At 40.9% G+C, this 144,179-nt stretch overlaps 2 protein-coding genes across 8 annotated transcripts; one reads left to right on the forward strand and one right to left on the reverse strand.

Annotated features, from left to right (window-relative positions):
- Positions 1 to 3,946: 3,946 nt before the first annotated feature.
- mgat5b (alpha-1,6-mannosylglycoprotein 6-beta-N-acetylglucosaminyltransferase B) lies at positions 3,947 to 70,448 on the reverse strand. Of its 3 annotated transcripts, none has more exons than XM_035528609.2 (17): positions 70,074 to 70,448; positions 68,488 to 68,600; positions 42,734 to 42,878; positions 40,066 to 40,157; positions 38,669 to 38,742; positions 38,079 to 38,246; positions 36,813 to 36,977; positions 34,400 to 34,569; positions 20,716 to 20,847; positions 17,182 to 17,315; positions 16,520 to 16,650; positions 8,327 to 8,482; positions 7,988 to 8,134; positions 7,612 to 7,728; positions 5,660 to 5,734; positions 5,136 to 5,407; positions 3,947 to 4,870 (listed from the first exon to the last, which is right to left on the reverse strand). In XM_035528609.2, exons 1-17 carry the CDS (start codon positions 70,139 to 70,141, stop codon positions 4,672 to 4,674), a joined length of 2,358 nt encoding a protein of 785 aa, XP_035384502.1. In that variant the 5' UTR covers positions 70,142 to 70,448; the 3' UTR covers positions 3,947 to 4,671. The 3 variants fall into 3 exon arrangements, with proteins under 3 accessions (XP_035384502.1, XP_035384501.1, XP_081566923.1); XM_035528608.2 differs by having other exon boundaries at positions 38,669 to 38,745; XM_081710797.1 differs by lacking the exons at positions 68,488 to 68,600; positions 70,074 to 70,448 and adding an exon at positions 42,499 to 42,614 and having other exon boundaries at positions 38,669 to 38,745; positions 42,734 to 42,845.
- A 49,814-nt stretch (positions 70,449 to 120,262) lies between these two features.
- LOC113571412 (SEC14-like protein 1) lies at positions 120,263 to 131,277 on the forward strand. 5 transcript variants are annotated; one of them, XM_081707741.1, is made up of 14 exons: positions 120,263 to 120,336; positions 121,362 to 121,542; positions 122,452 to 122,544; positions 123,737 to 123,816; positions 123,903 to 123,952; positions 126,557 to 126,685; positions 127,718 to 128,511; positions 128,766 to 128,836; positions 128,986 to 129,130; positions 129,395 to 129,529; positions 129,850 to 129,897; positions 129,971 to 130,224; positions 130,596 to 130,756; positions 130,896 to 131,277. In XM_081707741.1, exons 9-12 carry the CDS (start codon positions 129,023 to 129,025, stop codon positions 130,082 to 130,084), a joined length of 405 nt encoding a protein of 134 aa, XP_081563867.1. In that variant the 5' UTR covers positions 120,263 to 120,336; positions 121,362 to 121,542; positions 122,452 to 122,544; positions 123,737 to 123,816; positions 123,903 to 123,952; positions 126,557 to 126,685; positions 127,718 to 128,511; positions 128,766 to 128,836; positions 128,986 to 129,022; the 3' UTR covers positions 130,085 to 130,224; positions 130,596 to 130,756; positions 130,896 to 131,277. The 5 variants fall into 5 exon arrangements, with proteins under 5 accessions (XP_081563867.1, XP_081563872.1, XP_081563888.1 ...); XM_081707746.1 differs by lacking the exon at positions 123,903 to 123,952 and adding an exon at positions 125,847 to 126,016; XM_081707762.1 differs by lacking the exon at positions 129,850 to 129,897.
- The last annotated feature ends 12,902 nt before the right edge of the window (positions 131,278 to 144,179 follow it).

Here is a 144,179-nt window from a genome sequence, read left to right on the forward strand (position 1 = left end):
GTTCCATGACAGTAGAATGTTTCTGAAACAATTCAACAGGCAATTGCAGAGCCAGATCTGATTTTCTCAGTGATGTGAAAGCTGTCAGCATCTCTTTTAAATCAATTCACAGAGTCTAATCTCCTGGTGTGTCAAACAAAGCTGCCCAAATTAATTTCTGCAATACCTATAACAGCGAGATCTGTTGGTTGGAAAATAAAAAAACATACAGCACTAGGAGTTTTCATCTTTGCAGAACGAAATTCAATCTGTAAGATTTTGTGGCAGCTTGAGACCATAAGAAGCACAACACGTCTCTCAGTGCAGTGGTTATTTATACCCATGGGACAGCTGAACTAATTTGAAATGATGTTTTAGTCACGGACGGTTCTCCACATCCTGTTTAACAGGCAGAAAGGACCGAGACCATCCTAACCATAACAGGCCCCCCACATATACAGTTTTTACTCATCTGAAACCTGCTTGGTCACCGTCTGCTGGAAGAAGCTGGAGAACGAGCCAGGCTCTCCAATTAGGGAAACACATGCGCTGTGCACTTTCATACTCAAAGAGAGGGATGTACTCCTGGAAGGAGAAGATCCGTGTTTCACAAGCTAAGCTTCAGTCCATAACACATGCATGTAAGCCTCTTTTTTGTCAGAGTTGTCTTAGCCAGGTTTTAGCTTCCTTGGTGTTTACTGGCAAGGTTTTGCCACTTAGCCAGAAAAACTCCAGGGATAGTTGGATAAATATTGTGGTCAGAGGAGCATGTGGAAACACAACCCTTCAGCTACCTCAGTTAATCCTCTTTACAGATAACCCTGGAAGGTTTAAAGGACTTGGAGTGCAAATTCTGTTTATCTGTTTCACTTCTTTATTGTACATTAGATACACGCTGACAAGTCTATTGACTTTTAAAGAAGGAAAATTAAATATATTTCCTAAATGTCACATTTCCTAAATAGGAAATTTAGCCTTTAGAGTTTTTTAAAACTAATTGACTGACTGAATTGAGGACAAAGCCCACATTTTTCGTTTTGTCCTTCAGACTAAATATAGGATCTCTCCTGCCCACATCTTAACCATTAAACAGTAAGCAATGAAAGAAAATCAGTGTGACTTTGCAGTCTGTGCTACCAACATGTTTTCCTGGACTGTTTCAGTAAGGTCAACAGAAAAGCTTTTCACCTCACCGCTCAAAAACTATTATAATATATTTATTTTTAATATATTATATAATATAAGTCAAATTTAACATAGTTATATGGCAAAAAGATGGATTTGGAAAAGTGACCTTTCAAAATGACTGAGTGTTCACTGAAGATTACACATTTTATCTTCATTCTATAATATGCATTATGGTAATGTGAGATTTAAGTTTACTTTAAGTGAATGACAAACATTTCATGCATTTGTTTCACCAAGGGAAGTTAAGAGTGACCCCTCACTCTGGTGAGCGTTTAATGTCTTTGCCTCCATCAGCCTGAAGCATTTGGGAGACACTCATGGTGTCACGGTTCTGGAATCAGCTCTGACACCAAAGGCTCAGTGGCAGTCCGAGACGCGGCTGTGTCCTTGCTGGGGACAGAACCTCTCCTTCATGTCGGGGATGCTGCCAGGGCTTCATCCACCTGCCTATACTGGTGTTCGGCGTGACAGAACACCAGCCCCCAGAGTGCAGAGTGCACCCTTAAGATGAAAGGAAGTGAATATAGCGCTGGCGTCTTGTTTCTCAGAGACTGAGGGCCTGTAACCTGAGTTCTGTTCTCTAGGGAGAGGGTTTCATACAGAAGTGGGCTTCAGTTGGAGGAACACATGCAGCCTGTTCCTCTCGTACTTGCTCCTTACCTACTTCAGATGTAATCCAAACAGCACCAGGGATTATATATTTGTGGCTTTGTGGCAATGCAGTAAATGAAGGGCTGGGAATGATGAGGTGAATGCAGTTTCATTCCTCTTTTACAGCAAAGTCCTTCCCATTGAGAAATGTGGGAGCTGCCTGCCAGTTGATGGTGCACCTCTGAACAAACTGCTCAGATGCTCCACAGTGAAGCAGGAAAGCTGCAGCGAATCGTGACGCACTGAATTCCTTGGTGCACACTTCAATGTGCATATCCTACTATCCATTTGTTTCCAAGCTTTAGGTAATCAAACAAAATAAGTAATTTAAGTAATCCAACAAAAATAAAACACCAAAAAGAATTCTCCTTGGAGAATATTAGGTTTATACAGTGTCATTAGGATGCCAGTGGATGATTCAGTGAATGATTGGGAGAGTGATTCAGTGAGTGATTCATTGAGTGATTCAGTGACTGAGTGGGAGAGAAGCCCCTGAGCAAACTCAGTCCCTTGCAGAACTGAAAGGAATCCCATACTTACTTAATATGTCAAGGTACTGTTTTGGCACAAACTCCCACCAGACTCTTTCTCTCTTCTCCTCTCCTTTCCTCTCTTCTCCTCACGCACCTTTATTTCACCATTGCATGTTTATTCTTACAAAGAGTACAGTCAGGGCCTCGTGCTTTTCTTATGCCTGGTTTTTCTTGCCTGTAACATACATTAGGTAAGTCATGCAAGGAAGATAACAGAAGGCAAGTTCTTTTTTTTTCCTGCATACTGGAGGTATCCATTACAGAAGATAATATGCTGTCACTGTGTAAATTGATAGGAAAGGCAAGGCTGAATTCAAAATCTGCATATTTTAATAACTTTTTATAAAACTACTTGGTACATGCTGTTCTTGTGCATGTATGTATGAATATTCATATAAACAAATGTAGGATAGATGCAATAGCATGTGTGACAGGTTCAGGGAGGGAGCAAGTTGCAGGTGCAAATCTGGAGTGTCTTTAATCTCCATTAGCCAAACGAAACAAAAGAACACAGCAGTGAGCTGGCCAAAAATAGAAAAGAACAGAAAAAGTGCTGGCAGTATAACTCATGGCATTAGAGATGCAGCAGAGCAGCGATTACACACTCGGGGCATCTTCCTTGAATGCAGCGGTGAGGAACAAGGCGCAGCACTGGACGAGCATTCCTGTGGGCTTAAATAAGGTGGAAAACAAAATGCCATACAAGGGAGAAGTGAAAGTAATCAGTAATCAGGCGACTGTGAACAAGGAAGGCACAGTTTGTGTGGGTGTGGGTGTGTATGTGTGTGTGTGTGTGTGTGTGTGTGTGTGGGGGTGTGTGTGTGTGTGCGTGTGTGTGCATGTAGGCACAGAAACTAAAGGATTACTTCCTTCAGACAAGCCAAGCTTTCTAATCATTATAAGAGATTATTCTGAAAATAAAACATAATTGCGAGTGTAGCCTTCTATCAAAATCTCAGTATTGCTATTTATATTGGATTTGCATGGATTTCATGTGATCCTGACAGATATTAACTGTTGTGTGCACTAAGGTATGACTCTAAGGTGTGACTCCAGGTGGGAGAAGGCTCAGTGTGGCTGCATATTTGTGTTTTTGTCAAACAGAAGCAGCACCTGTCACTGGTAAGACTGAACACTCCTGTCTCAGATTGTCGTGGGCAAAACAAAACACTCCTGTCTCAGACTGTCACTCACATGCTGACTGTACACTTAATGGTTGATGACAGAGCTGTAAAGATGCTTCCATGTATATTCAACTCCTGCTGTGTATCACAGTGTACACAGTGGAAAAAAGAGTCAACCGACTACATTTACACTCCAAAAGTTAATTGCAGAGACTCCACACAATGCTACTTATTGGTATTTGATGTTTGATTTTTCTATGAGCCACTTTGTAACCTTAAGATCATTATGGAGACATTTTGACATGTCTGATTTACTCAAACAGGCTTGGAATCGAGATGACATTTATAATTAGGTTTTCACAGTTGAGAAAACAGCTTTAATTAATGATAGACTAAAACAGAGAACAATGTAACAGTAGACCACTAAAACATCCATTAATGTTGATTATTGTTTGATGATTTATTTTCATTTCAAAATGAAAGCATTCATAACATTTTGATATAACAATAGTCAAAGAACAGTTGTGAAAAATAGCCATTTTTGCCCTCTACATTAAAGCATTAGAGAACTTTCAAACTCTCTATAGCAGTTCACCTCCAGAGGCTGGTCCATACTGAGGTTCCTGGAGCCCAGCATTTGTAGGCTGCCATCTGATCTCCAGTCTGCTTTGCTTCCTGTCTGTAGTGTATAGATCAGTGATAGGCTGCCATCTGATCTCAGGTCTGCCGTGCTTCCTCTGTCTGTAGTGTATAGATCAGTGATAGGCTGCCATCTGATCTCAGGTCTGCCGTGCTTCCTCTGTCTGTAGTGTATAGATCAGTGATAGGCTGCCCTCTGATCTCAGGTCTGCCGTGCTTCCTCTGTCTGTAGTGTATAGATCAGTAATAGGCTGCCATCTGATCTCAGGTCTGCCGTGCTTCCTCTGTCTGTAGTGTATAGATCAGTAATAGGCTGCCATCTGATCTCAGGTCTGCCGTGCTTCCTCTGTCTGTAATGCAGAGATCCACAAAATGGGGAGGGGGGGGGGGGGTCTGGGTCCACGGCCTTCAAAGCGCCTCTGATGCAGCCGGCCTCAGTCCATTAATTAGCCTGTCCATCCTCGTGCACCCAGTCTCACACTGGGCGGGCTGTCTCCTGCCCCGCCTCAGGCCTGGCCTTGGTATACCATGGATATCCACAGGCATGCACAGCAAGGTCAGAGGCAGTCTCTGCACAGTGCCACCTGACCGCGGAGGTAGTCCCTGCAGGGACAGACACGCCGGTGCTTGGAACTCTCCCCGGCACAGCTGAAAAGGAGCGGCTCCTTTTGCAGGAAGCACTCACTCCTTTCCACAGCCACAGCGGGGAACACATGCTTCATCTCCACTTCGAGAGCCTGACACTGCACACCCAACCTACACACACACACACACACACACACACACACACACACATACACACACTAGCATCTTTATCTTTCTAAAACAACAAGAGCTGAGCTTTTGTAATTGTTTAATCCAAATCTAAACAGAGACTGGCAATTTGATTATGTCCAAAGCAGTTTAATAAATCTTATTAGTGGTTATTAGCAAACAGCTCAACATACTCTAGCGAAAATATAATAGATGGGTGGACTGTGCTCTGATGTATTGTGGGTCATGTGTGGTTTAAAGTGCTCACCCACTGAAGGTCTCCATGATGTTGATGAAAGGGAAGAACACAGGCTCACAGACGAGGCCCACATCCTGGCATGCCTTCACACAGGAGCAAACCTTTGGAGCCAGCAACAGCCGCAGGGCACTGACTGGGGGCCAGCAGGGCACAGACGTGGCATTAGAAGCCCAGGCCAGCACCGTGGAGTTTGGCAATGGCATGAAAGGGCTGGGTGGATTCCCCAGCCACAACCTGGACTCGTTGGTTGAGGGAAAGGGCCTGTCCAGGTGGCAGAAGTCCTGGGGGTGTAGGGCAAACCCAGTGAGGAGGGGCACTTCCATCATGGTGAAATCAAGAAGCTGAAACTCATGGATAGTATATAGGGGTGTGTGCGTGTGTGTGTGTAGCAGCAGGCATGTCCCTTGGGTTGGGTGCCTGGCACACCGTGACAGCATGACAGAAACTAAAGGACTACTTCCCTCAGAAACGCCAACCTAATCAATATTTATATTGGATAGGCATGACTTCATAATGTTTGAATATAGGTGTACCTGATGCTGGATGTAACCATTGACTCTCTCTAGCATTCCTTCGCAGGTGTACTCATAGGGCAAGAAAGGTTCTACCTGTACACACACATGCACCACACACACACACACACATACACACACACACACACACACACACACACACACACACACATACACACACAGTCATAATCACGAACAAAATGGCAATTTTGGATGTCATTAATGAAGTAAAACCTCTGATGTAATTGTGAATCATCACTTTTCACTGTAATGGAGCACCAGTAAACAGACTGCTTGGCCTCAGATGATGACTGATAGCCCAATATAAAGTATCTCTCTAAATTACTTTCACAGTAATTGCACTCGTTCAGGCTTTGATTGAAATCGATATGGCCAGCAATGGATTAGGCTGAGAAGTAGCACTGAGTGTAATTATACGTTAAATTAAAAGAAAAGAAAGTGGGTCCAGGGCAAAGTCCCACAAGTCCATATTTTTAGTGCTCTGTACTGGCATATACTGACTGGTAAGCACTGACTTGGATGTTTTCTTCAGCTCATATGATTTCCACGCTGTAAAATACTGTCCACTAAGAAAAGCATTCTGGGACTGACTCTTGCAAATGCTTCTTATTTTCACAAGTGTAATGACATGTATCAGGTGCCTTATCAGTGAATTGAAGGGGTGAATCAGCAGGGTGGCAGCTTGGGTGATTTTCTGGCAGCTGGTGGCAGTGGCCACAGGGTGGCTGATGGACACCACCACATGGCCCCAATTCCCACAACTGGTTTCAGGCACATTTGCAACCAAATCTCATGGAGAGATAGCGAATGGTTTTGTCCCTCCTCACAAAAAAACCCCAAAAAAACACGTGTGTAAAAAATTACCTTGACGGTGATGCAGTGTGTCCTTTCTCATGTTTCATGCTGGGCCTGTTCTGAACATATTGACCAGTTCTGTGAAACAGCATTGAGTTTTTATGTGCAATTATGGCTGCACTGATTACTCCAGAGAGAATTACACTGTATTGCCTGTTTTCCATGAGTCACCCGGTTACCAATCAATCTATGGCCCTGAAATATAATGAGAATTTCTGCACTAAAATCATGCACTTTTAAAAGGATTTCAGAATATAGAACGTGTCAGTAACTTATGCTGAAGTATTGTTTCCATATTAAAATGTACATAAGTATTTGATCAAATTCTTTGGTTAATATGACATGTCTAAAAAGCTATGATAAATGTATTTTTATTTCAAGTTTTGTATGGTCCAGCATAATTACATTAAAGCAACTGAATAATTTGTTGCTCTTCAAGTAACACAAGTGTTAATCTCAGCTCACTGAAGGATACAATTTGAATAATTAGCTAAGGATATGCTTTGAATAAAACACCCAGCCATGTGTTAAGCAATGTAACAAACCATAAATGCTATAATGATGCAAATCATTTCAGTCATATTCAGATTTAGAGTAATGACTCTCTCATTAGTACTGCAGCATGTACTGTTTACCAGGCAGCACTTGCTCACACGTTAGAAGCCAGCTCAGCCTGTTTCTTTCTGCCATGCCCCTCATTCTCTGCTCAGTCCCAGCAGGCCACTGTTTGTGTGCCTAGAGCTCATAAACCTGGGAGCTGCAGCATCCATCAGTCCTCAGAGGGACAGATTGATTGATCAGGCCTGCTGGTTGCAGAAGAGACAGAATGAGCACTCTGTGAGCGATTAATGTCACCGGCCTCCCGCAGGCAGGAAAATGTGTGGAGTGCAGGAGACAGAGTGAGCCTCGGTTCTGGGTGGGCCGGAGCCAGACCGTGCTAACCGTGCAGGTGGCAGAGCCCCAGGGGCTTGCAGTGTCACCACCTATGGACCGCAGTGTGCAGCATCTCACTGGGGGTAGGCAGAGGCAGAGCTGAGGTGAGATTTCCACCAACTGTATGACTCGCATTATTGAGAGGGCAGTGAATTCAAGGACACCTTGGCTTTCAGGATTTCCCAAATGGCTGCCTCGACCTCCTCCGAGCTGTTGTAGTCCACAGTGATGACGTGAGGCTTGCCAATGTACTGCTCTGCATAGGGATGTTGAGACGATACCTGATCAATGAGAGGAATGGAGATTGGTATTATCCGCCTTGCTCAGGAACATAGAGTAGGCGTCTTTGCCACAAGCTGTCGCTGTCTCTCCTTGACCAGAACACTGTTTCCCATGACTCCTCCCTCCCACTTAGCATAACAAACAGATCCGAATGTTCTGCCAGTCTCAGCAGATTGCATTCTTATCCTTGCAAGTGTCTGATAATTTTAGCACCCTTGGTTGCTGGATTATACAGAGAGTGTTACAGTCAGCCCTCACCTCTCTGGATGTGGGCTTCCCTCTGAAGAACTCATTGTTGAACGAGCTGCGTGGGGGTTGAAACCTGGGCTGCAGGAAAATGCAACCATTGGCTATGGCCTCCAAAGGGGCAGGGCCTTCGTAAGGAAAACCAAAGCCTACAAAAAGCTGAGAACACATTTCAGAATGAAAAAAAGCCAAGAAGGCATAAACTGCTATAAGGTGTGCTATAAGAGGTGCACTGTAAGACCAGTCCCTAGATCAGTTCTCTGTATAGAGAACTACAGGAGTGCACTGTCATACCAGTGCCTAGATCAGTGTTGAAGCACAAAACTGAAATCCTGTGTGAGCTAGCAGTACCTTGGCTTTCCGCAGGAGCTGCTGGAACTCATGCTGGGGCAACAAGCCGTGGTTCCTGACAAAGGCAGGAACTTCCGGAGGGCGTTGGGTTTCATAGTAGACTGTTCCATGGATGTCCATGTAACGGTGTAAGATGGTTAGGAACTTGTCTTTACCCTGCAGGAAGGAAGACAGGCTTATGTAATAGGCTTCAAAAGCCTTTGGTGGGAAACGTTATTGCACAAAGCTGCCAAGTGTGAAAATTGAAAACAAATCTCTGTATGGAATTGGATATCTAAGTTGCAAATGAAACTAATAAAAGTATGAAAACTTATGATGTGTTAAAGCAAGATAACTTGCATGGTAGCCACAGTGTTCTCATACAAGATGACTAGCAATGAATTAAAAAAATGTATCCTTATAATAAAATCCCAGAAATAACCTGTAAGATTAGGTTCCTATCTGAAAAGTCATTAATTAATATAACTTGTGGGGTTGCTTTGGTGTATAGTGTGTGTGTGTGTGTGTGTGTGTGTGTGTGTGTGTGTGTGTGTGTGTGTGTGTTTGTGTCCCTCTACCTTTTGTATGCCAGTTTATTTTTCAAAGCCTTGTGTCTTTTGTTTGTGTGTGAAGTTTGAGTCTGTTCTTGTTTGCTCTGTATTGCTTTATGACTCATTAGTCACTTTGCTTTTTGTTAATATGGATTGCATTTCACTGCATGGGTGTACCTTACTGATATATCACCACTGATATGTATTTTGATTATGATAACTGGATGTTATCTAATAGCCACTCCGCTTACATCCTGCCTTGACTTCCTACACATCCCAAATAATTAATCATAGTAACAAAGCTCAAGAACATATGTATAAAAATAAGTTAGTAAAATATTAAATATAAAAAATAAATCACATAAGATACTCTCCAAGTTTAATCCTTGGAACACACTGTAATTATCTGAGAGTACAGTTTGAGATACTTTAAATACTATACATGTCTGTACAGCAATCTGGCACTAATTTTTGAAAAGCTTTAGAAACTAGTAAGATAATCTTTAAAAAACATTTCTAAAAGTAATAGGCAGCCAATTTAATTTAATGGGTGCTTTTATTATGTGAGCTGTGTTGTTTTGTTTCAGGTCAGGACTTTATTTGTGATGTTGGGTACCAGCTGTAATCTATCTATAAACTTTAGGAAACCAGCATAAAGAGCAATATTGATAATGAGTTGGTTAGCAAAAGAACGGAAACAACAATTTTTCAGCATCAAGTCTTTCTTTAGGAAAATACAACTGAGATCAGACTCAGAAATAGACTAAATAAGTGAAAAAGATGGTCATGTTTTTGTATCTTTTTCCCCTTTGTGTATTGAGAAAATTTCATTTTTATTGTTGTGTCTTCATGTTTTATCTTCATGTCTTCAAGTGCAGCTGAGGTGCCTGAGAAGACCCATTATGATGCAAGTTAGTCATCGTGCTACAAATACACAAATCATATTCATCAAAATGACGTGTAATATATTTGACAAACTCTGCAAAACCATTCACAACACATGGACAGACTCTCATGACACCAGTGTCAACCGAGCTAGTGAAAGTTATATTTGCAATTACCATGGTTTTATCATTGGTAGGCTGTATGGTACAGTGTGAACAATTGACCTGTCCGTGCTCCGCTTTCTTGCATGTGTAATGTTGCTTGGTCATACAGAACATAGCCTTTAAAGAACGCTGACAAAAGTCCCATTTAACATAACATGATTTGTAAAATGTAACACATGTGTTGTCATTTTGATGAGTATGGTTTGTGAATTTGTTGTGTGATGAGTTGCAGCACGATGGGTCTTCCCAGTCGCCGTACTAAAGTAAAGAAGAGAGTGCTCCCATAATAGGAACTCGTAGGAATGAAACATCCGCTATTGACCTTTTAACGTGGACTCTGGTGATTAATGTCCACTCCTGTGCAGTGTGCCAGTGTGTATCGGGTTTCTGAAGTTCACCTTGTGTGTGAACAGCCATTACCCTTTGATTAAAGAGATTAAACAGCTAACATGACCCAGCTAATATAAACAAACACACTGAATTCTAAATTCATTAGAACGACCAAGGCCAAGATTGTTTCACAGCTATAGATCGTGAGTATGGAGCCCACTTCTGAAATATTTGCTTTGGGGTAAATGTTTTGTTGCATTATTAAACATGATGATGGCACTTAGTATTACAGTAATTCTGTTATAATAGGACCCATATCTACAATAATTGCCCTTTATTTCATAACATTCAGAAGCCTGTGACAGGGAAACGCACCATTATTTATAACTCTTACATTGTGCTGTTGCTGAAGTCATAGTCGTGATGGCATAACTGTGAAGTGAGGTGAGGTGTGTGGTGGTCTTGATGGTGTAATTGTGAGGTATAGTGTGGGTGGTACTGAGGCTCAGTATGCTGTGAAGAATCATAATGACCCTGAGGAATATTATACATGCAGCCAAAACAGCATAAACGTCACAGAAAAGATAAAGTGAGTGCTGCACCTCATTTACCCCATCAGAATGTTTTATGGTTGAGACTTTCTGTTGGAGAGAGAGAGAGAATCAGTTCAAACTGAACCTAATAGCATTACAGCTTTGAATGCTTCTCTCTCACTCACGCATTCTCCCTCACACACACACACACGCACACACGCATGCACGCACACACATACATGCACACTCGCACGCACGCACACACACACACACACACACACAAACACACACACACACACACACACACACACACACACACACACACACACACACACACACACTGCCTATGTGTTGATCATATTCAGAATCACTTTATTTGATGGTAATTTTCGGGTACAGAAATGTGCTCTGGTATGCTGGAAACATCTTAGAACAGTACTTGGCTGACAGAATATGAGTGTGTTGACATTATTAAGGGGATGGATGGATTATCTAGATAAATAGACTATCCATGTGGATTATAAACAGGTAAAATGTAATGTTTTTTGCTTCTGTACTCTTACACCATAGAGTAAACCCACAGAAGCTAAGCAAAAACTCTCCAAACAGTTAATTTAGTAGGCGCTTAGACTAAAGAAAATTAAACTGAGTTTGATACACAAAAGAGCTTGCACACAATTAAAAAATATTATTTGCAAAACCTTAGTTTGAAATCTTACTTAGTAATATTAAGGGCTTAGGCAAGCATAAGTTAGTCATTCATGCATGATCTGATGATGTATGCCAGAGATACAACTCAAAATAAAGTCTCACATCTGACAAATTTTGCAAGACTTGCGACTTGATTTGGACTTTTGCTCAATTGACTCACAGCTCGACCTGTGACATTTTGACATTTGCGTGGGGAAAAAAACAAGAATCATTTGAATAAAAACTTTTCTATCTAATCTCAAGCATCCTGTCAGTTCAGATGGCACAGTATTTTCATTCCTACTTGTGTGGCTCACACTGATGGCTGATTCACACTGGTTCAGCATGGCTGCACATAACAAGCCTTTAGTCATCACCTTCGGGTACAAAAACTGTTGAGTCACATGGACAAAGTGCTACATGCAATACAGGCGGCATTAAAATGAAGGCCACTGGTAAAACTATGTTGAATTTTATAAGACATCTTAAAACAGACACTGAAAGGTTTGTATGGACAGCAACCACACTACCTAGCTAGTAGTTTGGACTAAACAAAAATTTTCTGAGGGGCACTTGAGATTCAACTCAGATTTATATCCAGAAGCTTGGGATCTCACTCGGACTCATGGATGCATAATGGACCATAAAGATGCAGCCTAGCACCCCAAAGACTCGAGAATGGACTCTACCTTGTATAAAGTGACCCATGAACATCTCTGATATATGCCTTTGCTTGTTGGAGATTACTAAGAGTAATATTGCAGTAAATGATGAACAGAATGCTGCTTGCACACTGCTAGCTGAGATGAATAATTCTTATGAAAAAGAATCAGTGATACTGAATTTAATTTGCTCTATCTAACAGAAATTTAGATCAGGCCAAATTAGTATAGAGCAAGTCCATCTGTCTGAGGAGTTGATAGTGCAGTTATTCATTTATAATGACACATTAGATGTAAACAAGTAATCTGATTATGATTTCACATCTTGAAATTCCTTTTATTAACATAAATGATATAGCCAGCAAAAATAAGTGTACTGTGTTTTGCTAGTATTTACCACTGAATAATTTTGAATTTCTTAGAGTTTACAGAGTTCCTTTCTAATCTAGTTATTTTGCTAGAAAGCGCTATCATTGTTGGAAATTAGAATGAGTTAGTTTCACTCAATGTATAAAAGAACACACATCTGTTGGACACATGCTGCCAAAACAGAAATACATAGAAAATATAGCTGTCCCCCAGTTTGTCGTCATCTCAGACCATTTCATTTCATTCATTTCATTCATCAGTCACAATATAGTCACCCCGACTTGCTACCACACCAAACACATGAGCATGTCAGCTACTGCAATTCAGCAATTCTGACTGGGATACCCTCAAACAGTGCTGAACATGACCAAAGGACTTAACACTTAGAGTCAGCATTTAACTGCACTCTCAATTACGTTTTTCTACTTAATAAACTGATAATAGAGTTACTATCCATATACTTTCTAAAAGAAATACTACCTGAACTAATTAAACCTCTATAAAATATAATAAGCTTCCTCTGAACAGTGGCTAAGCACCTATATCATTCAAATTAGCAGTTATCAAACCAGTGACCAAGGAATCCAAACTTGACTCTTGTCAACTTGTCAGTTGTAAAACTACAGGCTGATTTCAAATCTTCCCTTTACTTCTAAGACCCTAAAAAAAGCTGTAGCTCAGCAGCTAAGCTCATACTTGAATCAGAACCAAATACATGAAATCTTTCAGTCAGAGTTTAGGCCTCATGATAGTGCCAAGACAGTGTGATTAAAGTAGGTAATGACCTATTGATGGCTTCCGACCCAGGTTGTCTCTCTCTGCTTATATTGCTTCATGTCAGTGAAGCATTTCATACGATAGATCACATTTTACTTGATAGATTCAAAAATATTATTCAGATTAGGGAAATAGCCTTTTCCTGGTTTTGAACTTAGCTGATCAACCTAGCTGATCATGAAAATTTGTAAATATAAATGGTGACTTTTCAGCATATGCCAAGGTTAGTTTTGGTGTCCCACAAGGATCTGTTCTACGGCCCTTGTTCTTTATTTATGCTACCTCTGGTTGAAATTATTCATGTACACTGTTCTAGTTTCTACTGCTACAACTGATGACACTCAATTATATGCCAAATGACACTAATGACACTCAGTTATATACCAAACCAGATGACAAATATCAGCGTAATATTATTGAGCAATGTGGAAATGTGAAAATTTTTTAGATTTATTATAAAATACTTCTAATGATCTACAAAGCACTTGCCCCTCAGTACGTTAGTGAACTCTTGTTGCATTATGGTCTGCCACATCTGCTTAGATCAATAGGTGCAGGTTGTTTATTATAATATTATAAAATTATGTAGAATAAGAATTATGTAGAATAAGTAAATCTACCACAAGGGCAGAGCTTTTCAACATAAAACATCCAAGCTATGAAATAAGCTTCCTGTCAAGGGTCAAGACTCATTTAAAGTTATGGTAACCTGGGATGTTGTGATGCTGTTACTTCACCTCTTTTTGTTACTCACGTTTGTTGCCTAGGATCAGTGGACTTCTAATGTTCCCTCATGCTTGTGTTACCTTCTGGCTCTATCCACTTAGCTGTGCTGTCATAGCTAGACCTGTGGGAGTCCACCCTTACACAGAATATGCTCCTATTTTACACACTTTAGTACTTCACTATGCCTAATCTGTCCGCTCTTTCTACTAAGGTACACCTACTCCTGGTGCCATGATGTTGCTGATCCTCAACCAGTCTCAGCTGCTGTTGCTCCTCCCACCACTTCCCCTACTGTGGTTGCTAGAGCCTACAATTAGAAGGCCCCATGTTGACTGCACAGCTGTTCATTCCTGAATCAGATGGATTTCAGACACACTTAAGATCATCAAATCCAGTCTAGGATTTCTAGGAGCCCAGAACAAACTTACATTGCTTGTCCGTATTACCTATTTTGCTCCTTATCATTTACATTGTTCCTGTTGTGGTGTCTGTTATTGACCAGAAGAGGATGGGCTCTTTGAGTCTTGGTTCCTTTCAATGTTCCTCATGCTCTAGGAAAGTTTTAACTCACCACTGTCACCTTTATTAACTGTCTCAGCAGTGCCTGTGCATGTAGATACTGTGTCTTTGTGAAGTCGTGCAGGTGATAACTGCATTGCTTAGCACTGCTTACTTTTTCATTTTTATTTCTAGCCTCTTGTGGTACTTCTCCATGTAATGTGATCTGGTGTTCTCAACTCATGGCCTTGCCTTCTGCTTTCAGCACCATGATTATGGATTTGCGTGTAATAATGCTGCGAGGTTCTTGGATCAAACCCAATAAAATGACTCTGAGATTAAAGGCCAAAGCCTCTGGCACCCTGATATTACAACCTAGCCTCCACCTCCTGCGGGTACACTCGGCACCCTAATATTACAACCTAGCCTCCACCTCCTGCGGGTACACTCGGCACCCTAATATTACAACCTAGCCTCCATCTCCTGCGGGTACACTTGGTACCTATAGGGGAGAAGCAGAAATTCTCCATGCACAGCCATATTCTGCAGGCTTTCTTTTATATAATGAGTCACTCATGTGGAGCCGCGGACAGTGTGAGAGCAGATGCAAATGTGCAGAAAAGAGAGTGAAAGGGAAAAAGGAGATTTAGGGCTTTTTTAGCCTCCGAGCATGACACAGTATGCAGCTAAGTAGCACCTGCACTGTGTGTGACGGTGTGTGCATGAGGGGGGCATGGGGCAAGGACATGACCCAGGGAGCCTGGAGAGAAGCAGCTCCTCTGTTCCACGCCTGAGGCAGCTACACCAGCTGCTGGTCAACAGCGTTGCGGTAAATAGAGGCACCAGAAGAGGCTCCCTGCAGATGCCTGATGGTTGGGGCACTTTTTTCACTGGAGTCTGCTGCTTGTCAGCTTTTGATAGAAACAGAAGAAGGCTGCTTCCTTAGGCAATGTTTACATGCTGTTCTCTATCTCTTTCCTCCAATATCTTCATGTTCTACTCTCTCCACTAGCTGTTGATAAGCAGTGCTGTCCCAAACAACACACTGTACCAAACACCATACCGTCCCTAACTCCACTTTGTCCCATACACCACACTCTTCCTAACTCCATACTGTCTCAAACACCACACTCTTCGTAAGGCCACACTGTTCCAAACTCCACATTGTCTCAAACATTACACTCTTTCTTACTCCATGTTGTCCTTAATAGAAAACGTTTCCTAACTCCAAGCTGTCCCAAATACCACACTCTTCATAACGCCACACTCTTCCAAACACTGCACTCTTCCTAACGCCATACTGTCCCAATCTCCACACTCTTCCTAACTCTACATTGTCCCAAACACCACATTCTTCCTAAATTCAAGCTATCCCAAATACCACTCTTCTTAACACCACCTGTTCCCATTCCACAACTGTTCTCATGGTACTGTTGTTCCCATGCAACACTGTGCATGGCTATTAATATGGACAAAAACCAATGATAAAGAACAACACGATTTGTCTCTGAACATTTCACTCCCACTGCTGCCTGAAAGCTCTGACTCTTTCAATCACTCTACAGGGACCAAAGCCTTCTTGCATTACAAGGCAAACCCTCCACAATGTACTAGTTCAAGGCATTTGACAATTCATCAGAGAGTTATTACCACAGTGGCTGCAGACTTCAGATTTATAATGCTCATAAACAGATGGGACTCACGAGGATGCCTGCCTCTCTGGAGCGCCATTAGTCAGTGTAAAAAGAGCTCATTATGTTCTCGCGAGCCATGAAGCTTTACAAGACTTGACTAGTACACTGAGGCTCTCTGCAGTGTAAACCCCATCATACAGTTGTGCTGCGGTGAGCGTCCGTGAGAAATGAAGACGCTGATAACATTCATGACGGATGCCTGATGTAACATAAATGTGTGCATGTGTGCATGGGCATATGCGTGTGTGGATGTACGTGTTTCTATGTGTGCATTTATGTACACATACATTTGTGTGTGTTTGCATGCACGTGTATAAATGTGTGTTCAGGCCTACCTTCCACATGCTGGTCTCTTTACCATAGACCACAGCCATGTTGTTGACTTTGTCATTTTGAATGCTGATCCTCTCTGTCTGGTTGAGTTCCTCAGCCACAAACCCCATGAAGGAGTTGTCAGGAGTGTGTGCTGTGTGAGGGAACCAATCAGAGCATGGTCACTCACACAACTGTGATCTACTCCTTTGTTGCCACATTTCAGTGCACAGATCAGTCACAGCTTTCCCAGCTACTCACTGCTCACTTTTTCATGTTAAATCTAGAGGTCTATCCCCTTTTAATCTCCATGCAGTATTCAAATCAGTGGAATTCTAGAGTGAGCATTTTCACCTTCAGTTATGGTGTGACCCAGACGGAAATATAAACACAGAAAACAGTTGTGACTATTAACATATGTAATATTGTGATGAGGTGACTATTAATATCTGCTATATTTCTCACATAAACAAGTTCTGCTCAACTCATAACACACAGTGGGCATGACCAAGTAGCAGCTGTGACCTGGCTAGGTGTGAAAACACACACACACACACACACACACACACACACACACACAGTGGCATCACACACAAACACAGAGAGAAAGTGGCTTCAGACTTATCTCAGTTCTGCTTGTTTATTTGAAATTACAGCACTGAGTGAAAATTAAGGTCCTGCTTACGGAACATAGTCATGTACTGGCGTCCGTTGAGGTTCCAGTAACCCCAGTTGGTCCTGTATCCGTGTAAAGTGGCATACTCCTCATGGTTATATGCTGGCTCTGTGCCAAATGTGTCGATCACTCGGATGTGACACCTGTCAGAGAGCAAAGCAGCCACACTGTCATGGAAATGAAGCTCAGACAACACCATTGTCCTCTGTGTCACCGACACAAAGCTGTAATCAAACTGCACCAAATTTTACATTGCTTTTCTGTAAACAGCTTTTCATTTTAGTGACAGTTAAAACAAATGATCCATATTTGTTGACAAAGCAGCTAGTCCTAATGAGAGCCACAGTGTGTTTGCACAAACAAGTGATGACTTACAGCTCTTCCAGGGTCTAAGTGCAGACAGCAGGAGCAGTTTGGTTTTATGGTTTTGCTTTGCTCTGATGCTGACTAAGACACCAGTACTCCATTAGAACTGAGTGTCCAAGGCTGCTGGCTTTAAACACTAAAGCCATCTGATCTTTCATTTAGCACCAGCAGCTCTATAAGAGTGCCCTGAATTGCCTGGTTTTGCATGACAAAGATCAAAAAAGATCAAACCTAAATTTCACACCTGACATAAAAGGCGTGAGGGGTTGGGGGAAGGGGGTGTGCCATCCTTTCTCACAGGGCCACAAAAGCGCAACATGAGAGAGATAGTTTGCTCCTTGTTCTCTTTTTCTAACAAGACAGATGTCACTGAGCCATGTGCTTGCTCACATCAGTCCATAAGTGAAATGAGTGAAATGGCCAACCGAGACAAGACCAGCAGCAGCTCTGCAGGAATATCAGGCCTGCAGGCATAGTCTGTCAGTTTGCCTCTCTCTCTTTTTCTCTTATTTTCCGAGATCAGCAGTGTATCTACAGTAGTATCAGTCCTGTTTAGAGCAGTAGGCTCTAAAGGAAATTAGATTGCATCCCACACTGGAGGATCAGACCTCTTTAGAGCTGTAAACTTTAAAGAAATCAGACTACATCCCACACTGGAGGATCAAACATGTTTAGAGTTGTAGGCTGTAATGAGATCAGACAACATCCCACACTGGAGGATCAGACCTGTTTAGTGCTATATGCTTAAAGTAATCAGACTACGGGCTACACTGGTCTCATATCTTTGTTTCTCTCTCTTGTTCACTCTGAGATATAGCCCTGTCTGAATACTGTCTGTTACAGCATCATGTCTCAAAAAAGTGTTGAAAAGAAAACTGCCAAAAGAGAGACTGTGACAGCTGTGGAGCTCTGTGTCATCTGGAAGAAAGATAGCAGGTATAAATAAAAAGAAAATTAGTTGGAAATGTGTATATTCTTGGTATGTGGTGTTTTGAATGAGTTTGAAAGGAGCTGCATCAGGGCTGGTTACATCAATAGCACCATATGGCTCAGGTTAGTGCAATCAATTAGAAAAATTAAATAAAAAAGGTTACTTTTCTTTCTCTTTAAAGTGTGTACTTTTGATGAGCTGGATCCGTGGAAGAAATAATAAGTCGAGGTAGCTGGGAAGCACTTGGACGTAAAGTTTATTCGACTCAGGACACGATTAACAAGACACAAACATTAGGTCTTCGTCCGCATGTTTGGAAAATTTGAAACCTCAAGCCACTTACATACAGAAAGAAAAGGTTCAGTCCCTTGGACAGGTCATCAAAATGTCGCAGGTGTTTGATGTCAGCATTCATATAACAAACTGATAACTACAGTATAGTAAAAGCTGAGATACATGTATACAGAGTCTAAGGAAAAAAAAAGAATCAAATAAAAAATTAAGAAAATTAAGAATTTTCCATCATTGTATCCACATCAAATCATAAGTTCATACATTCCACTGATATTTAGAGAAAACATGATAAAGAAAAATCATCATTCTGGGTGGAATTTATGCAACTGACGTGAATACAATTATGAAACTTTTTTTCACTTTATTTTTCTGTAACTTTTGCAGTATCATCTAACAGACGTCCGTAACTGCTGTAGTGTGTAATCTATAGAAGTCTGTAACTGCTGTAGTGTGTAATCTACAGAAGTCTGTAATTGCTGTAGTGTGTGTTTACAGGAGTCTGTTTGTAACTGTTGTAGTAGTGTGTCATCTACAGGAGTCTGTTTGTAACTGTTGTAGTAGTGTGTGTCTACAGGAGTCTGTCTGATTAAAAAAAACATCAATCCTCAGTCTGAACAAATCAATAGTAGAGCACATCTAATCTATCAGAAAAGAACATCAAGAAACCATTTGAGGCCAGCATCCAGGAAATGAAAATCACACACACAGACACACACACACACACAATCAGCATTGCCAATGATATGATATTAAATAATATAAAACAAGAGACACAAGTGACAGCATTACACAAGCTGTTCAGCGCTCTCTCGCCAGGGACAAACTTCAAACTTCAAATCCATGACCTGAACTCTGTGTGTGTGTGTGTGTGTGTGTGTGTGTGTGTGTGTGTGTGTGTGTGTGTGTGTGCGCGCGCACGCGCGCATGCCTGTGGGTGTAAGTGTGTCTGGGTGGATTTTGTTTATATGAGTTTGTGTATGCATGTGTGCATTTGTGTGTGTGTGTGTGTGTGTGTGTGTGTGTTTGTATAGGTCTAAGTACAGCTCTGGGTTTGTTTGTTTGTGCGTGTATGTTTTATGTGTGTCTTTGTGTGTGTGTGTGTGTGTATGATCCTAATCCTAATCCTAATTAAGACAAAGTCCCACTCAGGCTCCTGCTCCAGCACATTCAGGACTAAATTAAAAATGCAGCTCAAGAGAAAACAGACCAGTATTAAGGCAAAAGGCAGAGAAATCTAAAGGACTGAATAGATTAATTACACCAGACGAAATGCACTCAAATCTAATGGACCGAATTGATTTATTACACCAGACAAATCTCACTCAAATCTAAAGGACTGAACTGATTCATTGCAGCAGACGAATCCCACTCAAATCTAAAGGACTGAACTGATTCATTACACCAGACAAATCTCAGTGAAATCTAAAGGACTAAATGGATTAATTCTCCAAATTCAGTGAAATCTAAAAGACTAAATGGATTTTATTACATCAGACAAAACACAGTTAAAGCTAAAGAAATAAATTGATTCATTATACAAGGTGAAACACAGTGAAATCGAAAGAACTAAATGGATTTATTATAGCAGATGAATCAGTCCTATTTCACTCCATAAGTCTTATTAAAATGTTTATAATCTAACACACATTGCCTAATTGCGCTCCCAATAATTATAGTCATTGCAGTGTTTGATGTCTTTCCATCTTAGGTTCCACTTATCAGTGCTGATTTTGTTTCAGATGTATGAACAGTGATGGTCTGATCAGAAGTCTTACAGCACAGGCCAAAGCAATCACCAGTGCATGCACAACACTGAGTGCAGGATGTAGAGCACACAGAAACAGTATACTAACAGAGTGCAAGACCAATCTCTTATTGACAGATCCTATACATACACACAGACACAATGCATGCAAACACACATACACCCATGCACACACAGACACACTAACTTGTGCTTTTTGAGGGAGAGGCCCATATGCTGTTTCATCTGCTGCAGTCCATGGTAGTCAGTGTAGATTAGATCAAAGGGCAAAGGACCACGCAGTGGGCAGCTTCCTCTTCCTGGGGGCACGCCGAGGAACCTGACAAAAACAAACCACTCATCTAAATGGAAAAAACAAGCCTTAGTTAATCGTGTGTGTACAGAAGCTAGTGAGCCAACCAAGTTCAGTAGCACAGAGAAACAGCCAAGATGCATCGTCCTGTGTGTGGTGGGAGGAATGGCCTCTATTAGCAGAGTGCAAAGCCGCAATGCTCTTTGAGGAGCGAAGTGTTATGGAGCAGCTTTTATCCCTTTCATAGCAAGCTAAGGAAACGGCTAAAAGCGGGTCCGGAGCAAGGAGTTACGGAGCAGCTTTTAGCCTGTTCATAACAAGCTAAGGAACAGGCAGAAAGTGTAGCAGAAATTCTCTATCATTCTTTGATTTCTTTTTCTTTTTTTAACTTCATATCAAATTCTATAAAAGCAACCCTGAAAGCCCTATAGACAGCATCCCAGCCAACATTAGAGGGTCCATCCAAGCCCTGTAAAAGAAACAGAGAGAGACAACAAGCGAGGTAAAATGAAAGAGCAAGCTCGCCACTACTGAGCTGGTGGGGTACTGGTTAATAGCTCGGACCTTGCACAGGCCACAATCAGCCTTAGTCCATCACCAGATAAGTCACAGTCTGATGTTGATCATATGAGGGGAGGGAGCTAAATGATTAAACAAATCACGGATACGCTGGAGATATTGCTCCCGTATGTTGTTAAATCATCCTCTGAATATGCCACATATCCTTCTAGGCTGCCACAACTCTATTCACTAACCGCTGAAATGTAGCCATAGCATTACATAATGAAGCTCATAACTTTATAGAATATAATTCTGCTGGTGTCATGAAGGCAGAAATTTCACTCACTCACTTACAAAATGGGACTTGCCAATAGCCCTTTGGCAAATCAGACTACTTCACCCATCTATAAAGCTAGTCAAGTTTGGTGGACCATCTGTAAATGGCTAGTTTTCTTGTATAGCTGCTAAAGTACTGTGTACCTTATAATCAAAAACAAGATAATTCACACTGAACCCTGTGCTCTCCTGGATCACTTCTCTAGCATCCCGCATTAATCAATCTCTACCAAGGTGCTCGGCACAGGACACTTTCCAGCCTCAGAGAGGGAATGAGTTACTGCACGTTTGAAACACAGCTAGGGATGTGTAGACTACTGAATGTATTTCAATACAAATGTATACTGCTGAACATATAGAAATGTACATGTGAGTACTGAACACACAAATACACATATGGACTACTGAAAATACTGAAATGCATGTGTTTGACTAATGAAAACACTGAAATGCATGTATGGACTCAATGGATGCACTGAAATGCACATGTGGATTATGAACGAGCTAAAACTCACACATGGACTACTAAAATCACTGAAATACACCATCTACAGGACTTTATGCAGAGTGACAAAACAAGTTTGTCCTGTTGCAGAACCCAGGCACACACTCACACATAAAGAGCACACCACTCACAGGAAAAAGGACATATCCTCTTCCAGATACTAAATCTACTAGGAAGCAACCTGATTGTGTGTGATAAGAATCCTTTTATCTTCACACACACATGGTCATGCACACACACACACACACACACACACACACACACACACACACACACACACACACACACAGACACACACACACACACACATAAAGCAAGTATGTATGCACATACATGCATGCTTTATATGAGGAGTACAGCCATTTCCCGATTTCTCCAGGTTTTCATATTCGAAATCTGGCTGGGCCACTCCAAGAACATTCACAGTCTTCATGAAGCCACTCCTGTGTCGTCTTGACAGTGTGCTTTGGGTCACTGTCTTGTTGAAATGTAAACCTTCACTGGAGTCTCAGTTCTTGGGCACTCTGGAAAACAATTTCATCAGGAGTGCTCTATATTTGTCTGCATCTGTCTTTCCCTCTGTCCTGTCTCCCAGTCCCTGTTGAGAAAAGCACTGCATGCTGCTGCTACCACTTGACTGTAGGGACAGTATTAATCAGATGATACTCAGTGACTGGATTCCTCCATACATACTACTGGATTTAGCTTCCCAGAGGATCTTGCTTCTCATGGTATGAGAATTGTTCAATTGCCTTTTGGGAAACTCCAAGAAGGCTCTACCGGGTCTTTTGGCCCAGACTCTACTGGGTCTTTTTACCATAAATGGCTTTCCCCTGGGCACTTTACCATAAAGGTCTGATTGATAGAGATCTGCACTGATTGTTGTGCTTCTGTAAATAAGATGCACCAGAGCTCAGTAGTGAGTATCGTAACAAAATATTAGAAAATTTATGGAAATGCTATAATATTGTTTTTATTATATTTACAAGACATTTCAATAAACAGCTTTTGCTTGTCATCGCGGAGTATTGTGTTTGGACAAAAGGAGCTGAATCCATTTTTTTAATGAATCTAGCAAACATACCAAAATAGGGAAAACTTGAAAGTGTCTATAAACTCCCAATATATACTGTATTTTGGGGTGGGGAGTCATTTTTATCTCCCTTTCTTATAGTTTCTTTATTTCAAAAGAAACAAAGAAATAAATCCAATACTATGTGGATCTTTATTGTGTGAGGGGTGGAGGGGTGGATGAGGGAGGAGAGGGTGGAGGGTGGAGGGGGAGGAGAGGGTGCAGGGGTGGAGGAGGATGCAGGGGTGGAGGAGGATGCAGGGGTGGAGGAGGGTGCAGGGGTGGAGGAGGATGCAGGGGTGGAGGAGGATGCAGGGGTGGAGGAGGATGCAGGGGTGGAGGGGGTAGAGAGGCTTCAGAAGCACCCAAAAAAGTATCGGGTTTGCATGTGTCCTGCTTTAATTACTTTTCCATACAAATATACATAAGAGAAAAAAAGATAACACATTCTTGATCCTGAAGAAAATTGCAGAGGAAAGGAAATACATACATAATATTACCTGCGTAAGATTAAATGTGACACATTTTAGCTCTTTATCTTTCCTCCATACAAAATTACCCTGAAGAAAACTTTAGCATATGTAACAGAAATTACTACACTAGCAAGCTTAGTTGTACCACTAACAAGACATTGTACCCTGAAGTGGCTGGAACACATGCCTCAGTAAAGACTGAAGATTTTATTTCACACAGTGTGAGCCCATGGTGAATCCTACAGTTGCTAAGACAGTGTCTAAATCTCTGCTTTCCTTTCTGTCCTTGATAAAGCTAGAAACACAGGTTGTACAGACACATGCTAAATCAAAACTGGGTCAAAACTGGATCTGGAACTGTTCATTAATTTCCAACAGGACTGCACTAAAACTGCAGGTTGGTACTCACTGAACTCAGTTGGAAAGACTCTCTTGAATAATGTAGTCCTTGAAAAAAAAAAAAAAACACCTTACAGGAACCAGCACACACTCTCACCATAAACCAGGTCATGAAGCTGGTGTGGGAAGACTGGACAGCACTCCTGCATGCTTTGAATGACCTCAGTGCATGAAAGGTGCAATAAAATGTGCCTTTAATAGTAACTGGGGCAGAGACATATAAGAATGGAGTGAAACATAAAATCGCAACATGCACCTAAAGGAAGATGTACTGTAGTCACATGCACTCAAATGAAACTTTACTTTTCTTATTATTCAAATGGATTAAAACGTGAAAAATATTTTGAAAATCTTAATATTTTGGCAGTTGAAGATATATTAGATGCATATTTTATTTAACTTCGATTGATTTAGCACACCTACTGTGTTTGTGTGGTTAGGTGCATGAGTGTGTAAGTTCTTCCTGCGAAGCTTCGCATTCTGCATGCTCTCTCATATGCAGATAAATTTATGATATGCTGTATAATAGGTTGCATGAGACTGAATGGAGACTACGAGTCATTTGTGACAAGTGGAGTTATGATTGTAACAGTGCCATGACACCCAGAGAGAGTGAATGTGTCATAATGAGAAGCACACTACACAGCCGTTTACACATTCAGGAAAACTGCTGTGTCTGGTAGGAGGCTTTAATTAGATGTATACTAATCCCAGGGTTCATTTGGGAAAAAATTAATTTGCACAGAGTGAGATGCTATTGAAAACAAGAACAATAATGAAACTGAACACACACACACACACACACAGCTCATGCACAGACACGTACTGGCATGGTAGACATTTTGCTTGCTATTAGTGCAGAGGCACTAATCTGAGGTGTGGTTAGACTGATCACATGATCAGCAGGTGTGGATAGACTGATCACATGATCAGAAGGTGGGCTTAGACTGATCACATGATCAGAAGGTGGTCTTAGACTGATCACATGATCAGCAGGTGTGGTTAGATTGATCACATGATCAGAAGGTGGGATTAGACTGATCACATGATCAGCAGGTGTGGTTAGATTGATCACATGATCAGAAGGTGGGATTAGACTGATCACATGATCAGAAGGTGGGATTAGACTGATCACATGATAAACAGGTGCGATTAGACTGATCACTTGATCAGAAGGTGGGATTAGACTGATCACATGATCAGAAGGTGGGATTAGGTGCAGTGCCACAATCTCTAATTAACTCCTCTCATTCCTTTTTAAAGACGAGCCAGAGCAGTTGACAGTGTAGTGACAATGTGGTCATGGCAGCAAGCTTGCTGGAATAGCAGTGCCAAAAACATTCACAGATAAGGAAACAGACATACTTGTCCGGGAGGTACAGAGTTGCTAGGCCACAATATATGGCACTTGAAGTAAATATAAAACTTGAAGCAGATGTGGAACTTGAAGCTGATATGGTACTTGAAGCAGACTTCTCAGGTCTACTGAGACTAAACTGGCCTGAAAAGAGATGACTGCACTGGGGCACTAAAGCCAACAAATTTATGATAATACATATTATTATTATCATAATCATTTTTGTTGTCCACTGTGATGAGAATAAAATTAATATTTATATAACTGTGATATGAATATTTACCTTAGTTAAACGATATAATTTTTCACATATAATAACACCACTGTGTGATTCACATTTAATAATCATAATGCAATTGTTTTTCCTTATAAAAATGGTTAAATCCGTTATATTTCGTCAGTAATTGGGGGGATTTTTTTTAGTGGGGTAATGTTCGTGGTAAAAATCCCATTGAGAGAAACTTTAAATGCAACACCCTCTGTTGCACCACTCAACTAACCTTGTCACAGGGATATTTATTTGCACCAAATTAACAAATGGTAATTAGTGAGTGTGTGCTCTGCAAAATTAGTAAAATGTAGTGCTAGGTGGCTGCATTGCCCTAGCACAAGCCCTGTCTCACACAAATGTACACACATGTATTAGCAGCACATGGTTGAACATTTGGAAAGTCATGGACTATAGAAAAACATCTGAGGCTTTGAGTGTAAAGGAAGCAATATGAGCAAACGTGTATGTGCGTGCACATGTGCATGTGTGTGTGAGGTTGCTAGCACTTGGTACTCAGACTCTGGGAGTAGCTGTTAGTGGGTGATGCAGGGTTCAATGCCAAACCCTCTTGCTATTATTAGATAATATTGGCTGGACCTCGTGCTGCGAGAATTGGCCAAGCTTGATATAGAAAAGCACATACAGCATTTACTCTCTCTCTCACACACACACACACACACACACACACACACACACACACACACACACACACACACACACACACACACACACACACACACACCACATGTATATGCTTGGTTGTTTCATGCATCTTGAGTATCGTGATTAAATCCATACAGAATATATCTACATAAAATACAAATGTAAATTCACCAAAATAGATTTAAAGCAGATTTGAATTTGATTACACAAAGCATGTGAGGAGGTGGTCTGAGATGCATTTAAGTTACCCGTTGTTACCAAAACCACAACCAAAACCTCTCAACCTCTCACCATATCACACAATGTAACCCCATCAGCAACCTTAACTACCTCAATGTTAAGAAAGTGTGGATCTTTCATCTAACTTCAGGAAAGATAAAAATACTATAGAAAATTGTGAATCAGCAAAAATGCATGTGGTTTAAAATACTTCACGATATACTCCACGAGGCATTTGTCCTGACTAGTGATTCCAGTGTCATATGGAAGAGATCTGGTTTTACTTGTCCTGAACTACATGAAGGTCAGCACTAGTTACACTCACCTGTTCCCCACAGTTCCTCAGCAGTGTGCGGAACCAAGCTGCAGTAACTTGGGGAGGTAATCCTGCAGTGTGCCTGGCCATGGAGAACCGTGCTTGGAGTGATTCTGGATGGCACGACATGCTTAAGATGACTTGTGGACCAGCACATTTTAACATGCTGAGTCATTTTAAGGGTTGGCAAGCTGACTTAGAGACCTGTCTCCCCTCCAACGAAATTTAGTTTACATTGCTTGATTTGCATGAAATGCAAGACAGAAGTTAGTGCCCAACTCAAACTGATAAAGTTTAAGTTAATAAAGCTCAGTGTAAGCTGAGGAACTGATATAGACCAGAATAATACAAGCAGAGATTTTTGTCTGTGTGAAGCCAGTTAAGCAATTCAGCAGGAATACCATTAGGAAACTGCAATGATCAATATTTAATAAAATGAAGGTGTTTACCAACAGTCTGGCATCAGTATTGCTGAGCAGAGGGTGGAGGTTATTATATAATCAGTGTTATAAAACTGTGATGCCAATGAAACTGTGGGAGAAACGGGATTACAGTAGATCTGAATATCATTGACATAACAGTGAAACCTTAAACCAATGAATAGGAATGATCTGGCCTAGGGATTAGATGTATTACATGAGATCAGTGGTCTAAAAACAGAACCCAGTGATAATCCATGAGCAACCGGGACAATAACTTATCCCGACAAATAAACAGATGCCTGTTAGTAAGATTGGCCCGTAAGTGCTAAGCCACTAATACCTACAGATGAGAGGCTTGTAATAAGTATATCATGATTTAAAATGTTAAAAGTCGCAGTGAGGTCCGGGATGATGAAGATGTAATGAAAACCTTTATCACTAGAAGGCAGAATCACTGGCACCTCTCAGGGCAGCAGACTCAGATAGAATGGCACATATAGATTAGTAGTAATACACTAATATAAGATGTGAGGCTACAACTCTTCCCATCACTTTAGCTACGGCAAAGGAAGAAAGGGCAGAGCTTGAAGAGAAGTGCTGAATTAAAGAGATGCACAATAAGAGTGGAAATAGCAGAAAGTTCGTATTCAACGGCAGGGTCATGCAGGCAGGAAGGAGAGAAGATGTGAATATATATCAGATTAAAGGTATTAATACCTTTGTAAAATGAAAGAAGATTGTTACTTAAATTATTTTATATTTGGATTTATTTTGTATTCTAATATTGTATATCAACTTGCTTTAGAGCGTTTTTACATATACTTACTGCCCTTATAAACTAATATCTTGGATCTAAACATAGCTTACAATTTGTATTAATTTTTGTTAATTGTTAAACAGTAATATATGTTGTTTTGTTTTCAACTTTCAACTTCTGTATACAGTATTCTGTATCAGCATGAAAAGTTTTGTAAGGAAGGTCGGAGTATGAATGCACTGAGAATGAAGTCCAGAGGCACAAACTTTGACCGACACTAGTGGGAACAACCTTGACAGCAGAAGTTTTAGGGGTGATCATCTCTCCTTGCCTTAGTCTCTGTTTCATAGGTGCAGGAGGATGATGAGAGCACAATGAAGAAAGGAGTCAGACAGACAGACAGCTGGCAGATAAACAATCCGACAGACAGACAGACTAGATAGACAGACAGCTGGCATATGGGCACTCTCTCTCAAAGAGCCTGGAGTGGCAGCTGACACTTTGTGGCTGCTGTTTAATCATTAGCATGGGAGAGCTTAGTCTGGGAGGGGACTCCCTGATGGAACGTAGCTGTGTGTGTGAGTGTGTGTGGGTATGTGGTGGGAGATCCCTGATGGAAGGTTACAGCGGTGTGTGTGTGGCCATAAAAGGAGCTTCCTTTTAGTAGGTTGCAGCAGTGTGTTCATTATGCATGTGTGTGTGTAGTCATGGAGGGAGCTCCCTTTTAGAAGGTTACAGTAGTGTGTGTGTGTGTGTGTGTGTGTGTGTGTGTGTGTGTGTGTGCATGTGTGTGTGTGTGCATGCGTGTGTGCGTGCATGTATGTGTGTGTGTGTGTGTGTGTGTGTGTGTGTGAGAGAGACATCACGTAATGGATGACAGCCCACCACTTGAAGCTCAACCCCAGTAAAACAGAGCTTCTGTTCATCCCAGGTACTCCCAACCCTTACCATGACCTCACAGTTTCCTTTGAGAACTCCCTGGTATCACCATCTGAAGCTACCCATAGCCTGGGCATAGCTTTGGACAACCAGTTGTCGTTCTCAACTCATGTTTCTAATCTAACCCGGTCTTGCAGATTTCTCCTTTGTAACATATGAGGGATTCGGCCCTTTCTCTCGCAGGAAGCTACCCAGGTGCTTGTGCAGTCTCTTGTGATCTCAAAGCTAGACTACTGCAACTCGCTACTTGCTGGACTTCCTCTAAGAGCCATCAAACCTCTACAACTTGTCCAGAATGCAGCAGCACAACTGGTCTTCAGTCTTCCAAAGTTTACACGTTACTCCACTGCTGCGCTCCCTTCATTAGCTCTTAATGCTTGCCTACAAAGCTAAAAATGGACCAGCCCCTTCATAGATGAGGTCAATGCTTAAAGTCTGATCCGTACCTCCAGTACTTCAAACCTCAGGTATGGCTCGGCTTGAAATGCCTTGCTTCAGGAATCATGGACGACAAGCAGCGAGACTATTTTCTGTCCTGGCTCAAAGATGGTGGAATGAACTCCCACTTGCTGTCTGGACAGCAGAATCCCTTGCAGTTTTCAAACGCAAGACTGAAGACCCATCTATTTGGAAAATATTTAAAGGACAACCGACACTGCTCCCATATTGACTGACTAATTTAATACTTTTTGTAGGGTATTGTTTATGTTGATTAACAAACTCTAGCACTTATTGCTTATAGCGCTTATCATTGTGTAAGATAGACCTTATGTATTTTGTACTTCTAGGTATCAGCATTCATCCCTGTATTCTACAGTATTCTAGTTCATTGTTATGTTTGATACCTACTACTGTACTGTGTAGTAGGATATTCTATGAGTAAATGACAAAGCACTTTTGTAAGTCGCTCTGGATAAGAGCGTCTGCTAAATTCCATAAATGTAAATGTAAACGTGTGTGTGTGTGTGTGTGTGTGTGTGTGCATCTGTGTGTGCTCAAGCAGAGAGCTCCCTGATGGAACTTTACCACAGTGAATGTGTGTGTGTGTGTGTGTGTGTGTGTGTGTGTGTGTGTGTGTGTGTGTGTGTGTGTGAGTGTGTGTGTGTGTGTGAGTGTGTTTGTGTGTGTGTGTGTGTGTGTGTGTCTTCTTTTACTTCAGGCCTCTTTTAGTACATCAGAACACCTGAACCTGATACATCAATTGTCACAGGCAGAGAAACAACCTGGATTAACCCTCCATTCTCTCTCTACCTCTTTCTCTTTCTTTCTCTATCTCTTCCTCTACTTCCTCTCTGATTTCAGTTCCAGACTTCTTTAATGGCATTAGCACATTAGATACATGCTCGGTAAGCATGTCATACTGAAGATAAAGATGTCGTCACATTAGCTACAGAAGTAAAACTCACTAGTGACTAATAATTTTTTCAGTGATTTTCAAAGCTGTCTCATGTCTGTGTGTGCTGGGGGAGGGGTGAAGAGGGTAAAATTCTGCACCAGTTTGCATCTCTCTGGAGGTACGATATTAATATAATGACATACTTTGCAACAAGGGTTACTGTATGTTCCTCTGTAGATATGATTCACAGTTTTTCATACTGTTATTTTATTGAAATGTGGAACACAGCTTGCGGTAATACAGCTTCATGGTTTGCTGCCTTGTCCATGGTTGGGTTTAGGACTCAGCCCCCCCATGACCCTGAACTGGATTAAGTGGTTTAGAAGATGAATAAATAAAGAGCATGAAGCCACTTAGTAAAGGTAGAGTAAATGAGAGAATGTCTGTCCCACCACACTGCCTTTCTTTATCTTGCAGCTGCCAAGGGGCTTTTGTGTCTTTTTACTACTAAACTCTACTTCTCTCTCACTTTCTCTGTTTCCCTTTCCTGCTCTCCCTCACTATCTCTCTCACTCCCTCTCTCTATCCATCTATTAGATAACATTCAAGTAATATTTTCTATGCGGCATTCCTGTTATTTATAATAGTTCATCAAATGTGCTGTGCATGTAATTGGCTTGTATTATGTTAACAAACCCTGTGTTACCTTAAAGTCAGCATTATGAAATGTAAATTCGTAAATAGGCTAGCTGAAAATGAACCTCTGACAAAGCACATTGTTTATAGAGGCAACAAAGATTTTCTTTCCCACAATAACTGGTTAATGAGTCGATTTTCGATTTAGAAAAGCCATTCTGTTGGAACTTTGTACTGAGTTAGGCCCAGTTTTAGAGATCAACCTTGTGAAACTGGGCAATGCCTATCAATTTACAATCTTAATGACCCTCAGATTCCTGGCAACTGATTGCATCCAGAAGGAATTATCTGATAGTCAGGGATATCCTAGGTATCCTAACATGCCATCATGCCAGCCGGTGGGCATCATTACATCCAATTTTACATGGTGAGTGAACAGGCCAACATCAAAGTACAATTTGCAGCAATGCCTGGATTTCCTAATGTAATCGGAGCAATCAACAGCATCCGTATTGCGGTAACACCTGCGGGTGACCATGGCTACCCCCTTAAATGCTGGCTCTTATCTCATAAGCCAGATAGCACAGGGGAGGAATGATACAATAATGCTCTGGAATGTTCTTTTGTGGAGCAAACCACTGGGTTGTAAAAGGCAGATTGAATTGTCTGTATGCACTAGCCAACAGGCATGGAGGCTTTTCCCAACTTGTCACAGTTACACTCTGTCTTTACAAAGCAAGTTGCTTCTTTACATCTGAGCATGTCTTTTCCACCTCTGCAATAGTGTGCTTGTGGAATGAACACCATCAACTGCTGCAGCCACATTCTGCCAAGCAAACTTGTGTTTATTGGCGATGCCACTGCTGAGGCCACCAGACAACTTTTTTATGTTCAGCCTCTGTCACTAGTAGCTTTTTGCCTTTCACGCTCCCATTCCTGCCACCATCTTACACAAAAATGAGTGGGGTGCGCCCCTATTTAAGTATTCATTAGGCAATTTCTGTCACGGTACGGCCCCTCCCCCCTCAAGTCTGCGTGTGTGCGTGTCTGTGTTCGTATTGCCACGCCCTCTTGTGTTGTGCACCTTATCCTTGTGTGTAATCGTCATGAGTGTATATAAGTCTCGTTTCATATCGTCAAAGTTGTCGGTGTTTGATCCAAGTAGAGTTAATACGTGTATGTTTCATGTGTAAATAAAATGTATGTTTATGTTTGACGTGCCTCGTCCCCGCATCCTGCTTAACCCTCGTCATTGATGGTTGAATGTGTTGGAATGTGTTTAGTTCATTGAATGGTTGCATGTTTCTTTTGTATGGTTGCGTTGGTTTGTATTCTGTGTTTCCTAGCCCTGAGTTTTCCCTAGCCTTAGTTATAGCCTGCTTCCCCGTTTGCCTTTGAGTGTGTTTATTTTGTTTACTCATGTATCCCTTTGCTCTACGTGTTGGCTCTTTGACCCTGGACTGCCTTAACGTCTCTGATTCTGGATTTGCCCTGAATAAATCTCGGTCTTCTCCGCACGTGTCCACCTCCTTACCGCTCAAGGTTACAGCTTCCTTAGTTTTGTTTTTTGAGTTCTTTCATTTTACATGTTCCTGTCCACTGGGGTCAGGGAGCTTTAAGCAGGTTTGCTATCACATTAGGCTCTTTCAATCCGTAGCCTCTTTTTAGGGCTTATTCACACTCCAATTCATTTTGAGCTTTAGTATCATAATCCCAGTGTTACAAATAATCATTTGCCCTTTCTTTAATAATGTTGAGCTCTAAACCTAAGCTGTTTTTATTTTTAGCTCTAAGGCAGTGCTAGTTTGAGACTGTCTGTTTTAATAGCTGTTACAGAATAAGTGAGCCTTATAACTGGCTGACTTAAAGGCTACGTTTCAGTATTCAATTCCTTGCAGTGCAGGGTTAAGGAAAATAAAAAGTTAAAGATTTTATACATAAAGATGTATATAAAATTATCACTTTCCTTTGCATGATTGTTATGTTCACTGTTATTATGCTGACTGCATAAGAAACTGTAAAAAACCCTAAACAAACAAACAAAAAACATCCTAAAAATACCCACACCAACCACTCCCAGCAGGTGACCATTTAATAATTTGAAGGCATTTAGATTGGAGGCATGACATCAGTATGTTCAAGCTGTTTTTCAGAGCTGTTTGAGCTCTCAGATCTCTCCGGGCCCTGCATGTAAAGTGACAGTGTTGATCTGGAAGTGAGGTTGAGTGAGGACACAGCTGCAAATCTCCATGGGAGCCAATGAAGGAGAGAACTTGAGCAACAGAACAGCCCTGCATGAACCAGCAGCTGCAGAACACACACCTGGATTCTCCCTACGGAGGAGCAGGGGAAAGAGAAGTGTGTGTGTGTGTGTGGGGGGGGGGGACCAGGGAGGAGTCAGAGGTAGGCAGAGAGCGGGAGATTACTGACACGACTCTCCAGAGGGCCAACAGAGTGCGCAGCTCTGGGAGAAATGAGAGCTTGTATGGAGGAACCTGTAGGGACAGGCAGGAGCAATCAGGACATTCTTTGCTCATTTGGAGCTGAGAGAAATGGTAGGTTCAGATCGTGTCCCTAGTGTGTGGAGGAATAACCTACACACTCATCACATGCTGAGCTGCAGATGTTAAGAGATGTGGGTTTGGGTGCGGGTGGAGGTTGGGAAGTGGAGGAAGGGGAGGGGGGAGGCAGCAGAGGGCTTGTGAAAATCTTTTCTCCTTTAACAGCCTTTACAAAGGGATTAATGGGTATCCGGTGTCTATTTTCCAGCCCAATTCAAAAAGATGAGCTCATAAAAAAGACAAACATATCATTTTTCTCATAATGAAAAAGAACACTGAGAACCATTCTTCATTTTATCCATCTACACAGCAATATCTCATCTCACCAAAGCTCACTAGGGGTAGAGTGCTAGAAATTTAAGGTTCTCTCAGTAAAGGTGTTGTAATGACAAACTGTGCCTTACCATTCCTGGGTTTTATAGAGAAGAAAGCCATTTTCAGGATTGCATTCTTTGTGGTCAGGACAGATAAGAGAGATGTCTAAAATATAGGCATCACAGAGAAAGGGACCCAGAGTTCTCTTATGCACATTTTGACCAAAATATCTAATAAAAGCATTGGGTTTGATGTGGAGTTGATATCTTGATGTCCCATATGTATTTAGAGATTACTCTTTTGTAAGATGCATATGCAGTACTACAATAACAATATGTGAGGGAGGCATTTGTAAACTAAAAACTAGACACAGTTGATATCTCTGACTCAAATCCAAGTCATAATGCTTTTCTTGAAATGGAGTTCTCCACTTTAGCACTGGCACTATCCATGGTACTGAAATATACAGTAATACAAAAACAACCCATTGAAAGGACTCACCCCTGCAGCTCCTTAACCGATACTGAGATCTTGAGGTTGTGCCCCAGCACATGAAGGGCAGCTAGGATGTCAGCCCACTGCACCATCTCCCCCAGGGGTCCTCCCTTTAGCACTTTAGGACTGAACACATCACCAGACTCTTCTGTCAGAAAACCCACATGCACCAGTACCTGCAACAGGGGAGAGAGAGAGAGAGAGAGAGAGAGAGAGAGAGAGAGAGAGAGAGAGAGAGAGAGAGAGAGAGAGAGAGAGAGAGAACCTTCTGAAAGAACATTCAGGAACCGTTTGTGCTAAAGTCCAGTCTTATGCAGCAATGATTTTATAATTTAAACAGTATAGTCCATAAGTTACTTGCAGTTTATAAGTTACTTTGCCTCTGCTACCTGCCAGATTTAAAATGAGATTATTCAAATTATTCAAAAATACTTGCTTTAATTAGCAGTGTTTACATTGTCTGCAGTGTTTATATTGTTTAGATGAGTCACATAGGATTCACATGCATTTCTATACACAGTATTCTATTTCATGTGATAATTGGCTAGATGGATGCTAAGTTGTGTCTTGCATCATTATATCATCATTATTATGCAAAAGAGCTAACAAAAGGTCTAAAGTTGATTCTAGAATAGATTCTAGAAGTGACATTTGCATGCTGCTCCCCAGCATGAACCAGAAAAGGTCAAACCAGTGTCCAGGTTAAAGATTCACCTCTATCCAAGTCTTACTGAAAGACCAGACAAAGACTCACCTGTATCCAGGTCCTATGAAAAGGCCAGATTAAGAATAAACTGTATTAAAATAATGGAATGAGGTGATTGTAGAAGAAAATTTGATGAACCAAAACAAGCCATCTCTAAACAATGGCAGCACTGAATGACAGTGGAACTGATTCATTTATATTTACTGAATATCTGCATGGAAATAACACTAGAAATTCTGAAGAGGCATTTGTAGAAAAGGACTAGGAAGACAAACGTGACAATGTGAGATCCAAGCATTTAAACTTGTCTATCTCATAAAACTCACAAATCATGTATAAAACGTTTGTCATTCATATGTGGTTCACTCAATACAGATACCAGAAATCAAAGTATTTGAATGAGGTTAAAATGGAAGCAAATTGTTAAAGTGTACAGTAAGAACAGACTGGTAGAGATGATTACACTTTGTGGTTAGATCATCATTTACCGTGACACGAAATAGCAGTTTCAGTGTGTCCCCCTCATTCCCTATGGTTTGTCCATCTCTCTCTCATTACTCCTTTATCACGATCCTCAATCACTGATCTCTGCTGGGGTCTGGCCCCTAAGGCTCTCTAATAGACATTTGCAGTTATTATTGTCAGACTCTGCTAAAGCAGGCAGAGGCTGGATCACACGTGGCGGTAGGAGCAGGCTGCATCTCCCTGATCTGGAGTCAGGCTTTAGTGAGCAACAATAGCCCATGCCGTGGCTCCCTGTGACAGATAGAGCAAAACAGCAGGCACTCGATTCAAAAGGCACAAAGGCCGAGCCGCAAAAGTCTGGAATTTCATCACTCTCATGCTCCCTGGGTTGGTTGAAATCAGAAACTTAAACGCTGTGCTTCCATAGTTCTATCTGGTTGTAGAGATTAAACCTTTTGATTTGGGTCTAGACTGAGAGTGAATGGCATGTGAAGATTGCAAAGGGGGTAGTATGCACTGGAGCTGGGGGGGGGGGGTATGGATAATGCTGGCATGCACTGTGTGGACTACTTTGTAAGTGTCAATTCAGCTCAGGGATTTTGGCTCCTTGTGTGAGAATTACATTTGAGAAATAAATGCATATTCATTCACACCCTTGCACAAATGTATGTCTGTGAGACAAAAAACAAAGAGAGAAATATGAGAGAGACACAAAAAGACAGAAATGCCTCCTTTGAAATGCGTAAGGTAAATGCATCATTTGTCCTCGGAATCACGGCATTCTGAGTCTCTCTTTGGTCTACAGCAAACAGAGGGAGCAAAATTTAATTTGTTGTAATGAGCTGGAGTGCAATGCTCAGACTCCTGAATGCACCACCCAGCATATGGAGTGTGTGGAGCAAAGAGTGAGGAATGGGCTGTCTGTCTCGCACACTGGAACCTCACTAAGAGTGGAGTGGTGGTTTCAGTGGATCCACTGGGTCTGACATAGTGCTTGAACAGCAGTGCATGGACATGGAAACCACACTGGAAACGTTTGGCTTTTTGATCTGGGAATCTGAGTTATTAATCAGCTCAAGTAATCAATCATAGAACATTTGCATCATAGTTGAACAGAACAAAATGTCATACACAGGAAGATATAATTAGACTGCTCTTCCTGTTTAGGATCTAAGGAAGAGAGTGGATCAAGACCAAGGCTGCTGTCGCACCAGACTCTTGGTGGTGTGAGAGCGGATGCAAACTCACCCTCTTCTGTGGCCTCTGGAAGGTGAGCAGATGCTCATGCAGTCGGCGTGCAGCCACAGCCCACTGTGTAGTCAGCCTGCGCATTCTCCTCCTCATGAAGCTCAGAGACTCCTTCCCTGAGCCCAGCTGCTCCAGCAGGGGACCCAGATCAGAACGCACCATGGCCTAGAGAGAGAGAGAGAGAGAGAGAGAGATAGACAGAGGGAGAGAGAGAACACCACCTAATGAGATGTGAATAATGGGTTTTGGGTCTAGGCTTAGAAATATGCAGCTTTCCAGGTGGTTTGGATTTAAAGTTTCACATGGTTGGTGGAAAAGTAATTTTATGTCCCATAAATGCTGAAAGGTCCCCATTCACCAACATCAAGAACAGTGCAATGCAATACTCAGTTACTGATTATACTCATAAATAAGAAATTCACTTTGTTGAAGCCAGCCCTGTGTTTGTGTAACTGCAGTGCAGGGTAAACTACAATGGAGTGTATCTACAGTGGAGTGTGAAGTATAACAGAGGCATGAAGTTCAACTACAGTGCAGTTTAGTAGCTACAGAGGAGTGTACCTGCAATGGATTGTAACTACAGTGGATTGTAGTTCAATGTAAATACAGTGGAAGCCAACTGAACTGCCATTCAGTGTGAATACAGTAGAGTGCAATAATAACTACACTGTAGTGCAATTTGTTCTTATCACTTATTTGTTTGTATTATGTAGTTTGTTGCTTATTACATATTTTATTGCTTATTTTGTTCCTATTGTCCAATGTCAAGCAGAGCAGAATGGACTCCCGTACAGGGCTCAGATCTCCCCAACACTGCAACTGCAGCTCTTCACTTCTGTAATGTTCTGATGGACTTCATTCAAATGCCCTATTAAAATTGGAGATAACTTGCTGTTTAAAGTATGACTTCTGAAAATTATGACTTCTTATTCCTTACGGACTGTATCACTCTGAAAGTATATATTCATATAATTTAAATCTACACCAAGGGCTTTATGTGTAGAGCAATGAGAGAGAAACAGCATATGCATGTATTGCATATTCAAGGGTAAAACATGCCAGACTATTTACTATTTACTGAATCTAATCGGTTAATTTCTCTAAAGGTCAAGTCTGTGTTGAAATTTCACAAAGGAAAATATTTTTAAAAATTGTCAGCTGATTACATGTGAAAAAACAAAACAAGCAACCAACATATCTGAAAAATGCTCAAGCACTTCCTAACATATGACTTGGGACTATCAGATAGGGACAATCGTCTCTCACCTGTCTCTCTGGGGCACTACTGACTGTGGATTGGCTGCTATGGTTCCTCCATGGCAACGGGGGGCAGAACCATTCTACCTCACTCAGGTAGATAAGGAAGGAGCAGTCAGAGCCATCCACTCCGTAGAAGGCATAACAGGGGTCTGATGTCCATCTGGCTCTCATCCACTACCACAGAGAGAGGGAGACTCAGCTTCATCTTCTCAACGTGTTGCGCTAAAGCGCTGAAGCTAATGTCCTGTTATTGATGCTAATCATGATTTAAATGATGATGATTATATTTTTATTTCATTTAAAGCACCTATGAAATATATAAATAAACTCACATTGCCTTGAAGCCAGTTAAAATTATTTATATGAATCAAAGTTAACTTTGTTCTTTTGTGTTGTTTATAAACTTTTTCGCTGAAGCAGTCTAAAACAAAGGGAGTCCTAAGAGAAATGACAGCATGATGTGTTGAGAGTTATGAATTGTTATTTGTTGCCTCTGTGCTGTTCAGCTCCCCTGCTGCTACTTAACTGTATCAACAGCACTGCAGAGCAATGAGAGAGACCTATAAAAGGTCCTGGGATGCAACATGACAACTCACATCAACTTTACTGGCACAGTCTGGGTACCGAGGATCTTTTGGGACTTCACACTGACCCACGATTCCATCTTTCCCTGCTGATGACAAGAACAGACATTCAGAACATGACAGCACGCCTGCATGAGAGAAAAGTCTGAATATGGAAGGCCAGAAGGGTCAAAATTCTGACAGCTTTAATGAATCTGTGGGAGGGCAAACCTCATGCTTCTCTGTCTCCACGGATTCTTTTACTTGGATTGTAAAAGGCACATTCTTGCCCTTTTGGTGACAATGCTCTGAACTGAAATGTCTGTGGACTGGAAATGCACATCTGATGAATGGGATTCTCCCCACTATCCTCTGAGGCAGTGGGGATAAGCAGGAAATCGCCATAATTCTTTCACCTCGTTTAATAAAATTCTCTGCTTGACATAGCAGTGTGTTCCTGTTAGCCCAATTAAAGGAGCCAGTGAGGCTTCTTTCAGAAAACTACCAAAGTCTTCAAAGTGGGATCACCCAAAGGGATTATGGATTGATCACAGCAATGATGGCGGCAGTGATGTCACTGGCCAACAGATTCAAGTAAACTAACTTTAAGTCAATTCAAAACCAGACTACCTTTCATCATTTTTAGGATCATAGTATCATAGTAGGACCATAGTAGGATATGTTTATTGGTAGATATTGGTAGATAAACCTATAATCATAAAGCAGGGTATGCCAACAAAACATTAATGAAAAAATAGCAAATCTTTTCCTAGCCAAGCTTTTTAAAATGTATTTATTTTCATTAAAACATTTTTTTAATGGAAATCTTTGGTAAGGTTTAGTTGACTACGCCAAGAAGGATCAGTACTAGTAAACAACTACTAATCCAATCTGGTCACCAAAACTGCTCAGTATTCAGGAGCTACCAATAGATGTATAAAGAAGTTTGTAATTCCTGTAATAATTTCAAATTGAAACCAGATATTGAGCCAAAGCAAATGTCTTAATTTAGCTAATGAAACATAGAAATATGTGTCACTGAGTTACTTTTCTATACAATGAAACTGTATAGAAGGTTTTCATATATTATTTTAGTGGTATCAAATTAATTGTAAATTGGGATTTGCTAAGTGATGTGAGAGTAAACAGACAATTCAAGTAAGCACAGAGTACTCAGCACACCTCTCTGTTGAGTGAGGCAAATTATTTTAACACAGACACCTCTTTGTTAGTTATTTTTGAATAGACAAATCTGCCTTTGTTCCAGTGAGTGAGTTAGCTTAGCGTAGACACCATCACCTGTGCCATGATCAGTGAGTGAGCTTACTGTACACACCTTTGCCTGTGCTCTGTTGAGTGAGTTATCTTAGCATAATTTGCCAGTGCTCTGTTGAGTGAGTTATCTTAGCATAATTTGCCTGTGCTCTTACTCTTCTGCAGGATCTGATCCATGCGCACGGCTATATCAGACACATTCTGAGCAATAGCCTGAATTCGCTCCATGAGTCCCACTGGCTGGAATCTGAGAATACAACGCACACACACACACACACACACACACACACACACACACACACACACACACACACACACACACACACAATCAGCCTACCAAATATTTGTATAAACATTTCCTAAAATCCTCCCCCTTCATACAGTGTATTAACTGAAAACTGAAAACTACTTAGAGTTGATTACATAGATATAAATGTGAGGTTAATGGCAATAAAACACTGAAAAGAAGATGGGAAAGAAACATTTATTAAAACCTAGATACTTTATTTGGCACACAAATCTTATCTTTTAACCCTATATTATAGGTGTATTTTAAGTGTATAATTAAAGATTGTAATATTCACTCTCGACCTGTGAGTGTGTGTGTGTGTGTGTGTGTGTGTGTGTGTGTGTGTGTGTGTGTGGATATAGTTAATCACTAATCAGTTTCTGACCATAAACCATTTCTGATTAGATATAATTAATAGGATATATAGTGGCAATGTTCTGGATGGAGTACCAAGTACACCAGTTTTGCTGTAGTATTTACATCTGTTACTGTTACTTCTAGGTCAATAATGGTATACTACCCAAAAATATCCAACCAACAGTAATCACATGATGAGAAACTAACCAAGGACGAGTTTGACAATGGCTAACATAGACTTTGTATAGCGAAGATGGTCTAAAGACTTTATAACTATACACTTACAAAGAGTCTGGTGAATGTGCACTTTGTGAGGTTGACTTGAAATCCTAAAATCATGCTTTCATGGTCACAATGTACTGGAACTTAAAAGATTAATCTGCCTAGAGTACCAAATTGGGGTAGTTTTTAAAATCGCTCTGTACATAATTCAGTGGTAAATAATTCCAGACTAAACAATGTTAAATGCAGGATTAACAAGAACATTTTAATTTGCAAAAGCTTTTCTCACACAGCCAACTGGAAAGTGAATATGAGATTCTAGTTTACATCATTTTGAAACAAAATGTTTAAAAATAATGATTGAATATTAGTAATTCATCTTGGAGACATTTGGTTCCCTTTTCAACTCATTTGATGCTAACTTGCAGATATTCCTGATGTATACCACTAATACAGAGTTATTAGGAAAGCAGAACTTGTGATTTATTTTTGGCACTACCACCACAATAGCAGAGGTGCAAGTGTTTCTGACCACTTGCATCTGTGCATATTGACTATGAAGTATATTTATCTCACCCTGTCAACATTATATTTCCAAACTGAATATATAAGCTTTAATATCTTAATATCCCTAATTTTATAGTTAAACTAAATATTAACACACACAGCTCTCTATACAGATGAATTTTTTGGAAAACCAAATGTGGTTATATTGTTGGCAAAGAAATGAGGCATTACATCCAGATGCTTGAGCAACCCAGCTTTAGACAAACCTCTGTAAATTTTATAGAATTCTCAGGGTCTATAGGTCACGTCTGCAGTATACATGTGAGATTCAGTTTGGCTTGTAAGCTCCTCTGGGAACCAAAGGTGCCTGTAGAGGTTTAAAAGTGTTGAAAGGAATAACAGACGTAAAAGTGGCTCAGATGAACAGGCTATAGAAGACACAGGCCAATCAGCAACATGCAGTGCTCAGCTCCAGTAAGCTGCTCTGTTCTGTTCCTGGGGCCAGAGTGTTTCTACCAATCCAGATCAGCTCCAAACAACAAACAAACAAACACACACACACACACACACACACACACACACACACACACACACACACACACACACTGACCTTCTCTTGCTGCATTCAGAACCACAGAGAATACTTTCATGGGGGAGAAATGTCAATTAATTTATTAGTCGTCCCCCCCCCTTCTCTAGAGTTTCTGTCACTACATTCTCAACATCCTCACATATTTTAGTACTCCCTCTTTAATTGCATTGAGAGCAAAAGTGTTTTTGCAAAAATAATCTGTTTTAAGTTTTTAACTTTTGAAGTAAAGTTTTAGATAAAGTGATATAAGTCAGTGAAAAAGGAATGAGTAGCACACTGAAAAATGTAGTGTAGTGTCTACTAAATGCTCTGAAATTAAATAATTAAAAATAATCTAATCATCAATAGGGCACCAGACATAGAGAAATGAATCACTATGCAATAAATGCTATAATTAATTGAAAGTAATAACTGAATGATTAAAATTATTTGCCTTGGTGTATTTTGACTTATTTATTGCCTTCTGCTTTGAGATACCTGCAGAAGTGCGTATTGTAAACACACACACACACACACACACACACACACACACACACACACATACACACACGCACACACAAAAGTGTCTATTGTGACCAAGTTATGTCTGAATTGAGGGGATTTTATGCACAAAGTTCAAACCTCTCAGGAGATCTTGCTGTTATGATGTTTATCTCATGCAAGGATGTGATGGCACTTAACAGGTGCAGTGATGGCATGACACAGTGATGGGATGTCACCATGAAGCCTATCAAACCCTAGTAGAAGGGATATATCATTAAATGTCCACTAGACCATAAGTAACTCTCTGCCCCATACACACAGACTCCCGCCACCCCCCCAAAAAAGAAAAAAAAACCACACACACACGTCATACCTGTCAAGAGCAGAGCTTAATTCCTCAAGTCTGTGGCTTTCACTGGTGTTGCTGAGTTTGGCAAGAGTATCGATCCTCTTCAGAATGATTTCCAACATGTCACTGATCTTTCTTAGTACTCCACGGGACTCCAGACCTCCCTGTACTATCTCATACAAACACACACACACACACACACACACACACACACACACACACACACACACACACACACACAAACAAACAGGAATCAAAAGAGAATGAGAGCAAAAACAAAACAATGGTAAGTATACTTAATTATATATTTCTAAGTATATTATTTATATGTATAATTGCTTGGCCCAATCACTGCCTTGATCTATGTGTTTGTGTTCCTTGGAAGGTTCACTTTTGAAGCTGGAGGTGGTGTTTTAATAGACCGCACTAGGCAACAGCTTTTCCCCATTATTTGCGCCCAATTCAGCCTCCTCCACGAGGGTACAATCTAGCTGGCCTGTCAAGTCTCGTTTGCTAGAAACGGCCATCACCTCTTCATTTGGTATACAGAAACAAAAGTTGGCCACATTCTCTTTGAGTAAGGAGAGAGATTTCCTTGCACTGTTAATTCAGAGTGAACTCAAATGTGTTCTCTATTCCCCTGCTGTAAGACCAGGTGATTCCCAAGCCTCTGACATCTTTGCTGCTGCCGATAACACTTTAGTGGGCTGTAAGGGATGCTCCGATTGTTTGCCATTCTAGCCATCAGAGTTTCTTGTCCCTGGAGGACTGATGGTCTCCATGGTTACTAATCTCACTCACCTGTTCGCTGCTATTCCCATGAACCTCCCTATACATCTTCCTATTTTCTCCCTAAGTAGTTGCAAAGTATTGCCAGATCCTAGAACCATCATGCCAAGTCTGTTTGAATGCTACTGCTTTTCTGGTTTTTGACTCTTTGCCTGTCTTCCGGTTTCTTGTGATTTCTGTATAACCCCCTTGCTTTTCTGTTTGCTGTGAGCTGGCTTTTTAAGGTTTGACCCCTGCTGTGTTTTTGTTATCATCTCAGTAAACCTGCGCATGGATCCTTCCAAGATGTCTGAGTCTTTCATGTCACATGAGCATTCTCAATACTATACTCAAGAACATCACATTTGCGTTGTAATGGGTACACTACATGACTCGTTTGTCATGTACTCTTCAGTTTTCCGCATCATTATGAGTGGTAGAACCTACTCTCTAACCATTTTGGCTCAATGGCTTCACAGAAAATCCCAAGATATAGAAACTTCATGATAAACCCATAATAGACCCATTACTTCATCACACCTTAAATTTCCATTCACCAGCAAAAGGCAGAATGCTTTAAGCTGTGTTGTCCCTACTGTAATGATAAAGAACATTATTTCCGTGCGCTTGCAGTTTTATGTATGCTGCACCACAACGACAGGGAAAACTGGGTAGAAGAATAGAAACAGTACTTTAAGTGTGGACACAGTCACAAGCCTTACAGCTGTATACTTAAGACACCATGCCATATTTGTAGAGTCTGAATTTGCTTCTGTTACATGAGGTTGCTGCTTCAGAAAACCCTGATTGTTACTGCCTATTGAAGTCAAGTCAAATTTATTTATATAGTGCTTTTACAACACGTGTTATCACAAATTGGCAAGCAGAATCTTCCTGGGTGGAATTTAAGTAAGAAACCTTATGAGGACCAAGGATGAAGAGGGAACTTATCCTCCTTAGGCAGTCCAGCCTACTGTGTATGGACACAGTCAGCCATTCAGGAAGAGTGATGGTGAAAGTAATTCCTGTTAAGATTTATAATGGAAATTCACCCTTGATTCACATATTGTGGGAAAGACCATTCCTTAAGGCATACCTCATCAAGGAGTGACAGCACATGCTACATCAGTGAGCAGCAACGATAGAAGAGACAGAAGAGAGCATTTAGCCTTTCACTATTTATTCACTGTGTGTGAAGTATGCATCCTTGCCTAATGTAAGTTGATTAAGAATACAGGTGAACTACCACATTCCCCATTTCTAGAGGGCACTGTTGGTCAACCTATATAATTATTGTATGTTCCTATTGCATACTAGATTCACTGTGGATGTATGACTGTATACGAATGCCTAGCATTGTTAATAATGCATTGATTATTGGAATGTATGTTCTATACATATCTCGATGATTATGACCTCTCATAGCCTAATAACAGGCTTCCAGTCTACTTCTCCACACACAGCACAACACACATATGGGCTCGAAGAGGAAAGCTCAGTCACTCCAGAAGCTGCTGTAAAGACCCCCCACTATATGGAGTTTCAGCCCAATAAGCCAAGGCCCACTGGAAACTGTGGATCAATGGCCAGTTGCATCAGAGAGAATGCAATCAGGTTAGAGTATACACATTAACGAACTGCACGAGAGTTCAGTTCACAATACTCCTCACCAGGTCACACCAGTGACTCCTACCCCATAGTCTGCACCCTTCCACTGGCCAGAGCTATAGGTAGTGAGCAACAGCAGTGGATCTACACCTCCATAGTGATGTCTGATCTTCCTCAGGTCAACCTCAACCTATCGGCAGCCAAGTGCTGAAGTCAGAGCAGTCATCAGGTCGAATCTGACCTAAATAAGACTGTAGGTGACCTAGCAGAGCCTCCTAGAGACCAGGATAAGATCCACCCGATCACTGTAGCCCTCACAGCAAAATGCCTTGCCCTCATAAACTACTTTTACCCTGCAGACCTCCTGAAGAAGTACAGTACAGTACAAGAACTTGAAAGGCCTACTTCTTCAAGCCTTTGAGAACATACACCCCTTACTATGCATCAGTGCCAATAACACTTACCTTATCAAGCCAATATGTCCAGTCTGTATGGGTCCTCAGGAGGTCTAGCTACCAAAAAGACCAAGCTAGGATGGGTGTTAGAAGGACCAGTCAGACTCCTAGACACCCTTTATGGAACTGAAGAGAGATGTTGAGAGTTTCTGGAAGCTTGATGTCCTACCTTACCTCAGCAAGAAGCAAGCTACCTGTTCTTGGGCAGGGCAGGAAGTGATGAAGCATCTTAAAGCAGAAACTACCAGAGGTGTGAATGGAGTGCTTTGAAACTCCACTCTGCTGTTACAAAAGAAGGACTCACGCCTCTTTCACACCACTAAGAAGTCTGTGTTGCCCATGGAAGAACTCCTAAGGAGAACTACACCTCTACAGCAAGGAAAACTCTTAGGAGTTCTCCTTCACTTCAGAGCACACACTGTTGTGATAAGTGATGATATTGAAGGGATGTGTACTTGCATTCAGAAGATAAGAGAGGGAAAATACACCTCACTTTCCAACTGATCAGGTCACATGCAGCTCCATAAAGGCAACACTCCATTCCAACAATAGAACTCTGTGCTGTCCTAACTGGTGCACAGCAAGTGAAGCTTCTGGCTAAAGAGCTCACCTTACCTATTCATGGAGTCACTTTGTGAACTGATTTCACTAGTCTTAAATGGTTGCAATCCTGTCAGAAATTGCTCATGGGAACTAGAGTAGCAGAGATTCGAGTATTGACAGACCATAGAGCATGGCAGTATATTGACACCGACCACATGCAGCAAATGCCCCATGGACCTAACTATGCCTAATTGATGGAGTCAAGGTCCAGAATTCCTCCTTCACTCACCATTGGAATGGCCTCTTCACGTCCCTGGGAATACTTTGGAGCCTGAAGATATTGCTGAGCTAAGGTTAGCTGCCTTTTGTGGTACGGCAACATTGTCGTTATTGGAGACAGAGGGAAGCAAGCCATGCAGTTGGGGGAGGGGTTAATAAAGATAGTTGCACAGGAGTGTCATGGAGCAGTGGGCCGACAAGGGAACCCTACAGCTGACTCATATCATGAGCTTTGAAATTGACTACAGACTTCTCAAAGCTGGCAAACAAGTGTCATCCAACAGCCAACTACTTAGCCTATCCCCAGAGTTTGACAGAATCATCAAGCTCAAATAAGTAGGTGGACTTGGCATCAAGCACTTGTACTGGATCCCAGCCACCTGATGACACAATTGCTCCGCTGAGACCACGATGAGCACATTTGCAACCCCGAAAGAGTTTTTGCGGAACTCTGCCACAAATTGTGGGTTCTCAGAGGCTAAGAACTACTTTGAGAGATGCCACTGTGAGAAGCATCAACAAACATGCCTAGAGTGCCATAGATGGAAGTCCAAGCCAGCCTATTAGAAAATGGCTGACCTTCCTCCCCCTTGCCTCAGGCTATTTAAGCCTACCTTATACTCAACCAGAGTGGACTGTTTTGGACTGTTCCTAGTCAATATCAGATAACAGAATGAGAAGAGATGGGGTCTCCTGTTCAAATGTTTTAGCCATAAGAGCAGTCCACATAGAAGTGCTAACTGCAATTGACAGTGATGCATTGCTCATGGTGCTCAGAAGATTCATAGTGCCACAGGAAACCAGCAGAGCTGCGCTGCCACAAAGAAACTAATTTCCACATAGGGGATGCTGAGCTCAAGAGCACCTACGGCCATCTCAGAAGAAGTGTTTAGGACCATCCTCATAGAGATTGAGGCAATCCTTATAATTATCCTGTGACTTATTTTTGGGTAGCTGTGCAAAATTCCCTGCTTCATATAAACTATCCTTATAGTTATGTCACCTTTCTCATCACATTGCATGTGCAATTTGTTTAATTTCATAGTAGGGAAGTAAGGTGTTGCCAATGCCTTGGCATAAAGTAGGTGCACACCGCTCCTAATTATTGAGGTTTATGTGTCACACTAACACCCATTGCATAACAAAATTAGATACATAGCCATGCAATCTTCAATGACACCACACACTCTGGCAATAGAATGGGTCATAATCAAGACCACTGTGAATTTAAATGTGGCACTGTCATATGGTGTCTGGTTTGCTGCAAGTCAGTCTATGAAATTTCTGCCCTGGGCAACTGTAAGTGCTTTTATTGTAAAATGGTATATTTAGGAGAAACAACAGCCCAGCCATGAAGGGATGTTAATTCATTTTAATTCTCGCACCACTCAGCACCCCCATTTTACACCCTGACCACAAGCAGGAGGACATCAGAAAATAAAGACCTTCTTTTTGAAGATTTGTGTGCCACTTCAAGCTCCCAATCAATGTACATTTTATTTGAATATGCATTTGAATACATGTGAATAGATATTACTTTTGAATTCAATTTCAGTGTTTCATGAAGGCAGCAGTGCATCAGTGTTTACAACACTACAATGTGGTGAGATAAAGTGTTTAAAGTGGCACATTTACATTCTCCTGTAATGCGATTTAGAAATCCACAGTTACTCTACCTGGCTAACCACTTGTACCATAAAAGCATCCTGAAATGTTCAATTCTGTTCAGTCTGAAATTTCTGCCCTGGTGAACTGCAAGTGCGTTTATTGTGAAATGGGATATTTAGGAGAAACAACAGCTCAGGCATGAAGCGCTGGATCACACAAACTCAGTGGCATGTTAAAACTACATATTGTCTGTTGCATCAGACAATACAGAGTTTCAGTAAAGCTTTTGGAAGCAATATCAGCATAACTGTTCTTGGGGAGCTTAATTAAAAAGGATATCTATGGCTGAGCAACATTGCATAAGCCTAAGATCATTATGTGCAATTCTAATTATCAGATGCAATGAAAGATGTTTTCTGGAATGATGAATCCTGCATCCCTATCTGTCAGTCTAATGGATGAATTTGGAATAATAGGTTTTGGGAGTAATAAGGTTTTTCAGTGTTTGACCTAGGTTCCAGTGAAGGGTAATAAAAATGCTACAGCATACAAAGACATTTTAGACACTTATATGCTTCCAATTTGGTGGTAACAATTTGGGGAAGGTTCTTTCCTGTTCTAGCATTATTGTGCCCCTGTGTAGAAAGTGAGGTCCATGATGAGCTGGATAGATAAGTCTGGTATGGAGGATCTCCAGTGGCCTGCATAGAACCCTGACCTCCACCCAACTGAACACTTTTGGGATCAAACGAAACATCAATTTAAAGCCAGGCATTTCACGTCCAATATTTATATGTGATCTCACAAATGGACTTTTGAGTGAATGTTTCTTATCAGTTACCTAAGTTAATTATTTAACATGTGACATGTAACAAAATCATTGTTGTACAAGTCACAAATATCTGCATCAAAATTCATGTCACTAAAGAGCTCATACAGTACAGTTCTATCTGGAGTCCTACTGTTGCTCTTTCTAACCATATATTTAGGCCAGCTGATGTACCATTAGTACAGTGATGCTCAATTATTCTTAAACATTTGAAACCAATTAAAAATATTCATAAGGTGATCAGGATATAAAGCGCATAAAACCAGAAGTGACACAAATTAGGTGGCAGTCTCAGTTTTTCAAAACACTCTCTTGGCTCCAATTTGTTGTGGGCTAAGGAAAGGCAGGTTGAAGCTGGCTGGAGAAGGTGTTTCTTGGGGCCAATTAAACAACACCAGCCTCAGCATATAGGCCATCAAGGGTCCCTGAACACCACAGGCAGTAATAAAATTATATATATATATATATATATATATATATATATATATATATATATATATATATATATATATATATATATATATATATGTCCTTTTATATATTCTTCTTATTTAGATTGAGGGAAAAGGGGAACTAATGATGATTTTTAATCAGCAAAGTTTTGGGAACTTGAAATTACACCAAGGCATAACCTATTGTGTGTTTTTGTCATGGAACGCTCACCTCCCCTGAGTCACGTGGTTTGGCCCACCATGTGCAGTGGGAGGGCTGTTTTGTCTGTAACCACACCTGCACCTCGTTTGTTTAAATGTATATAAACCGGTGTCAAAGTGTAAAGAGTGTTGGTTATTGTTGGCGTAATGTCTGAATGTAATGTGTTTGTTAGATGTATTCTTGTGTATCATGTTTGTTTAATGTTAACCATTTCATGTTCCTTGTTTGTGATAAGTGTGAGTGCCGTTGTGTCGTTTATGTTAATAAATGTTCATCCCCGTCGGTGGAGTCTGTGCGTCCTGCCCCTCGCCCTACGGCACTCGGGCCGCCACACGTTACAGTTTTAGGACTAGTCCTGTTATAAATTAACATATACAAAATTTTACCTGTCAAGATTACTTGAAGCATCCATACAAAAGTACTGTTGTAAACTCATTGTAAATGAACTGAAACAAATCTGAGTGAAGAAACACCAGCTAATCAATAAGCATGGTTTGGCATAGTCATTTGCATGTTCTTTGTATTAACAGCATGTTTGTCAGTGACCAGATTGCAGCTCTATGGTGTTTTAGTGCTGGAACAAGGCTCCTGGTTTTCCCTCATTCATTATCTAATCAATCCCACGGAAGAGGAGAGCAGGCAATGCAAGTAAACATGCCCCTCTACATGGCTTGCTGATTCACGTGAGATATTAATCAGAAAGGACATTTCCATTATAATTCAGTCTCTTTTGTATACCATGCATCTCTGTGTAAAATAACCATTCCTACAGCTTTAATGAAAAGGCCATTTAATGTACTATAGCTAATCTTCTTTAACTACTTACTTTTATGTGGACTGCTACAAAGTCGATTTTATGAACACATTCCTTTTAAACAGCTCTTTGTATTGTACCCTGTGGGGGAGCAACTGATGTCTATACATGCTGATATCTCTCCACTGCCCGCTGGGAGCAGATGTGCCATTTTAATTCTTGCACCACTTTCCACCCCCGTTTTACACCTTGACCACAAGCAGGAGGGGCAGTTTAGAAAATGACAGAAAATAAAGACCTTCTTTTGGAAGATTTGTGTGGCACTTCAGTGCCAATCAATGCATATTGCATTTGAACACATCATGTCAATAGATTACACTTGAATTCACTTTCAGTGTTTCATGAATGCAGCAGTGCATCAGTGTTTACCACACTACAATGTGGTGAGATAAAGTGTATAAAGTAGCACATTTGCATTCTCTTGTAATGGGATTTAGAAATACACAGTTACTCTACCTGGCTAAGCACTTGTACCATAAAATCATACTGAAATGCTTGGCTACAGTAGGACTATTGAAAGAAAATGACCAACTCAGTCCGGATGAGTTTCATCACCCTTTAAATGCTATTCCACAGGGATGAACCAGTGTAGTATATTCCATAGGAATAAACCAGTGTAATCTATTTCATAGAGATGACCCAGTATAGTCTGTTCTATAGGGATGAACCGGTGTACCCTTTCAGTTCCCCTTATATCCAGCATCAGGCTCTAAAGGTCCACCTCTGTGCAGTTTGATGGCTGTCACAGGTCTAATACAACTCTTGCCACAAGAGAACAGCTGAATGTTGGTTTGAACCTAAGACACACCACTGTAACACTGCAATGAGGTTATGCTAATCCTGCTAGCGGGTACTGCCAGAGGATCCTGATGTATTTATTAGCTGAAAACATCTCATTTGTTAAGCAGCGGGTTGTGTTTTGACTGATAAAGTGAATTCATTACCTACCCATGCAACACAATCGATATCTGCCAACTGGGCATGGATGTATGGGGGGGGGGGGGGGGGGGATGCCAACACAAACAGCTGTGTGTGTGTGTGTGTGTGTGTGTGTGTGTGAGTGGGTGTGTTTGTTTCTAGACTGTTAAATAGAGCTAAATCGAGGAAATGACAAGAAATACAGCAGACTTGCTATTGCTGTCATGTTTTACAGGTCCACCAGGGTGTGATTGGTACATGCTGTTAGTCTGCTGGCAATTACACAACAAATGCACTGCAAATGGACTGAGATGCAGCTTTATAAATTATCCTGAACTGCAGTCCTGACCTGCGTATATAAAATGTAATGAATTGTGAATAAGGATATGTTCTGTTAATAATAAATAAAAAAGACAAGGATAAGATAATTCAATTCAACTTTATTGTCATTATACCAATACAGGGTTGTACAGTATAACAAAACACTGTTGGGCTATTTCTCTAGTGCAGTTATACGAAGCAGATAAGAAAAACAGTAGAACAAAGACAACAGACAAAAACACAAAGACAGTAGGTGTGTAGCTAAAATATGCAGAATATGTGTAGAATGTAGAGATGGACTATGTCAATAAAAGGGCAGACCATGACTGGCAATAGATATTCAGACCTTGAGTGTTTACAGTTCAGTGTATTTAAGTTGGGTGTACAGTATGTTGAGGTAGCCAGGTCAGGGTGCTAATTATTGTACTGTTGTAAATGGCATCACAGATGTTATATTTACCAGTGCACAGTGCAGATAAGCTTGAAAATTCGCATATAGAGAGTTAAAGTGCAAGGTGCATAGAGGTCCATTAGCTAATGAGCTGGATGTGCTGGGTAAACTGGGAGCGTAAAGGTAAGGGTTTAGATCTGTGATGGTCATAGTGAGTACATTCATGTTCTTGTTGATGTTACTGGTCTGATCAATTAACAGCTCATATAAACTGTTCTTGAATCTGGTGGTTGTGGTTCTGGTACCTCTTCCTGGATGGCAGAAGTTGAAACAGGAAGTAGCTGGGGTGTGTGGAGTCAGAGGAGATGTTGCTGGCTTTCCTCAGATATCTCTTGTTGTAACTCTCCTGTATTGGTCGAAGAGCTTTTTAGGTGATGTCGTGGGCAGTTTTCACCAACTTCTGCAGGGCCTTGCATTCAGGAGCAGTTGTGCTGCCATACCAGACAGTGATGCAACCTGCTGGGAGTTTCTCCACAGTGGATCTGTAGAAGTTGCAGAGGAGCTGTTGTGGCAGGATGACTCTCCTCAGCCTTCAGAGGAAGCAGAGATGTTGTTTGGCCATCTGGCAATATACAAAGTGTTGAGTGGTCATGTGTGATTCTCAGCTGAGGAAAACCTTGGATTTACTAACATTGAGGGAGAGGTTGTTGGGGGCGCAGCACTCTGTAAAGAGATTCACTTCCTCCGTATACAGTCCCTCATCACCATTGTTGATGTTGCCAGTTATTATTGTGTTGTCGGCAGACTTGATGATAGTGTTGGAGCTGGGTTTTTTTGTGTGTATTTCTGGGCATCCTGTACTGAGTGTGAGGGAGAGGGAAGTGTGATCAGTCATCCTAACAAACTGTGGTCTGCTGGTGCAAAAATATATAATCCAGTTCCATAATGTGTCACTTATTCCAAGAGGCTTAGTTTGGAGACCAATCTGGAGGGGATGATGGTATTGAAGGAACCACTAAAGTCAACAAACAACATTACAACACAGCTGTTCACCAAGGTGGTTGTGGCAGTTTGCAGTTTGCAAATAGGTATACCTATTTGCATAGTAGGCAAACTGATAGGGATCCAAGGTGCTAGGAAGATTGCTTTTAATATGAAATAAAATCATCCTCATGAAGCAATTCATCATTATGGGTGTAAGAGAAGTGGAGTGGTAATCATTCATGTGTGAGATGGATTTCTTTGGGACTGGGATGATGGTTGGTGTGTTCAAGCAGGCAGTAATGGTGGACTGCGCCAATGAAAGGTTGAAGATGTCCAAAAAGGGGGCAGCCAGCTGTTTGAGACATGCTTTTGGGACCCGATGTGGACTCACTGCTTTCTGAATTGAGACTCTCATCAGTGCTCTCCTTATGTCATTTGTAGGCTGTATTAGTGCAGGATCCTCTGTGGAGGGGGCAAAGTGCTTAGTTAAGCCTGAGAAGTGGTCTCAAAGTGAATGTAGAAACTGTTCAGTTCAGCAGGTAGGGAGGAATCTATGGTTGTTAAGTTACTGACTTTGTTCTTGTAGACGGTGATTGCTTGAATCCTTGCCACATGACTCAGGGATCCGAGTTGGCGCTGAAGTAGGTTGCAATTTGTGTACTGTGTTTGTTTCTTAGTTTTTTTGCAGCACTGTTGTCACACACTCACAGTTCTCACTGTGGCTTTAATATGTTTCAGCAGATGTTGGTATGTGGGCTTTATCAATAGAGTTATATGGTCACTCTTACCAAATGGCGATAGCCTCCTTGATATTTCTGTAGATGTGACCCCTATCGGACAGGAGATGTGATGGTGGACCTTGATCTGAGAAATTGATTGAATTCCCCCACGTTGATGAAAGCTGCTTACACATGATAAGATGTTGCTTGCTAATAGTATTAGCTAGCACTGTTAGTGCTAGCTTAGCATTGCTTTGTGGAGGGATATACATAGCCATGACAATAACCGCAGTAAATTCCAGAGGAAGGTAATAGGACTGGCATCTTACAATCATGAAATCCAAATCAGGAAAGTTGAACTGGTCAACAACAAAGTTGGTACCATTGGTTGTTCATCAACACACACCTCCTTTTGTTTTGAGCTATGAAGCTATGTGGTCCAAGAGGTGCAGTGTTAGCCCCTGTAGCATAATAGCAAATCTGATAGGCTGCTATGAAGTCAGTTTTCAGTAAAAAATAAAAATACAACTATTCCTGGTTTGGTGACCTGTTGTGATGCTGAGTCTCCGTTCGCCAAGCTGAGTGATCAGACATTAGTAAATAATAAGCTGTGGAGTGGAATCCTGATTAACTTTGCTAGCCTAACCTGAACAACCACTTGCTTACTCCATCTCTGCTACGTTATCATGCCTGTCAGCATCTTCTTGTCTGGGGTGAGACCTTGGTCAATTTCAGCACTCTGTGGTAACCACTGGCAGTATGAGATGAGGGAATGATAGACTGAATATTAAGTCCTTCATAATTTTTCAATGTCCACTAAAGTTTGTCAGTCATAGACAGTGTTTGGCTTGTTCATTTGTGATAAACAATGTGTGAAACATACAGAAAAATAGACAGAAAGAGCTGCATGTCAGTGGGAGAAGTAGCTTAGCTGCTGAAGTGTTGCATGACACGCGGCAACAGGGCTGTTTTCAAATCTCTTTGTGCATGCACGGAATGAAATCTATTCTGTGTCCTTAAAAATCCTAGTCTGGGTGTAAGTGTGTCCACAATAATCTTGGTGTTTTTGGTATTTAAGACCAGGTTATTGTTGGTCCATGTTGGCGGGATCTGAACCTACTCCCTGTATGTGACTTTGTTGTGGTTCTTATATGAGTCCGATGACTGTCGTATCATCCACAGTCTTAACAGTACTGTTTGCGTTGTGGATGGGTTGGCAATTGTGTGAACATTGCATAAAAGAGGGGACTCAATACAAAGCCCTGCGGGACACCGGTGATCAAGGCGGAGATGAAGGATGTGTGCTTGCCCAGTTTGACAGTCTCTAAGTCATGAATACCGAAGACCAGGCTCTAGTTGTGTGTGGAAGAAGTCCTTGTGTGTAGTTTGTTGGCCAGCTTGTTTGGTATGGCAGCATTAAATGGCAAGATGTAGACAACATCTTGGGTTGTATTGAGAGCCACACAGTTGGTGTCCTAAGTTGATCTATTTGCCTGGTAGGACAACTGGTGTTGATCTTGATCGGGCCCAGCACAGGCCTGAAGTACATGCCCAGTACAACATTAGGCCCAGCTGCTTTCCATGTGATCAGTTTGAGTTATTGTTGAAATCCCACTCTATCAGTAGTTTATAGTTGTCTTTTGCAGACCTGATACCTCTCTTAAGGTTCACTCTGGTGATGCTACAGACACTACAGACAATACTCTTGATTTAAACGCTGTAGCTGTTGCCCTGAGCAGCTGTTTGACTTTACGGTTCATCCATGGTTTCTCATTTGGGGACGCTCGGCTCCTTTTGCCAACAGTAACATTGAATGTATGAGACTACAAATGAAGTGCACACCTCCAGGTCTGTCTGTTGGGCAAATATATTCCATTCTGCTTGGTTGAGCCCCAGAGTTGAGAGATGACTCCTTTGACTAAACTGTCCTGCTGCTTGGCTTAACACTGTTAGCAAGAGCTTTCAGAATCAGAATCATACTTTTATTTTGCCAAGTATGTTACCTGTACAAGGAATATGTCTTGGTGAATGCACACATATATGTAACATACTGAACAGGCCTGACAAGCACACAGACAGATAACAAGTATTTAACTCAGGGAATATAAAATGCAACAAATAAAGGTCAAATAATAAGAATAGTAAAGAGCCACAGTTGGGGAGTTAAGAGATGTATGAATATATGTGCATCTGCATATATGGATATCTATACATATACATGCCAAAGAATATGTATTAAAAAAAGCTATTATAAAAAAAAAAAAAAAAAAAAAAAACATTTACAGAGTGATACATGTGTAGTTTATTTTTTGATAGACCTGAATCTTCCACCAGAGGGGAGTGGCTAGAAGAGGTGATTTCCAGGATGAGAGGGGTCAGCTGTTATTTTGCAAGTGCACTTTATCACCCTGTTATTGTAGATGTCCCAAAGTATTGGCAAACTACATCCAATGATCCTATCCACTGCCCTGATTATGAACTGCAGTTTGACTTGACTAGATGGAGACTGTGTTTCCTTCCTGCTTCAGTAATCTAGAAATGGCAATGCCCAGGAATTTGAGGGACTCCTGAATAGAAACCACAGAGGCATTTCTGTGTTGGAACAAGAAACAGAGAGAGGTCATCTGACTGTCCAAAGCAGGGTGCAGAGTATGGCCTTGTATGCATCCATTATGTTCTGTTGTTTAGCAGTGTTGTCATATATGTGTCCAAGCACCAATTTAGCATTAATCTGTGGTCGTAGGTATGCTGCCCAGCCAACAAAAACAGTATATTCCATGGACTAATGAAAATGTCTGTACTCAAGACTTACATATTCCAGGTCTGGAGAGCAGAATGTATCGAGCGTGCACCATTTCATTTATGTAAACAAAAAATCCTGATTTCCTACTGGAGTTTGATATTCTGTCAACACAATGGAGTGAGCGGCCTGCCAGCTCAGATGCTGCATCCTGTTTGCTGTGATACAACTACGTCTCCATCAACATCAGAAGGCAGCAGTCCTTTGTAGTTCTCTGTGAGGCGATTCTCAGTCTGAGCTCGTCCATTTTGTCGTTGAGTGATCTTGCATTCTTGAGGAAACACTAGAGAGAGTGCTTTTGTATGGTGCAGCTCTTAGCTGGGCTTGCCTACCAGCTCCCTTACCCCATTTCCGTTTCCTCACACTGTGCCGTCTGTGTCACCCGCCACCAGGAATCAACATCCATGTTAGTCCCGGTGGTCTAATTTTCTGCAGGATTGCTTTTTGAACTGAAATAGTGTTGTGTGCAGTCCATACCGATATGTAAAAGTTTTTGGCCGCTGTAGTGAAAATCCCCCCGCTGTTTTCTTGACTGGTAATGATAAAAGTCAGTATTAATAACAAAAAAAAACCCTGGTAAGAGGAGCACAAAGCCACTGTCTTGGTACCTGTCTCCATCTTGGTCTCGGGAATAAAACCAAGAGGGCTAAAAAAGTTGAGCTCTTCATGCAAATTGCGTTCGTCCATCAAGAACAAATGGTCTGCTCTGTGCTTACTGTGTCCTAGAAGGTGTGAGCTTGGAGAGATAAACACTTCACATCTGACTGAAAGCTACTGAATGGTAAGAGAGAATTCTGTTGCTGATTGACACACGTGGACTGGCACATTAATAATAGACTGTGCATACTCAAATGTCTTTTCAGAGCTGTACGGCTTCTGGGTAGAGTAGAAAATTTGATAGAAAATGTGGCAGAGAACGTGATTTTGTGTGTGTGTGTGTGTGTGTGTGTGTGTGTGTGTCAATGATAAAATGCCCAGGCAGTTTTATATAAATATGCAGAAAGACACTTAAATATGCATATTCAAATGTCAATAAGAAATATGCAGATATGCATTTCAACAGTGTTTGACTATAACTGGGTGTGTACATGTGTGTGTGTGTTAGCCATTGATTTCATTCAGCAAACATGTAAGACTGTTTTGTTTTTGTGTCTTATTTACTTTAGTAGAAAGGTTCTGAATGAAAGATAACTGCTGCCCTCTGCATAGGCAGGGCACTTATATTCCATTTACACTGATTTGCCAATTTATTACTATACCCTCCAACTTCAAGCAAGTTACAGAGATCATGTGTCACATAACTGCAGCATGTGTTCAATCAGTTCAAGTGTCTCTCACATGGCTCTCGTCTTGCACTCTTCACAACTGTTCCTGTGGTTTACTGAGAGCAGAACAAAAGGTAAACACCGACCATTCTGTGCACAGAAGCTGGCTAGAACACTGTTACTGACAAAGTTCACCCCTTAGCTGCAGTTTGTCCACAATTCATTGGATGCTTGCAGCATGATAATGCATGTCGTGTCAGTGAATGGTACCCCAGTACTGCACAACTAATCCAGCATAGATGAGTGTGTAGAGTGCAGGCCCAGGTGTAGCCATGCTCTACTGAAGGCCATAGACAACACACTATTGGATATGTGCATCTAAAAGACAACACACTACTGGATAGGTGCACCTAAATGACATCATGCTACTGAATAGGTGCACCTAAACACAACACACTACTGAATATGTGCACCTAACAAACATCACTCTATTGGGTAGGTACACCTAACAGGTAAAAAAGAAATTTGCTCAAACTTGGAAACTGGAAATTTTGAAATTGAAGTACACCTTTTTTTTTCAAAATCTAAAACTGTTCACAGTTATATAGCATATGTGACATCACAAAAATGTATGACATTTCCAACGGCAAAAAAGTAATAAATAGAAAATCCAACATTTTCTTCAGAAATGTCACACTGGTTGAACCTCTCTGACAAACAGTGTTGGGTTGGCTTAGATCCAATGATTCATTGCCCAAAGGGTTTTCACTTTGATCCAGTCAACTCTATTCAGTGTATGCAGTGCTGAGAAGGCTGCTGTGTATTTGCGTATGCGTTTGTTTGTTTGTTTGTTTGTTTGTTTGTTTGTTTGTTTGTTTGTGTGTGTGTGTGTGTGTGTGTGTGTGTGTGTGTGTGTGTTTGCATGCTTGAGGGAGACGATTGATCTGAAACACTGTGTTGCTGAGTATGAGAATCACACCACAACTTTGCTTTGCTAAGATGGTACCTGACAGTGAGAAAGTGAAAACATACAGGGACATGTGCAAAAAGTATGCCCGAAATATGTTCATACATATTCATTCATATTTATTAACATGTACTGAGTCATTCATTCATATTCATTTATACCTCAGGAAAAAAAGGAGCACTGGGCATGTTTTTACTGTAGTGTAAATAAGGAAACACTGCCCCAACTAGCATAAAATGAACAGAGAAGTGCATGATGAGAATTATAATAATATATGCGAGACTGCATTCTGCGATTAGCAATGCAGGGAAATTTGTGGCACATTTAAATACAGTCTTTATGATAGAATGTGAGAAATGCAATGCACATGTGACATAAACTTCATAATTTTGTTTCATGTCACTTGATCTTGTTGCTGACAAGCACCGTTTGTGAATGTACTTTTAAAGAATGAAATGCTGAAAGTGTACACACCAAAAGTCTATACATTTCACTTTGAAATGTAATCCATTCAGCTGTACCGCATTCCACTCTGCTTTACAAGTGATAAAACGAAATGTTCCATGCCTTACTATATATTTTCAAATAGCATCCAGTATTCTGCATTTCAGTCAACAGTGCAGGCACTATTCCAACACATAACAAAATCATTGTTCAATAACAGTCCTCTATGGAACTGGGAGGTGCAGTTGAGTAGCTGGTTTGTAATGGTGCACTATTTAGTCTTTTGGGGTCTGGCAAGCAAATCACCACAGTGCTGTATTGTGATTGTCTATAACATTCAAATGTTAAATGCTACATGTGACAATAGCATTTAGAGGTATCCAATGATGTACTCGACATGGTTTGAGGTGGCACATGTTGACATGCTATAAAGCTGAACAGATTATGCAAGGGCGTTGCATACTGAACACACCATCACAAATTCAGCATTTCTTTTGTTAAAAGAAAATTCCTGTGTGTATATAAAAAAAAGGTTCAATTTCCTTTCTCTGCACAAGGGCATTGAATAAATATGAATCTGTAAAGTTATAGTTGCAGTATGTAATGTGTGTAATGGTGGAGAACAGGATGATGTAAGTGTGAGATGGGGAAGACAAGTAAAAGGAAGTCCAAACCTTCACTAATTCACATTCACTAGTACACATTTAATCACCCTCTTACCTCATCAGCGCATGTTTAGTCTCCTTTCTATCTCCTTAATGCACTTTAAATCTCTGTTCTACCTGCTCAGTACACCTTAAATCTCTCTTCTACCTCCTCAGTGCACCTTAAACCTCCATTCTCCCTCTTGCTACTGTAAAATTAAACAGCACATCCACTTTGTTTATGAGTACTTCTGCCCTTAGCCACTCCAGGGAGCCTCTCCCTGCTGACTTTGATAGTTCAGTAGTGACTGTCTCCTAACCACAACCTCTGCCCCCTGGGCAGCTCTCTGGGCTTATCCGGTACCTATTAACACAGAGTTATACAGGGCCATGCGGCAAAGCTGCCCCTCTGCACTCACAGCAAGTCCGTCACATCTCCTCTGTGCCTCCTCTGCATCTCACGGCTCCCGAGGCTCAGGGAAGAGAGCGGAGCAACGGAGCGACTGCTTCTAGCCTGCCACGATTAGCGTGCACAAGCACAGAGGACAAAACGCAGATAGGGATGTGGGGACAGGGAATTCAGCCACACCGGAATGAATAATAAACAGGCAGTGGAGCGCAGGGGGAGACAATGGAGTACACTATGATGGTAAAGACAAAGGGAAGCAGAGCTGGGGAGAGGTAGGAGTGAACGAAAGATGTTTCATCACTCCTCCAACAGCTGTACAATCTCATCGAGAGATGCATAGATGGATAGACAGATGGATGGATGTATGGATGGATGGATGTATGGATGGATGGATGGATGGATGAATGGATGAATGGATGAATGGATGGATGGATGGATGGATGGATGAAGATGACTCAAACTGTCACACTCTCACATGCACACACATATAAAGTAGTACAATGCACAATAACAATCAATATTGTGTGTATATGTGAGAGAGAGAGAAGGAAGGGTGCAAGAAGGAGAGAGAGGGTGGGGGCAAAAAGGAAGAGTGTGTATTTGTGTGCCTCTGCTCTCTGTTTGCTGAAATCTCCATGGTTTGATCCATAAATATGTATTTAACAAATCCCTCTTTGGAGTATGAAACCAAATTAAATGTGCCCCAGCGCAACACAGATATTACACGGGCCTAAGAGACCAGTGTGGTACAACTCCCACACAGTGCCACTCAATGTCCTGTCATGGGCATTTTAATTGTCCTCCAGCATCTATAGCTGCAAACCAACTCCACATCAACTCCAGATCATCTACATCCATGTGAGGCTTACTGTGCATATTGAATGGATGATGAATGGAAGATTCCTCTGCTGTTTCCCTCAGGTGATTTGAGGATGAGGTGTTTTCTGGTATAGAGGGGACCGGTTACTGATCTGCTCGGCATCGATGGTGTCTGATCCCAACATTTGATGTGCTCCAGATTTTACAAATGATCTTAACCATGTAAGACTGCGAGCCCCTACCCCTGAAAATCCCCTGAAATCAGTGCACCACTATAGACCAGCGAGGAGCTCGTCACTGTGAATGTTTCTATATGGCTAATTTTCAAGCTGCCCAGGCCATTTCTGTTGCTGTAATCACACACAACACAGGCAGTAAAATACAGCCGTTGTGTATGGAATATTTCAGGTAATATGTTTTCCATAAAGACAGATGGGACATCGTAGGTGCCACATGGAATCGAATTGAGTGGATTGGATTCAGATTGTGGGGAACTGTCTCTCCAGAAAATGGCTGACCCAGTCCTATGCTTTCTAATGATTGTCCATTGTTTTTGAGTCATGCCTATGTGAATGGCTAGGATAAAGTAATGCTTTCACAAAATGGGGAAATCACTTTGGCACCACAGAGTGTCTAGGCTGTGTCTGCTCGCCTGGTTTCCAATTCAACAATATCACTGCTCTGTTTCCCAAAAGCAGTGAAACACAGACTACAGACACACAAGAACCCCAGTACAAAACTCCACTGGCATTCAGCCGTGAATCTGCAGCTATTTAAGGCTTGAGGGCCTCACTCGGTATCTCTGATCTGCTGAATACCCACATGTTGCCTCTTGTTTAGCGCAGTTTACCATCAGCACATATATATACACACATCTACATGGTCAGCTTTCTATGCAAAATCTGTTCTGTTGCTGAAATAATGCTGAAGGGGACCTTACCCTTAAAGCATCCACCAATAGTAACCACTGCTTTCCCTGTAGAGCCTCACTATTGCCCTGTGCTGTCACAGGAGAGTTTGGCCCTGTAGATCATGTTGTTTGATCTATGAAAATTTTTAGATCTCTTGGTTTTAAGGCATCAGTACAAAGTGTTATGAAACAGATTGAAACCACCAGACCTGTAGATCCACAAACACCCCAAGGCCAGCATCAGGTGTTCAGCTCAGCAAGGCTCTTTGCTGCTCAGTCACATTCAGGCTGCACTCTAATCAGCACAACTCTAATCAGTACAAACATGCACAAATGTGATATGCACAGTACAAAAAGAGAATCCTGGCATTTTTAGGGGATACTTTGTCATTTATATCACAGCTTCTCAGAGCATGATGTTTGTTCTGATGATGCTTTGATGATTTGCCCCAATAAGCTCTGTCTCACACACACACACACACACACACACACACACACACACACACACACACACACACACACACACACAAAGACCTCTGCTGGGGCTGTCACCTGCTCATTAAAGAATGAGGCACTATGTCATAGCCCACTGCACAGTGCAGGTGATAATGTATCTCCAGGTCCCCACGTATTAGATTTTGAGCCTGTATAATGTCATAATGGCACATCCACCTTTGATGAGCATGTGGCTCATCTGCCACACGGCCATGCCAGTGCTGAATTGTGTTTCAGCCTGAGGAAACCTGATTCTGAAATGTCACCACCAAGAAACTCCAGTGGAGTCTCAGGAGAAAGACTAATGCAACTTTAATGAAATGAAGCAGAAGTCACCCACAGCTCAGTGCCAGCAAGTCACCCACAGCTCAGTCTCAACAGCAACAGTCCCACACAGCTCCGTCTTAACAGCAACAGTCCCACACAGCTCAGTCTCAACAGCAACAGTCACCCACAGCTCAGTGCCAACAAGTCACCCACAGCTCAGTCTCAAAAGCAACAGTCCCATACAGCTCAGTGCCAACAGCAGCAGTCAACCACAACTCAGTGCCAACAGCAGCAGTCAGCCACAGCTCAATGCCAACAGCAGCAGCAGTCAGCCACAGCTCAGTGCCAACAGCAACAGTCGCCCACAGCTCAGTGCCAACAGCAGCAGTCACCCACAGCTCAGTGCCAACAGCAGCAGTCACCCACAGCTCAGTGCCAAAACAACAATCACCCACAGCTCAGTCCCAGCTACAACAGCTGTCTTGCCCAATGCAGTTCTTGCTGGTATAGTGCACCATGCTACATTTGCCCACCTCCATTACAAGACTGAAATTGTAAGTCGCTCTGGATAAGACTGTTTGCCAAATGCATAAATGTAAATTTAAGCTCAGTCTGAACAGTTCACCCACAGCTCAGTCACTTGGCCTTTACTGGATTCACTGGTAAAGAAAGTAGATGAGCAACTGGGCAAGCAGAACATTTGTTTGGAGGGAATATTGTGCAGGGAATATTGTGGAATATTGGAGGCAATATTATGAAATATAAATATCTCTCAGTGCTTCAGACACAAAACTGTTAGGCTGTTGTGCAATTACTTGTGGCATTTCCAGCACATATGGTCATAACCCATAGCAGAGCTCGAGGCCCACACTTAATCACAGGTCAAGCCCACCCTAAGGTCAAGATCACAAACAGTTAACAACACAACCACACTAATAAGGAACTCAGAAGATACAGGAAACACAAGGAAACAGGGAAGACTGCTAACAATAACACAGCAAGGGCAAACAGGAAGGACATAATACAAGGTGCAAATGGAAGCGTCGATCGGGGGCATAGCCAGGGCAGAGCCAGAAGGCTCCAGGTAGGACTGGATTAGACAGGGGCAGAGAATCTGTGACATGCTCTGTAATCTCCAACGGTCAGTTTCATTTTTACTCTATCCCATTAATTTCTTGATCTGATTAAGGTCATAGTTTGGGGGTTGATACACTACCCTCAAGAGCTGAGAGGTCTGAATAACAGTCTTTTAGGGTCTGATTAAGATTTCTGTGGCTATTACATATATGCTGGAGCAACACAAACCTTCTGAACTAATCCAGCTACCAACATATCAGATTTAAGGCACATCTAAAATGCTGTTGCCTGAGAATACGGACATGTGGACAACAAATCTGGGACTGCAAAAACGTCAATTAGACTGTCATATGGGCAAAACCTGACAATCACTAATGTTTGAAAGTAATTATGATGATGTGCTGCAAGAACTAAAACTGTAATTGCCATGAATCCAAGCTAAATGTCACTCTGAAGGTCTACCGCTTGGAGATCAGCATGCATTTCTGGCAGGACCTGAGGAGAAATATTTGCTTGCTAATCTTACTCATCAGATTGGAAAATGCAGATGTCCCACAAATCCATTTTCACACTGCTACAGCGTTGTCTTTCCAGACATCACACATCAATGAGACGCCATTAAGGCAGGCCAAGCCATTGTGCTGGAGGAACATCTTGTGAGTCTGGCTGTGACTTTAAATGTTCACATGCACAAACATGTCATCTAAAAGCTGGGAAGCAGAGGACCTCATTCACTGCTTTCACATCAGAATCAATTAACCTCACCACTAACAGCCTTCCTGACTGGCCACTAGCAGAAGATATAAAACCTTGATTTTGACCTCCAGCTTGTGATAGAGGTTTGTTATTAGTGAAGGTGTTTTAAATGAGGGGAAATTGGGAGCTCCTGAGAGTGGTGGGTAAAAGCTAAGGTAAGTTCTTACCAGGTCAGCACAGCAGTGAGGCAGAAGACTGCACATTCAGAGATGTAGGTCAGACTACTGATGGTTAATACTCTACTACCACACACACACACACACACACACACACACACACACACACACACACACACACACACACACACACACACACACACACACACACACATCACTGCTTACTTCCTTCTCAATGCACAGAGTTAGAGAGAGAAATGGAAGAATTTGCACAGTTCAGTATAGCAAAGAAAAAGAGAAGTAAGAGGGGAAGAGGGCTGGAGGGCTGGAGAGATGGAGGAATGGAGGGGAGAGTTGGAGGGAGGGATGGAGAGATGCAGGGATGGAGGGAGGGGTAGTGGATTGGAGGGCAGGATGGATGGAGGGTGGGGTGGAGAGATGGAGGGATGGAGAAATGGAGTGGTGGAGGGGTGGAGGGATAGAGGGATGGAGTGGTGGGGCTATGGATTAATTGAGGGATAGAGAGATGGAGGGGTGGAGGGAAAGAGATGGAGTGGTGGAGGGGTTGAGGATAGAGGGACAGAGTGGTGGAGAGATGGACGGACAGAGTGGTAGAAGAATAGAGAGTTGGAGTGGTGGAATGGTGGAGGGTTGGAGTGGAGGGCTAGAGGGATTGCATAGTGGAGCTGTGGAGGAATGAATGGATAGAGGCATGGAAGGGTAGAGAAATATAGAGATGGAGATGGTGGAGGGATAAAATGGATGGGTGGAGGGATGCACAGACAGAGGGGTGGAGGAATGGAGAAATGGAGTGGTGAGGGTAGAGGGATAGGGGGAAGGGATGATGGAGGGGTGGAGGGATAGAGGCACTGAGTAGTAGAGCAGTAGGGGGAGGAAGACTCCTGTGTCTGGCAGCTGGGCAGCATTTAATGAGCGAGAACCAGCTGCTTTCCCAAGAGGGGTGGGATCAAGTCTTTAATTAGCCAGCTTCTTTCTCTCTCTCACCCCTTTCTCTCCTTCCCTTTCTTTCTCGCTACTCTCTCTCTTTCTCCTTGTCTGCAGCATTTGGTGATATTAAACCAAGATTATTTATCACTTAGTGATCTAAGCCAGGCTCAGGAGTATACACAGATGGATCCTGCTTGCTGTGGATTTTTACCATTCTACAGAGCTGATGTGTGTATCCTACATATGAGGTCACCGTTTACTGCTGCTGGCTGTGGTCTCTAAGCCACAAAGAAAGCAAAAGCTGCAAGATTTTATGTCATTATCTCACAGGCCTAGAGTCAGCTTTCTGCCCAGAAAACCTTTAATTCCTGTAGGATATAGAATATCAGTGTAGGCTGCTGTCACGATACAGCCCTTCCCCCCAAACGTCTCCCTGTGTGTGTGTGTACATGTGTGTGCGTTCGTCTGTATGGCTACACCCTCCTTGTTTCACACCTGCTCCTCATTGTGTTGTGTTAGCATGCATGTATATAAGTCTTGTGTTTGAGTCTGTGTGGGTCAATGTTTGAAACCAATAGCCTGCGTGCTAAGCTTGTGCTGATGTGTCTAAATAAACGTATGTGTTTGTACTATAAACTCGTCCCCGCATCCTGCTCAGCCTCCTCATCACAGAAACATCAACTGTCAAAGGATGCCAGGAAAGAGAAGCAAGAAAAGCAAGAAGGGGAAGAAGGCCCAAAACCGTTCCTCCCCAGCCCTTATGGGGAAACCCTCCATATACCTGGACACTCTCGATACCGCGACCACAGGTGAGAGTGGAAAAGTAGAAAAGGGGGACCAGTATCCAGGTCCAGACTCCATGAGGTCTCTACTAGGACTACCGGGAGAGCTATGGGGAGTTTGACAAAGTGGGGGCTATACGGACATCAGACTCTGATCGGAATGTACCAATGTCAGCTTCCGATTAGACTCCACTATCCATCAGGTGGAGAATCTAGTGGTGGAGGTGGAGGAGGCCATCCATAGGGATTCTCTCTCGGAGAGGGACACCATATTGGCAAATTCTGAGAGCGAAGAGCCTCTGGTGCCTAAGGTACCACCTAAGGCTAGGCCAGGAGGTGCCGACCCAGAATAAGTAGGCTGCCCAATGGGCTTGCAGGGAGGCGTCTTCTTCCGATGAGGACACTCCCCCCATGAAGGCTCACAGCCCCAGAACTCAGGCACCGACTCCGAAGCCTCGTAAGGACAAGAAGGTGGCGTCACCTGTGCCCACCCCTGACACGGCCCAATCAGCTGGAGCGCCTCCAGATGCATGCGTGCCAAAGACAGAGCAGCTGTCGCCAAACAAGCCAGCCGGGCGGACTCCAACCCAGCCATCACGTGGAAGACTGGCTGGGACTCCGGCTACCTTCCCTGGACTGTTTAGTAGTGCTTTATGTAGTCATGTTCTTGTACCCATCCCGATCACCATACTTATCCCTGTCTCGGTCACTGCACCGGTTGTTTTGTCCCCCTTTATGTCTGTGACCATGCCCGTCAGTGTGTCCGTCCCTGTGTCTGTTCTCGTCCTGGTCCCTGTCTCCCTCCCGTCTGTCCTGCTCGCACTGGCCCATGTCAGGCCACTTGGTTCCCCAGCCTCACCATTCGGTGGGCTTTCAGGGGCCGTGGCCTGATAGGCTGACGCACCTGTTGGGGATGGGCTCCCAAACATCTCCCTGTGTGTGTGTGTGTGTGTGTGTGTGTGTGTGTGTGTGTGTGTGTGTGTGTGTGTGTGTGTGCATTCGTCTGTATTGCTATGACCTCCTTGTTTCACACCTGCTCCTCATTGTGTTGCGTTAGCGTGCGTGTTTAAGTCTTGTGTTTGAGTCTGTGTGGGTCGTTGTTTGAACCCAATAGCCTGCATGCTATGCTTGTGCTGACATGTCTAAATAAACGTATGTGTTTGTCCTACAAACTCGTCTCTGCATCCTGCTCAACCTCCTCATCACAGCTGCAATATATCATTGATATCTATGAGATAATAATGTAGTTTACAAGCTATTACTATAATCAATATTACTGTAGTCTATAGGACATTAATGTAGACTCCGAGATATAAGATATCTATATAGTCTGTGAAATATTATGTATATATCTAAAGATATCCCTGTAGTCTATTACTGTAGGCTGCGAGATATCACCCTAGACTATTACAAGATATCTACAAGATATCATTTATTCTTGCAGGAAGTGTGCTTTAGAGAGCAGTGATAAAAGTGACATGAGCTCACAAACTAACCATGCACAACGGTCTTCCCAGTATAAACCACACTGCTAAAGAATGTGTGTGTCTGTATGTGTATATGTGCGTGCGTGTGTGCGCACGCGCGTGTGTGTGTGTGTGTGTGTGTGTGAGCATTTTATGTTCTACAGTTATAGATTTATTTCACATTGTTCTGACCCCATTTAAACAACACAAAATGTAGCAACTCATTGAACCCTCCACAGTAACAAACCTGATCCCCCACCCACAGTCACAAACAAGAACCTTCCCATAGCCACAAACATGATTTTCCACAGACATAAACATGATCCCCTCAGTCACAAACCTGAACTGCCCACAGTCACAAACATGAACCCCCCACAGCCACAAACCTGAACTGCCCACAGCCACAAACATGATCCCCACCACAGTCACAAAACTGATCTCAACACAACCAAAAACCTGAACCCTTCCACAATCACAAACATGAACCCTACACTACCACAAACCTGATCCCCTCCCCACAGATACAAACATTAATCCCTCCCACAGCCACAAACATGAACCACCCTACAGCCGACCACACCCCCACACCACACACACACTTTCACAAACCTGCTCCACCCACTCTGTTCTATATAATCAGCCTGATGCTGAATTTGAACACAGCTGGAGCCCAAATAGAAAGACACCTTTGGTTATATTAGCTGTGTAAGAGCCTGGCCTACCTTCTGTGTGGATGGTGAACGGAGAGTCCCTGAGTCGCTTCGGGGATAACTGCCCCCCCAGAGAGGTCACCAAGAAGCAGACGCTAAAAAAGCCAATCCCCGCCACAAAAATCCTGCACATAAGGAAAGAGAGAAACAATAGTGTGAATATGTTTGTGGCGCACATGCAAAAAGTAAGAAAAGGCAGCCCAAATATTAAATAATATAATAATTATAATAATTAATTAATAGTTATTTCATGCATTTCAGATCTAGTAAATTAACCCATAGAATGTTACACATTCCTCCTTTCAATTCACCGTCCAAAAAATTTCCTGCACTTTGTCTCAGTCCAGATACATACGACATTCCACTGTCAGCACTGCCGCAGGATGTTTGAAGTCGACTGGTTTCTATAGCTAACAAAACTAGCAACTATTAAAGCTTCAAAAATTCAAGTGAACTTGCGATCTGTTCAACGTAATCCATTTTTCTTTGGTTTTCTGGTCATTCAACGAAGGACTCCCTACTATTATTGTAAAACTGATTAATACTCCGTAACAAAGAATGCAGAGGGACTGAAATAATATTAACTCTATTTACGGGCGAAAACAAGCTGAGGTTATGTATTAATTTCTAAAATAGCCATTTTAAATGTATTTGCCATGAATCTGTAAATGCTGCTTAGCTAACAATAACGGTGTGCTGTAAAGTGACATTCGTATATTTGTATCACTCTGCAAACGGTTTAACATAAATGGGTGGGCTAAGCTCATCTAAATAAGGAACAGGTGCCAAGACATCGGTTACTTCGACGCTACCGGTGTTTTTGTCCCTGTACCCGTTAGCCGTGCTACTTCAGATTCACTCTCCGCTAGAGGACCGCCTTCGGCTGCTGGCAGAGCGTGAGCGAAGTGATATCGATAAAACCGGACTCGCTCTCGCCAGCATTCTCTCATCGAGCGCAGAAGCGCGTACGGTGACGTTCCGCAAACCACAACTCTACTGCTCTAGCCAGAACTTAGGCAACACATTAAACCTGGGCATTACATTTTCTTTTTATCTGTCCCTGCGTGGAAACGTCCAAATCTTACGTCTAAGGCATAATTTATATGTTCTCTGTAGTTAAAACATTTTCAGGGAGTTTGGTTAAGGCTTTTCCTAAAAAGTTGCTTTAGCCGAGGTGAAACGACTTATGAAACCTTTAGTAAACATACGTTTTTGAGAACACTCAATCGGTCATGAAGGAAGAAAAATAAAAACTCCGCGTCGCGGATGTTTTCGTGTTCTGCGCGCACCTTGTTCCATAGACTGTTTGTCTTTTTATGACGGCATGCTTAGAAATAGCGACATGCAGCATCGGAAAAAGTAGATTACTGAGCTAGAAAACAATACTAAGCACATTTAGTACTTACTTTATAACTTCAGAAAATGCTTTCAAAAGGCTTAGGGGGATATATATATATATATATATATATATATATATATATATATATATATATATATATATATATAGATAGATAGATAGATAGATAGATAGATAGATAGATAGATAGATAGATAGATAGATAGATATAGATACACACACACAAATCAGTTCTGTTTACCTGAAGGGCTTGAACGTCAGAAGACATCTTCTCACCATAGTTATGCGGTCGGTGTTAAAAGCAAGCATTTTCAAGCAGATAATACCCCATTAAACGGTGTTTGAATTGCATGATTTCATTTAAAGATTTTATCTGGGTCTGGTGTGGTGCCGTATTGTTGAATATCTAAGTTTGGCTCTCGAAAGAGTTCACTGATGCGCAAATAAATTCTCGAGAACCTGTAAATAATGGCAGGCGGTTAAAATGAAAATTCTGCTGCTAGTCCATAGAGAGACACAAAAAGTGTGCTGGGTGTCATTTCTTCGGTAAAATTAATTCTTCACAAAATTCGGTTGAAATTCTCGGAGAGCCAAAATACAAACAGTAAGTTCCATCGCTGTGGCGCGCACATGACGACAGCAAACGAACCGCGATTCCCCTTTAAAGAAAAGCATCTCTCGTGTGCCCACTGCGCATAGATCGGGTGGTTCAAATAAAATGTCAGTTGTACAGCGCCATCGTTCGTTTGGATTCAATCAACATCGTGTAGCCTACATTTTTATCAGCGCGGTGTGAAAGGCGCCTGTGTAAAGAAGCTTCCCGCTTTTTCAGGACCATGGTCAGCTCCACGTTTCGCTGGGTTGCATGAGGAAATAAAAGGCGAGCTATTGGACGTTAGGATTTCATAGAAGAAGACATATTAATTCAAATACAATCAGTTGTGTGTGTGTGTGTGTGTGTGTGTGTGTGTGTGTGTGTGTGTGTGTGTGTAGGGAAATGCAGGTCAGTATTCTATTATTATTCTATTATTCACTCTCACGGCCAACCAATGTCAAGACCTCACCTTCACTCTGACAGCCAAAATACACAATCTCTTAACACATTATTATGTGAACCTGTCTCCCATCTGACTGAGGCACTCTCATCAGCTCATCCTTGGTGGATGTTTAGTGCCTCACTTTGGACAATGGATATTCCACTTTGTATGCCCATCCTCTTATGGCTGGTCTACAGCCTTTGCAGTGCCCCATTCATTGTGAGGAGTTTTCTGGTCTTGATTTCAGCAGCTTACTTTGGCCATGTTATTGTGTCTACTGGATATCTGATGACTGGCAGGACATAGGTTTTTATAGCTTTGATCTTATTATTCCGATTCAACTGACTCTTGAGAACCTGCATTACCCTGTGGAGGTAGTTGAATGTTTTTGTTTTTGCCTAACGGTTCCCATTTGATTGGAGAATCAATAGGTTTTTGTAACTCTCTTATTTGGCCTTGTAGATGTTTAATTTCCTTAATTATATTAGCAGACTACAATTCTCCATGCAAATGATATTCCAGTATTCTTGCTGTAGATCCTGGTCATGTGCATCAGTGAGTCAGTGGCATACAGCTACATGTCACCATATACAGGAGGAAGCTGATGGCAGTTTTTCTCCTGAATCCGTACCCAAATCCATTCTTATTAATGATCTGGCTGAGAGGATTCAGGCTTATGCAGAACAGCAGAGCGAACAGTGCATCTTTTTGATATATACTACACTTTACAATGAGCAATTGTCATGACTTAGCTTCTAGTGCTGTCTTCAAGTGCTCCAATGTGTTCTGGATGAAGGCCCTTAAGGTCTTATTGACTTTATACAGAGTAATGCATTCAGATATCCAGGTGTGTAACATTGTATCATATGCATGCTTGTATTCTGTCCACAAAACTCTTAGTTTGTTCTGTCTGGCCTTGGAATCCTGGTGGACAGCTCTGTCTGTTGGTAGGTGGTGTTATGAGCCTCTGGTGCTCATGTACTTGCATATATGCTCTTTCAGCTTGGTGGCTAGCAGGAGCTTCCATGTTGTGGACAGGCAGGTTATTGGCCTGTAGCAAGATGGTGTTTGGCCCTTGTTGGGGTCATTCATGACTTCTGTCCTGCCTTCTGTTAGCCAGTGTTGATGGGAGCCAGTATTTAGCAGCTTGTTAATTTGATCTGCTAGTCAGCCCTGTAGAGCTGATAGTTTTTTTAGCCAGTAGGCATAGATCAAGGTGTTGCCAAGTTCTTCATGTTTGTAACCCACTCTTGGACATATGCTGTTGGACATATGCTGAATGGTTCTTGCTCTGGAAGATTGTCGTGCTCTGCTTTGAGATCTCTTAACCGCTGACCTCTAGTACACTTCTGTACTGTTTCAGCTCTGGGTGGATCCACACCTTTGGATATGTTGCACTGTAACTGAGAGTACACTTGGATGTACACTTGGTTGGTTCTTTGAAGAAAAGGGCTTTTACTTTTTGGCTGCTACTTATTTTGTGTGTCTCTGCAGTCTGGATGCCAGTGCTGTTAACCTTTGTTAAGAACGGCCTCAAATATGGGCTGTCTGTTGTATTTTTTCTTTGGCTAGACACCATCTTTGATATTTATGCACTTCTGGAGCTCTGTCAGTTTGTTCACTTCCATCCGAGTTTATCTTGGTTTCCAGCCTGTGTTTCCAAGAGAGATTGTAGGAGTGGCATGTGGCTTGCATTTTACAGCCTAGGGATTCAAGCATGACTACTGCAGTGGAGTATACCAGTATTTTGATTTCAGTTAAAGTGGTTGTTGGTATTGGGCTTATTTCTGCTTTCATATCTGCTAGCATACTGTCTGATGATGGCTTGACACTAAGTCAGGGGACCCTATAAAAGTAGCTGACTGTAGTTAGCTTATTCAACCATCTTCCCCATATCATATGATGTTTGAGAGAGAGAGAGTTGTTCTTTCCTGAATCAAATTTTGTGGATCTGTCACATGTACTATATTGTGTGTGTATGAGTCTCAGTAAACACTTCAGGCTGACTAAACTCATTAAACTAAACATAATCTCATTTTTATTGTAGTGTGCAGCTGATCAAATGCTAAGTGTGAAGACATCCATCAAATTATCTTAACAAATAGAGCTCAAAGATGTTTTTCTGTAAAGACTTGTGTGCAAAGGAATGTATATCAATTAATTTCCATCAAAGTGTGTGTGTGTGTGTGTGTGTGTGTATTTGTGCTTGCATGTGTGTGAGTGTTGACTTTCCTTGGCATTCAAGAGTACAATACATTTTCATCATTTGTAAGTCACAACAGAAACTGACGTTCTCTGTAGTTAAAGATCTATGCTCTAAATGGATTTATCAGCCTCTTTTCTTCCTACATTGAAAGACTGAAATATATTCAAGCTTCATGATTTATTGTACAGTCCCATTATGTGAAAAATTGGCTTCTAACTGAGACACCAGAAAGTGCATTATTCATAAGACTGACTTGGTGTGAGCTATGAGACACAAATATCATCAGTAGCATATTGCTTGGATTTCCTGATTACACTGCTCTAATCACAAAGGCACTGGTGCTCCACAGTGTCTTGGAGGGGAGATTCAGTGAAAAGGATTCTGAAGTCACAATTAATTGGTCATTGAACTGTGTTTCCTTCAGTGCAATCTTTAGGCCCCACGGTCAGAGATGGCATACGGATGCATTACATTGGTTCATATGCAATCCAAAGCAGTTTTGAATTCTAAAAGTTAATTGAACATATACTGTCTCTTTAGTACAATAACCTCTTCCAATACTACAAATGCCTATGTGGAAGCCAAATAATTTTAGACATGTGTGTGATAATTGTATGTGTTGTTGTTTACATTATTTATAAAGTTTATAGGGTACAGTAACATAAACAATGAGTTACTGTTGAATATTTAATAGTCATATAGATGACAAAGGTAAAAGGTATTGTTAATATACAAGTGATGCCTTTCTTTACAAATGGATTTCTGTTTGTAATATTTTTTGAATACTGTCACTTTAAGACAAATCGGCTTTGTGCTTAGACAGGGATCTAGTCTCACTTTAGAGTTAGTGGGGACCTTTTGGCCTTGGAGCCACACGGTTTTCTTACCATCTTTTGTCATATTAGGAACAATTTAGCTATAGATTTTCTCTTGTGAGCAACGTTTTGTTTTGACATATTCCATTATGTGTATGGTTTGAAATAAACTCTTTTATGTCATCCTTCTTACACAGAGCCCTATGGAAGTTACTCCTTGGACAAAAGCAAATACATACAGGCCCACAGCTTATACTAAATAGTGTATTGGAAAAATAAAGAAGGATTTTTAAAAATTCTATCAGATAATCTGATAAAATGACACTAAATTGTTTATGGATGTTTTAAGTATGAGTCAAAACTACACAGTTAAAACAATACCATTACAAAGCACAGCTACAGCAATACAGTTCCAATAGCACAGTTATAACAGTACATTTACCACAGTATAGTTCCAACAGCATTATTATTATTTACAACATTATAGTTACATCACAGTTAAAACAGTTACTTTACAGTTACGTGCTAAAAAACATCCCATGCCGGCTTTAAAGAAGACTGGATAGTCATCTCGCTTGTAATCATGGATAATCTAACAGTAGAAGGATTTTCCACTGCTTCACATACACACGCACGCGCACACACACACACACACACACACACACACACACACTAAATTTAGAAGAGTTCTCTCTCTCTCTCTCTCTCTCTCGCTCTCTTACTCTCTCTCTAGAGAGATGGATTCTTCTCTAGTTCTGTGCATAGAAAGACTGAATTCTTTTCTTATTTCTGAGCTGGTTCAGATGGTAGCGGAGTAAATACGTAAGCTATCGCAGAGCTGGTTCAGGTGGTATTGGAGTGAATAAGTAAGCCAACACTAAGCTAGTTCAGGTGCTACTGGAGTAAATATGTAGGTCAACACTAAGCTAGTTCAGGTGCTACTGGAGTGAATATGTAAGCCAACACTGAGCTAGTTCAGGTGGTACTGAAGTGAATATGTAAGCCAACACTGAGCTGTTGCTATAACGACTCCTGATCTCTCATTCTGGCCTGGTAGAGACCACCCACGACTCTCAGCCAAAGAGAGAGAAAGAGAGATACACAAATGCAAAATGATACTATAAACTGCACAGCTCTGTCAATATGGTCTCTCTGATAGGTAGTTCTGAATGATAAACACTTTTCAGATAGATTCAGTTTGAAAACAATAAATGATGAAACAGTATTAAAACAACAAACCAGAGGTTCTATTCATCACAATGTTTTGGGTGGGAGTTTTGCCCCAACTTTGGGAAAGTTTTCCATTCAACAATAATTATTCAGTAATTACAGCTATTATTGGGTAGCTATTGATAGTTCATTGACAGCAGCTAGCTATTTCACCTGTTTTGGTGTCAGAAAGTCCACTTTTTGAACTGTATTTCCATCCTGTTAGATTCAGTAACCGAACTCTTGCATGTCTTCACTGCCTACATTTTGGAAGTGTGCTTAAAATGCTGTATTATCCCGTACACACCAATAAATGTTCATCTACCCCATCAGCAGTGGTAGTGAGGCAGGAAGTGAAGCTGATTGAATAACAGACTACTCAGAGAAGGATGCTCTTCCTTGGGAGCACTAGAGCCTAAAGTGTAGCTGAGCCACGCACTCAGAGCTCCATGTAATATTTCCAGACAGAAGAGTGGAAGCACAGAGGCACAGGATGCATAGATGCACTTTTTTTGGCAACAGCATTCTGTCCGTGGCATGAAGTTTCAAGTCTTAAATCTGTACACTTTCCCTTTCAGTTTCATCTTCATCTGGAAGAAATGTTCCTTCATATGCTTGAGAAGAAACTCCCTGTGCCTGTAAGAGAGAGAGCACAGGAGTGTGGATCAGTTGCCTTCAGACTCCTGATTAATTCATGAAATACGTGGCCAGAGTGTGGAATGATCAGCTTGTTCCAACAGATGAAGCATTTCTCTGATTTGGTTTTATGGTAGCCAGCATTCGCAGTAATTGTGCTTATACTGAGATTTCAAAGGCTATCAGAGACCAAATGGATCCAGTAATCAACTGGCTTTCATCCAAATCTGGCTGCAAATTTGCAACCAGCAAAAATACAGGTGTTTTCTTCTATTACAACATAAGAAGAGGAACTACAGAGCAGTACTATAGAGCAAAACTTCAGAATAAAACTACAGAGCAAAACTGCAGAGCCTAAAGTGTCATGGGCTCAATCTGAGTCTCCCTCACAAACACACACACCCACAGTCCTTCTTAACCAGACTAAGCTTTCTGTGTCTCTAAAGGATTTATATTGAATATGGTTCAGTTCATTTTACCATTGAGTTTTGTTTCTGTGGTGAATCTATCCCCCTGAGCTAAACTCTCTGTCAGAGCTCCACAGTAGCAGGGTGTCCCACTGCTCACCAGCCAGTGCATATCTATTGAATATTCACAGAAGGCACTTATTTCAATAAGATGAATTTCACATAGCTTCTAAACTGTCTGCAGAAATACATGATATTTGTATGTACATATGTATGTATGGTCCTAATATGCTGATTATGCATGTTGGCTATTTAAACTATTATAAATTCACGTGGGCTGTTTAAAGCTATAGAAAGCTTTTAAATTAGATTATAAATTCTGTGTGGGTCTCTGCTAAGGTTAGAGTTAGGATTAGGGTCAGGTTTGGGGTCAGAGTCAGGATTAGAGTCAGGCTCGGGTCAGGGCTCTTTTAAAAGATGCTGCACTCTTCCACATCCCAGCATTTGTTTTTACAATGGGACACAAAAATGTAATCCACATATAACTAATGCTTTTGTGTGTATAGTGGTGCCCGAAAGTCTGTTAACCCTTTAGAAGTTTATATTTTTTGACTTAAACCTTCATCGGATTGTCACGAGTCCTGAACTTGGATAAAGAGAACCAAATCAAAGAAACTAGACAAAAATATTGTTTACAATATTATAAATATAATTTATTTATTGAGGTAACCAATCCAAAATTACATATCTGTGAGTGGCAAAATTATGTGAACCTTTGTTTTCAGTATCTGGTGTGACTGCTTTGTGCAGTAATAACTGCAACATTTTCAGTAATTATTAATTGGTCCTGCACATTATATTGGAGGAATTTAGCCCATTCCTCCATACAAAACAGCTTCAGCTCAGTTATATTGGTGGGTTTCCTCCCATGAAGTGCTTGTTTCAGGTCCTTCCACAACATTTCTATTGGAGTAATGTCAGCACATTGACTTGGCCATTCCAAAATTTTAACTTTATTCTTCTTTAACCATTCTTTGGTAGAACAACGTGTGTGCTTCCGGTCATTGTCGTGCTGCATGAACAACGTTCTCTTGAGATTCAGCTCACAGACAGATGGCCTGAGATTTTCTTTTAGAGCTTACTGATATAATTCAGAATTCATTATTCCATCAATGATATCAAGCCATCCTTGCCCAGATGCAACAAATCAGGCTCAAAGCACGATGCTACCACCATGTTTCACACAAGGGATGGAGTATTTATGCTGGAATGCAGTGTTCTCCTTTTTTAAAACTTAATGCTTCTTATTTAAAAATATCTATTTTGGTCTCACCTGTCCACAAAACATTGTTCCAATAGATTTATAGCTTGCCCATGTGATCTTTGGCAAACTGCAGATGGGCAGCTATGTTCTTTTTGGAAAACAGCAGCTTTCTCCTTCCAACCCTGCCATGCACACGATTGTTGTTCAGTGTTCCCCTGATGGTGGACTCATGAAAATTAACCTTATCCAATGTGAGAAAAGCCTTTAGTTGCTTAGAAAGTACCTGGGTTACTTTGTGACCTCGTGGACTATTAGACACTTTTGCCATGATCCTTGTTGGTTGACCACTCCTGGGGAGGATAATAATGGCCTTGAATTTCCTCCATCTCATGACATTTTAAGTCAAATTTATGCAGAAATATTTAAACTTCTGAAGGGCAAACTTTCAAGTACCACCGTACACACACACACACACATTTTATATATATATATATATATATAAAAAAAACACTTACAATCTAGACCACATGAAATGCCTTGGGGGCCATTGCTTGGATGTATTCATGAATGTTTCATGTCTCTCACTGGACAGAGGTTCTAACACTTTTTAGGCCCCCTTCCCTCTCCTTCTACCTGCTGTATAGAAGGAGATCTTCTTTCGTCTGCCCCATGGATTGTGAGGAGTTTCCTGGTCTTGAAGTCAGCAGGTTCAAGTTTTTCTTTTGGCCATCTTATTGGGCATGCTGGTATTCTGATGATAGATGGGGCACATAACTTTGATCTTTTTGTTCACTGAATCTAGAGGACCTGCCATACCCTGTGGAGGTATTTGGATGTTGCTAACCTTCTTGTTTCTACCTCATGGATCCCATGTGATTGGAGAACCCCCAAATCAAATTAAAATGTATTTGTATAGTGTTTTTACAACAGCCTTATCACAATGTCTATGAATGTTTGATCCCAAGCCCCCAGTGAGCAAGCCAAGGGTGACAGTGGCAAGGAAAACTCCCTAGAGCAAGAAGAAGAAACTTTGAAAAGAACCCAGACTCAAAGGGGGGCCAATCCTCCTCTGGCAAGTATTTGTAGCTGTCTTCCAGGTCTCTTATTTGGACTTGTGGAATTTCCTTTTTCCTGAAGCAGACTACACTTCTCCAGCCCCAGTGACATTCCATTGAATCTGTACTTGTACCTACTCTTATTGATGATCTGGCTTCAAGCCTATGCAGAACAGCAGTAATGACAATACATCTTCTTGATATATTTTAGGGATGTGCAGAGAGATCAGCATTTGTATCTATATTTGCAGCAAAATTATTTGCATCTGTATTTCAAGAAACGGACAATGGGGTAAAAAAAAAATTGGGTAGGGGTTGGTGGGACAACAAATGAGCAGTCAAATCTGCCAACTATGAAGTTAACTTAACCAATAGACAACAGAGCTAACATTGGAGCTAACAAGCTACAAATCTTGCTGTCTCCAAAAAGAAGAGTAGTTGAACAGGCTATGCAAATCTCTCAATCTTTTTCTAGTTTAGGTACAATTTGAAGCACTCACACGAAAGATATTTCTACACTGCCAACAATATAATTACATGGCTAGCAGGTGTATGTTAGCCTAATAACCTCCCTCTCAAACAAGCTCCATTGTGTCTTCAAAGTTGCAATAGAAGCACAGCAACTTTGCTGAAATGGCTATAAATAGTGCTCTGTTTCTCCAGTGTGATATTTGCACCAAAGTGACACGAAGACAGACCAAGCAGTGAGCACAGCGTGTAGGTGAATGAGCTAGTAACTACACTAAAATGTAATAATGAAGACTAATCTCCTCCTCCTGGCTAAACAAACTCTGCTTCACAGACTGCAGGTCCAACAGAAAAACAAAAGTAATGATATGAAACTACCTCAGCAAACCAGATAAAATACAAAAAAAAATTGTAATCAAAACAAAAAAGTGATGTAACAATGTATATTTTGCCTGTAGTTTAATCAGGCTGTACTATCTCTGCTTCACTGTCCAATTAAATTCCTGTCACATCAGCTCAAGCCGGTGAAGCACCAATACCCACCGTGCTCCCAGTTATGAAAATCACCAGCTATTTCACATTATTTTTCTTCCTGACAACATATAATTTTTAAAATGTTTGTTCAAAACAAATCTTTGTAAAAATTATTTGTGCTTTGCCGAATACTTATTTCAGATTCATCTCCACCCCCACTATATAGCAGTTACACAAAGTGACAAAAGCGGCCTGAGCAGTGAACACATTGTCTAGATGAACTAATCAGTAACTAAACTGAAATGTATTAATGTAGCACAGCGAGCAGGTGAACTAACCAGTAACTACACTGAAATGTATTAATGTAGCACAGCGAGCAGGTGAACTAACCAGTAACTACACTGAAATGAAGTAATGTAGCACAGCGAGCAGGTGAACTAACCAGTAACTACACTGAAATGTATTAATGTAGCACAGCGAGCAGGTGAACTAACCAGTAACTACACTGAAATGTATTAATGTAGCACAGCGAGCAGGTGAACTAACCAGTAACTACACTGAAATGTATTAATGTAGCACAGCGAGCAGGTGAACTAACCAGTAACTACACTGAAATGTATTAATGTAGCACAGCGAGCAGGTGAACTAACCAGTAACTACACTGAAATGAAGTAATGTAGCACAGCGAGCAGGTGAACTAACCAGTAACTACACTGAAATGTATTAATGTAGCACAGCGAGCAGGTGAACTAACCAGTAACTACACTGAAATGTATTAATGTAGCACAGCGAGCAGGTGAACTAACCAGTAACTACACTGAAATGTATTAATGTAGCACAGCGAGCAGGTGAACTAACCAGTAACTACACTGAAATGTATTAATGTAGCACAGCGAGCAGGTGAACTAACCAGTAACTACACTGAAATGTATTAATGTAGCACAGCGAGCAGGTGAACTAACCAGTAACTACACTGAAATGAAGTAATGTAGCACAGTGAGTAGGTGAACTAACTAGTAACTAAACTGAAATGTAGTAATGTAGCACAGCGAGTAGGTGAACTAACTAGTAACTAAACTGAAATGTAGTAATGTAGCACAGCGAGTAGGCTTCTACTATTGTCCTCCAGTGCTCCATTGAGTTCAGTGCTCCTTGTGGTCTTTATACAGGACTAGGCATTAAAGTATAAAGGTTTGTGTAGGTGTGGATCATGTGAGGGCCAAGTGCTGCCCAGTTCTTAATGTTTCTGAGCTCCTCTTGGATATTTGCTGTTATAACAATTGAATGGCTCCTGCTCTGGGAGATTTTTGTTTTGGTTTTGTTTTGATATCTTTTAGCCACTGAGCACTGGTGTTATGTGATGATTAATTCTCCCATATGCTCTTGGATGACTGTTGTTTCAGCTATGGGTTGATTCACAGTTCCGGTTGGGTTGTACTGTAACTGAGAGTGGACTGTGGTTGGTTCACTGGTGAGGAATCAAATATATTCATATTCATACACTGCTTTACAGAACAGCCGTTGTCACAAAGCAGCAGATGTCCAGATCCAAACCTTCCCAGTGACAAAGCCAAAGGTGAGAGCAACAAAAAGAATTCCCTAAGAGCATTAGGAAGAAAGGAAGCATGACTCGGAGGGCGAGTCCATCATCCTCTAGATGACAATGGCAGAAAAAGAACAAAATAAGCAATACAAACAGCAAGGGTCAGTGGGAGTCAGGGGGTGGAACATGCTGAGAGGGTGAAGGCTGAGATGGGGTCAAAGGCCAGCACCAGCATGACACCAGCAGTAGATGTACCTTAGCAGACAGGACAATAGAATATTAGGCATGGTCAAATACTAATGTGGGTAAAATAGGGTTATATAATGTGCAGGGGTGAACTCCAGCAGCTCGAGCTATGGCGGAACAGCTAAAAGGAGCCCGGAACTTTGTCACTACTTGAGTGACAAAACGAAGTGACAACATCCCGGTTTACCATAACTCTCAATGCCCACAACCGCACAGATCTATATCCAAGATGAGAGGTGTTTAAGAAAATGCCCAACGAAACATGTTTTCAGCCTAGCCTTAAACATTGAGGACTGTGTCTGAGTTCCTGAGCAGGCATTTACCCTTTTGGCTTTTTTGTGCACCTCTCCAGTCTGGATGTCAGTGCTGTTAATCTTTGTTTAGCAGGCTCTAGAGCCTCAGTTATGGGCTGCCCATTATTTTTCCTAAGCAGCCAGACCCCATCTTTAATCTTTTTGCCTTTCTGGAGCTCTATCAATTTGCTGACTTCCATCCGTATTGTCTTTATCTTGGTTTCCAGCCTCTGTTGCCAAGGGGGGCAGTGGGAGTGGCCTGTGTTTTGTAGCTTAGGATCTCAAGCATGACTACTGCAGTGGCATATATGAGTTTGTTGGTAGTTATACTCATTGTTGGCATTGGATATATATACACTGGAGATCAAAATTAGAGAACAATTCATGAATACTTGATTTTTTTTTAGAAATAATCTTCATTGCTCAACATTTGAAGGATTTTGTTAGGGGTATACCATGCCAATAGAACAGTGTTTTACAAAATAACCAAGATATTTCAACATAAAACCTTTAGTTTGCAGAAAACACAATGATCAATTAGAGAACAGCAATAACTGTAGTACAGAGAAAGATTACAACTAATCAGTAGGAAGTGTTACTTTGAATGACTTCAGCACATCTGCAGCCACAGGACATCACTAGTCTCTCACATTGCTGGTGTGATTTTGGTCCACTCTTCTTGCAGCCTCTTCCACAGTTTAGTGACTGTTGTGGGTTTCTTTGCCATAACTGTCACCAAGGATTTTCCAGAGGTTTTCTATTGGGTTTAGATAAGGACTCTGGGCTGGCCATTTCATTGTTTTCAGTTTCAAGGAACTGCTTTACCCATTTTGCTGTGTGATGCTCAGAGGCATAAGCAGGATGCGGAGATGAGGCACATTGAAACAGACGTTTATTAACATAGAACACCTAGACGTAGGACACATGCTATGTTTCAAACACTGAACTCACCAATAAGACATGAGACTTATATGCATGACAATAACACACAACAAGCATCAGGTGAACGACACGAGAGAGCGTGACAAACACATCTACACACGGAAATGTTTGCGGGGGGGAGGGGCTGTACCATGACGTGACTCCTGGCATGCCAGCCTGTCAGACTGCAGTCCCGAAACCAACACCAAGCAGTGATGTAAAAGGGCCGGATAACCCACCACGGGCCAGCATGAGCAGGACAGCGGAGGGAAGGGCAGGGATCAGGACGACGACAGACACAGGGACGGGCACAGATACAAAGGGGGACAAAGTAACTGGTACATTCAGCGCAGCAGGGACAGGTAGGGTGACGGGGACAGGCACATGAACACCACCACACATTAAATAGTCCGGGGACGGGAGAAGGTACCCCAGCTAGTCCACCAGTCATCGGCTAGTTCGGAGACTGACCAGCCAGGAGGGGGACTGTCCTTCACCAGCTTGGGTAGCGGCTGCTATCCTGATTTTGGTGCATGCATGTCGGGAAGTGCACCAACTGTGTTCCCTGGTTCTGGTGCAAGCACTGGTGTCGCTACCTTTTTGCCTCCATGAGGCTTAGACGTAGGCGCAGGCACTCTGGGGCCTTTCGTCTTAGGGAGAGGGGTGTCGTCCTCTGACGATGCCTCCCTGCTAGCCACACAGGGTTGCTTGCTTGCTGCAGGGCAGCATACTCTGGGTGGAGCCTTACGGGGCACCATGGATGCTGAGTGCTCATTGTTCCCAGAGCCTTTAGCGTCACTGTGGGAGGGAAGATCCCTATGAGGGTCCTCTTCCACCTCCAATGGAATGTTCCCCTCTCAATTAGACCCCATGTCTGACAGCAGATTAAAGCTGCTACACTCCCCTTTCTCTCCATAACCAGCATAGCCCCTATAGTCTTCCAGGTAGGGGCCATAGGACTGGCTGGAATCTCGCTGGTCTCTGTAGGACTCAGCAGAGTCTGATCCTGGACCATATACAGGGTCCCCCCTTTCATCCAGCAAGGCCAGGATGAGTAAAGGTTTCTCTGCGGGATAGTTGAAGTCTACAGAGTCTGAGGTTTGGAAATCGTTATACCAGTCTTCTGCTTCTGCCACTGGACCACGCTCACCTCTTGTGGGTGTCAGGAGGGTGCCCAAGAGCACAGGAGGGTTCCCTGAGTGGGCTGTGGGAGGGCATTTAATTCCCTTCTTTCCCTTCCTTTTGCCTTTCCCAGGCATCCTTGTTCGGTCTGTGTTTCTGTGATGCTCAGAGGCTTAAGTATGATGCGGGGATGAGTTACATGGAAACAGACATTTATTAACATAGAACACCTAGATGTAGGACACATGCTATGTTTCAAAGACCGACAACTTACCAATAAGACACGAGACTTATAAACATGACAATTAGCTGTATGAGAAACCCAACTTCTGCTGCAGAAAATATTCATTAAACCATAACACTTCCTCCTCCACCTTTCACACACTTTGGGTTCAGTCTTTCCCCAATTTGTTGACAACGTTACCCATCAGACCCAAATAAATTAAACTTGCTTTCATCACTAAAGTAAACTCTGGACCACTTCTCTGTCCACACAACACGCTCTAGCCTTTTGATTCTTTCTGCTAATGAGAGGTTTTGTCACTGCAGAGTGGACTTTCAGTCCAAATGCTCATAAACATCGAGACACTGTATGATGAGACAAATCCTTACCCTGTTCAGTGCTAAACCGGAGAGCAATTCCAGCTGCAGTGTTGAACCGATTACCCATGGAGATTCTCCGCATTATCCTGTCCTCTCTTGCATTTGTCTTTCATGAGTGACCAGCCTTCTTGGGTAACTTGAATGAGTTTGTGTAAAGATGCAATATTCTAGAAATTACAGACTTGGAATGACCAACTTCTCTTGCTATGACTGATAGTCACCCCTTTGGCCTTCATCTGGACAACCTGCTGCTGGAGGGTTTTAGTCACTTTGGAACGGCTCACCATCTTTCAAAGTCAGTGAAAACCGGAAATTTATGCTGCCAGTTAAATAGGGTTTGTCAGATAATTAAGGAAATTAGCACCAGGTGCCAGATTAACACCAATAACTTGCAGGTATCTGAAAGTGGTCTCTAAATTTGATCATTGTTCTTTTTCAATTATCTCATTTAAGTTTTTATACTTAGAATACTTTAGAATATAAACAACTCATGAAATAAGCTTAAAATACTGCTCTTTTACTCCTGTTAGAATAAATTCACATAAGACTACACAGTGACCTTGACATTTAGTATATTGTGTGTTGTTCTCTAATTTTGCAGTGTATATGGATATACATGGTTGGATAATGTGTATACACATCGGAAGTTGGTCATAGCTCAAGATTACAGTCATTTGTTTATGCTCAGTCATGCTGTTAGTAGACAGGTGGCAGTTCTGCAGTTGAACAGCTGTGCATAACTATGTGAGCAGATGCAGTCTTATCTCTATATTGTAAAAATACCCCTTTTACTTTGTGTTTTAACCCATTTTCTCCCATTGTAGTAGTTCTGTGTTAGCATATCCTGTTACTGATACTAGATCCCATGTTTCATGTGCTTAATTCCTAATGCTGAAGCCACATTCTGAGATGAGCTCAGTCTTGATGATTCTATTGCTCACTCTCTCGGGAAACAAACCATCTCAGAAGGAAGATCAGTGCCAGTGGCACTGTGGATTTAGTCTGTTTCTTTTCCTCATACTTTCTCTCTTTTCCTTTCTCGCTCTCTGCTGCTCTGGTACTGCTGGCTGTGTGAAAGACCTTGGTTGAAGGTGGGGATCCCCGATGGAAGGTTACAGCAGTGTGTGTGTGTGTGTGTGTGTGTGTGTGTGAGAGAGAGAGAGAGAGAGAGAGAGCGAGAGAGAGAAAGTGTGGTTGGGAAGGGTGCTCCCCAATGGAATGCTATAGTGGTGTGTTTGCACGCATCTGTGGGTGTGTGTGCATTTATGTTTGTATTCCTCTCTCACTTCAGGCCCCTATTAGGCAGTCAGAACATCCAAACCCTAAGTGTGTGAGCCAGAGACACAACCTTGTCTAACCCCCTGTTCTCTTTCTCTCTCTCTCTCTGACCAAGTAATATTTTCTCTTCTTTTCTCTTCAGTTATTCAACTTGTCTCCAGTTCTGTTAGATCCATAATTCATGTATTAAGAAACAAATGGAGACTCAGAAATATTCCAACAGCAAAGTAAGAGATTCCTCTAGCCTTGGAGCTCTGGCTTCTCTGCAGGCCTACTGTGCTGTGGTGAATGTCAGATAATGACATTTCAGATAATGACATTTCATATAATGCGGAACATATTTGCTGTGTGGGATGTTGTTGGCCACCATCATACGCCTCATAAACAAAGCCGAGACTATAAAAACATGCCGCCCACTCCCCACAGACGGGCATTAAATCACCGTAAAGCCACAGTCTTAGCGAGCACTGTTAGCTCTGAATCAGCCCTGTCTCTGGCCCAGTGGAGCGCATTACTGTACAGCCTGCAGATCTGGAAGTGAGGCTGAGTGAGGACACAGCTGCAAGTCTCCATGGGAACCCATGGAGGAAAGAACTTGAGCAAAAGAAGAGCCCTGCATGAACCAGCAGCTGCAGAACACACACCTGGATTCTCCCTACAGAGGTGCGAGGGAAGGAGGAGTAGTGGGGGGGGGGGGGGGTGAACAGGGAGGTTGGGGAGGAGGAATAAGAGGCAGGCAGAGAGATTGCTAACACGACTTTCCAGTGGACTGATGGTGCTCAATCTACACAGGATCAGAACAGCATGAGCGCTCATAAGCCTTTCACCTAACTATCATGTAAGAGAGAGCCTCTAGTCTAAATATATCAGAAAAATAGATTAGAGAAAAAGTGCACAAACTATGGCAAAGTGCAGAGAGAAAGCGAGAGCATGGGCAGAGAGAGAGAGAGAAAGGGAGAGAGTGGGAGGGAAAAATGAAGAAGGAATGAGACAGTAAGGCAGTCTGAGAATGAGAGTTATTGAGAAAAAGATTCAGGGTTTTTCTATTTTCATTATTTTCATTTTCATTATTTAAGTGGCTAATTTAAAGACATGACATCATTAAAAAATATGAGCACTGTGAATCTCTGGTAATGAACAACATAATTGCAAATGACTCCTTATGTTATCCATTTCTGTATATTTCATATTTTTCCATTAGTTGGAGTTGGGAAGGTCATCTTAGCTATCAATTTCCTGTTTTCTTTTTATCTAGAAAGATCACAAGAACCAACACAGAAACTACAGCCATTTTCATATGTTTATTTAGGGGCAAGCAGTTATAGAGTGAGAAAAGAAGCACCAATAACACATGTCAGTTTTCTTATTTTCCCTTTAATGAGATAATCATTAATACATTTTAAACATTACCTGATATATGTCTGCTGTGTACTGTTGTAGCTCTAGCTGCTTGTCCAAAATCACACATTTTGTAACAATTATCCAGATTCATTTTTTTTACAATACAAATGCAAATACTGGAGAGATATTAAAGGATATTGTGCCTTCATTCACTTATGGAATCAATAACTATGTTATCCCCAATGAAAATCTTAGAGATGATGAGTGAGCCATACAACAAGGTACCCTATGACTTCAAGACATTTTCAGAGGGACCCGATTTCTTAGTGATGGAAATCAATCATGCAGTTGTGTTAAATGAGAGAGATTCACATCAAAAACAATGATGTCCCCAGAGCTTTCTCTAGGACTGAGAAAGAATGTTCATGTGCCATGCATGTATCAAGACAAAATAAAAGCTTCAAGCATATGTTGATTCATTTATTTAACACTAACGATACTGTGTGAGGGAGGCATCTGTAAATTGGGAGTAGCATCTAGACATGGAATAACCTGCTGAATGAAGCAATTTAATTTAGTTGAATCCATTTATTTCAGTCAGACTTCAGAATACTTCAGTGGCCAAAGGACCTCTCCATGGTGCTAACGTGGGTGATTCCATGACAACTCCATGGTACTGAAATGGGTATTCAAGGTGAGAGTACGTAACCTTGTGACGCAGGGTAGAAGCACTCCAGACATCTTCAAAATGGACTGAAAAAATCTGTCAGGAAGACTGTCTGATGCACAAACATATGTGCACAGTACCTTAAAATAAAACTTAAAATATACTCACGCACACTCTGGTATTCGATTTAAATGCTGAAGTTGCAGTGGAATTAAAAAAAAGTAATATAGCTAAAAGCAATTAGAGAATCCTTTTACTAGTGTGTGTGTGTGTGTGTGTGTGTTTGTGTGTGTGTGTGTGTGTCAGATGTCAGATGATGCATGATGAGAAGAGAGGAGCACATCTGCTCTTCATTTAAAGCAAGTGTGTGTTTGTGTGTGTGTGTGTGTGTGTGTGTGTGTGTGTGTGTGTGTGTGTGTGTGTGTGTGTGTGTGTGTGTGTGTGTGAGTGTGTGTGTGTGTATGTATGTGTGTGTTTGTTTTGTTTTAAAATCAGGAGAAAGCTAATGTCTGCCTAAATGTGGGCCAAAGAAATATAAAAATAGGCTGATTACATTGCTTGATCACTGTTAGAAACTCTCTTTCTCTCTCTCTCTCCCTCCCACCCTCACTGACTGTTCATGTGGTGATACTTGCTGGGCCTTCTTCCTTAAGTAGCAGGTACTGGTCAAAATGAGCTGAAACTGGAGAGCAGCAGAATATAATATGATTCAACAAGGCTAACAGCAGTCAGTACAGAGACAGCATACATTTAGTATAGAGACAGCATAGAGTCAGCATAGAAACATTATAAAGTCAGCATAGAGACAGCATATAGTCAGTATGGAGACCACACAGAGACAGTAAAGAGGCAGCATAGATTCAGTATCTATACTGACTCCATAGAGACTCTATAGAGTCAGGATATCTACTGACTCTGTAGAGCCAGTATAGAGACAGCATTGAGTCAGTCTAGAGGCAGCATAGAGTCATTACAGAGACAGAATAGAGTTAACATAGAGACAGCACAGAGTCAGTATATAGACAGCATAGAGGCAGTCAGTACAGAGACAGTATATAGTCAGTATAGAGAAAGCATAGAGTCAGTCTCTATACTGAATCTGAGACAGCATAGAGACTGTATAGAGACAGCATAAAAAGTCAGTACAGAAACAGCATATAGTCAGTATAGAGTCAGCACAGAGACAGCATAGAGTCACTTTATCAGACTAAAAGCTGCTTAGAACAAAGGCAACATCATAAGGACACCAGTCATATCTGGCAATATTTCACTTCATTTATATTTGAGCCTACTTGGAACATTGCTGAAAATTTCACTAGGTCTTGGCATTGTAACGGTAGCCTCTGTTATGTGACTGCAGCTTCGCACGTAGCTATGTTTATGCTTTCATCTTTTGTTGCACATTTCTCCCTGTTTCGATTTGATGCCGCGTCTCCCTCAGGTGGTGTGTTTTGTGCCTCATTCGTCACACCACCTGGGGGTTGTTTTGTTCTTATTGTGTCTACTTTAGAAGCCGTTTGTGTTTATATGACTGTTTGTCGGTCATTGAATGCTACACTGGCTTTTGTTGTTCTCGATAGTGCATTTTTGTTCGTTTTCGTTTGTTTCATTAGTCTTCAGTTGGAGTCTCATGTTTGCTTGCTCCTTTTTTTGCACGTTTTTCAGCCGTGACAGGCATACAGATCGATTTTAGCAGTATTTTAACTCAGCTCTCTTGCAGTCGTAACTGATCCCAGAGTATTCTCAAAGCATTTAAATGCACAACTCCATGTTTGTAAGCAGTGTCTGCCAAAGGGTAAGAGTGAGGGACCATAATGGCAGCCATGTCTGTTCTCAGAGTCAGTATAGATGGTGTCAATACACAAGCAGTGAATACACAATGACTCAGTGCTCAATACAGAAAATGTTATTATGCAAGAAAAAATGTTTATTCAGACACTTTAAGAGTGTCTGATGATGTTTGATCAATTAGGCTTTGCATAAGCAATTTTTACTGAAATCAATGTGACTTGCAGATGCTCAGTGAAAAATGAGTTATTAAACAACGTTGTCCTCACATTTTATTAAAAGATAAATGCAGAATCCTTAAAGACCCATGGGCTACAGGGCTGGATGTTTCATTTTTCTTACCCTGAGGTTTTGTTTTTGCACACACAGTCAATGGCATGGGTCTCTAAAATGCACTGGTAGTACTTGATGAACATACAGTTGTGAGAAAATATTTGTTCTCGAGAAACCTTATGTACCACGCTGCAATTTTTATGATCTCTGCATCTTTGCACAGTTACTCCTTGCATTCATCTTCATATATACTCTATATTTCAGATTTCAGTGAGTAACACTTAAGTGTATTGAGCTAAAATATAGAGGTATATAGCAGAAAATATATACATTAAACACAGAGCTTGCTTTGGTCATTTTCTTGTTTGCTCATTTTAGTACCAGTAACTACCAGAAATGAGATGTTCATACAAACCTACAGTTTTATTTGGAAAAGCTAGAGGTAAAGCAAAGCTTAGGTACAGGCAATAAATCAATGTTTTCAAAAGCAATATTTCATTACATTGAATAATAATTACATTAAAACCCACTATGACAATAGCATTAGAAGTATGTGTGCCTGTGTATGCATATCAGTCATGGTGTGAGAGTGCATTCTCAATGCTCTAGATGCAGAGTGTTCTGATGGCAGCTCTCATTCGCAGGATGTGAGACATACTGAGACAGGCTAAGACTCATTAAGACTCACTGAAACGCAATGAGACCTTGTTCTCATCATGGCTTGTTGGGTACACACCAGTTTTGCGCTGGCAGCAGTTAGCATTGGGCCAGCAGGAAGCTTGTCAATGTATGATGAAGTGGGGAGAGAAAAAGAATGAGAGAGAGAGAGACAGAGAGAGGGATAAAGAGATAAAGAGAGGGAAATAAAGAGTGACAAAGTGACAAAGAGCTTGGAAAGATTAAACCAGGTGTTTTTCAGGAGGCAGACGTGAGGAGTTTGGAGAGGTTTTAAAAGGAGTTAGTTTGACGGGAGCTGTGTGACAGGGAATTAGCCTTCGGACAGTAAAATGTGAAAATATTTTGCTCACTGTAAGGCATTAAAGTGTCATTTTCTCTCCAGGTTGTCAAAAGGTGCATTTCAAAACATTTCAAAGTGCTTTATAGTGTCCAGCACTTTTTAATATGCCACACTGAAATCATCTGATGGGCTTAGTAATGATGAAGGGAGGTACTTACCTGATGTTCTCAGTGAAGAGTCTGTGAGGTTGTGAATTCTTAGAAAACAGTCTGAAGTGAGTGTGCTGACTCCTTTGTGAAACCCTAATGGTTTGGTGCAGGATATTCGACATCTCATCCTGTGTATAATTACATTAGATATATTTTGGCTTTTATTCATATTTGAACCTACTTTGAACAGATCAACCTTACCAGCATTTCAGCTCTGCTATCATGCAACTGTAACCCAAACTCAGGAATATTATCAAAGCATTCACAGGTGGAACTTCATGTGAAAAAGCAGTTTCTGCCAAAGGGTAAGCATGATTAGTGTTAGGGAGCATACTGTCTGCCATGTCTGTCCTCAAAGAACCATAAAAACACCACAGAGTCATTACACTCTAAATCAATACACAAGATTTTGCTCTGCAAGAAAAGTTTTTATTCAGACACTTGAAGAGAAGAATAGATCTTTGTTTTGTATGTACTATGTGATATTTTTTTGTGTGCATATTTCACAGTGTATAGGCACACATTCATTGTTAGCTTTGTCACAGGCTACAACCACATATGCTTTCTCAGGCTTAGGGATACCTGTACATTTTGTATTAACAACATACACATCAAATATTTCATTGCTAATGCACAAATTATTCTTATATATGTAGCCAGCACCCTTGCAGAGCTGCTTGATAGTTTCTTTATATGTGATTGTTATAAAAGACTGACTCAATACTTTATTGTAAGTGCTTACTCCAGCTGTTCTGGTTATTGATGTCAACGTTTTTTAGGAGAATATGTCTATGTTTAAACATTTCAAACATGCCACTTCCTTCCTTGCAGGGTTTTGTATTATACTTCTCGAGTATAATACAAACTGGAGTTAGTGAGTGGAAGAACAATGGTCATCCTGTAATATCAGACGATGCAAGAAGATGTGTGAGTTAATAACACAAACATAATGGCAACAAATACAGCTGCGGTCAGCAATTTGGGACTTCTGGGGTGAGCATTATAATACCGCATGCAACAGCTTGTGGATTTGGGTCTTGCTGGGTATTTGAAACTTGAGGATGATCAACAGACCAAAATAATGATTAATGCAGAACTGTTTACCTGTGAACAAACATATGTCCAGAGCACATTGTATCTTTTTAAACTGCAGTATACTCACTGATCACTGAAGAGGTTTTTCCATTTGTCATATTACTTGTCACGGAATGCTCCCCTTGCCACTGGTCATGTGGTGTGGCCCACCGTGTGCAGTGGGAGCCACATTGTTTTATTTGTAACCACACCCTCCATGACAGCACACACCTGCACCTGGTTTAATGTTGTGTGTGTCTGTGTGCAACTAAACCCCTGTTGGTGTGTGCATCAGTGTTGGTCATTGTTCATGTTGCTGTTGTTAATGTTAACGTTGTTCATGTTAGTTAGATGTGTATTCATGTCCACCATGTATGTTATGTGTCAGTGCCATTGTTGTATGCGTTGTATTTTTAATAAATGTCTGTTTCTGTCGAGGGAGTCTGTGCGTCCTGCTCCGTGCCCTGCAGCCGTTACTCAGCCGTTATAGACTTTATGTGGAAAAAATTCACTTAATGCTGCCATGAACTGGTGAAACAGCTCCATGGTACATTCATACTAAATTATTAATGTATTTTAAGTGCCAACATCTGACGTTTCAGTGCTTAAAAATGGAAAATATACCACAGTGCCAAAAATGAAAAATATACCACAGTGCCAATCTCGCAGTTTATAATCTACAAAGAATATGATGTCAGCAGGGTGAAGACTTAATATAGTTGTTGCATGTAAGGCATAGATAGCAACTTACTAAAAAATGTATTTAATCTAGCACAATAAACCAACAGATATTTAAAAATGGAAAACAATAATGTGTACCTTTGTCTATGTCTTTCATTTTTAGTCTAGAAAAACACTAGAGCAGATATCGAAGAAAAACACATTGGCTGTTAAATATTTGGTTGGTCAGTTCTCAGTGTGGTGTCCGGTTGAGTCCAATTTGTGAACCTCAGGTGTCTGCAGCAGCAAGGAGACACAAAGTTAGTTTGTGTCAGTGTATAGTGGAGCAGCTTGAGTAATTCATAGAGAGCAGGAAGTGTGCTAATGCGTGACAAAAAACACACAGAATATAGCTCTTCTATCCCACAACAGAAAGATGTTTAGAATAATTAGGGCAAAAGTGGTCTGTGGTAGGCCAAACAGGTTTCAAATAAAGAAGATACACGGTAGTAGTATGTGTGGACAGAAGTCAGCATCAGTTGCTACACTTACAAGGGAACATACAGAGAACGCAGATAAATCTTATTCTTACATTGGCATTTGGCAAAGTAGTCTTTACCTGAAGTGGTAGGGACCAGAGGAGGATGGTCCCCCCTTTGAGTCTTGGTTCCTCTCAAGATTTCCTCCTCATGCTCTAGGGAGTTTTTCCTTGCCACTGTTGGCTTGGCTTGCTGACTGGGGGCTTGGACTTGTACATTTGTAAAGCTGCTTGGTGACAACATCTGTTGTAAAGAAATGCTGTATAAATACATTTTGATTTTGGTTTTGACCAAAAAAGTCAAAAGATGTGTTTCTTAAAATGTTAGTTAATCAGTTGAGCAAGAGGATAGATGCCTCATGATAGAAGCTTTTAAGAGTGAAATGAATGAGCACAGGTAAGTTGCAGCACATTTTGTGCCTTTCTTCACAGAAGGAGCAGGACAGAGGATGCCTATATTTGATTCTAACATCTTCAGCAGCTCCTACAATGGAAAGTACATCAAAATTTACATATCCAAAATTTTCTTTATTGTATGAGTGAGCAAACAGTGCATTTGTGTACCTATCTGGTAATGCCATTTACTTTTCTTTCTCTCATCTAATTAAATTTGAAATGTAAATTTAGCCATTGAACTGATTATCCTACAGAGACACTGGGTGTGTTTGGACAGCACATAAACAAATTACGCAAAATAACATTAGAAAGATTTAAGAAAAACTTTTCAAAAGTTAGCAGCCTTTCTTTTGAAGTGACACCTGGACAAACACAAACAGGAATTACTGAAATGGGAGAATATTTCAAATGCAAGTCTGACTTTGTTTCTGTTGTTTTTCAAAGGAATTTATTCCAGTCCAATTTCATGTAGTGTATAGTTAATCAGGCTGTCTCTTCCACTTCTGCATTGAAACTCTACCATTTCTTAAACTCTGTTGATGCAGTAATGCTCTGGAAAGGGAAAACATTATGTTTGAGATGTTGCTTCACAGCTGGAGATAAAGGACTGCGGCACTTTACCGTGAAGCTTTAACTGTTGGACATTTGTATGTTGTCAGTTTTATATATCGCATTCAATTAAAAAAAAAAAGAGCTGACCGATTTTTGCTTGGCAAACTATATATTTACACAAAAAAATTACTATTCACTGTAGAGTTTTAGAAATTAATATTTGACAAACTACAAATATAAATAGTAATAAAATGTTAAATATAAATTTAAATGTTAGATATAAATATTAAATAGAAGTGAACAGGCCATGTAGGCAAGGGGACAACAGACATGTTTAGTGAAGAGTTGGATGCAGGCGAGGCTGACGAGGAGATGAGGTGAACCTTGAAGGAGAAGTCACGGACGTCAGAGTCAGCTGGTGAGTGGATGTCACAAAGGCTATAGGCATAGACAAATGAACAAGCAAACACAAAGGGATAGACATGGGCAGAAGCAGAGGGTCAGGTAACGTTACACACAGGGAATGCCATGGACATAGGCAAATAGCCAGATAAGTACACTGACAGGTGTGATCATAGCTAGGAACCCAGGGCCAACAGGTAGCTGGACAGAAATTTTGGGGTGTTGGTTGGATGGAGACCTCATCCTTTAACTGAGAGCAGAAAAAACAGGTGGATTTGGACTAGATGTGGATGGGATGGCAAAGGTGGGAGCCTGATTAACAGGAGTGAGTGCTTTGGAGGATATGTTATCAGTAGATGAAGGGGTTGATTGAGTCACAGGTTTAACAGAAATTGGACCACCAAAGCTGGTTGGGTGCAGTGATAACACAACTATGTACTGAACTGGGACTATGGAGGCTGAGGAATGGGATTCATGGAGGGTAGACCAGATTAGATTGGTGGGATGAGTAGCGTAGCTATTTGTGACCAGGAATGTAGCAGAAGAACAGGTTAACATGGCTAATCGGGTAATTGGACAGATCAACATAGTAGGATATGAAACAGGGCAGGCTGACACCTCTAGCATCAGGGTTGAGAAGGCTAGAGGTGCTGGTGTCTCTGATGGGATGAGCAAATTGGACTGGTTTGGAGGAATAGCAGCCATGGCAGAAGGATCTACTCGTCGGAGTGAAGCATGGTTGTGGCCCCACCATGCTTTCTGGACCTTTCTTGACAGATACTGTGTCGGCATCTAGGAGAGGTAGCTGGTGGCATCTTCTATGGGCAGGGTGGCATCTTCCACACCAGGGACAGGAGGCAGGGCAGTGTCTTCTATACTGGGTGTCTTCTCCTTGGCACATGGAAACAGACCCTCAGGCAGTCACTCAAGCCTTGGCACTGGCTCAGATACTGTTTATGGGTCAGCCTTGGGTATGAACCCAAAAGCAAATCTGATGCCCCTTCTTGTGATGTTGGCATTGTTTGTGGCCGAGTGCGGCAGTAGCCACCACCACAGCTGAGGATTCTGAAGATGCCACAGAGGCAACCTCGGAAGGCGGGTGGGCTGATGATGAAGCTGCATTAACATGGCTGCTGGATGCTGTGGAAACATCTGATCAGGGAGCTGGGGTAATGGTGGTGGACACAGAGTCATATTGCTTGTTATCATAGTAATAACAAAATAACAAAGCCTTGAGTGATTCTGCTTTCCACATCAATGGGTGTCCTTGTTCAGCTAATTTATTGGCCCAGACTCTAGTCGGGCCATCCAAAAATGAATAAATGTATAAATATTATAAATGTAAAAATGAATGAAAACATAAATGTTGCCTTCTTTTACCCCCCTACTGGAGCATGAATGAACCCAAAGGAGAGTATAAAGTGCCAGTATAGGCCTCCAGTTTTCCCACCAGAGTTGATTGACACTCACTGGTGGAACAGAGTCTGGTTAGCTGGTAGTTAAGCTCAAGGTTCAGCTAATGTACACTGTAGTCTTTTGTGGTAGAGCAATCTGTGATATTTGAAGGCATGGAGAAGACTGCATTCACAAATGGCTCAGCAGTTTATAACAGCTAAATTTATTCAGTGCCCAGACACAACCAAAAAGATAATCCATAGGGAAAAAGAAGAACAAAAACCAGAGGTAGAATACAAACAGTGAGGAAAATCATTGCCATGGCACGGTCCCCCACCTCATTGTGTATCATTATCATTGTCTATCTGTGTGTGTGTGTGTGTGTGTGTGTGTGTGTGTGTGTGTGTGTGTGTGTGTGTCTGTCTACATGGCCATGCTCCCCTTTGTTAGTCGGTTATGTGTCATAACTGTCCTTCATTATTGTTCTTGTTAGTGTATGTATTTAGAGTCCTGTTTTGTGTTTGTCTTTAGTCAGTTGTGTTTTAAAACTGTTTTTCATTTGTCATGCTTTGCTTCTTCTTGTTGCTCTACTTTAAAAACTGTTTATCTCACATAGTGTTTTGTGATGTTATTGTTCCTCATATTTTGGTTTAGTTTAGTTTGGGATGATGGCTAGCCTCAACATCCTGCCTCCCAACATTACAAGCATAACATGGGCATGGAGGAAGTAATGCTCCAAAAAACCTCAGAGGCTAAAGCAAAGTTGAGGCCATGATTTACAAAGACAATAGGAACAAAGGGGTGTAAATGCACAGGTGGGAGACAGGGTAAGTACAGACAGCTAAGGATGATAACTAGGATTAAATGATGATGAGGAGGGCATGAGCAAAAGGCAGGGCTAAGACGTGAAAAGGAGCACACCCTCTCAAAGACCAACATGTTTCACACCAGCAGTTTGTTCCCATTGTGTGATGGAATGAAAGAATTGTGCTGTACGATAATGGTAATGCAGGAGAATTGAAACTTTTCCTATGCTGAGCAGAAAGAAGGTAAAAATGGATTTACTACAATGACTGTTGATGTTTTGCCAAGAATAGACTGGTGATGTCTGATTATTTAGGCTCTGCATAAGCAACATTTACTGAAATCAATGTGACTTGCAGATGCTCAGTGAAAAATGAGTTATTAAACAACATTGTCATCACATTTTATTAAAAGATAAATGCTGAATGCTTAAAGACCCATGGGCTATGGGGCTGGATGTTTGATTCTTCTTCTTGCATTCAGGTTTTGTTTTTGCACAGACAGCCAATGCAGCAGAACTCTAAAATACAGTACACTGGAAGATATAAACATACAGTTGCAAGAAAAAGTTTGATTCTTTGGATCTTCCACATTGCAATTTTTTTTACAGTCACTAACCTCCTTTTGTCCAATCTATAGTCACAATTTCAAAACTCTAAACACAACTAGCGCACAACTAGCTGTCTGTTTGAACTACAATATAATTCATGCTGTTTTTGCAGAATATGCAGGCAATTAACATGTTTCAAAAATACTTCAATATTCTTTACATGCAAGCTTTCCCAATACCATAATAATGGATCTTTCTTGTCTCATTTACAAATCCTTGCACACAGCATGTCTGAAATGAAAGCCTAATGTTCAAAACCTTAAATACAGTATAACATCTCCAACAGCAAAAGTGAAAATATAAAGGGAACAGGTGGGAGGACATTTGTGATTACATGGGTGTAGCATTCCATCATTCACATGCCATCACATACTGGACTGGAGCTCATTCTCCCCATGCACCTGCCTTTGCTCAACCCCACTGAGGAATTTCTTTCAGCCTGGAGATGGAAATTGTAAAACAAAAAGATGACTGTAGAACAGGACTTCAGAGATGACTGTAAAACAGGACTGTGCTTTTGTGTTTTGTTTTTTCCCCTTTCTGTGCCTTTTTTAAACTTTATTTGTGTTTTTTATTTTTACATCTTTGGAACCAAAGGCCATGGATGTTGCATTAAAAAAAATTAATTAATTAATTAAATTTTTTTTTAATATATATATATATATCTCACTGGCAGCAATTTCATGGCCATACTGTAAAAACAGTTTTACTCCTCCAAGTCTGTCATGAACTCTTTTTTATCTACAGTAAACATACAGTAAATATCATTCATTCACTTGTAGATAGTATGTTACCAAAATGCACTCATTTGACATTGAAGCAAAAAGAATGTAGTGGTTTCCAGTAAAAAAAAACAGTGAATAATAAAACAATGAATGATATAATGTCTATTGTTTGCCAGTAGAACTGACACATGAAAAGTAATGCTGTTTCTGTAATGCTATCAATGATTTTGACAGTCGGTGTGCTTTGACTGATTATATGTTCCTCTTGGATAGAAAATACGTGCTAGTGTTTTGAAAGAATTAATTGATATTGAGGCAGGTTTGCCATGTTTTGATAGAGCTAGAGTATGTACAGAATGTTTTGTTTGCATTTTGAAACAAATAGCTAGTATTTAATGAACAAAATGTTGTTTTGAGCAGAAAATGAACTACTTGGCTAATTCTATGATTCAGTTGTGTTGCTATGTTGAACTTAATGCTTAGCAATTGTAAAAAAAAAAACAACAACCTGTAATTACTCAAAAAACTAAACAAAATGGGGGTTTGAATTTCAACTTCGCATAAATGTACAAAAACAATATTCTACAAATAGTTTTTCTCAGGTGCTTAAAACAGTAACCACCTTCTCTAACCAGCCAACACAGCACATCTTGCAAAACTTCTCATCCTCTTTATGAAACTCTCTACTTTAGTCAAAACAATAAATACGTGCTGCAAGACAGTATAACTTACAGTAACGCAAATCAGTTCAACAGTAAACATATACACACAATAATGAACCATACACAGGCTAAACAAAACACTAACTACATGTTTTAACGATGCAGATCACAAAATGTGATCAGTTCTAAAGTGCTATGGCTGTTTCTGACTATGTACAAATGCTAAAGGACACCTACTGTCTTCCACCATGACTCACTGTAATTACAATAAAATCAACAGTACACACACAGATGGTCCAACAAAGTGAAATGCAAGAATGCAAAAACACATCTTCACTGTAAGTACAGTAATTTTATTGGGTTTCATACAATATAGTACTGAGTAATCAAAAACAATATGACAAAAAAATATATGATACAGGAAGATACAAGACAAAGGTTTGCCATGTGCTTTACTTTGCCTGATCTACCCTATCCCCGATATTGCCACGTGTTCATCCACATTGCAAAGAATATTTTCCTTGGTATCTAAAAGTGGCATAGGAATGGTGATCGTATACTTCCCATTTGCAAGCAGAAAATAATTCCTCAATAGGATTGAGTAATAGGGAATATGGGGGTAGAAAGTAATTATAGGGGAATATGGAGGTAGAAATTTAAAGCTCATCCATGCACAAGCAATTAATTTTTTTCCTTGGGCATGCATGAGCCCTAAACAAGTCCCTCACTGCAGATGTGCGAAGGAATGGAACACTGTCCTCTATGACTGCATGATGTTGGCCATGTCAGACATGTCCTCTCTGGCCTCAGTCCTGTCTGTCTTGTTCCATTGTGTGTTTAGAGTATGAACACAAAACCACCAAACCCTTTTATATTCTGTGAGCATCTGTTCTCTGATTTAGCGTTAGATTTGCAAGCAGTAATTATGGAATTGCAGGTTTGGTCCAATTTGAGGCAGAGTTTTGAAATTGGTAATGATTTTTGTGTTACCAAATGATCACGGTGTGCATAATTTTGTACAAAGTCCATTAGAAACGGAGACCGATGTACAAGCAATTAGAATGTGGTCACTGCTGCGCAAAAATGATTGCTGTTTTGTTCCTATGTATTTGGAATTGTCAGCATGCACTGATTTTGTGGCCAGTGCAGCATAGCACTTGAGAAAAACTGCAGCACACAACTGTAGCACTTCTTCTCAGTGCAGAAACTTTCTCAGACCAGGTATGTGAACCATTTGTGAGCTGTGAATTTCTAGGCGGATGACCAATAGATAATTTAAGCAAGTGCTAGAGCCTTTGCTGTAAAGCACAGCAAATACAACATACTCATGTATGGCATGTCATGATTCAGGGTTTTCTTAAACTGCTTAGCTGCTGGAGTGAATAGTGGATCATTTGTAGTACTTCTGGTATGATTCCTGGTCTTTTAGGTGCCATTCACAGATATCCAGGCAATTACAATGGGGTCATTAACTTTATTGTGTGTACTAGTGAATTATTTGGAATAGACACAAATATTTATCTGAATCTATGTGAAGTTATTCCTAGCAATCATCCTCATATATTCCAGAATGAGGAACCATCGTGCAACAGTAGCTTTCCAAGAAAAACAAGGCCAATGACATCATTGGGCAAACTTAAGTGAAGAAGCTAAGAATCACCTGGTGAGAGTTTGGCAATGGACGTAATTTTTATCTTACAATGTCTTTCCAACTCCACAAAACCTTAGAGACTATGCAGGTGAAGATCTTAGTTGTAAATTATGTTTGTAAATTATGTTTGGGATTCTGAAACATATACTATTGGCATATAATTTAGTTTGTCACAGGGATGATATGTAAACATAAGCAGATGCTTAGCTCATTAGCATATTTATTGGATACTAAGTATAGAAGGGTATAGCTTTAGTCGCTGAGAAAGCCAATATGGATTTCATGGGTTAGGAAGTTACTGGCTGCACAAGGTCAGCAGAGTTGGTAAATAAAGGGAGAATAACACTGTGTTCGTTGTTGGTATATTGGACTTTAGTGTGTAAAACCCATATGGAACTAGCAACGCTGAGGACAACAGTGGGGCTGGGAATGGCCTTAGTTACTAGGGAGGCCAATCTGCATTTACATATAAATGTGGTTGGTTTAAAGGTGAACTTGGAGGGAGGTGGGTCAGACCTCACTGCTGAGCCTCCAGGGGGTGTTGTGGGCTTAATTCAGTGAAGCACCAATGAGGGGAGGTGCCAACCTTATGACCTCGGTGAAGAATGTTGTGGTTTATGGTATGAAGTGAGTGGGCTGGGCTTTATGTGAAACTAATGGTTTGGCACATATATATTATACTGTATATAATTACAAATCCAAAATCCATGGGAGTAATTGAAGTAGACTGTAGTAACAAAAAGCATGTGAACAAGGAAACCCCATAAATTGATAGTATTAGAAGTGTGTGTGGGTGTGTGTGTAATGGTTTTTATGCAGTGTAAATGTTTAGAACAGGGCACCGTCATCATCTCATCTCCTGTTTTTGAATATGATTAAAGTCTCAGACAGCTTTGGTAATAAACTGTCAGATAGACGAGTGTTTGAGCACTTGAGAAATTATCATATTGAACATGGAGTGATTCTGCTGTGTCTCTCTGCACTAATGGTGCTCTGATGGTGCCTCTTACCCATTCTGAGATGGGCTGAGATGTGCTGAGACTTGCTGAGACACTCTGAGACAGACAGAGTTCTCATCATGGCTTGTTGAGTACACACCAGTTTTGGGCTGGCAGCAGGTATCATTGGGCCAGCAGGAACCCTGTCACTGTATGACAGAGAGAGAGAGAGAGAGAGAGAGAGAGAGAGAGAGAGAGAGAGAGAGAGAGAGAGAGAGAGAGCGCATGTGAACATTAAACAAGGAGTTTGCTTTGATCTGTTTCTACAGAAATCTACCAGTAGAATTTTGTCCATTAAAAAAGAGATAAAGCAGAGATGAGGAGTTTGGGGTGTTTTCATGGAGGCAAAGATGAGAAGTTTGTGGTGTTTTTCACAGTGGTTAGTTTGCCAGGAGCTATGTGATAGGCAATCAGCTTTCAGACAGCAAATAATTCATTCCAGGTCAAAATATTTTCCTCATTGTAAGTTATTAATGTGCTATTTTCTCCCAAAAACACAACTGTCAAAAGGTTATCAGATATTCCAAAGTGCCTTATAGTGTTCGTCAATTCTTCAAGAGTGAAATGAAATGGAAATTCATGGGCAGACATTTTAGTCCATCTGAAAACCCACATTAACCAGCTGCTTATTATGACAATGCTGCCATTTAAAATGTGGCACTGGAACAATTAGAAATATGAGTAGACAACATGTCTGACATTGAGACTAATCACTTGAAAAGTCATTACATCCAAAGCAAACAATATACTTATATGTTCTCTACACATACCTCATTTCTGCATTTGCTTGTAACACCTACTGTTTTGAAAATCAGAGAGCAGTGCTTACTATTCTCTCAAAAATGCACTTATGTGTATCACACATATGCACAAACACATGAACACAAAGAAACACAAACAAAATATGTTGTAAAAATTGTATTGTATTACACTTTTTGGCAAGAGTAGCTTCATCAGCTGTGCAAACCTGATAAACTTGTTGCTAGAGCTTCAAAAGTAACTTGATGATGGAGGACCTGTGTATGAAACATTCAGTTTCTCTGGAAATGTGTTTGCTACTTATACATATTTATCTACTCTCTGGAATAATCGTATATATTGTGTTGTTCGCCACTGGCCATAGAACGAGACAGAAGGCGAAGAGTGCCCAGCTAGGCTTCTGAGGTTGCCGAGCACCTCCCCACAGAGGTTCTTGGGTTTAAATGTAATGTTTAAACTGTTAAACTCTATTGTGTTATTGTTGGTTTATTTAGTTGGGTCATTTTGTAGTGAAGTAGCATGTTTTAGATTTATTACCATCTATGTGACATTTACGTATACCCTGCCTGTTTCTTTGCCATGTGTGCATTTTTAAAGACAGATCTGTTGCAAATAAAAGTGTTGTTTGTCAGAGCAGAAAATGTCTTCTGCATCTTCTCTATTGTTGGCATTACACTACACATACATATATACGCAATTCACCCAAGATCCAACATTCAAAGGTTGTACATCAGCCAGAAGGAGGGAGAAAGAGGGCCTACACAGTGTAAGATCCACTGACTAGGCTGATACATAAAACATCCATAAAGTTATCCAAGAAAAATGGGGAAGGGGATGGCTCCAATGGAAGCAGAGGAGGTGTCATTGCAAGATCAGCCAGGGGCACTCGGTGCTTTGACTTTTGACGCTTGACTCCTGAGCTGGAGTAGAAAATCCCACACATCTCAGGAATGATATCAGAAGAGCTTGGTCTTCGGCATGTACACAGTTTATATAGGAAACTGATTTAAAACAACATATTTTAAATATTACATAGTGATATTGGAATAAAGGTTGATTCATTTCTGACATTTAAGTATTTGTGCTTTTTAGAGAAACTATTATATGTGCTGCTATCAGAACAGAGAGCAGGACCAGAAGAGGCTTTTGGCATTCCCAGGGGAAGGCCAAGAGCATAGTATAAGATATAATCCTAAATCCTAAATACAATGTTTGATGTTAAATTAGGTGAAACACTTGCTTAAAGAGCAGTATGAAATATTCAGAAAACAATCAGAAATAAGTGAATAATTCATCTTCTTCAAACAAAACATTTATTTATATCTAAAAGAACTAAACACAAACACTGTCCAAAATATTCTCCCACAGAAGGGTTAAAGTAGTTCCTTAGTACTACAAATAGAATCAAAAGGTGTGTTTGTCTTTATAGGAACAGGCACAAGTCAGCCTATTATCTTTTGTTATGAAGTTAATGAATTTCAGTGAGTTGAACTGAGGCCATGTTGAATTCAATAGACCATGGCAGTGGTGTAGGTTTCATTTAAACTGGGGGGGGGGGGGGGGACACCGCACAGACCACCCACCATAACACATTTTATGAGTAATGTGAGTAGGAATTACTGGGGGGAGGGGGGGTATTCCAAACTATACTCAAAGACAATGAAGTGGCATTTAAGGATTCAACCCATTTACCGTGTAGTCCAAATTCCATTTGTCTTGCAGTTTAGCTAGCTAGAAGTTAGCTAGCCAGATCAGAGCCACTTCTCTGTGAGTTTGCTTAAGAGAGGTGCAGCAAGCCTTCACTGCAGAATAACTGATGAGGTTCCTGAGACATTTACATTTAGATGAAATAAACTAATAAGTGAATGATGCAAGGAATCATTAATCATTTTTAAAGCCAAAGTTCTCCTGCAGCTAGAGAAAGAATTTGGGTGTTACTGTATAATGACAGAGGAGACCCAAATACATTTAATGACAGTCATCAATATAATTGAGACCCCAGTGAAAGGGGGCACAGAAATATGGGGTTTTAAATATGAATCAGTTTTAACTCCTTTCATTTCTCATAAAATTATATTTGGCCTAAGATGTGATTTGTAGGTGACTGTCAGTGTAACCTAATGTTTTAATATAATGATTTCATAAAAGCCAAAAAACAGAATCTATCTGAAGGTAATTTAGTGAGTTATATGATACCATTTATTATCATCTCTTTGGAGGCTTACATTCAATCATAATGGTGACATATCCAATTAATTTAATCACTACATCTGTTCACAATGATGGATTGGCAGGAATACTGTTACTTATGCAAATTATACATATAGCTTTTGGTCAACCTGTGTGTAAGTTTGTGTGTGTGTGTGTGTGTGTGTGTGTGTGTGTGTGTGTGAGAGAGAGAGAGAGAGAGAGAGAGAGAGAGAGAGAGAGAGAGAGAGAGAGAGAGAGAGAGAGAAAACAAGTTGATGTATCTCCCAGTGCATGCTTCATGTTGTAGACATGGTCAAACCAAAAAAGGCTAAACCAGCCCCCATGCACACCTAGGTGTTATCATGCATATAAGCCCACATATACACCTAGGAGTTACCATACATTGCACACGATTTCATTAATTAGAAATTAATTCTTGCACATTTCATCTGAATAAGTTATTCACATCTACCTGCTGCCTCCTGCTACATCTGGTAGTCTATGATGAGATGCAAGGAAATGTGAATAATTTATAGACTAAGCCTTAAGTCATGTTGTTACAGGAACATACATTTTTCATACACAAAACAATGTTTATACCAAGTACAGTGTTGTGGAAAATGAATAAAACATGCTATTTTTTTCTGTTCTATTGATTTTCATTGCCAGTCTCTCTGGTTAGTCTGATACTGTGTATTGAATGTTTTGGTGATTGTAAGAAACAGCAATGAAACAATTATTGATTAATTTTTGTTTTGTTTTGTGAGACTCAGTTGCTCCTATACCAGTATATAAGTGGATCTCTTAGAATACTTATTAAATTCCCACTCTTTCTTCATTTTTATAGTTAGCATATGGTAAATATGCCAATATCAACTGCTATAGACCACTATCAGCCATCTGTATGTGTAAGGAAGCTATATCTGTGAATAGAAGGTAATGTTGCTGGCTGGGGGGGGTTTATCATCTTCTGTTTACTCACACTGCTGCCACTCTATTTGCCCATGCTGCTTCCGGTTTGTTTACCCACGCTGCTACTGATCTGTTTACCCATGCCACTGTTCAGTTTACCTTTGCTGCCACGATGTTTTCTCATGCTGTTGCTGCTCTGATAACCCACACTGCTGCCACTTAGTTTCCCCATGCTGATGCACTGCTTATCCATGCTGCCACTGCTCTCTTTGCCCATGCTGCTGCCACTCTGTTTACCATACTGCTGTTGCTCTGTTTACCACACTGTTGTCATTCTGTTTAGGTACTGACACATGATATGATGCTCTTTTACTGGGGATTACAGAGAGGATATCATACCATAGACTGTAATACATGACAGTAGTACAGTACCAGACTGTAATACATGACAGTAGGAAGGTACCATAGACTGTAATACATGACAGTAGAACAGTACCATAGACTGTAATACATGACAGTAGGACAGTACCATAGACTGTAATACATGACAGTAGAACAGTACCATAGACTGTAATACATGACAGTAGGACAGTACCATAGACTGTAATACATGACAGTAGAACAGTACCATAGACTGTAATACATGACAGTAGGACAGTACCATAGACTGTAATACATGACAGTAGGACAGTACCAGACTGTAATACATGACAGTAGGTGAGCAGGCTCTACTGAATAAGAAAATCAATGCAAATCAAGAAATAAAGTGAAAGTAGGTTTTTCTGTACAAATGTTTTTTTTTTCTCAAGAGAGAAAAGTAAGATGATTCGAATACTGTAATGTTAAAGTTATGTTTGTGTGGGGTTGCTGTTTTCGTGGGGGGCTGGTAGCAAAGGATACCAGTATTAGAGATATGCTTTTATCAGAGAAGTGTAACACTAAGTTTTCCCCAAGTAAATATGAAGATAATAATTATAATAAGCTTGATTATTTTGATTATTTATCTTTTTTTCATATTGTTTTACAAAGAAAAGAATAGAAAACTTACTTGAAAAAGAAAACAATGAAATCAAACTCATACAGACCATGTAATATACAACCCCCACAGATTATGAAATAGAAAATCAAATCAAATTAAACATAACAGAGACTACATATACAGCATAGAGCAGGCCAAACAAGGATGTCTGTGCTTTAAAAAACATCCTTGCACTACTCCTAAGTATTTTCCAGGACACGATTTGCAATTTAGGAGCAACATAAGATACAACATATATGAGACATCATATATGAGAGAGATCATACATCACAGACATAATTATATATATATATATATATATATATATATATATATATATATATATATATATATATATATATATATATATATATATATGATCAGGGTGATCTGCTTTGGCTTTCTTGTCCTGGTAAAGTGTGAATCTTAAATGATGATGTATCTTAAATTATCATATGTGGTTTTAGTGATGATAATGACTCAATGATTGTCCTGTGTTTCTTAGCATTTCTTGTTACAGAATAACCATGAAGGTTAAGGATGTAATCAACAGCATTTCTTTGAGCAGATTTAGTACCTAATGTCAGTACTTCTACAAAGTTCAGATGAAGAAGGAATTTTTCATACTAGTTCACCCTCATGTCATTAACACTGATGCTGGAATGGAGTGAGATGCGAATGTGAATATAGAGTTTCTTTATTCTCCATGATGGCAAGAAAAGAGAAACAGAAAAGCACAGCCTGTGTGTGTGTGTGTGTGTGTGTGTGTGTGTGTGTGTGTGTGTGTGTGTGTGTGTGTGTGTGTGTGTGTGAGTGTGTGTGAGTGTGTGTGGGTGTGTGTGTGGGTGCGTGTGTGGGTGTGTTGGTGCGTGTGTGTGTGTGTGTGTGTGTGTGTGTGTGTGTGTGTGTGTGTGTGTGTGTGTGTGTGTGTGTGTGTGTGGCAGTGGGCATGTCCCCAGAGCGAGGTGCCTGGCAGGCTATGATGCTGCTACTACTAGACAACTCTACTTTAACACAGTTCTACTAAAATAAGAGCAAAGGTGTAGTGCAATGACCTTCTCCATGAACCTAGACAGCAGAGGTGTGTTGGAATAATCTGGTAATTGGACAGTTAAGGAAATAATGAGATAATAATTGAAAAGATCTGTGGGTCAACATGGGGTTTCAAAAGGAAAGGCTTAACACCTGCTAGCTTAAAACCCTTAGGGACATAGTCCAGAGTGAGGATTTAGTTATAATTAGTGAGATCATCTCAGTCACTGATAGTAATTCCAGAAGTAACCTGGAGAGTACTGAGCCGCTAGAAATCTAGACACTACAGAGACACAAATGTGGTTGGTTTAGTGGGCAGCATGGAGGTACACAGCTCATCTACCCAGTGGGGTAGAGTGTTCTTGGAAATAGGAGGCTGCCTCCGGGTTTCCATTATAATCTTTTATAGTACATAAATTGCTGACGGTTCGTTGTTCAATTAAAATCCTGTTGGACCCTATTTTCATATTGAAAAAATGTAAGAACATATTACTGGTATGGTCTGGAAAATTTAAAAAAGACACTAATGGCCTTGTATTAAATAAGAACCCAGTTGGCTTAAACATGGACTTTTATTTTGTTATTACTTCTGAAAACGGTTTTAAAGTTGGAAACACGATTACCAAAGGAAGGGTTTAATCTTTTAGCTCTGATAGAATTTTTCATTAATGTCCTCTGTGTGAAAACTGATTTTGCTGACAAATCCCCAGATGTCAGTGTGTTGTTAGTACACTTTGGATCTTTTGGACATTTCTTATGAATGTCTATGTAAGTATTACCTTTGAGAGTTTAAGTGCCTAAGATTCAACAAAATGAGGCTGATTTGTTTTTTCAGAAGACAGCAGAAAGGAATCTAATTTTTGTGTCGTGTTAGATAATGGTGTCCATTCAAAGCACTTTTTTTGTAAGCTGAAATGGCCCAAGAGGCAGATATGATTACTCTTCCATCCTACGAGGCCTATTCTTTTTTACTTTGTTAATTTCATTCATAACTTCTAGCCATGTCTATGCCCTTTACAAAACTTCTAGATGACGAAAATTCCACCAGAGAGTGATGGACAGTGTAGTGTTTCAGCGGGTCAGTGAATATTTAGATCTAAATACAAGCTCATGTCATAAATGTGCTGTTAGAGTACGTTTGAATAAAACTAGCAGTGCAGGCCAAAGTAAAGGTCAATATGTCACTGACCCTTTAGATCTTCCTTGACTATCATTCGTGTCATTATGAAATCTGCCATAATTAAAATTTGACTAGTTTTTAATTTGATAAATAAAACAAAAAAGTATGCTTCCCTATTGTACTGCTGTTTATTCTATGGCTACATATATTGTAGAAATGGTGACATGTTAAGGGTTTCATAATGAACCCAGCCTTCTCTCAGAAGGGAAAATCTTTTTATCCCTGTGCAGGTAACATATGGTATTTGCAGTTAATCTGAGGCTGATGGCAGGTAATGATGTATCTACCAGTAAGTACACTTTTCATAGTGAGAAATGAGAGTTCTAGTGTTGGCAGGTGGATAAAGTCTGCAGGGTAAACCCCACAGCGTCGGCAGATGGGTAAAGCCTGTGGGATAAAGCCCACAGCGTTGGCAGTTAGGTAAAGGCTGGGGGTTAAAGCCTGCAGCGTCAGCAGGTGGGTAACGTCTGCGGGGTAAAGACCGCAGTGTCAGCAGATGGGTAAAGGCTGTGGGGTAAAGCCCACAGGACAGTATGAACTCAGTCAGCGAGTCTCAGACTGCTACAAAGCCTTTGATGTCAGAGCTGACACAAAAGACATGACATCAAAAGCCTTCATGACAGAATGCAGAATGACCAGGACAGAGATCCACTACATTACTTGCAGGTGAAATCTCACTCAGAGGTAAACCACACACAGCTCCCCTGTAATGAAGTAAATGACTAAAGAGCTCTGAGTGAACAGGGCATTACAGAGATGAATAAAGCATCAGGTTTGTGTCACAGTGCATTTCTGTCATAGCATTAGCTGATTAGCAGTTTGTAGCAGTTCATTGCATTAAACTGAACTGTTTTCCCTTACTAAAAGACATCAAATAAGGAAATTAAAATAAAATTAAATGGCCAAAAATGGGAGAGCTTTACCATGTTCCTTAGTTATAGAAAAAAAGAAAAACATAGTGAAATCAGATGGATGATATTTTATGTCTCTGTATAAGACCTTACCAGTCAGCAGCCTCAACTGTGCTCAGATGACTGTACAGCAGTGACACTGGGTGGAATGATTACAGTTTACTGGTTGAGATGAAAGGCTTTAACAGAGATTCTCTGCAGCATGAGAAGGACACAGGATTTGGAAAATACAGAAGTGAGTGAAATAACTCCCCCCGAGCCCAAGCTTTCATTGGTTCCTGAGTATCTCTGACTGAAAGCTATTGGTACACAGGCGTGCACGCATGCACACACACACACACACACACACACACACACACACACACACACACACACACACACACACACACAGAGATTGAAGACCTGTTTGTGCTTCTGTCCTCTAATTGGCAGATTGCCTTTTCACTGGTTTATCTCAGCGAAGGGTGACCAGGCCACTTTCAGCAAAGTGAAATTGTGTAAGGAATAAAAATAATAATTGGCTGGTTACATTTCAAGCTTTCCAAAGTTGCTCTGTCTTCAAAATGGCCACCATTTGCTAGATGCCCATTTCAGTTACAGACAGGTGCTCTCCAAGGAGCTTATATAAACTTACAAACCTGACGATGAAATTTGTTACTTTTTCCCAAAAACGTGCCTTGGCCCTTTGCTGTAAGTCTGCCTTGTTCCTAGTACATGACTGAATTTTGTGGCAAATGCAGGTCTTAATATGGGGGCCTTTCTGATGGGTTATATACTACTATGCATGCTATGGTACTCAAGATGAGGTCTGACCATGTGAACTGATATTAAATTGTTCACACAATTTACTACTTTGGATCTAAAACACAATAAGGGAGAGTGGCTAGAAGCAAAGCCTTCAATACCCTACAAAGGAATTCCTAAAAGGCTCTAAATCTCTCCAAAGTGTAGCTCTGATTTAAGCACCTGGAATCTTAGTCAACAATTAGCTTTTGTTATTTATATATTATTGACTTTATATGCAACATGTAAATTATAGCATGTCTACTCAAATTTCTATTTTTATAGCACCTTTCACAAGCCCAGTGACATCTTACAATGCAGAAGAAGGAAGGTTTTATGAAGATTGTTAAAGGAAGTCAAGGTAGAGCAGACACTAATAAACTGGCAACCTGCTGTCCACTGAAGAATCTGCCGCCTACAGAATGACCTGCTGCCCATAGATTGATCTGCCACCCACAGAATGATCTGATTTCCATTGAACGACCTGCCACCTACTGAGTGACCTGTCATCTACCAAATGACCTGCTGCCTACTGGCTGCTGCCCACTGAATGACCTATCACCTACTGAACGACCAAACAACCTGCCCTTCAGCAAATGACCTGCCGCCCACAGAATGACATACTTCCCACTAAATGACCTGCCACCTGAGTAACTTGACACCCACTGAACAACCTACCACCCATAGAATGACCTGCTACCCACTGAACGACCTGCCACCCACAGAATGACCTGCCACCTACAGAATGACCTGCCACCCACTGAATTTTTATTTTTCATGAGATAATTATTTTCCCTGCATTGTGCCACTCAGAATCCAGGCTGAGGTAGAGTCACACTGAACCAGTGCCTGGTGAATTCTGAATGAAATGCTAATGTGTTGTTGCCTTCCACTTCGACAAAGTTTCAGACAGTGCTGGTGTTTATTTATTCTACTATATTCATAGTTAGTTTTAAATATGATGCTCCCTGGTTGTCCAAGGTATCGATAGCTCATACTACTAAAACATATATTCCCACACTGTCTCATACACCTGACTTCTGGATCTTGAAGCCTTGTCATCACCCCTCCCCCACCTCTGGGGGATGACTAAAAAAAATAATCAAATCATCAATTCAATTAGCTAATATTTCTCAAAGTTTATATATATGCCTGCACATGTGTACATTCAATACATTAAGTGAAGCCATAATAAATGAAATAAGGTGAAGTCTGTATCTAAGAAACAAAACATGCATATCTTCTCATAATGGACTATATATAAGATTACAAGTACTTTGGATTCTCTGACAGGTAAGACACTCATACAGTGTGAATAAACTGAGAGGGACAGCCCTAACAGTTGAATTGAGCTGAGCTAGATGTTTATTGGGGAGGGGAAAGCGGTATTTATTCTTACTCTCTGACTGAATTTTCACTGTTAAGATCCAATCTAAGTTAGGCTGTGACAAAAAGGGGGAACATGATGGATGGGTGTGTGTAAACAGCTATAGGAAATGGTTTTTGAGGGATGAATCAAATAGTAAACATGAATAGAGACACAGAATTGAACAAATGGATAGGTATAATTCAAACCTGTGCGAAAGACAAACACACATCAGTATGGATTATACTGTAAGATCTAGAATGATGATACAATCTCTGTATGGACCCAAGAAGCCAAAACACAAACTAAGTTCTAAGTTGGAGCTGCAAAAAAAACCAAAAAAACAGAAAAGACAGAACATGTAGAAAACCCACCACATACATAATGTCACTCCAAGACAACAGCCTTTTTGCAGCTACTAAATCAATCCAAAATCCAAATGGAGAGACAAAAGGCGGAGCATTTCAGAAAGAGGTGGAGCTTCTCAGATAGAAGCGGAGAGCTTTTTAGAAAAATGCAAAGAGCATTTCAGAAAAAGGTGGCGGGTGAGAGGGGATGAGAAAAGAATGAAGCGGAAGAGGAAGATGTAAAGGGGCAAAGGCTCAGAGCAACAGGCTGCGGCTCTGTATGCACTGAGCTCACTTTCCTCTGAACCAGTGACTGGTTTTGAGAAGGATCCTCTATTATACACCTGAACATATGTTAGAAGACTTGGCAAAAGCTACACATGAAATCTGAATTTAAAACAAATCCCCAAACCTTTCTATTTTTGTCTAGGTCAGGATACTTAAACATAGGGAGTTATCATATCTCCTTAATGCAGCCAGCCTGTGAGGAGTGTAAAGGGATCTTTGGCTAGCTTCCAGCTGAAAGCTTCTTAGCTTCAGTCTCACCCATTTATATGGAAACAAGCTCTGTGCCCGTTAAAATGTCAAAGCACACTGCTTAATTAGCTCCTTATGAGAGCCTTTTAAAATGCTCCAAGATTTTCTCATAACCAGTAGCACTTCTACAAGAGAGTGTCATCCCATATGTAATGCAAATCTAAAAAAAAAAAAAAAAAACTGATTAATTTACATAACTTCTGAAAAGAAGTCATGGTTTCTTTAACTAAAATAATTTTTGTTTTTATGTTTTATATTTTATGTGTGTTGTATGAACTTCATATGGTTTGGTAGGGCCATGGATGAGAAAGAGGAGAGTAGAGAACATCAGGCAGAGCTGCGAGAGTGATAAGAATGGAGAACAGCAGGAGACTGCATGACTCTGAATCAACTCAGAGTCAACTATTCTCATCCCAAAACACAGCACACACATATGGGCTCATATTCTTTGTGTGTGTGTGTGTGTGTGTGTGTGTGTGTGTGTGTGTGTCTATTTATGCAAATCTCCACATAACTGAAGTTTATGTGTACGTACATGCAGACTCTGACACTGTGAGCTTATTTCTAGTCATTTTCTATGGGTGAAAAAGGCTGTCAGCTTTGTTGTAGCTGTTATTTAGCATCAATCAATGTTGAGCTTGAGGATAAAACACCCACGTTTCTATTCTGAGGCACTTTTTATCTTCACGCGGGAAATGCCATCACACTCAATACTTGTTGCTTTAAGTGTGATAATGCTATGTAGCATATGGATGTACCTGGACATCATTATATAGCTTCAAACATGTGCACATACAACAAACACAAAGGTAATCTAATATTACATCATCACAGTGTAAAGATTCACTTTTATGCAACTGTTTATCTAATCTATGTTAGGGCCAGTCTTGCACAAACTACACCACATCTGAACATATACAGATATAAAATCATGCAAGAGTATGAATTTCCAAAACAGGAAACAGAAGCTTTTTATTCTCACCCAAGGTGTAAAATCTGGTTTATCTGGCCTTAGTACTGGTATTGATGGTACTATAGTATTGCTTTCTGCTAATGTTTGCAGCCTTGGAGTAATCTCTGATTCCTGATTATTACACTTGTAAATGCGCATCAGTTTTAATAGGCATATCACTTCTACAGCATTTATCCATCTCCATGATATTTTACACCAGCATCTTAGCCTAGCAGATGTAGAAACGTGTACATGCATTTTTAACATCCTGTCTTCCAATGAAGATCGAAGACTCACCTCTTTAATGAGTGACTGAACAATGAAATATTCACTTAAAATCCTTTTGTATCTTCTTGTGCCTGATCGCTTCATTGACACTAACCTATCTATGCTTGAAGGAGGATATGTTTCAGTAGTTACAACAAAACACTTTTGTAAATTGCTCTGGACAAGGGTGTTTGCGAAATGGTTTAAATGTAGATAACATTTTCTGTCTTTCTGTCTGCAACCCCCCCCCCCCCCCCCCCACACACACACCCTGTCAAAGCCATCACCATATATAAAGCTCTTCACTTGTTACCTGTTACACACCATTATAAGGTCTTCTTCACATATAAGGCTCTTTATGGCCTGGCTACTGGTTACCTATCTGAGCTTGTCTATTCATACATCCCATCTCATAAAATACAGTCCACTAAAAATTTTGATGAACTTCTGTGGGTGGTGAGTCATTTAGTGTAGTAGCTCCCAAATTATGACATTCTCTTCACAAATCTATTTGAGAGGCCTCTGGGTCTTCATTTAAATACTCTGTTAAAGATTTATTTTCACGGTGTTATCATTGCTGTTCTTGTTTTTGAGTACAATTTCTACCTCATGTCTCCTCTTGCTAAATGACATGCTTGTTGTATAATGTTAATATGCTCTATAATTGTATAGTGTCCTTGAGCTCTGAAAAGGCAATACATAAATAAAAATGATGGTAATAATATGTATTTGATAGTCCATGGCCAACTCATGGAACAAGCTTCACAAAAACTCCAGTGAAGTGCTTTTTATCAGTGCATTAAAATTTAGCATGGTGAATGACTGAGATTTCATGATTGCAAATTATTATGGCCAGCAAAACTGGTTCCAAATCAGTGTGAAAATACAGTTTCTCTCAGCACCTGGTGAAGATTGAGAAAGTGTGAGCATTTACGTGACACTGGAGCTACAGCCTGGGAGGAGGATTTTAAGGCTGGACTTGTTTCCTGGATTAGGAGCGAGTGCTTTCCAGTTATGGAAAATCCCTCTTCCAGGGCACTTGGTAAATTAACTCTGACACTCAGTGTTAATGAAGTTCCATAAGTTTTGAAGTGGTCTTTACAAAACTGTTTGAGTTCTTCTTTTTTTTTTTCAAAAAAAGAAAATACTTGTAAGGCCACCACCAATGGTACCTTAAAGTAGTAGACGTGGGCCCATATATTTTGTATCTTCTTCTTTGGAGTGGTGACAGCATGTGTGCATATTAAATGTAAACCAAATGTAAAATGTACACAAATGTATAAATGCATACAAATGTGCAATTGAACAAAAATGTAAAGGCTTTAGCACCCAATGTGGATGCATCTCATTATTATCTTTTATTAACCCACACCTACCAAAGAAGTTGCTTTCTGCTTCTCAACTTGTCAGTTTCAGTAAAGTGCAACTATAAAGAGCACGTCATCTCCACCATCTGTTAAGCCTTAAATGACAGGAGACATCTACCAACAGACAACTGCCTCAAAGCCTTGATTTCACTATGATCGTGTTTAAAAAATCTTACAGATATGCGTTCCTTTTGCTGTATATATGTAGTATATAGCACAGGTGGCTAATAGGAGGATTGCATGTCATGTGACCACTAACTGTGTCTGTACTAATTGTGTCTGCACTAATTGCCATGGTGGGCTATTTAATGAGGATCAGCAAGGTGGCAGCCAGAATCGCGCCCCAATGCTCACTAATTAGACAGAAACTCTGATAGACAGTGTGTGGTTGACCATGGCAACACGTTGCCTTGCCCACTCCTCACAGCCACATGCCATGCCTGTCACAGTTGAATAAAGCTCCCAGAGCTCCAAGTTCCGCCAAAACAGTCTACACATCCCCCACTGTTTAAGATTCATAAATACTATCAACTAAAGCTCTATAGTGAATTGCTCAACAAACCAAAATAAATGAGGTGATCTGATATTATACAGAAGTGCAGCAGTGTATTCAAATGAACAGTCCAAACTAGCATTTTGCAAATGCAAGTTTCCATATGAGGGGATGAGTCATGTAAACTGATGCTAGAATAAAATGCCTTTTCCATGAACACCTGATCCCAGACCAGTGCAGAGCATGTGTGATCAGACTCTGGGCTGAAACTGGTGTGACACTGATGTGGAGAAGAGGACAGAGAGTGGAAGAGAACTGCTCTGACCTCCTATCCACACTAAGATAGAACATATCTATCAACAGAACATTGCACTTACACCTTTAAAAATATAAAGCCCAAAATAACCATAATTTGAGTAATGACTTTAACCTCAGCTGGTTGTGCTGGAAGACTAAACTCATCCATTTATCTAAGCAAATGCTATCCTCTTTGATATATGAATAGGGAGGCATTCCTGTATGTAATGTGAAGAAGAAAGCCCAATTCGCCTTTGTACTTCTTCCTTTTTTTTCACTTCAAATTAATGAATGGCATCAACACACATCTGACGTGTCCCGGTGATGCTGTGGCCTCCTATCAGGGACTACCATGAGGCAGCGTCGGGTCTCTGGAACAGCGCACCACTGTTTCCTTGAGCACAAAAACAGGAATAAAGCGGCCGACTCTCAGCTTCATGCAAATTTCATGAGAGTCACGTCTGAAATCGTGTAGCATGAGCGCACATCTCTGTGGAGGTGGGCAGACAGGGAGAGCAGGGATACACTCACACAATAACTCCACAGGCAAAGAACTTTTCAGACTTTCTAAAACTTTTTCTTTTTTCTAAGGAGCCTAGGGGTTTCCTCTCCTGAATCTTCATACATTACAGCAAATACAGAGAGCAACTCTGCAGGAATGGGGTATTATACCGAACTAAACGAAACTTAAATGAACTGTCATCCAAAATGCAGCAAGTACACAAACAACACTCTATGGATTTATTTCATTAAAATGTTTTTGGGAGAACTAAGTGCAGCGATCTGCACTAATTTACGAAGCTTATTGTTCATTGTTAGCAACGTGTGTCACTCTTGGGTACTATAGTAAGGAGTTAAAATTTAAAATCTGTACATCTTCACCAACCACACTCAAGGAAAAAAAAGTGTCAAGTCAAGTCATGCACTATATATGCACATTTTGCATATATATATATATATATATATATATATATATATATATATATATATATATATGCAAAATGTAAACTATACCTCATAGAAAACCTTTTGTTGTCAGTCCAATTCTAATCACATCAAAAGAGGAGGTGCCTACACCTATTGGGTCCTTGCTTTCTTTAGTCAATCTGCCAAACCATGGCCATTAAAATAACCACAAGGGTAGAAGAGCAGAAGCATGTGTGGTCTTAATGAGCTGTTGCCCATGTTCAGGAAGCCCACATGGTGAGTTAGTGAAGCACCAGGGCTCCTTCCTTTTCTCGTGTCAGTAGCGCTTATCCTTGGTAGCACTACTTTACACACACACACACACACACACACACACACACACACACACACACACACACACACACACACACACACACACACACACACACACACACACACAAAACTACTTTTATGTTCTCAGTGGGTGATTCTCTATGCTACCCTGAGGTAATAAAGGAACTGTGCTTGTGCTTGATAATTGGATTGTGAATGATGTCTAAGAGTTGTGATTCAAGTTGAGGACATTTTACCACTCTTGAAAGAGGCCTTATCAGGTCAGCTAAGTGTTGAAAAAATGTCCTTGCATTTAATCGTATGGGGGCATTTCACATATATGATAGTACAAAACCTTTTAAGGTCTTTATTGCTTGCAAGGCCAAGTTTGAGACTAGGTGTGCTTGCTGCCCTCAGCCTTTGCTATAAGAGGTGATGTGTAAATTGGCAAACTGCCAGACTAAACATGTTAGGATGACATTATGAGTAAACCAGAGGTGATGTGTGAATTGGCACACTGCCAGACTAAATGGGACAATTGTTTAGCAGCAGTTTAGTTCTAACATGGGTATGGCTAAAATGGTAATTTGAGGGGTTTTGAAATTCTGCATTAAATTAAATCAAAACATGCATAAATATACCTAATCTGGCACTAAACCTCCACTAATCCAGAGGTTCTGTCAAGTTACATCATGATCAGCCCATATAAGGACATATTTTACTATATGAAAGCTTTCAAATGCATCAGTTGATATATTATGTTGTCTTTTTAAAATATGTTTAAATTTCACCCCATATATTAAATTAAAAATCAGATTTTTAAATACAAAGATGAAAATGTTAAAAATGTCTTTTATTTCCATTACTCAAAACCATGTAGCCAAAGATGTATCCATGGGGGGTTTTAAATGTTTAGCAGTTTGCTGCGAGGAATGTTTGCTGCGAGGAGGCGAGGTGGTACACAACCCATGGCACACACACATTTGACAGCTGACAGCTTACAGCGCGAAGGAAGGGGCTTACAGTGGAGTGCTCCTCAGTGACCAAGGTCGCCCTCCATGCCAGTGCTCACTGATGTCTCTCCGAGAGCCCTCTTCACCCACAGAATTACGATTCGAAAAGAAGCCGCAAGAAAGCCTGCTCCCGTGCCGTATGGGGCTTTTTGCGTCTAAGAAAGCCACTTTGCCTGCCTCACTGCGGGACCACTACCCGACCCACAGAGGGCGAGTCACTTGTGCAGTGCTCCATGATTTGGCAGTCGACTGGGATGAACCCCATGTCCCACACCCAAAAGGAGCTGCACAGCTGGCTGACTTTAATTCAAGCCCCGTACTGATGACATTGCAGGCAATGGGTTCCATTTAGTGATCATTGCTCTGCCTGGCTAGTGGCTTTTTTTTTCTTCCTCTCTTTCACTTTTTGTGTGTGTGTGTGTGTGTGTGTGTGTGTGTGAGAGAGAGAGAGAGAGAGAGAGAGTTTGGGGGAAGGGGTGATGAATAAAATGTTTGAGATGAGATTCTTCAACGAGTCATCCTTAAGATACAAGTCATCTTCATCGTCTGAGAAAATACATTCTGAAAAGTCTAATAGAGAATGCAGTGATTAATGTTTCCTATAGTTGAGTATGGTACCTCAGTGTGTTTAATTAAGCAACATAGCATGTAATTAAAACATGCCAAGAAGTCCACAAAACATTATGGTGGAAAGTTTATAGGCCTAGGAATGGAAGATTAAAATATCTGATCTGAAAATGTACTTTAAATACAAAAATCATGCCCTGAACCTCAGTAATACCACATCTTTAGCAGGTTTAAGATAAACCTCCATCAAACCTGATATACAGTGACATCCACAAGCAGATGTATGATTTTTAAATGACATGGCAATTGGATTTAGTTTAAACCACAACGGAACCTAAAACTGCATCTTTCAAGGCACAGCAATGGAGTATAAGAGCCCACATGACTCATTCAGGTTTAAGCTCGGGTTGAACTCTAAACCATAGCCAAGGTAATGACAGAGCAATTGCACCAACATGATGATTTTTTTAGTAAACCAAGGTGATACTGTGGATCAGTTTGCCCACAGTCTGATGTAGCTTGGTAGATATGATCTTCTTCATGTCTTCTCTATATAAGATGCATGCACTGGCCTTGAACCAGTGCACTTTGTCTATTAGATGGAGGTCAAGATTGAAAATCTTGACCAGAGGAATCTTTTGTTGACATTCATGCTTATAGTAGAGTTGTTTTATGTTCCTGGTGTACAGTGTACCAGTGTGTGTGCATTCCTCAATGCACTGGGCATTAGGCATTACCCAGTGCACTGGGCGTTCTTCACTGTAACAGAACACACATGTTGCCCTGCTTCTTGTTAGGTGTACAAAATGCATGACATATAACTTGCTATTTCAAGGAGGGCAGAGATCTGCTATTGTCTTTGAGAGATTAATGAAAGGATAGTGATGATGGACAGATGAGTGCTTTCAGTACATAATGCACTAATTTGCCCTGCCCAACACCAATACAGGGTTAGCTAGATGAGTGATATCAGAATGAAACCTAGTTATGTGTTTTCAGTCAGCTATATCACTCTAACATGCTTGATGGCTTTAGCTTAAACATTGAAGGAATATTAAAATCATGGAAATGCAGCAGTGACATCTAGAGGACAAGTAGAAAAATCTTTGTCCTCATGCGAGCCTGTTTACTCTGCAAAACGGACAACAGAAAGGATGCCAGTGGGGGAAACGAGAATGAAAGCAACAGCTTTGCTAGCAGAGGCCTACCTGGCCGACCTGAAATGGAAATGCAGGAAGGCTCACCACTGCAGTCACAGCAGGTGCTAATGAAGAGAACAAACACAGGAACAACTGTGAAGAATGAACCACCGGATGTCCTGCTACAGCAAAAATGCACCCTGACTGACACAATAAATATATAATGTGATGAGTAAGGGAAACAGACAGTAGCTCGTGATGACAGCATTTAGAAATCTCTACACAACTTCTGCCACTTTCTACAGTATGAAGAGATCTGAAGATGAAGATGATGTTAAATCAGAAACACGTGAAAAAAAAAATTGTGCAAGAAAAAAAATTAAAAAGCTACGACCAATTAAGGTTAAAGCTATAGTGGCTTAATGGTTACATATTTTCTTACAGTCTCATCTGTAGAATGTCATTTGAAGTTATTGTATGTACCATAATCCCTATAAATTGTCCCACCGTCATTGTAAAAATTTCCAAATCTTTGTTCGTGCGTGCGTGTCTTCAGTTTTCTCACTTGTTACAGCGGTTACAGGCGCCAGCAAGTCCCAGCATTGAGGATCAGAGTCTGCGATTCCATCAACAGCTGTTTGCATGTCAAACTGGCTGCTCCGCCCTCTTCTCCTATCCCCGATCATGAATATTTATTTGCTCTTTCAGCCATGACTGCAATTAGAGAGCGTTTAGTGCACAAACCATTCAGAACTGGTAGTCTGCTGGTGTTTAAACTGTCTGCTAATGGAGGTGTTTTTAATAGTTCTCAGCTTTCACCATCAGGCCTGGCGACTTCACAGGACGAAGAGCTATGTATCCTTTTCATTCTCATCCTATACATACTTGCCATTTTAGTAATTATTAGTTCCATAGCCAGGATAATAAAACTCAAAATGCAGTCATCAAAATTCAGTTTCAATTGAAAAAAAAGCGTGTTGTATTGGCTAGTCCTTAACCAGACATCTGTGGCACTTAGCTGATGTTTTTATCCAAAGCGACTTACAATTATGACTCTATACAACTTTAGCAATTGGGGGTTAAGGGCCTTGCTCAAGGACCCAACAGTGGTAACTGGGCAGTTGGGGATTAAAAGTCTAGTACCTTAACGACTGAACTGACACTGCCCCAGACATTGCTCTCATAGTTCTTTTAACATATTTAATTCCCTCCCCCCTTCTGGCTCAGATTTATAGATGGAGCTCGCTGACCTTGATGAATTATTGCGAGACATCCATTAAAGGGTCGCGTTAAAAAGTCTTTTCAATTAAGTATGCCAAAAGTCTCCCTTATAGTCACCATTTTATTTAATAAGGTAGGTAGTATGTGTGTAGACAGTGACGTTTTACTAATAATCCTGTAGCACCTTGTTCTGAACACTGAGAAGGGCAGGCTACTAACCAATCCCTGTAGTGAAAATCGTAGTGTGTCGATTGAGAATGAATTTTGTGGAATGAGTTTTAGTTTGTAGTAAAGCTTACGGGGTTTTCCTTTCTTCTTATCTGAAACCTGCGTACTTAATATAGTTAATGCTATGAATTAAGCAGTTGTGATGTTAGTCAAAAAGACAGATCGATAGATAAATAAATACATGGAGACATTATTTAAAGTTTTAAGTCAGTGAACAGCAGTTTGTGTTTCGGAGAAAATATCAGGATGAAGAAACGATAGTTGTATGAAGAAGCAAATGAGCGTAATGAAAGAATGCATGGATGAATTATTGAATAATGAAATGAATGAATGCAGAGGTAAATAATAGTTGAATGCAATGTAATTGCTCTTTTTTATATTCTAATAAATTATACTGCTTGGCACCTTTCCGATAAGGAACATGAAACAAGGCAGAGTGAATGTCAAGGCTAGCGCACTCTGAAGGCCAATAACTCTAAAGACCAATAACTAACCCTCGAATAGTTGCGAAAGATTAGTCAGCACCAGCCGGGAGTATCTGGAAACTTTTACTTCAGTGGCAACACCAACAGAACGGAGGATATCAAACTGCAATATTTCTCATTGATTAAGGTAAGCCATAATGTGTTGTTGTTTCGTGGTTCCCTTCTTTAATTCATTCAGTTGCTTAAACGACTGCTTTGTTGTCAACCCACTTTTTTGCAGAAGCTGTAGGCTGTTTAGTTACAAGCTGTAACAAACTGTAGGCTGACTCATTTTTTGATCTAGTAAAAATGTGCACAATGATTTAAATTGTGCAATAACACTTGTAAATGTGTATAATTTTGTTCTATTTTTACTTTTTGATAATGCATTTTTTAAAGTTTGTTTTATATTTTGCACTTTTGCACCTTTTTGTCTAATGCTCGCTCTTATTATCTGTCTATTTACTGTAAAGTCTGCTGCTTTAACAACACAAATTTTCCAAGGAGGGATAATCAATATTAGATTGTTATATGATACTCGGATTGCTGCATACATGTCCCAATGTTTTGGGATCTAAAGAAATAGGGACCTAAAACGCTTTCCACAACATTAATGTTTTGAATAATCTGTTGTAGGCGTTTTCACTGTAGGAGTTTACTGACCATGTATTCATGTTTTGTTGTTTATTTATTTATTTAGTTTCACTGAATATGCAGATTTTAGGTTCTCCTACATTAGTTACAAGTGTATAAAATAAAAATATTTGTTGTGCAAATCTGAGTACCAGCAGCAACCATTGAATGTTGAGCAGAATTTGAGACCCAATCCAACCCCTGTGAGATATGTCATAAGACACATCCAACCCTTTTGACAAATGTCATAAGACACATCCAACCACTATGAGATATGGCACATGACACATCCAACCACTGTGAAATATCGCGTGACACATTCAACCCCTGTAAGATATGTCACATAACACATCTTAGGTGACCAGCAGAAAGCCAGGGACCAGCTGAGAAGTGAAACTATTTCTGACTCTTCCTGTCCCTCCAGGTAGAGCTCACCAGGGTGGAAACAACAGCCATGGTGCGTAAATATCAGTCACCAATGAGGGTCTACAAATATTCCTTTGAACTCATAATGGCAGTAAGTCAGTAAGTGTGTGTGTGTGTGTGTGTGTGTGTGTCTGTCATGCATGGCTGTGCTAAACATGCCTATTAGGCTTTATAGCTATTATATAGGATTTGTTAGCCCTGCTCTGTGTTCAGGAGAACCCAGTGGCCTGTTTATGGATCTCATTTTTTTAACCCAGCAAATGGTGAATGGTTAACTGTAGACAGGGACATCAACAGCATTTTTGCACAATCTGAGAAGTCACATTCTGTCAGGGTTTGTCTGGCTTGACTCTTGTCTGCATTTTATGTTTATGTGAATGGTAGTTTAGACATATTGACAACATTCAAAACTCTTACCCGGTTCATGATGTACCACAATTCCCTCATGTGAGATTGTTCTACTAACCCACAGACACAGGGAAATGAAATAAAATGCCAAGGTAGCTTGTACTGGGTATTTATGCCTGCGTCCAGTTCTGCAGAGCAGATTTCAGCTTCATGATCCATAAAGCAATTTTCTTCAGGGAAAATGGAGCCACACAATGAAATGTGATTTACAGAACAACAGAACACTTTTGGGTGTGATTCAGAGTTGAGTGGTATATTCTGCTCTTCTGAACACCAGCTGGTGGGAACTGATTATAACAATAATACTGATAATATTGATAATAACACATCCACTTGGTATAGCTCCCACAGTACCAGTAACCACAACATCAGCCCGTTCCCCTACACAGACAATTTCTACGAGACTGGCCAGTTCCTCTACACCAACCCGTTCCACAACACGAGCCCTTTCCCTTACACCGACCCATTCCAGAACAATGGCCTGTTCCATGACACCAACCCATTCCAAGACCCTGGCCCATTCCATGACACCAGGCCATTTCGCAACACAACCTGTTCCACAATACCAGCCTGTTTCACTACACCAACCCGTTCCACGACACTGACCCATTCCTTTACACAGACTTTTTCCATGGAACAGGCCTGTTTCATAACATTGTTTCATAACACCAAAACTGACACCACCTAGAATTTTTTACCAGTGCTCTTATTTGTTTTTCTGGAATCTAGTGGAGTTATGGAATCAGTTTTTGCACAGTATATCTTTTTCATTCTTTTCTTTACTCATGCTTGAGAGGCAGTGGGCACTTTAATAAACACAAATTCAAGTGGAGTTGTTTGTTTTTTAGTTTGTGTTCATGTGATTATTCTTATAGGCTGACATTTGAAAGAAGATTTTTAACATTAACCTTAAAATGAATCCTCTAGATTCCTCCAAAGCAGACTTGGCCAAATGGTAAGTTTATTGCTTATTGTAATTTATAATGTGTCTTATGAAGAAGAGCTGTGTTTTGACACGATGGTGTCTGTCTTGCTTTGCAGCAGGCATTGTGCCTCATCATTGCAGCTAAATTGATCCCCGTCGCTATTAGGTGACAGTGTACATTCATCGATCTGCACATGACATTATTTCCCTCGGCAGGAGAACACTAATGATTTTCCTGCTGGAAAATTGTGATCTAGCTTTTCAGATTCTCTGAAAGTGTCTTTATCATCATGGGTTAGTTAGAACGGTGAAGGAGGGGCTGTGTTGAGGTGCTCCATCAGCAACACATGGCAGTGTCACTATGACTGAATCACTCTGGCCGCCTCACTGCCTCACTATCAGTCTGAGCTGATGTCAGGTCCCGCAGCCTCGGTCCAGGTCACGTTTTTGTTCTTTTCTTGCTCACAACAGAAGTGAGCCAGAGACTTGTAGCTTACATGCCCTCCATTAGCTGCTTCAGGCATGCTGGCAGGAATGAAGATGTGGACCGTCTGGGAGCTGTGGGGTTTTGATTGCAGTGAAGTGTGGTTGCTCTTTCCCCTCATAAGATACTAGATATAATATTAGAACAGTGATAATACATATTATATTTAGAATTACATAAGATATAATAGATATTAGATATATATGATATATATTAGAAATAACCTACATAAAACCAGCACCTAAAGGCAAAACCCAGACTTGTGCAATGAATTGCTTAGGAGCGAAGTCTGTCCTAATGTGCATATATTTGCATCTCCATCAAGTAGTAATGAGTCCTTCCATTCCAATTTTAGCATTTGTTAGTAGTTCAGGCAGGACCAGAGCAGATGTGAATGGGGAGTGCATCGCTGCTTGGTCCTTATGTTCATTTTTAAACAGACACAGCAACTTTTCTGACCTACATATTCATTTATGTACATCCAGCATAAATAACGTTAAGCCAAACACAAGCCAATCTCTCTGTAATCACTCATTACCAAACTGACTCACTGATGCTGGGCTGGCCTTCCTCAGAGTCAATAATTCTGAATGTTGAACGGCCCAGACTTGTAATATGACATCACTGTAAATATATCCTGAGGTACACATATGTTTCGCTACCATAGCCCAGCATTAGGTGCTGCGTTGTTATGGCACTCAGAGCTGCATCACCCTAACAGAGACCTGTAACTGTCTGTGCCCACCAATCATCAAAGGAAATCTTCTGCACCACTGGAGCTTCTTAGGAGGCCAGAAAGCACTGATCATTATGCACAACACTCTTCAGCACCCAGCCAGCACCACGCAAACACTGCTGTTTAGTAGAGGACTCTGGGTAAATATTGACAGCGATGGTATGTGTAATTGCCTAGCTCAAATGAGCTGCAAGGTCAGTGCTAGAAAGTCAAGGTCAAACAGCTAGTGGTTTATTGAGGTGACAGACTGTTTTTGCTTTAGACACCTTGATGGGTTTATTTTTGTACGGTTCAGTTTGCTGAATGGAGGCCAAACAGCCTGACATTAAACACAATTTGTGTGTATGTTATGTCAGCCAGAGGAGGATGCCCCCTGTTTGAGGGCCCTTCTCAAGGTTTCTTCCTCATGCTCTATGGAGTTTTTCCTTACCACTGCCGCCCTTGGCTTGCTCACTTGGGGCTTGGACTCTGACATGCGTAAAGCTGCTTTGTGACAGCAACTATAAATTTGACTTTGATTTTGACTTTATATGCTCCACTTCAGATGCCTATGAGAGGAGTTTCCCAACTTGTCCACTCATCCTGATTTTCATACACGCGGATGCTCCTCGCCTACTGAAAAAGTCAATTCACCTTCACAAGCCTCCCCGCACCCCCCAAACTGTTGCAAATCAGACAGAACAATGTGCACATTTACTAGTTCACTCAATTTGATGCATTTGTACAACAGGAGGTGCTTGAAGGACTCAGTTTTGAAATTTTCTGCAAAAATGTCAGTTATAGGGAATTCTAAATGAAGCTCTTTTTGTTGAGATGGAGTGATTTGTACCTTGCTCTCAGACTAAGGGCAGGATATATGGTGACCAGCTGTGACCAGGATTTGTGCAGCAGGGGTGGACTATCTGTACTTCATGCAAAAGAAAACACTGGAACAGAGAACACTGCATATTGAAGCCTACAATGAGACTTTCTCCAGCAGGGTGGTTTTCAGACAGCACTACAGCTACAAGGTCAGCTCACTTTAATGCTTTATGCCACAGGCATTGGTATGCTTTGATTTTATTAAGACCAGATGTTCCTGGCCAAGACCTCAACAAACCCTAAGGATCAAACCCCAAACAGAACAATCTCAGGATCAAACCCCAACCAGAACAAATTCAGCATCCAACCCCAGTCAGAACAAACCCAGGATCAAACCACAATCAGAATGAATCCAGGCTTGAATCCCAGTCTGAACGAACCCAGCATCAAACCCCAGAACAAACCTCAGCCAGAACGAATCCAGAATCAAAACCCAGTAAGAAAGAACCTAACATCAAACTCCAGTAAGAACAATCCCAGGATCAAACCCCAGACAGAACAAACCCAGGTTCAAACCCCAGACAGTCCACTTTGCATTTGTTTGTTAGTTCTTCATTCTACCCTGAATGTCACGTGAGTTAATGCAGTGATGATATCCTAGCTCATGTCTCAGAGCTGCACTATAACCGATATTTGATCAAAGCTTTGCTTTTGGACTCATCCACGTTTGTCAAATCTGCCCACCACAGGTGCACCCAGAGAACTAGGACTGGACATGTTTCCAGCAGAATGCCACCATGGACATGAAGTCCTTCTTTGGCTTTGAAAGCTCAGCAGAGAAGTTAGTCATGAGGCAGCATGCCACCAATATTAAGAAGGTGTGAGTGGGCTTGATTCTGCAGCTGACCCTAATTACTGAGAACAATGTTGGAATGTTAGGAGTGATGTTGAAGTGCTGCAGAACCTCTGGAGATGAGTCAAGACATTAGGGCGTGGCTGAGTTTTACTGGGGTGCTGATTAGTCTAGACAGCATGTTGATAGGGCACTTCCTGTTGAGCTAGTCCCTGTTAGCAGCACTTTTTGTGCTATTGCATTAGTGCATTTCAAAATGTATATGTACCCCTATAGTGTGTTACAAAATGTATACATGCCCCTACCCTACAAGCAGTGTTGTAAATCGAAGCAGGCAAAGACTTAATCCATGTAAACTTAATAAATGTATTTGACTCCAACTTGTAATTACTAGCTATGTTGGGAGGAGCTTAGATCTATTGACCAGTATAGGTTTGAGAATATGCATAGCCAAATTTAAAGTTCCTTCTTGCTAAAACAATCTGCTTTGTCTGAGAATTGCCATTTGACTAGCATAATTTAGGGTTTAACTAGTGAACAGTAGAAACTGAATATGTAGGTTATATAATGCTGTCTTAAAGCTAAATCTTATATAATGCTATCTAAAAAGCTGAGTTTCATATGACTTCAAAGTAACACTGGGTTTATTAATGGTAAAAAAGCAAATCAGTTATTCATATGAATCAATGTTGTAATTAGGCTATACAACAGATACAATGAATAATGTGAAACATGAATAAAGCATAGAAAACACTACCTGAATGTTAACTGATAGACAGATAGATACAGAGAGAGATGAGGAGAGAGTGAGTGAAGAAGAGAGGGAAACAGACAGATAGAGTGAGGGAGAGAGGGAAACAGAGAGAGAATAAGTGAGCAAGTCCGAGGGATCACCAGTCCACCAGCTCCAATCCAGATCTACTCTATGGTCCACCCATTTAGCCAATCAAAAACACAACTTCATAGACCAAGATTTGGCCTACATACATCTGAGCTGTATCTACCCATAATGCTTCATTCATACTCTTATTCTCCTTTCTCACACCTCTTCTGGCAGGAGAAGGAGATAATTGACTATTACCTTAGAGAACTGGAGTCACAGGGCACAACCCACATACCTCACTGGAAACCTACTTCCACCACTGCCACTTCCATCCCAGCCCCCCGCAGCAGCGAAGACCATGAATGAATCACAGACTGCCTGCCTGGGTCCCTGCACGGTTAGGTGACAGGCTGCCTGCTCAGGTCCCCACAAGGTGGGGTCAGGTGACAGGATGCAAACCTGGGTTCCTTGTTATGTAAATGACCAACGGGATATTCCACACCTTTAATTCATTAATTTCCATGAACATACTGATATTTGTTTTCCTGTGACCAAATATAAAGAAGCTCTATGTTTAACTGAACTAGTAAACTGAATTACTGGATAATTCTGTCTATGTCCTAATGTTGCAGATAAGTTAGATTCAGACTACAAAGAGCTAAGTCCTCTGCAGGAGAGCCGTCTGAGCCGCCTGTGTGAGTAGCTACAGGAAACACACAAGGGCAAGGTCAAGAAGGAAACACAAACATACACTCCACACCACACACACACACACACACACACACACACACACATTTCCATCTCCCTAAAGATGAGCACATACTGCAGTTTCTGCGCTCACATGAGTCCAGTGTGGAGAAGGCACAGAAGTCTCTGTGTCACAGATTTACCTGGAGGAAGTGCCACCAAGTGGACGTCTTGCTGGATATGTACCTTACCACTTTTTCTGTGATATCATGATAACCAGGCAGAGGAACACATTTAACCTATTTATCAAGCTTGAAGATCAGGCTTCCTCTTTGTAAGAAGTGAGCTGCCATTTTATAAGCAGAATAGCATCTTCAGATAATCTTATAAACGGATAATCTCAGTCCTGATAATTCACAGTTTAAACATAGCTATGGTCTAATGATCTATATTATTAATCTAAATTACTAAATACATTTGCTTAATTACATTTGTGGAGTGGGCTGAGACGCGTAAGCAGCCCTTTCAGCCCACTCCACTCTAAACCCTAAGCATAACTACTGGCTGATCACCTCGCACCACCTGCCTCCAACAGGTGCTCTCCATCAATGAGGAAGGTCTCAAGCACTGTAAGGAGAACACAGTCATCTTCGGTACACCAGTCAGGTAGTAAACCACCACAGTAGGTGACGTGTGAACAGCCCTGTGCAGTGGGGTCAAGAGTGTGATTCTTGTGTGTGTATGTGTGTGTGTGTGTGTGTGTGTGTGTGTGTGTGTGTGTGTGTGTGTGTGTATGTATGTGTTATTTTGGGCAGTTGTTGGACCTGCCTGGTGGACCTGGAGGGTTTTAAAATGAGGCATCTGTGGAGGCCTGGAATCAAAGCACTGCTGAGGATCATAGAGGTGGTGGAGGCCAACTACCCTGAGACACTGGGCTGGCTGCTCTTAGTGAGGACACTGGTTAGGAAACACACACACACACGCACACACACAGACACACATATACACACACACTGCCCAACATATACACATGCTGACTTGTTCTCTCTTCATTGACTGATATTAGATGTCAGCACGCATCGACCTGTCAGTATCCTTCGACTATGTTTGCAAGGTGTTATTACCTTGTCTTATCTGGGCTTCCGCAAACGTCAAGTTTGTGCCCCAGCAGATGTTTTCCAGCACTCCAGTAAAACAGCCTTGCATTAAATCATCTGTTCCCAGATCAGCCCATTTATAGCTGAGAACACATGTAAAATATTCCTCATCTACGCTGGCAAAGACTATTGTGACTCGGGAGGCCTGGTGGACTACATAAGCAGAGACTTCATCCCACAATTCCTTGGGGGCAACTGTCCGGTGAGTCCCCATGGCAAAGGACAAAGCTCTGTTGTCATGGAGATGAGGTATAAACATTGTGTGTATTTCTAATGTGGTGAAGTCAAAGTGTTAAATGCATCATCGTTGTCCTGTGTCAAACCTGCGTTAACCCTAAAGTTACCCTCTTTGAACACAGCCTTACATTAACATTAACATGTAACATTAATCTCTATCAACTTGAGTTAAAGAGAACCAGTCAACCTTGGTTGGCCAAATGCTGAGAGCTGACACTGGCTGTGCATTGTGCTGTGTTGTGCTGGATGTTGTGTTGTGTGTTTGCTATCTTGTGTTTCAAGCAGGGCTCCTGCTGGTCCTTTGTAGTACTGCAGACAAAAACCACAAAAACAGTGAGAATACGATTTTCATTCTTACCTCCGCACTATTTTCTTGCATGTTTTATGAACTTCTCATTCTTTCCAGATACTGATTGACGTCACTGAGCCCTCCTCTGTTATCACGTGGGACTTAGACATGTGCAAAGGAGAATCTATCACTGCAGCATCTATCCCTGCAGAAGGGCCCCTCAGTCTCTGAACAGGGAGACTCTGGCTGGGGCTGACCTGACAGGCTCCAGCAGCAGCAACGCTTAAGTGATGGACAGGTCATGGATGCTGGGCCAGCACTACAGCATGGTGGAGATGGCTTTCATCTGGAAAGAAGGAGAGAGCATACAGGTAACGTGGGCACCCATGTGTAACATAAAAACTGCAAACAAGCTAGTGGGAATGATATGTAATTTCTCTAATACTGTAACAGAATTAGGTGTTTTTTGTTGCAGTGGCTCTTTAATAAGTTTTACATCATTCACCAAACTAAGCTTTCGTGGCTTGTTGATGGGGGAAAAAAAAATCATAATGAAACACAAGCAGCACAACACATTGCACCAAACCATCACTGCTGTATCACCCTATTCTCCTGTGTCTGACTGTCCCAAGTCAGATTGTCCTGTGCCTGACTCACATCTAATTGTCCCATGCCCAGTTATCCCACACTTGACTGTCCTGAGCCACTGCTACACTCAGCACTGAGGTCTCTCCTCTTACAGGGCTCACATGTGACCTGCTGACCGGGCTTCTACATCCTGCAGTGACGTTTCCAGGGCCCCAGCCAGCCCCACATTGATGACGTGTTAGGCTCACACCAGACCTCCGATCACACATGCAGGGTCAAGTACTACACAGAGGTGCTACAGAGTGCCACCTTCAGGTCAGGTCCACGCTGCATTCACCCAGTGCATGCCTTGTTCAGTGTAGCCACAGTAGCTGAAAATAAACACAAATAATTTGTTTCTCCATACATTTTGTCTCTCTGTGTGTGTGTGTCTGTGTGTGTATGTGTGTTCTAGGGGTTCTATGACCAGCCTGGATTCCAGTCACAGCTGTTTCTCCCAGCTTAGTGGTGCCACCTCCTATTCTGGCCAATCAAATTCCTCCTCACTTATTTCACTGTAGATGCTGAGATGTAGATGTTTTTTTGTTTGTTTTTTTGTTTTTTTTTAATGGGCCTTGAAGTGCAGTGCGTTCTCCTGACAAGAACAGTGAACAGTCATTAATGCCTTACAGGGAAAATGTACATATACAGACCAGTTTAAAAGCTGTATAACTGTTCCTAAAGCATTTGTACAGTTCTCATGTAAAACTGGAAAGGGTTTCAGTTATTTAGCTCTTTATCAATCACTTCTTGTGTCAGCTGTAAAAACCATGTTACCAAATCATATTGTGTGTATATTTCTGCAAATACATTAAAAAAACACACATATAAAAAAAATTAAAAAAAAAAAATTAATAAAATATATATATATATATATATATATATATATACATACACACACACACACACACACACACACACACACACACACACACATATATGTGTGTGTGTGTGTATGTGTGTGTGTGTGTGTGTGTGTGTGTGTGTGTGTGTGTGTGTGTGTGTGTGTGTGTGTGTGTGTCATTCTTCACATTCCCCACAAGATGGCAGTGTGTTACCTTAGAGTCAAATATTATTAAGGAATGGTGTAAAGGGATGTAAAATAAGTTACACCGTCAGACTACTTTACCCACAAAGGTAAAAGCAGTCTGTAGGATGTAGTTGGGGCTCTGTTAAATGAGTGGAAGTTTGATTTCCTCCACAGGGATGACTTCTTTAACATAGCTGTAAAATGGCTTATCTATGCATAAGTCTAAATCTCCACCTAGTCCTAACATGCAGTCCTGAGACTTATGTGTTTCCATGGTCTGTTGCAGACACGAACCCTAGCTAACTTCTGCAGCCATTTGTGTCCAGTGACAGGAAGCTCATACAGGACAGTGTGGCAGCAGTCCAGTCAGGAGTAATACACGCATGGATAAGGATCTGAGTTACTGAGTGAGAAAGAGACAGACCCAATCTAGAGAGGGACACAATCTAGAGATGTTCTTAGGATGAATAAAAGCAGTCTTAGAAACATATTTAATGTGGCAGTCAAATAATAATGTCAGATTTAAAATGACACCAACATCACGAACCTGGGATGGAGAGGAGGTGGTGGGTCTCACACTATAAAGACTATACTGGAGATTGTACAATCTGCAAAGAGCAAACAGCATGTTCCATGTCGGAGACTGAAGCCATGAAGGCCTTTCTCACCTGCAGCCAGAGTCTAAAGCTCATTGTGCTGCTGAAAGGCATAGGACACTATAAGCTCGTCATAAAGAACCTGGCACAAGGCATCATGGAGCACTTGGCAGAGGGAGAGAGAATCTAAACAACTGAAATTGGTGGAGCTGAAAGTGAGAGGAGGTGCTAAAGAGAGAGGAGGAGGAGGAGATGAAAGCAAGAGAGGAGCGGCTAAAAGAGAGAGGACTTCACTTGAGCTGACAATCAGAACAGGCATTTAGCCAATTTACTTAAGAGAATGAATATAACCCAAATTTAAATGTTCTACTAATAGTGATTAAATAAAAATAAATCATATTTTGTCATGCAATAAGTGTGTGTCTAATCTTCATCAGTAAATTGGAAAGACGAACTGACACAATGTGTTTAATGCAGACTGAAGGTATCACTTAAACTGCAAGTACTGTCACGGAATGCTCGCCTCCCGCGAGTCATGTGGTTTGGCTCGCCACGTGCAGTGGGAGGATCCTGTTCGTAGCCACACCTGCACACACCTGTATTGTGTTATTCTTTGTGTATTTAAACTCTTGTCATTGTGTGCAGTGTTGTCGGTTATTGTTGACGTAATGTGTTAATGTTAAATGTATATGTATCCTGTTAATCGTGTTGCATTTATTGTTTTAATACATGTGAGAGCCGTTGTCTGTTTCAATTAAATGTTGAGGAAGTCCGTGTGTCCTGCTCCATGCCCTCGGCGTCACTCGGGCCACCGCGTTACAGGTACACTATAACTCAAAGTCTATATTAGACAGTGTAGGTCATTACAATGACTCATGCACATAGACATTCACCATTGAAACATCATAATCAACTCTACACATGCCACTTTTTTGCCTTGTGTGCCCAATACCCTTTTAAGCAATCACTTATGTAAAGAATTTAAATATGAGGAATGAAAATATTTTACATTTCTCATTCTTGGTACTAAGGATTAGAAAATTACAGTGGGTTACTTTTAGATAATTTATTACAGTGAAATAGTGGAGCTTATTTTATTTTTTGGAATTTTACTGGTTGTTTAATTTTTTTAATATTGTTTTAATTTTACCATAACATTATGGTACTGGGGCACAAGCATCATTTTAAGACCATAATTAAGCAAAACAACAGTTCCTAACATTTTAGATCATTGTTAGTAACAGCCGTAATGTTATTTTTGTAATATTACAGCCTAACCATCATATAACAAATATGTAAACATGTAAATCTTCTCATCCTTCCTCTGGTCTTCTCACTCTTCCACTGCTGTGTAGCTGAGCACAGTGAAGCTGAGAGCACACTTCTCTGTGCTTGTGGAATGCTTCCACTATAAGCTAAGCTTTGCTAGGACAAACTGAGAGAGGCTTATGGCCTTTTTTGTGATTTTGTTATTGATTCTTTTGTGACTTACAGCAGTCAGTCTCTTCTCATGTTGTTTTTGAGCCAGTGGCTTTGCTGCATGTTGGGTGTTAACCATGTAATACAATGAGCAACATCTCTCCACAAAGGAAAAATCCAGGTCCACAGAAACCATGCCAACGTAAACACTCACAGGAATCAAAGGGAATTTTCCGGTGAAGCCAAATGCTCACAAATCACTGTGAAGTTTAATCACAAGGCCACCTGATACCCCTGAGTGGATGGCAGCAGTGTTCCTCAGAGCCCGGCTGCATTAGTGGCATGACAGTGACGAGGATGCTGGGAAATTACGGGAGATTGACCTGGACAGGCACTTCGGCCCTGGTGCCCAGGCAAGGTGCTTGGAGCCATTGCTGCTGATTTGTGGATGTGTTATGAGCACAGTGCTGAGAGGAAAAGGATGACATATCGTGGCCATGTTCACAGCACCACGAGTACCTTCCCCTGTCAGTCTATTCGACAGCTCACAGGTCTGCAAGAAGCTGCAGATTGCAGTGACTGCTCCAGTGATCTGGGTTTGACTCCAGGCCTGGCTGCTGCCTGTATGGAGTTTGCATGTTCTCCCTGTGCCTGCATGGATTTCCTCTCATGTTCTAAGGATGTGTGTGTTGTTTGGTATGTCTATATTGTGTGTGGGTATGTGTGAACTTAACAAAGCAGTTACAATAGAAACTTAGGAGAGACAAGAATAATAAACATAAAGATATTATACATAATAAAATAGGAGAGATGCATTCAGATGTAGGGGAGTAATGTTGATATGTAGAGGAGTTGTGTTCAGGTGTAGGCGAGTAGGTTTATGTGGAGGAGTAGTGTTCATATGTAGGAGAGTAGTGTTAAGATGTAGGGGTATAGTTATCAGATAGTAGAGGAATATTGAGGAGATATATTGTTGTTACAGATTTTAGTGTCTACAACGCTAAAGGTCCTATCAGCTAGAGAGAGAAACAGAGAGCTGATGGGTGTCAGAGGAACAGAGTGTCTAAAGGTGAGTATGGAAGGCTGGAAGAGAAACTGGAAGACTAGAAGAACTGACAACCAAAAAAGATGTTTGAGAGTTGGAGTTATATGTTCCCAGGGCCTGGTCCATGTAAGTACCACAGCAGATAAATACTGCACATGGTGCACCTGCATAAGACCCGGGCAGGGAGCCCACTACTGTACTTGAAAACGTAAGTAGTCTAGTAGCTTTCTAAGGCGTTAATAAGGGTTTCGGCTACAAAGTGACAAACCCAGCAACATTCTTAAGATGGAAGACAGCCGTCAATCAAATGACACAGAGTAGAGACGATGAACAAAAGGTATGCAATTAGTTGATGGATTATTTATGCATGTGTTGTGAATTATTCATATATCATTACACTGTGCATTGTCATTGGCTATACCTAAATGCCTAGTCTAAGAGGTGATTTGCACACACTGGCTGTGATGGAAAGAGTGTCCGAATATAGGTAGTAAATAGTCAGAGACGTGGTGGAGAAGGTGTGTGGCTGAGCATTGTCTGCAGATGAAAAGATGGCCCAGTTGAAGCAGCAGGGAATTAATTTTTGTTGCACCTGCGCATGGTTAAGGGCAGCCTACTTTTACATGAACGTCTCTCTCAGTAGGTTGCCAAAACCAGAATCAGTCAGAGAGGGACCCACCACACACAGTCACTACAACATAAAGGTTGCTTTAAAGTGGACAAGTGCGATATGCAAAAAATATTGCTGGTTTTTTTTTTTTTTTTTTTCTTATGAGTAAAATTTCTTATGTATAAGAATGCCCTGATTCCCTGCCGGAAACCAATGTTTTAACACACAGCTACAGCCACTTCGTACTGTTGTAGCCTTCTACAACACAGTGCACAAATCCATCTGATGGTTTTATTCTCCCAGAAGAAAGTCATGTAGAAGCCAATACCATTCTATAACCAGCTCAGGCATTAAGCTGCCACAGGATCAATTTATTTACTAGATGAAAGACTTGAAGTAAGAGCACATTTTGAGGAAATTGTAGTCACAGACTTTCCAATGGCGATAGGGGAAAATATTAATTTGGACTGCTGGTGAAACAATGGTGAATGTGGCATAAAATAGTAATAGTACTGTATTGCATAAATCAAACCCAAAAACTAGAAGAGAGGCTCTAGTTACTATACTTATTTTCATTACTAAAAGATCAAATTTTGGAGTCTACAACAGCACAAGTTCCCCTGCCTTTCATGCTCAAACACTGTGTAATGATAACAAAAGTAATCTTAGTTTCATTCAAAACTCTTTATTTCACCTAATGAAGTGTTTTGGGGAAAAAAAGTTTGTACTGAGTTGATTCCAGTAAAATGCAATAACAGACACCTGAGTATCAGTTATTGGGAATCATGTGCCAATGTTCATTAAGAATGTGAGAGCTATTGGGAATCACTGTAATATATGCTAAGTTAAGCAGCATTATTCAAAGATGGTTTGCATTACCTTGGGGAAGATATATTTCTAGTTTCTGCTTGAGTTCTGGCATATGTGCTGTCTTCTTTTAGTGGCACTTCAACTTATCCTAATGGCATGTAACCCAAATTCAAAATCTATTTCCAATTACAAACCACAAAACGGTTCTTGCAAGGTGACAACTTAGAAGTTAATGTATAAATATAATAAATGTAATTTATTATTTCAAATTGGAAAGCCTTCTGAAACCAAAAGGAAACAATAAATGCAGCATCTATTGGACAGGATCTGGATCAATTTTTTAGACAAACGAACGTATTTGTTCCAAACTCCAGTTCGGATCTGCTTTATGGATTTTACAGGTATTGTGGTGATTTATTGAGTATGTCTCTGCTCTTTATTGCCTCCATGCTGACTGATCAAATCCCACCTCTTGTTGTGCTGTTATCTGAGGATCGGTGCTGATGTTATTTCACTGATGTTTCTCCACCTGACTGCGTCAATGACATTTCTGTCTCTGCCTTTCTTTAACAGATGGTGACCTAGCCAGTCAGGAACATCACCTCTTCGTAAATGTTAAAAGTGGACCCATCCATCTTCCTATCTGAGACAGCTGTCAGCCCCGTTGTGATGAACACTGATGCTGCACTTTCTATCCACTATTAGGCAGCTACACCGTGGGTTTGAATCTCTGTCAGTCAGCAGAAGACCACGCCCTCCCCCCTGTAGCCCAGATGAATTTGTATTATCCTCTTTTAAGTATCCACAATTTTGCATTGGATAAAAAGCCCATGTCAGTTACCTGGTAAAATCCATCTTCTTCAAGGCTGGGGTGCAGGATCATAGAGTTCAAAGCACCCATTTGGTGCCAGCTCACCTGTCAAATCTGAGGACAACTCTTTGGAGGAAAAGAAGGAGAGTGGAGAAGATTCAGAGTTTCTCTGCTTCGAGGGGTCTTGTCTGCCTTTTGGCTGGAATCTGGGATCCGGGTCTGGATGTTGTAGGTGGAGGAGAGGAAACAGACTTGATCTGGGGATGGAGGAGCTTGAAGCTGTCCTGTTGTTATCTGTCATATTTGAGTGCTTCTCCTCTAAGTCGCCAGCTGTCCTGAGTCCTCTGCCAGCAGTCTTGACCTCTATGTGCACCAAACTAATTAAAGATCAGCCCTCAGAGCATGTTATAGTCATATGAGTCTTAAAGTCATATTAGTTATGAATGTGACAACAGGGTTTCTCTCAGTGTTTTGAGACCTTAAGAGGTGAATAAGAGGTTTTTTTCTCATCAGTATTCCAATGCAGGTCTCACACAGCAATAGTAAAACTGATTAATTCAAAAGGGGGCCCACACAAGAAGTTCCAGTTCACAGAAGTAGACAGGCAGATGTCAATAATCTGCTGATTAACCAGAATACAAAGACCTGTATTCCATGATTAGGCCTACTACAGAGCACATGTACAACCAATTTGTCTATTTTGAAATAGGTACACTACTCACACTTTAAAAGGTTTGAGACACTGCTGAAGAATTTTGCCTTTTGATGACCTTACAAGAGAAGTTGTCATGGCAACTGCACACTACACTATCACAAATATTAGTGACACCATCACACTGCACTATTACCAGCTTTAGTGAGATCACCACACTGCATTATCATCAGCTTTAGTGACATCACCACACTTCATTATCATCAGCGTCAGTGACATCACCGCACTGCACTATCATCAGCATCAGTGACATCATCACACTACACTATCAACAACGTCAGTGACATCACCACACTGCACTATCAACAGTGTCAGTAACATCACCACACTGCACTATCAACAGCGTCAGTGATATCACCACACTACACTGTAGCCATCCTTTAGGCGTGAGACTGCTGAAGACAACTGGGACCTGTCTGAGCTCACTGAATTGAGAACTTGCATTCCAGGGATCAGTCCGGGGAACCCTGTGACTTAAAGTAGTTCTGAGCTCCTAAACTCTTCAAGGTACTCATGGGGTAAAGGCCAATCCTATCTGAAGGCTGAGAAGGTCAGCCTACTCAGAAGGAAAGTTATTACAGTCCCAAGATCCACCCCGCTGTAGACCTGAAAAATACATCATAGAATATATGAAATACTGTATCTACAATGAACTGGACATTAATATAATAATTGGTGACTAAGTGCTGATATTTATGGCAGAGGAACAATAACCTAGTTCAATCTTCTAGTCTGTTTAAATTAGCATAAATATATAATTACATCTGTCTTAATGACTAATAACTGCTATTTAATAAAACAATATGGTCCTCTATGTATTACTATTTCTACTGCTAATATTTAACTTAGACAAAGGACTTCTGTCCCTCGATTTGCAACAATTCCACAGAAGTTTACTGAAGTAGCCTCGTACCAAATTGTTTTCTTGAGGTCCCTACTGTATATTTTTAGAATGTGCTGCTTGTACCAGTAATTTGCTGTCTGTCTATAACTGTAATCTGAATTTTGTTTCCATTCTCATAAGGGAGGCCCAGTAGCAATCCGCTGACTGCAGAGCAGCTACCCACAGCAATTTGAACCATGCGGCTCAGATTAAATGGCAACTCACAGCAGATAAGCACAGATGAGCCAAGATGAGTCCAGGATCCAGTGCAATCAGTCCCTCCACTATATCAAACCAAACACCGGCCAGTGCTAGGACTGATCACCACAATTGAGACACACACTGGTCAACAATTTGCTTGTGTGCTTGAGAATTATTTCCTAGTCGGATGTGGCTTTTTTATTTCCTTTAAACATAGGTCTCACTTTATAAAATGAGGCTTGAGCGTAATTAATTTTATATTCCTCTTGGTCGGTTCCATCAGTCTTCTGTCCTGTTACATGTTCGCATCCGCATTCACAACCATATAAGCTGATACAAGCACTCAGGGAGCAATGAACAATTGCAAAAATGGTTCACATGAATCACTCTCCCTCACTGCTTTTATTACCATTCAATTAAATCCCTCCCAACCACATGCAGTGAATGTGCCGGAACTTTTCACGACTGAGACGGACTGGGCCTTCATCACCATCTTGGGGACGATTCTCCAATACTCAGAGTTCATTAACCCAATGGCTGTAACAGCACTCTCTTTGACATTTGCCGTTTAAAATATATCTCCTTTATTAGAGTCGCTTCACCTCCAGGGAACCTGCAGAGCTCTCCGGGGTGGGAAGGTGGGGTGAGGGCAAAGTGAGCACATGTGTGTGATTTGACATCTGATCTTTGCAATTTGCAGTTACAAATGCAATGTGCTCCCTTTTACACATATATAAAACTGACAGAAAATAGTGAAATGGCCTTGTGAGAAACAGGACCCTTTCACACGTTGCATGTTTTGGGATCCAACAAATAAGATCATATTCCATGAGTAAATAATTGCTATTTTGTTACCATGGGTGACCACATTCAGTCAGTGAGGAACATGGACACACAGAATACAGAAGCAGCAGCCACCACTGAAGTGCTAATCAGCTGTTCATAATGCTCATAGATTCTAGAAATGATTTTGGCAATACAGTTCTTCCTGCAAAACATGATGCATTCCTGCCACCAGGGTGTGCTGTTTTCCTGCTAATTTTTCATGTCAGGCCTCTGCATTGTGCTGGTCAGTGAACTTTCTGAACTTCTTCAAGTATACTTGCACATAGTGAATGCACAGTACACTGGTGTCTTGTCCTTGGCAAAGAATGTGACCTATAAGAAAGCTTTGTATGTCAGTTTATGTTGTAAATGTGTTGTGTTTATTAACCTACATAATGTCAATTTCTTGAGGTGTTATAAATGAGGAGGTGAATCACTAACCTCACTAACATCACTAATGTTGAGCATTACTGATTAAAATGATCAATCAAGACCCTTCAGCGATGATCTTTATGTGAAATGAACAATAGAGCCCTTCACCTGAGCACACTTGCTCTTGGCTGTCATACTTATTCTCCATGCAAAACTGAAGCTAACATTTTAGCATTCTGCTTGGCAAATCCCCATTATCTTGAAGATGCTTCACAGCAGGAAGGAGCTTCTCATTGGCAGACCGTGTTTCTGAGAGACAGGATGGATCAGAATGCGAGTCTGCTCTGCGGGCACCTGAGATTGGGTTCGACTCTTGCAGGAAGCTGTGTTCCAGGTTTGCTCTGGAGATCAAAGAGCAGCAGCAGGCAAATGTGTTGAACAACAACAGACAGGAAGTCCTGCCATTGCAGCCAGTGTGCAAAGAGTATGTGCTAGCTTATTGCCCAACACAGTGTTCTATGAACCCTTTTATCTTGCTTTGAGCAAAGAAATAAGATCTGGAATGTTATCTGTGATTCTCAGATTCACTGTTTCATGTAAAAGAGAACATACTACAATACTGCATCCTAAAAGCACCAGTAGAGAAGACACACTTCTTTCTCTTCTCTCTTCTTTCTCACTTACTAGCACCTGCAGTGACAAATTATCCATTAAGATGTTGTATAAATGACTTCCAGGTTCTGCAGCTTTACGTGCTGATTGTCAGTGCAGAATAATGAAAATGTATTATCCTCTTTGCTATGGGCATGAAATCTGCTGGGCTTTTTATAATATTCCCATTGACTGGACAGCACAGTTTGAATGTAATTTCTTTTGAAATGCTTTTGGAGAAGGTCTTCAGTTTGTCCAGTAGATATAGCTTAACTAGATGAGCTATTTTTACATGACCCCAGTTGCATTTCCCCTTTGTCATACAGTTCTTTCACATGGTGCTGATTTGTTTCAATCTTTGAAGTTTTTGTATATTGCTTTAAAGTAGTTATTTAAAGTGGATTTATTTAAAGTACAGTAATTGTATTTAAAGGACAGTATCTGTTATTTAAAGTGGATTTATTTAAAGTACAGTATCTGTATGCTTGAGAGAACGGCTAAGACATACACTCTCAAACTCATATTAGCAAACCTTTGTTTTAAGTGTTACACTGTTAAATCTTATTACGCAGTGATAGAAAGCCCTAATTATTCTTATAAACCTACAAGTAGAAAAGTAAAATTAAATTAAAAATAATGAGTGAATGGAATAAAAAATATAAGAACACTGAATAAAAAATCAAATTTGAAAACTATCCTTCCCCATTAACACTGAAGTTCTATTAAAGTAACTCTGTTAGTAATACAGGCTGTTCAGACTGCAGATATTCTGGATAATATTTGGATGTAATAAGTGTAGTGAGCTTTGATCTTGCATTGACCATGTAGAAATGTTCTGTAGCTGTGAGAGAGAGAGGCACATGATTTATGCTCTTGAGTTACAGAGGCATCCGATACTTTTCCTCCTGACCAAGCTCAAGTTTCACTGCAAGCCAAGCAGGGTGACCTGTTTGTCACATTTCAAACAAATTAGCTGTCCAAATTGATCATAAACTGGTCGTCTCTCCATACCCTTCTTCTCTGCACGACATGAACATCCTGGAGTCTTGCATCTATCTCTAAATGCAGACCAAAATCACCCCGAGACCCTTGAGAGGAGGTGGTCTGTGTCCGGTCCCAAACAAATTGTGGAGTGGTTTGTTTGTGGTGAAAACATGGTCTTATCTTGATCAGACCCAGCTATCAGGTGCACTCCACAAGTTTGAACTAACAGGCACCTTTAGCCAAATTCAACCTTGTATATAGCCCAGATAATTACTACAGTTATGAAAAAATGCTACCTCTGCTCTCCATGTTAAAATGTATAGAAAAACTGCACTAGTCCAGAACACAGGACATTCTTCCTGTATTTACTTTCTTGCTCTCGCCCCAGATCAATCTGACCAATAAGTAGAGAGAAAGTTCTCACATGGTTTGTTGTGATGCATTTTGTTGAACTTGGATTATTCCCTGTGTGAAACAAAATCAAGGGGAAAACACTCCAGATTTTCAAACAAGTTTAGAGACTTCCTTCCGAATATCCAAATGAGACATTTGGCTTTTGTCAGATAAATCTTTCCAGTTCTCTAATCAGAAAGGGATATCGTTCACATTCTCTGTAAACTAGATTGTGAGCACATCATTTTCATTAATCACATTAATTGGATTGTGGAGTTCTACTTAATCCAATTTCTACTTCATCCCATAATGCTGTTAAGACATGGAGACTAAAAGCTTCTTATTTTCAGTTTACTGTTGTTCTGTTCTCTGAATCTGTGTGAATCACTGATCATTGCTAAAGATTGATTTCAGTACTATAAAATTAACCTTAGGACTAGAGCAAACTGTCTTTGGCCTATTTTAGTTTCCCACTTTCCTGATCTCACTAGACATTGTGGATTAAAATTAACAGTCAGATGATATACTCCATCTGGATTTCAGATTCCAGTATAGTTCTTCTGTCCTGTCACATATGAAAGCATAACATTTTGTTAATCACTAGCAGGAAACTGAAATGGTATAATGGTGTGCATTGCATTATACAAGAAGAAAAAGGGAAAAAATAATTAAAAAAAACCAAACATTTAACATATAAATGGCACCACGATATTTACAGAAAAGCAAACATTTATTTTTTTAGGGATGTATTCAGCATCTCCTACAGGTTATACTGTGCTTCCTTGATATACTCACTTCCTTTAAGGTGTGCCCTTAGTGTGCTCACTTTATGGTGAGGTATATTATACAAAAAAAAAGAGTTATCTGCTCATATTGGGATTAATTAGTTATGTTATTTACTTTAGGGCTATCTGCTTTTATTATTATAAAGTTATTTTCCACTAATGGGGTTATTTGCCACTAATGGGGTTATTTACCCATGTCTCCGATGTGATCAGCTTCTTTGTTTTTCTCACAAACTACAAAACAGCCATTTAGAAAATAAACCTAAGACCCCTCTCCCACTAAATTAAAACTCAGCACCAATCATGCTTTCATCTCTGCTAACTCTTATTATTGAACAACTACAGTGCTCTTGGTCAATCCAAAATGTTAATAAACCTCAAACCTGAATATTTAAGAAAGTAAAAGTGAGGTTTTGGCTTTCTTAGGAGAGTATCTATGTGTACATAATTATTGGGCAACTATTAGTCTGCAGAATTATTGTAACTCTCTCAACGTGGACAAACATTTATTTACATAAAACATAAAGACTATGGTGGATGACTATAGTGTTACCATGTAACACAAACAGTGAACATAGAGACACTTAACACTAGCTAGACAAACTTAACGCGAGCTAGACAAACATGGTTACGAATGTTACATTTAGACATTAACTCACAAACAACACTGCACACACTGACAATACACAAAGACAAACAAGGTGCAGGTGTGTGCAGGTGTGGTTACAAACAAAGATCCTCCCACTGCACGTGGCCGGCCAAACCATGTGACTCATGAGAGGCGAGCGTTCCGTGACAATTATTATGAAACTAAATGAACAATGGAAATTTCCCCTGACCTTGTTTATTTTCATCTGTTAAAGTGAGAATAATAAACAAACAACTCAAAATTGACAAAATTGACAAATTTTTATTTTTAAATCAGTGCCCAATATAGCCACCCTTCTTTTCAATACCTGTCCTAAGCCTTCCATTTGTGGAGTCTGTCAGTTTCTTAATCTGTGAACAATCAACTTTTTGTGCAGCAGCATCCACAGCATCTGAGACACTGTTCAGGGAGCTGTAATGTTTTTCTTCACTGTAAATATCCCATTTAAGAAGGGCCCACACGTTTTCAGTAGGGTTTAGGTCAGGTGAGGAAGGGGGCCATGTCAAAATTCTTTCATCTTTAAGGCCTTTACTGGTTAGCCACGCCGTGGAGTACTGATGAGATGGAGCATTGTGCTGCATAAAAATCATGGTCTTCTTGAAAGATGCAGACTTTTTCCTGTACCACTGCTTGAAGAAAGTGTCTTCTAAAACTGGCAGTAGGTTTGGGAGTTGATTTTGAGTCCATCTTCAACCTGAAAAGGTCCAACTAGCTCATCTTTAATAATACCAGCCCATAACAATACCCCACCTTCACCTTGCTAGTGTCTGAATCGAAGTGGAGCTCTGTGCCCATTACTGATAAAGCCACGGGTCCATCCATCTGGTCTAGATAATTCTTGGCCCAATCTTGACATTTCACCTTATATATCTTGTTCAGTGGTGGTCGGGTTTCAGCCTTGGCCATGTCTCCGAGTACTGAAC

The sequence above is a fragment of the Electrophorus electricus genome, chromosome 3, assembly GCF_041902795.1.
Source record: "Electrophorus electricus isolate QZ-2024a chromosome 3, ASM4190279v1, whole genome shotgun sequence".
Classification (NCBI taxonomy): domain Eukaryota; kingdom Metazoa; phylum Chordata; class Actinopteri; order Gymnotiformes; family Gymnotidae; genus Electrophorus; species Electrophorus electricus.

Excerpts from the sequence above, each read along its gene's own strand:
- LOC113571412 (XM_081707741.1), top strand. The coding sequence starts at position 129,023 with ATGAGGCATCTGTGGAGGCCTGGAATCAAAGCACTGCTGAGGATCATA. Across the intron at positions 129,530-129,849 it reads TCCTTGGGGGCAACTGTCCG|GGCTCCTGCTGGTCCTTTGT; the intron begins GTGAGTCCCCAT and ends TGTTTCAAGCAG. Across the intron at positions 129,898-129,970 it reads AGACAAAAACCACAAAAACA|ATACTGATTGACGTCACTGA; the intron begins GTGAGAATACGA and ends CATTCTTTCCAG.
- mgat5b (XM_035528608.2), bottom strand. The coding sequence starts at position 70,141 with ATGCTTGCTTTTAACACCGACCGCATAACTATGGTGAGAAGATGTCTT. Across the intron at positions 36,978-38,078 it reads GTAGTGCCCCAGAGAGACAG|GCCATGGTGCGTTCTGATCT; the intron begins GTGAGAGACGAT and ends CTCTCTCTCTAG. Across the intron at positions 20,848-34,399 it reads TCGGTTAAGGAGCTGCAGGG|GTTCCTCGGCGTGCCCCCAG; the intron begins GTGAGTCCTTTC and ends TGTTTTTGTCAG.